Raw genomic sequence first — 137,681 nt, 5'->3', positions numbered from 1 at the left:
CAGTCTTGGAAATATTTAGAAAACAAGGAAATTGTCGATCTAAAAGTACATAATGCGGTAATCTTCTATACTTTTGTGAGATACATATACATTTTTGATGGATTATGAACAATAAGTTTTATAACTCAATCACATCACCTAAAAATGCTGAGAAATACAAGCTACAGTCGCATGAAAGATGCACAAAACTAGCCTAAGTTGACTTTGTGAGAGAAATGCTTAGCAGCGGCGACCATCGCTGCATCTGGCCCGGCGGGCGGGGCAGCCGATCCCCGCTTCACTCCATGATCGTGATCGGTCAGGAAGAAGCGTCGGAACCACGACCACAGTGGCTTACTGCCCATTCTGCTGCTCCCCATCACTTGCTTCGGGTTTAGGCAAGCACAAGAAGAACAACTTGGGGACAAATGGAGGCTCGACACAGGGAAGAATGCGTCGTAGGTGGAGAGTTGATGGCTTTCTATCGTAGTTCGGATGCTAACGAGCAACATATATTTATAGGGAGAGGAATGGTTTATGTTGCTTGGTGATCAAGTTTTTTACGCTGCTTCTTTCTGAGAAGGAACTTGGAATCGAGTTCAAGGAATCTGTAAAGCTTTTGGACTGCTTGACCAAGGTTGATGCCGTCAAATAACATATTGCTTTCTTGGAAGCTGCTGCATAAACTTGACCCAGCTATGGTGGAGGAGATTCCTGGGGAATAGAAAGGTCTTCTCTCAAAATATTAATTAGAAATATAATTATTTACGGGTATCGTTTGTAGTGATAAGTGAGATAGAGGAGATGCCATAGATATTAGAGGAGGAAGCCATTAAGCCACTAACTTGCATAGCATCTTAAAGACGCTATAATTTAGTTATACATACATGCCAAACAAGTATTTTTAATGGAAGAACTGAATTTTCTCTATTATTATTATTATTAAAGTGACACTATATATATATATATATGTATATATATATATGTATGTATATATATATGTATATATATATATGTATGTATATATATATGTGTATATATATATACACATATATATATACATACATATATATATATATATATATATATATATATATATATATATATATATATATATATATATATATATGTGTGTGTGTATATATGTTAGAATATAAGTGATGAAACTTATCGACAATATTTTCAACATGGAAATCTTATCTTCTATCATGCCATCGCAAGATGGTGCTCCTATCAAGGATACCAATCTTGGATCGATTCAAATAATGATTTACGAGCGAGAGGCTTCGTGAGTAGAGCAAATCGCTGCTGCTATGATTACTATTGTTATGAGGGCACAAGCGTTCCTTTCGTTCCCCTTAAGTTTGTCCTTCGTTCTCCTTAAGTCCATTGACTGTTGGCAGATCAACGAAGACTATCGCGGTGAGGAAGATGGCCGAAGGCAAGGGTGAAGCTTTGCTTTTCTCAACGACGTTGGTCGCTGGTCGAAGACAAGAACGAAGTTTCGCTTTTCTCACTACTCTAATAATATGATAAAAATAATAGAATATAAGAATAATTATTGAAGAAATTTTATTGAATAAGTTTTATCTTAAATTCATTAACATGTCCCTCTCCTATTTATATAGATTATGTCCCTCTCGTTTATATAGATTAGGAAGAAGGTTGACACTTATTTCCATATAGAGATTGTTCTACGAGGAAAAGGCATGCTTTTCAATTTTTTTATTATCATGTTCTAATCGACGACTAAAAAAGCTTCATTGTTTGCGTTGCTTGGTGGTCAAGTTTTTAGTTGGAAGACTCAGCATTTGGACTTAAACGTAGGAGAAGAGGCGTCAGTCAAAATATATGAGGCGAGCACAAACAAAGTGAAATCGGTGTTGATTGTTTCTTGCTGGCTTCACAGATGGCGTGCAGCGACGCGCGAAGGCGGCTTGTTGAAGTTGCCATCGTTCTTTGATGAGGAAGTCACGCGGAGCAAATGATGAATGGCTTAGTCTGGATTGCTCGGCTGCTTGACCAAAGCATCTGTTGACTGTTGTTTCCTCCGAAGCCTTGTCAATTTCATGCATTCAAAGAGCCCCTTTTTTTTCTTTTCTAGAGAAGATAATTCTGGAAAGTATAAACTAACTTTTTTCTTAGAAAAAAATAAGAGATTTTGTTGATAATATGACAAATGCATAGAGAATGAATGACGAGAAAACGAATGAGGTAAAGTGGTAGAACCTTGCGTCTTTTCTACTCCGCGTTCGCACTGTACAATGTTATTTCTTCATCCGCTGTGAATGGACAGCTGAAGGAATCATATCTTATATCTTTGAATCTACTTTGAAGGCAGGAAGCAAGAACTCTCAACTCTCTCTTCAGAGAGCGAAGCTCCATTCCTTCCCTGGGTGGAGGAGCAGTAGAATCAGTCATTGGAGCCTTGTCTTGTTCTCTTTCCAGTGCTTCATCCAATACAGTCATTGGGAGCGTAGAAAATAGCCAACCCAGTCAGACAGTCTAATAGCACGATACCACCACAGCTCCTCTTATGGAGATTCCATATATCCCTTGTCGACAAGAGATTTTCCAATGATTGATAATTGTCTTTGTCTGTCCCAACGGTCAGTCTCGTCCGCTGGCTTTATTCTTTCTTTAAACCACCTTCTCTTGATGTAGATAATAGCTTTTTAAAGAAATACTAAAGTCACTCTATCTTATCTAATGGAAAACTTCGAGTTCATCCGTTAACTTTCCAGGCATATCTTCCTTCGTTAATACAAAGTGCAGTACTTGTCTGAGGAGTCCTGAGCTTGTAGGTCGATTGGTGTCTAGAAAAGAACCTTTTCGCCAAACAAGGAGTAAGAGCCACTGAGCCTCTGTTACTAATTGGCTTGATAGTTCATGTAGCAATGGCGATTTCCTATCTGTGGTAGTCAAGCATATACATTTTTGATCTAAACGTACATAAATGCGGTAATCTTCGATACTTTTGTAAGATACATATACATTTTTGATCGATTATGAACAATAAGTTTCATAACTCAATCTTCTATACTTTTGCAAGATACACAAAAAACTAGCCTAAGTTGACTTTGTGAGAGAAATGCTTAGCAGCGGCGACCATCGCTGCATCTGGCCCGGCAGGCGGGGCAGTCGATCCCCGCTTCACTCCATGATCGTGATCGGTCAGGAAGAAGCGTCGGAACCACGACCACAGTGGCTTACTGCCCTTTCTGCTGCTCCCCATCACTTGCTTCGGGTTTAGGCAAGCACAAGAAGTACAACTTGGGGACAAATGGAGGCTCTACACAGGGAAGAATGCGTCGTAGGTGGAGAGTTGATGGCTTTCTATCGTAGTTCGGATGCTAACGAGCAACATATATTTATAGGGAGAGGAATGGTTTATGTTGCTTGGTGATCAAGTTTTTTACGCTGCTTCTTTTGGGGAAGGAACTTGGAATCGAGTTCAAGGAATCTGTAAAGCCTTTGGACTGCTTGACCAAGGTTGATGCCGTCAAATAACATATTGCTTTCTTGGAAGCTGCTGCATAAACTTGACCCAGCTATGGTGGAGGAGATTCCTGGGGAATAGAAAGGTCTTCTCCAAAATATTAATTAGAAATATAATTATTTACGGGTATCGTTTGTAATGATAAGTGAGATAGAGGAGATGCCATAGATATTAGTGGAGGAAGCCATTAAGCCACTAACTTGCACATCATCTTAAAGACGCTATAATTTAGTTATATATACATGCGAAACAAGTATTTTTAATGGAAGAACTGAATTTGCTTTATTATTATTATTATTATTAAAGTGACACTATATATATATATATATATATATGTATGTATGTATGTATATGTTAGAATATAAGTGATGAAACTTAGTGACAACATTTTCAACATGTCCTATCTCTCTGCAGTTGATGGCTTTTGACCTTTCTTCGGATGGTAACGAGCAGTCGAGGTTTACATTTCTTGGCAATCAAGCTTTTGCGCTCCCTCTTTCTGAGAAAGAAGAAAGCAGCCGAGGTCAAAGAATTAGTAAGCGTTTGGACTTCGAATCAGCAGATGAGGAGGCAGTCGATCTACATGAAGACAGGGCAAGGGAAGCGCGACTTCGTCTTCTTCTTCTTGCCGGTTTCTAATTGACTTGTGGTTGTGCGGTCGTTTGACTTTTTGATGATACATGCACTCCTGTGGATCAACTTTCAACAACAGTTTTCCTGGAAGCTTTCTCAGCTGCATATAGAAGCATTGGCTCACAACGACAAGGACTATTCGTCATCTGACACATATTTCCATGGAGAGATTGTTCCATAGGAAAGCATGCTTTTCAATTTTTTATTATCATGTTCTAATCAACAACTAAAAACGCTTCATCAATACTCCCATCAAGTTTCTCCAATGATCACAAAGGTACTTCTATCGATCATAGCACGAGCAAATCTTGCGTATTCTTTCATGTACAGTTAGCTTAAGAGCTTACAAATATATACGAGAAAACACTAATACAAACTACAGTGGTGGCATGCAAGAACACGAGTCTATCCTAAGTTGACTTTGTGAGAGAAATGCTTAGCAGCGGCAACCATCGCTGCGTCCGGCGCAGCCGATCCCGCCGGTTTTACTCCCTTTGCATGATTGGTGCGGAAGAAGCATCGGAACCACGACGCCAACGCCGACAGGAATGAGTTCTTATGGCCTTCGTTGCTGATCTCCATGACTAGCTTTTGGTTTGGCCCAACACACGAAGATGAACTCGGCGACGGGAGGAGACTGAAGTGTAGTAACTCGAGGAAGAATGCTTTGTACAGATCGAGTTTTTATAGGGGAAGGGAATGTTTGCGTTGCTTGGTGATCAAGTTTTTAGTAGGAAGACTCAGCATTTGGAGTTCATTGTATGAGAGGAGGCGAGCACAAAGAAAGTGAAATCGGTGTTGACTGTTTCTTGCAGGTTTCACAGATGGCGTGCAGCAACGCAGCGAAAGTGGCGTGTTGAAGATGCCATCGTTCTTTGATGAGGAAGTCACGCGGAGCAAATGATGCATGGCTTAGTCTGGATTGCTCGGCTGCTTGACCAAAGCATCTGCTGACTGTTGTTTCCTTTGAAGCTTTGTCAATTTCATGCATTCAGAGAGCCCCTTTTTTCTTTATGGTTATTAATTAGCTTGATAGTTCAAGTAGTAACGCATGTCTGCGGCTAGTGGAAAAAAAAAAAAGTAGTAAATCTTAGTACCTTCTAACTGGTAGTTAGATATTAAAAATAGATAAGAAGAAGAGATAGTTCTATTATTTTATAAAGAAAAAGTCGGACAAGACTAAATTTTCTATCTTTCATTTAAAACTCTTTCAAAAAGTTTATATGTTTTATGATCAGGGTTTATATAATCTCATAGATATATTATATTAATTATTTTTAAAATAAATCATTCTTTTTCAAGAAATCCTTTTAAGAAACAATAGTCAATATTGGTTTGTCCTTCTATAAGCATTTAATCTATTTCTCCTCTTAATGTAATAAACCTCTCACTTGATGCGATGAATCTTTTTATCATACTTTAATAAGTTTAATTTTAGTATTCTCACCCCTTAAACTTATTATATCTAATATGTCATTTTTTTAATTATTAAAATATTTTAAATTTAAGAGGTTTTACGAGCATATTGATTATAGAGAATGAATGACGAGAAAAAGAATAGGTTTAAGTGAAACATATCATTTCCTAGTATAAAATTATCATAGGAGATATGATATGCTTAGCGCTAGAAAGATAAAATGCAATTTGAGGAGCTCACTTAGACCTTTTTGTCGGTATGGACTGCTACTATGCACTTGGTACTTACCTTACTAAGTGGTAGAACCTTGCATCTTTTCTACTCCGCGTTCGCACAAGCCGTTAGGGAGGGTTAGCAAAAACATTTGAAGTTACAATGTTATTAATTCATCCGCTATGAATGAGTGGGCTTAAAGAATGGTTAGATTTTATTGTCCTTTATAATTGGATAAGATATATAATATAACTAATTAAATTTTGATGATATATATTAACCAATAGAAAAGAAGTCCATATTAAAATAGAATTCCTTAGGGATGATACCTTAGATGGGAGGAACTCTCATAATAAGTTATCATAGACCCTTTGCTCTTACTTATAAATAGACAAGATCTCTAGGGACAGGATAATAGAGGTTGCGCAACTGATAGGGATTATAGTCTCTCTCTTAACTCTTCTCCCTAACCATCAATCTAAGTGGTACTATGAAAGGATAGGAAGAGAGGAGAAGGATCTAGTCCTCTTTGTAAATTAATTGGGATCTTGGATCTAAAGACGGTGCCTTTACAGATCACACAAAGATCTATTTTTCATATGACATCAAAAAGTACGTATCGTAAAACCATATCTAATTTTATTTAATTTCAATCTTAGCATAAAAGATTTTTTTCATATCATATTATAGATTTTATGTTTACAATTGGTATCAAAACATAGGTTCTTGAGATCAAATGTACTAGATCTATTATTTTTGTTTACGATGCTTGAATGATCTATATTTCATCGATCTGTATTCCTATCTATTTTGTTTTATTGTCTACTGCTAGTAATGTTAGATTTGTTGTAAACACGATCTCCATGAATGTGAAGCAAATGGACGTCACCGATCTTGTTACGTACGACCAACAAATCTGCTGGCGATAGAGGCTACACCGGGCAACGTGCACGCCACAGCAGTAGTTGCAATAGGCGGTAGTCACATGTAAGCAACACACACACGGGAGCATCACATCGCCTATGCGGTGGTCGCACGAGGGCAGACAACCGCCTAAGCGACAGTCGCACGTGGATAGGTCGAGCCCAAGCGGTAGCCACGTGCAAGCACAGGCCGCACCCAAGTGGCGGCCACACGTGGGCAGGAACCGTGGTCAACCATGCGCAAGCAGTATCAACCATGCGTAGGTGACGACAGCCTTGCGGTAGTCGTGCACGCGCAGGCAACGATGGCACAGGTAGTAGGGTTTCTAACATATTTACAGTTTTTCCTTCGAAGCTAGGTTTTTATCAAATTATAATTCCATCCTTTATAAATTTCGTAATTTCAATTTATATCTTGTCAACATATTTACAGTTTTACCTTATGAAATTGAGAATTCTAATTTATATCATCAATTAGAAAATTGATAAATATGATTTATTATAATTATGTTTGAATTTGATCATGATTATATTTATGTTTGGATTTAATTTTTTATTAAAAATATAAATTATGATTTACATTTATAATTTTCTCATATGAATCGTTGATTATATTTTTACATGTGATAAATAAAATCTAATTATTGTTTTGGATATTCATTTGGTTAATCACATGTATATATTTAAAATTATAAAATAATATTCATCTTTCAATGATTTATATGTTATCATGATTATCATATGTACTTTTTCTTTTGTTGATTAATATTCAATAATTATTATGGTTGTTATTTTATCATTGAATTGCTTAACATAAATTAAATTAAAAAAAATTTGATGAATATTATTTGTAAATCATCTCCTTAAGTTTTATCTGACTTATAGTTACCAAAATGTCTTGGGATGATAGACTTTTATGATATGAATTATAATAAAAGTTTTATCATTCATAGGACATTTTAAATTATATTTATATTATTGTATTGGTCTTGTAGACACCAAAGTGACTTAGACTAATAACTTATAAACTAATATTAAGGGATTAGTCCTAACTGATATTAAAGAAATAATATTCATAATGATATACATAATTTTAGATTTTTTTTCTTATCTTTTTGTGAGCCTTTATTTATGAACTTAAAGAGAACCCATTAATTGTTCTAAATCTTTAGAATCGAAAGCAATAAAATCAAACTTTGAATCTTGAGATCTTAGTATTTTTTTTCTATTACTTTTTATCACTTAATTGTTTACCATTTTATCTCGAACAATAGAAATAACTTTTAAGAAATAATTAAAAATAGATTCATAAGTATCTTGTTGTAATTTTTCAAACTTAACTTGTAAAACTTATGGACGAAACTTTTTTACCTTATCCACATCACTAAATGCTTTTTCTCATGTCTCTTTTGAAGTATTTGTAGAGCAATGATCTCGAATATTATATCATTAAGCTCTTAGTAGATCATGAACAATATTTTTTTCTCTTTCTTTATTCTCTATCTTTGAATTGTTCTTGCTTCTGTATTTATTACTCCATCTTTTATTAGACTTGGTTAAATAAATTCATCTTTTACAATCTTCCATATATATCTTGGGAGCCTAAAAATACCTTCATTTAGATGCACCATATATTATATTTTTTTTTTTGTCAATTAAGGGATCTGGAATTAGATAGTGTTCGGAGAAAAAGTCATAGCTTAACCTCTACTTTGATACTAAATATTAAAAATAAATAAAAAAGAGATATATTTATCACAGGAAGTGTATGAGAAAACTAAATCTTCTATCTTTCACTTAAAATTTTATACTACTTCAAAACTCTATATATTTTATGACTCAATATATGGAGTTTATATAGTCTCCACAGAAATATTATACTAATTATTTTTAAAATAAATTATCTTTTTTAAGAAACCTTTCTCAGAGTTTGTTTTTCTCTGGATATTTAATCCATTTATTCTCTTGATACAATAAACGTTTCTCTTGTGCGATAAATCTCTGGTTAGTAGTCTTCTCAACGCGGCGACCTCCATGGATCGCTTATCATCCGGCTTCAAGCAACTCCTTTTCAAGACTAAAACCTCTCCCGCAGCTCTCAAGCGCCCGAGAGGAAGTTGTGGAGGAAGGAGAGCAAAACCAAGAAGATAAACCTTGGGGTGGCAGTGGTGGAGTGTGCTTGGAAGCTACTGACGACATGAACGGAAGTAGCTTATTTTTTAAGAAAAATTCCACCCCTACCCTCTATCATCTAATAATAATAATTTTTATTTATTTTTTTCTTATAATAATTATTATTCTTATAATAATAATAATAATAATAATAATAATAATAATAATAATAATAATAATATTCACAACATCATTATTATTCATGATCTTTCTAAAAATTAATAAATTAATATTTTATTATTTACAACTCCTCTAATTCATTTTTTACCTACTTTTTTTTTCTTTTCTGGTGCATTATAATGACATTGACTTTCCCTTCTTCTTCTTCCATTTTCATATTATTTCATTTCACCATTTATCTATTTTTATCATTTTATGTATCATCGATGATTAAGAAATAGCGGGGAAGAAAAAAATTAAAAAAATGATAGATAAGGAGTGAGAAGATTTTATTAGAATTAAGTGTTATATATATATGTATATATATATATATATATGTAAATATATATATGTATGTATATATATATATGTATATATATATATGTATGTATATATATATATATATATATATATATATATATATATATATATATATATATATATATATATGTATATATATATATATATGTATGTATATATATATATATGTATGTATATATATATATGTATATATGTATATGTATGTATATATATATGTATGTATATATATATATATATATATATGTATATATATATATATATATGTGTGTGTATATATGTATATATATAAAGGGATAACCTAGGAATATTAAAAAAATTATTATAGGATTGTAAATAACAAATGTAAATCTTAATCTCCTAAAAAATAAAAAAACACTGGGATGAATTTTGTTTAAAAATAGAATTTTCTAGAAAAGTATCATTTTAACATCATTTTTTTAATCTAAGTTTTGAAATATCCCCTGTCACCTACCCCCATTTTATCTCTTTTTTACTTTTTTTTAAAAATCAATCCATTGAGTGGATCGATGAATTTACAGTGTTTTTTATATTATGTTAAAATATTTTCAGTAAATCTAAAAATATTATAATATAGAATAAAAACGCTGTGTTATATTTTTTTGGTATGATTAAGATAAAAAATAAAGTCTTATAGAATTTTTTTATGATGTTATAGTTTTTCTAATATTACTAAAAATACGATAACATAATATAAAAATACTAAAAGCATAATATTTTCATAAAATTTATAAAAATTATTATATTATAATATTTTTATACCACGTTATATTATTTCTGAACTGGTTTACCGATCCATTATAAAAAGAAGAAAAAAAGATAACATTGTTTGAGAATTCAATAAATCAGTGGTGGAAAAGCTGAGTTTTTTTTCAAGAATTTATCCAAAATATTATATAATTTGTTAATTATATTAGAGATTAAAACATATTTAATCAAAGGACTCCAACTATGAGAAGCAGCTAATTGTCTTAGATATTACTACAAATCTGAGAATCAATAATGCGAGTGAAAACAGAAAGAAAGGCCATAAAATTAATATGGGTAAAAAAGTCAAAATAAATAATTTATTTTTAGTCCTTAAAAGTTTTCTTAATCTCTTTCACGCGCAGAAGAAATAAAACATGGAAAAAAATTCATTAGCTTATCCTTTTTTTTATTGAGTCATAAAAAATTTCAATAAAATGAAGATTAATGACAACGATGTGGTTGACTTAATGTAATTTTAATTCAAGAAACTTTTTAAATTTTCGGAAAATAATAATTTCCAATCCCTCTTGTTTATTAATGAGAAAGAAGCATCCTATTATTTATTTATATATATATACTTTTAATTTGTGATGAGTCATTGCAGTCTTGCAAATATTTAGAAAACAAGGAAATTGTCGATCTAAAAGTACATAATGCGGTAATCTTCTATACTTTTGTGAGATACATATACATTTTTGATGGATTATGAACAATAAGTTTTATAACTCAATCACATCACCTAAAAATGCTGAGAAATACAAGCTACAGTCGCATGAAAGATACACAAAACTAGCCTAAGTTGACTTTGTGAGAGAAATGCTTAGCAGCGGCGACCATCGCTGCATCTGGCCCGGCGGGCGGGGCAGCCGATCCCCGCTTCACTCCATGATCGTGATCGGTCAGGAAGAAGCGTCGGAACCACGACCACAGTGGCTTACTGCCCATTCTGCTGCTCCCCATCACTTGCTTCGGGTTTAGGCAAGCACAAGAAGAACAACTTGGGGACAAATGGAGGCTCGACACAGGGAAGAATGCGTCGTAGGTGGAGAGTTGATGGCTTTCTATCGTAGTTCGGATGCTAACGAGCAACATATATTTATAGGGAGAGGAATGGTTTATGTTGCTTGGTGATCAAGTTTTTTACGCTGCTTCTTTCTGAGAAAGAACTTGGAATCGAGTTCAAGGAATCTGTAAAGCTTTTGGACTGCTTGACCAAGGTTCATGCCGTCAAATAACATATTGCTTTCTTGGAAGCTGCTGCATAAACTTGACCCAGCTATGGTGGAGGAGATTCCTGGGGAATAGAAAGGTCTTCTCTCAAAATATTAATTAGAAATATAATTATTTACAGTTTTCGTTTGTAGTGATAAGTGAGATAGAGGAGGAAGCCGTTAAGCCACTAACTTGCAAATCATCTTAAAGACGCTATAATTTAGTTATATATACATGCTAAACAAGTATTTTTAATGGAAGAACTGAATTTTCTCTATTATTATTATTATTAAAGTGACACTATATATATGTATATATATATATATGTATGTATATATATATGTATATATATATGTATGTATATATATATATGTGTATATATATATACACATATATATATACATATATATATATACATATATATATATATATATATATATATATATATATATATATAAGTGTATATATGTTAGAATATAAGTGATGAAACTTATCGACAATATTTTCAACAAGGAAATCTTATCTTCTATCATGCCATCGCAAGATGGTGCTCCTATCAAGGATACCAATCTTGGATCGATGCAAATAATGGTTTACGAGCGAGAGGCTTCGTGAGTAGAGCAAATCGCTGCTGCTATGATTACTATTGTTATGAGGGCACAAGCGTTCCTTTCGTTCCCCTTAAGTTTGTCCTTCGTTCTCCTTAAGTCCATTGACTGTTGGCAGATCAACGAAGACTATCGCGGTGAGGAAGATGGCCGAAGGCAAGGGTGAAGCTTTGCTTTTCTCAACGACGTTGGTCGCTGGTCGAAGACAAGAACGAAGTTTCGCTTTTCTCACTACTCTAATAATATGATAAAAATAATAGAATATAAGAATAATTATTAAAGAAATTTTATTGAATAAGTTTTATCTTAAATTCATTAACATGTCCCTCTCCTATTTATATAGATTATATCCCTCTCGTTTATATAGATTAGGAAGAAGGTTGACACTTATTTCCATATAGAGATTGTTCTACGAGGAAAAGGCATGCTTTTCAATTTTTTTATTATCATGTTCTAATCGACGACTAAAAAAGCTTCATTGTTTGCGTTGCTTGGTGGTCAAGTTTTTAGTTGGAAGACTCAGCATTTGGACTTAAACGTAGGAGAAGAGGCGTCAGTCAAAATATATGAGGCGAGCACAAACAAAGTGAAATCGGTGTTGGTTGTTTCTTGCTGGCTTCACAGATGGCGTGCAGCGACGCGCGAAGGCGGCTTGTTGAAGTTGCCATCGTTCTTTGATGAGGAAGTCACGCGGAGCAAATGATGAATGGCTTAGTCTGGATTGCTCGGCTGCTTGACCAAAGCATCTGTTGACTGTTGTTTCCTCCGAAGCCTTGTCAATTTCATGCATTCAAAGAGCCCCTTTTTTTTCTTTTCTAGAGAAGATAATTCTGGAAAGTATAAACTAACTTTTTTCTTAGAAAAAAATAAGAGATTTTGTTGATAATATGACAAATGCATAGAGAATGAATGACGAGAAAACGAATGAGGTAAAGTGGTAGAACCTTGCGTCTTTTCTACTCCGCGTTCGCACTGTACAATGTTATTTCTTCATCCGCTGTGAATGGACAGCTGAAGGAATCATATCTTATATCTTTGAATCTACTTTGAAGGCAGGAAGCAAGAACTCTCAACTCTCTCTTCAAAGAGCGAAGCTCCATTCCTTCCCTGGGTGGAGGAGCAGTAGAATCAGTCATTGGAGCCTTGTCTTGTTCTCTTTCCAGTGCTTCATCCAATACAGTCATTGGGAGCGTAGAAAATAGCCAACCCAGTCAGACAGTCTAATAGCACGATACCACCACAGCTCCTCTTATGGAGATTCCATATATCCCTTGTCGACAAGAGATTTTCCAATGATTGATAATTGTCTTTGTCTGTCCCAATGGTCAGTCTCGTCCGCTGGCTTTATTCTTTCTTTAAACCACCTTCTCTTGATGTAGATAATAGCTTTTTAAAGAAATACTAAAGTCACTCTATCTTATCTAATGGAAAACTTCGAGTTCATCCGTTAACTTTCCAGGCATATCTTCCTTCGTTAATAGAAAGTGCAGTACTTGTCTGAGGAGTCCTGAGATTGTAGGTCGATTGGTGTCTAGAAAAGAACCTTTTCGCCAAACAAGGAGTAAGAGCCACCGAGCCTCTGTTACTAATTGGCTTGATAGTTCATGCAGCAATGGCGATTTCCTATCTGTGGTAGTCAAGCATGTTTGCGGTAGAGGAGAAGAGCAGTAAATCTTAGTGCCCCGTAAGCATTTATAAATTTTTTCATAGCTAATACTTCTTTACAACTAATCGTGTCTTATATTTCTCTACCTCCTCTTATATGCATTTCCTTTTATTTTGAAGATCCACTTAACATTGATCATTTGGTAGTCTTTTGGAAGTGTAGTAAGCCCTCGTATATCATTTTTGTTAATAGCACGAATCTCCTTATTTATAGTTTGTAGTCATTTCTCTTCTTTGCAATATTCTTCGAATGATAATGGATTATCCTGCAAAAAGATAAAATAAAAAAAAATTATCATTATTAGTATCAACCTTTTGAGTCTCGTCATATAGCTCCTGAATCGTTCTTGTTCTTCTTATAATCAGACTTCTTAAATTATATGACTTAACCGATCTAGATGATAATTCAGGCAAAGACTCTTCGGTGTTTGCTTGTATTATATCACCCTCTTATGAAGATATAGTTTTCTTATTCTGCTCATTAATTTTTTCAATTCTAAATCTGTTATTTATCAAACTTTTTTCATATCATAACTTTGTTTATGATAGGATTGTAGAGTTTGTAATAATTGGAATTCTCATCATGCTCTAATAAGATGTATTTTTTACTGTCAACTTTAAGTTTTGTTCTTTTTTCTTTTAGTATCCTAGAAAATATAATACTTCAGAAAATTTTTAAAATTCGAGAACACCATTTTGTTGAGGTGTGTATAACATAGTGAATTAATATAAAATTCTATTATTTCTTAAAAAAATTTAAATTCATTAGATATGTTTTCACCACCTCTATATATTTTTAAATATTTAATCTTATAATCTCCTTATCTTTCAACCAAACCCGAATTTTCTAAAAAAAAAAATTTCCATTAACATATAAACTCAAGTTTTGTCATTACAATAATAAATGAATGTAAGAAAATACCTACTTTCTTCCACAAACATTTGAGTATACCAAATGTTTTTAATGGAAGAACTAAATTTACTGTTTTATTATTATTATTATTATTATTATTATTAAAGTGACACTATATATATACATAAGAGTATATATATGTTAGAATATAAGTGATGAAACTTATTGACAACATTTTCAACATGTCCTATCTCTCTGCAGTTGATGGCTTTTGACCTTTCTTTGGATGGTAACGAGCAGTCGAGGTTTACATTTCTTGGCGATCAAGTGTTTGCGCTCCCTCTTTCCTAGAAAGAAGAAAGCAGCCGAGGTCAAAGAATTAGTAAGCGATTGGACTTCGAAGCAGCAGATGAGGAGGCAGTCGATCTACATGAAGAGAGGGCAAGGGAAGCGCGACTTCGTCTTCTTCTTCTTGCCGGTTTCTAATTGACTTGTGGTTGTGCGGTCGTTTGACTTTTTGATGATACATGCACTCCTGTGGATCAACTTTCAACAACAGTTTTCCTGGAAGCTTTCTCAGCTGCATATAGAAGCATGGACTCACAACGACAAGGGCTATTCGTCATCTGACACATATTTCCTGGAGAGATTGTTCCATAGGAAAGCATGCTTTTCAATTTTTTATTGTCATGTTCTAATCAACGACTAAAAAAGCTTCATCAATACTCCCATCAAGTTTCTCCAATGATCACAAAGGTACTTCTATCGATCATAGCACGGGCAAATCTTGCGAATTCCTTCATGTACAGTTAGCTTAAGAGCTTACAAATATATACGAGAAAATACTAATACAAACTAGAGTGGTGGCATGCAAGAACACAAGTCTATCCTAAGTTGACTGTGTGAGAGAAATGCTTAGCAGCGGCAACCATCGCTGCGTCCGGCGCAGCCGATCCCGCCGGTTTTACTCCCTTTGCATGATTGGTGCGGAAGAAGCATCGGAACCACGACGCCAACGCCGACAGGAATGAGTTCTTATGGCCTTCGTTGCTGATCTCCATGACTAGCTTTTGGTTTGGCCCAACACACGAAGATGAACTCGGCGACGGGAGGAGACTGAAGTGTAGTAACTCGAGGAAGAATGCTTTGTACAGATCGAGTTTTTATAGGGGAAGGGAATGTTTGCGTTGCTTGGTGATCAAGTTTTTAGTAGGAAGACTCAGCATTTGGAGTTCATTGTATGAGAGGAGGCGAGCACAAAGAAAGTGAAATCGGTGTTGACTGTTTCTTGCAGGTTTCACAGATGGCGTGCAGCAACGCAGCGAAAGTGGCGTGTTGAAGATGCCATCGTTCTTTGATGAGGAAGTCACGCGGAACAAATGATGCGTCGCTAGTCTGGATTGCTCGGCTGCTTGACCAAAGCATCTGCTTGATCAAAGCATCTGCTGACTGTTGTTTCCTTCGAAGCTTTGTCAATTTCATGCATTCAAAGAGCCCCCTTTGTTTTTTCTTACTAGAAAAGATCTTCAAAAATTCTTTCTGTAGATTTGGATCTAATAAAATTTTCTTTTGAGGAAAACAAAAAAGATTAGAGCACAAGTTTTGTGAAGCATTGCCTTATCATCATCCATGAGATGTTGAGGCTGCACTTGATTGTACAGCCACATTCAACAAGCTCAGCAGCCTCATCACCAACAGTGGAGGAGGAGGAGGAGGATAACATGTCACAGTACTGTTGGAAAAAGAAGGTCCAAGCAGTCTCTCTCAGTGTTCATGTGCTTCACCAATCTTTAAGCAAAATGCATAATTAATTTCCATCACAAGAGGGCCAACTCACCTTCATAGGTTAGAGACTGGTTCCTTTCACCTCAGCATCACTTGCCTGCCCCCCCTTCCTACACCCTATAAACCTCTACTTCCTACCTTCCTTAAGTACTCATCATTTTGTTTGTGCCTTCAAGTTTTATGCTCACTCCTGATTGATCACCAAGCACAATCCTGAGCTTGCCTTTTGGTATTGAATCCATTACCAAAAATAAAAGAGAACAACACTGTAACACATAATTTTCACATCACAGTTGCACTTTTTCTTCTAAACATTATTGAGATGAACTATTATCTCAATCAATACCTTAGTTTAATCTCACCTAATATTATTAATTCAGTTTTAACACTTTAGTAACTTTATGTTACTGTATTGAGCTACCACTATATTATTATTAGTTTTTAAATTAAATAATTAAGATCAATGATTCAAACTCAACAAATTAATTCATTAATCATCTCTTTAGGTTGGATAATGATACTTATAATTTTAAAATTATTAGTAAAATAGATATTACAAAAATACTAATTTTAAATGAACCAGTCATCTGATAACAGATATATCAAGAAAATTTCAATCTTACTATTTTTCTCAAAATGATTTAAAAGAGTTTAAATGTTATTATGTTAATACTTTTATTCATTGTGAGCATAAAAATTAAGTATCATTAAAGATATTAGTTTATTTAACTGATAAAGACCTTAACATTTTATTATAAAATTCCATGCTCAAATTTTATTTTCACCATTTATCCCAAAAAAAAAAAGAAAACCTCATATATTAATCACTTGGATGGTGATTAATATATGAAGAAAAAAAAAACCTCATTGTTTATCCCCAAAAAATAAAAACCTTATATATTAATCACTTGGATGGTGGGACCCACATAAATTTATGAGCCCCCAAAATTGGGTGTAGCTAAATGCTACAATGCAGAATGCTCAATCATTCATGAAACCTTTAACGGGTGACGCGGTCTGGACCGCAAAGGCCGCAGAAACATCGAATATGTCCGCCATCATTTCAGGGGTGATTCAGTCAGCCAGTCCAGTAAATGGGTGTAATACGGAACCACGTACCTGCCGGCGTTCCCTAAGCTTTCAGATTACACGCGGCAGTGTTGTGTCTTCATCTCGGCGCGTAAGTATTTCCTCGTAAGATTTGGGCGTGTGGAATACATTCTTTAGACAATCAACCGAGGGCAGTTCAGTTCCGGTGATGAGGCGGTAACCTGACCTCATTAATCACCAATCTCTTGTCCCCACGTTGCTTGATATCATCCGTCGGATGATTCTCGCTCGCCAGTCCAACGGCTCCCTCTTCCTCCGTTTCCTTCCAGAGACTTCGAATCCAGATAGAGAAAAGGGGGCAAACGTTTGGCGTAATTAATATATGATTTATTACGGCTTAAAGCCTTAATCACGGGAGGGTTTAGTTGTCTTAACCACGGGCTTGTTTTGCAACTCCTAATAAAGGGCAAAGAAGATTGAAGACAGGCGAGAGAGTGGGAGAGGGAGAGGGAAAGAGCGAGTGGACTTGGAGGAGGAGCGCGATCCTCCGCCGTGGGATCGACAACCGGGTCGGATTCCCGCGTCGGGTCGCCGTGGAGCTGGTGGTTCGGTGAGATCGCAGCCGCTGGTGGGTTACTTCCGCCGCCTCTCGCGATCTCCCTTGCCAGTATGACGCTTGGTTCCTAGACGATTTCTTTTTACGATCTCCTCGTTTGGACGTTCTTGATGTCGCTAGGTGCCTCAGATCGTTTTTAGCTTTGGTTGTTTGGTTGATTCTTGCGGATTCTTGGACACGATGATGGGGTTTTCGGGGGCGATTTGGTCTCTGCCTAGGAATATTAGGGTTTTGGTTTCATCCGGCTACACCGAGACGATCGCTACTTAGATCGTCAGGTTTTATTACTTGAAATTAGCGGGCACGTTTTGGAACGGAAAGGTTTGGTTCTAAAGCAACCAAGAACCGGTGGAGTAAGCGTCGACTGTTGCTTCTTCTCGTATTTTGTTTTTGGGATATGATAATTTTCTTGATTTTTGGGGAAAAAGTGGCAAAGACTTTGCACGGTTTTCATTCTGGTTTGATGAGGTCCGTGGAATCTCTCAGTGAAGCATCAGCGCATTTTGATTGTTTGATTAACACTCCTAAATCTTGATCGTTATCTTTCAGCAACTGATCAAACAAATATCTCAGCATGGGGTCTTGGTCACTTGATTTGTTATGTTTATGTGTTTGGATGTCTCATTTGTTGCTTCTCATCGATTGTTATCCGGTTCTTGTTTATAGATATGCACTTTTTGTTTTTGTAGGAAACGACACTTATTTTGGAGAACATTTGGGTGCAAATGGATTAGTTTTATGCTAATGCTTCAAAACAAATGTTATATGGAGAATCTTGTTTTATTGCATATTGGACTGGCAACTTCTTAGCGCTATTTTTCTTGGGTATCTTTAGTTTCTATAATATTGTCATGACTAGAAACGAAGTAGTAAAGTTGATGTCCTGTCTTGGCTTTTGTCCCTTTTTCGTAGCGGCCAATCGTTCATACTATTTATTGTTGACCTCCAGTCTGTCTATTGCTTTGGTAATTTTATGCTAATGCTTCAAAACAAATGTTATACGGAGAATCTTGTTTTATTGCATATTGGATTGGCAACTTCTTAGCGCTATTTTTCTTTGGTGTCTTTAGTTTCTATAATATTGTCATGACTAGAAACGAAGTAGTAAAGTTGAAGTCCTGTCTTGGTTTTTGTCCCTTTTTCGTAGCCGCCAATTGTTCATACTATTTATTGTTGATCTCCAGTCTGTCTATTGCTTTGGTAATTTTATGTTATTCGTCTGGTTCACGATTGCTTATTTCACTTGCGAATATACATGCTATGAATTGCTTGAATTTTCCAAAGATTAGATGTGATGAATCGGTAATTACTTTTCTATCGTAAGTTGGTTTTATTGTTTCAGTGCTTACAAGTAGAACACTTTGTTGACAGGTCCTGATTCCTTCATATCAGCCTAATGGCCAATAAGATGGGTTTTCCAATGTAGGGTGGTCGCTCATCTTCCCACAGACCTACTGCTTTCTAGTTTTTGTTCAAGGTCTGCTGGTCCAGTATTACTTTCTCACTTAATGATCGATCCTGTACTGCACCTTCTCTCTATAACCGCGTCAGCCTCCGTGTGTGGCGTGTGCTCAAGAGAGAAGAAGAGAAAGAAGAAAATCATCTGTTTGGCCGAAGTATCTGTTGTTGATAACTGTGGATCCTACTTATTCCATGTCGCCTAACTTGGACAGCCCCATTAAGACCCAGATGGCAGTTTCCGTCTTAACCCACACCCTTAACTACGAGTACCATCGGAGCAACCAAAGTGAAGGAAAACCAAGTGGACGAAGGCGTGTGTTCGTTCAAACTGAAACTGGATGTGTATTGGGTATTGAACTGGATCGTGCGGATAATGCTCATACTGTGAAGAGAAGGTTACAGATTGCTCTTAATGTACCTACCGATGAGAGCTCGCTCACTTTTGGTGACCTTGTGTTGAAAAATGATCTCAGTGCTGTCCGGAATGATTCACCATTGCTTCTTACCAGGAATTCCATGCATAGAAGTTCCTCCACTCCGTGCCTCTCTCCTACTGGAAAGGACATCCACCAGCAAAGGGATCGGAGTGGCCCAATCGAAGTTTTAGTGTGCTCTAGCCGCTGCTCTCGAACAAGACAGCTGGTCAAGGATGTTGTGAAGGCTATTAAAAATGGCGTTGCTCCTTTACCGGTTCACAGTGGGCTTGGTGGTGCCTACTACTTCAGGAACACCAAAGGTGAGAGTGTTGCAATTGTGAAGCCCACAGATGAGGAACCATTTGCACCGAATAATCCTAAAGGTTTCACTGGGAAGGCCCTTGGACAACCAGGCTTGAAAAGGTCTGTGCGGGTTGGTGAGACTGGATTCAGGGAAGTTGCTGCATACCTCCTGGATTATGATCATTTTGCCAATGTCCCCCCCACGGTCCTTGTCAAGATCACTCATTCGGTTTTCCATGTGAATGAAGGTGTTAACTCTAATACTAGCGGCAAGGCTGTTGACAGGAAGCGGAGTGCAGTCAGCAAGATAGCATCCTTTCAACAATTTATTCCTCATGACTACGATGCTAGTGACCATGGGACGTCCAGTTTCCCTGTTGCAGCTATACACAGGATTGGTATCCTCGATATTAGAATTTTTAATACTGACAGGCATGCTGGAAACCTCTTGGTGAGGAAACTTGAAGGGGCAACTGGTAGATTTGGGGCTCAGACAGAACTTATTCCAATCGATCATGGTCTCTGCTTGCCGGAGAGTTTGGATGATCCATATTTTGAGTGGATCCACTGGCCACAGGCATCAATCCCTTTCTGTGAGGATGAGCTTAAGTATATTGCAAACCTTGATCCGGTGAAAGATTCTGAGATGCTTCGTATGGAGCTGCCCATGATCCGCGAAGCATGCCTTAGAGTTTTGATCCTGTCAACAATTTTTCTCAAGGAAGCAGCTGCATTTGGGCTTTGCCTTGCAGAGATTGGTGAGATGATGAGCAGGGAATTCAGGGGAATGGAAGAGGCGCCAAGCGAACTGGAAGTTGTGTGCATTGAGGCAAGACGGCTGATAGCAGAAAAAGTGGTCATTTCTCCAGTAATCAGTCCAAATTATGATGACACAATTCAGTTTGATATTGACTATGAGGAAGCTGATCCGGTGATGCCGAAATCTCCATCTTTCAATTTTGGATCCAGAGGAAGAATCTCCAGAAACCCGCTGTCAAGATTAGAAGAGAGCTTGGAGGAGCAGGAGGAAGATGATGAGAACATTGAGCACAATATGGAGGATACTACTTACTGCTCGGATGCCCGTGAGTGGCCTCCACATGCCTCAAGACTGTCCGCTTCTTTGAAGACCATGACTCTTGCTGGGAATAGTCAGAACTATGTGGCTGGTGTTCCAAGAGCTAATTGTACCACTGGTAGAAATAGCGGTGGTGCCAGTGGGCTTCAGGGTAGGAATAGTAGGAGTGCGAACGAACAGCTGCCTGCAAGTGTGAGCTTCGTGAAGCTGGCTAACATGGGAGAAGAGGAGTGGTCAGCATTTCTTGAGAAGTTCCAGGAGCTGCTGCAAGGTGCATTCCGTAGCCGGAAGTGTGGTGCCACTGGCCAGAGGCTCAAGCAGAGGTTGGGCAGTTCTTGTCAGTTTTGAGTGTAGAAGATAGGTATGGAGAGTTGAGAGAGGTTGTTTTTACAGCGGTTGACTATGAGCCCTTATCTAGTAGGTGTAACGAAGGGAGAAGGTGGCTGTAAGAATAAGATTGTTGTGTAGTAGTATTATGTTTGAGAGGATGTGACGGAGGTGAAACTCGAGTCTGTGCCGCCGCCTCTGTATATATATGTTTTATGGTTGAAGAAGGTAGGTAGTGTGATGGCCTGCCTGTATGTATGTTATTATGTTCCTAAAGAAAACACTCGGCAGCAATAAGAAAACTCAGTTCGGTGGGTAATGTAAATTTGCTGATGTCTTCTTCTCTGCATTATTAGCATGTTTATTACAATGAATCGTTGCCTTTTTTTCTTATTCACTGCTATTTCTGATGTGATCACAGATGATGCGGATCAAGCCCTGGTATATATACAAAAGGTAATCAAGTTTGTAATGTACTGTTTTGTGATTCTCAAGTAAGGAGGACTTGAATACCGAAACATGCACGCATGATGATGATGATGATACGTGAGAAGGTGAGAGGCACTTGCCTCTAAACTTCATCAGGTGCGGAGGGAGTCCTCTCTCTTTTTAAACACGTGTTGTTTTTTGAGTTCTTAGCTACGGCTGTGTATGATTTAGCTTTTCTTACCCGTAATTCAAATCAGAATGTTGTTACTAGTTTAAGTTGATCGAGAATGTCGGCCATCGTAACCAGAGCATCTCTGCGTCAAGATGAAGTTAAGAGAGTTCGGAAGATGTCGACAATGGGTGATGATGTATCCTTGTGACTTAATGTCCTGGACGGATCGATGTTACCAAAATATAATAATAATAATAATAATAATAATAATAATAATAATAATAATAAATAATAATAATAATAATAATAATAATCTCTCTGTGTGTGTCAGGAAATTTGTCGTGTCATGTGCCTCCATCATTAATAAAACCCTGCTCTCATGTGTCTTTCTTTTTCGTCTTCAGGAAACATCCATGTTGAGTCGGGATCAAGGCACAGAAGGACTGGAAGATGGTGGAAGCCCACCTCCCATCCTCAGCTGCATCTCTATGATTGATGCTGAACACTTAAGGCACAACCCATGTCGCGTGTTCCCCTGTGATCATGTGTTTGCACTTGCACCACCATGCGAGGAGCCAAGTGGCGTACTTTCTTAAGCCAGAAAGGGTGGTTGGGTTGGTGGCAGCGACATGGAAAGTGGAGAGAGTATGAGGTAAGCTTCGCCATCACGAAGCTGTAGGTTACCGAGTCGGGCACGTCGTGGATGTTCCCCTTTCTTCCTTATCTTAATGAGAGTAGGTGGTGAGTCAGTTTCAGGTGGAGCTGCTGCTGCTGCTGCTGCTGCAGCTGCTACGACTCGAAGATAAGAAGAAGACAGATGGTAGGAGTTGACAGTCGATGATGGGGACTGCCTGCCTGGCTGGGACCTGCTGTGCCGATACATTAAGCACGAGGAAGTTGCATTTGCTCAAACCACACCCAACATAGTAAGTACATCATGAGACATGATTCGTTGTTTTTATACACGCATAATGCTTCTTCTTATTGATCATGAGACATCTAGTCTTAGGTTAGTCTAGTTTGGGCATATTTAGGTTGACTTAAGACTTCTGTGAGTCTAGCTTGGGTTTTCTTTTAATTTTCTTACCTTTTTGGATTTTTTTTTTGTCCATATTGTTAATTCCTATTTTAGGTCATATTTACACTTTTTTTTTAATTAAAATCTTTAGTTTGAGTCCCCTATCATGGACACAGATAAATTTGGAAGAGTTTAAGCTATTAGGGTCATGTTTGAACATTCCACACATTTCTTTTGGATAGAATTTTTGGTGACATATGACATTTACTATCATCTCTTCAGATAAAATTTTAGGAAGATGAGTGTTAGTCTAATTGAAAAATCTTCCTACATGAACATCTTATGAGTCTATATACAATCATAACTTGCATAAATGAAATTATGTGTTTTGAAGAGTATGGCCTAGTTGTCCTATCCCTATCTTACTTTACTTCTCTAAGATGATATTCTTATTTATTAGTTTATTTATTTTCCTTTTATGATCTTGATTGAGGATATGTGTGTGTGAGTCTAATCAACTGGGTTGCCTACATGAGACATAGGAGAGAGAGTGTGCCCAGATTTACTTGATTTATTTATGTTCTGACACAATCAAATGGTTAGGTTAACATGATTATCTAGCTGTCTAATTGTTCCAAAATAGCTTTCTGCCTGATTTCGTGGCTTTCACTCATGTATTAATTCAGATTGATGCCAGTAGTAATTTTATCTCACTAAAACAAACTTAAACCATAATAGAAGACATTTTCAGTTTATGTTAGCAAACTCATTCATGCAATTTCAGTCCAAAAACTGAGCAGTATACCTCTGTTGGTAACTCTTTTTTCCTTGGATTGAATTACCTGCAAGCGCCTTAACAGCTACCAATTCACCTGTTGGAATTGTAGCTTGATATAATGGCCCAAAAGATTGTTGTCCTAAAACTGTTGTAAAGTTCTGTGTGGCTCTCTGGATATCCCCAGCACATATTAACCATCTGCATGAAGTTAGATAACTATATCCCATTGCTTAAACAAGAGACTATTTGATGCGTCAGGTAAGCCAATGCTATCAAAAGAAAATTTGACTCCAAGAAGAATTTCAATCATATATCCTTAAGAATGTGTAAGCCATGGAAAAGCAAATCAACTCTAGTTAAGACTCTGGATTACAGTCTTTCAATCATGCAACACAGAATTAAGATATGGTTCTTTGCTATTAAGAATCTGTTCTAAAGCTGAGATGTATTTAGATCTATACATCAACTTAAATCATGACTGAGATGTGTCCGATTGAAGGAGAGCACATCCTTACTTGGTTCACTCACTAAGTCCCTGGATAACATATAGACAAATGTATTGTCTTCTTTACATTATTGCTAACATAACCATGTATAGATTTCCTTAATCTTGTAAACTGAATTAATACATTATTGTCAGCATACTCCTTTACATTGCTGACTAATATGTAGAATGAGAATACTCCTTTACATTAATTTTAACATAACCATGTAGAGATTTCCTTAATCTTGTAAACTGAATGTGACTATATAACATCTCCTGTGAGGGATTAATAATGAAGTTTAGAAGACTTTAGTCTTCATACTAAGGACAAAGAGATATCAAGGTCCATATATATAAAAGGTAGATATACAACAAATGGTACTATGCTGCGGTTGAAGTATTCAACCAGTATTTTGCAACTTGTGTGTTTTAAATCTTGATCTGATACTAAATCGATCCTTAGCCAGATTGTTATGGCACCAATATACCAAACATTATATCAGCAATGTCAATCAATCACTTAAAATAAAAACAAAGTATAATATCAAGCAGATTGTTTTAAATTAGGCTATCATGGAAACAGCCTCTTCAAATATTTAAATATTTAAGGCTGTATACATTGACCTACCTAGACCCTGCATTGGCGGAAACCTCATGTATTGAGTACACCCTTTTTTTAAACAATATAGGATTTGATATACCGTTATTAATTCCTGATCAGTCGGGAATATATCAGAGGGGGTATGTACTGCTTGGTCCGACTGAGTATTTAGAACCATGCTTGAAACAACTTGACATAGTTGGACATGCATGAAGGTAGCATGCAAATAGATTTATCATTGGGCCTCTCATTTAACAACTTTGACAAATTCTATCAATAAAAAGAATATCTGAACATCTTCTATAATTTTTTTCTGCTACTGCAGAAGAATACTAAATATTCCTCCATTCTTGTCCAAGAACTATTCAAAAACATTTTTTTATAAAAGATTATTTAGGTGGATCAGATCGCACCAAAATTCTTGAGTTATGTGTTTTCAGACAGAATTTAGTATGGGACACCCAACATATGTCAATCCCACACGTGCCATCTATGGAAACTTTGAAAGTTGATTTGATCCACCCAAGTCCTAAGTTCAGTAAATAATAGTAAATTCAAGAAAGACATTGGAGGTAAGTTTCCTAATCTGAAGTTGCCAGAGAATTTGTGAGTGCAAAATATTTAAGGGATAGTAGAGCTTTCATTCGGATATAAGTCACACATTAAAAAAAAAAAGGAAGACATTTCATCTTGGAAGTTAAGTGGTTAATCTCTTGGACTTCAGCTTAATAAATCCTATGTAACATAATCAATCTATTTTGAAAACCAATAAATTATTTAACGACAGCAGAAAATCAATAAATCACATACTTGTATGAATATCTTGGAACGCATGAGAGAGATGCAGAAAGGTCCTTGTTTTGTTGCAGATTCCAGTGTGCATTCCTCTTTGCCATGTATTGCAAGCCAGGATTAGTGTCAGAAACAGAGAGTGATGCACTTGAGTCAATGCTCATCTTAACGCCATTTGCACATATGGGAAGAGATGATACTCTTTCTTCATTCGGTTGGTGCTGTCCATGAGAATGCTTCTGGTAGAGCCTTATAACAATCAATGGAACATCTTGAAGTCTGGCTCAGCATTCCTTAGCACCTTTTGGTATTGAAAGCAATGGAACATCTTGAAGGCCTACAGTATAAGATGTCAAGCTTTCAATTAAAATGCTTAAGTAGGCCAAATCGACTTCTCGATATTTATTATTTTAGTATGAAGAAAATATGATGGATGTTTTTCTTATGAAGGAGGTCTATGGAATTTGCATCAAGGGTACCTCAAGAACATCCATCCATCTTGTGAATAAAAATGCATAAATCACAGAGTTTATTAACTAAATCATGTGGGCAGTTCAGATTAATTAAGGATCTACAGAATTTGCATCCTTAACTGAACTTATACATTCAATGTTGGTGAAGCAGATAAGCAACAATTTGACAGAATTATTATCCACAATAATGTCAAGGACGTGTTTCTGGCATGGTATTTAGGGTGATCTTTTTACTTGCTATTAATCTTGCATCATGTTGTAGATTGAAGATGAAATTCCAAGAAATACCCTATTTAATTTGCGCCACATGTTGTATGTTCCATCTACATTTCACCTCCACTACTCGTTCTTGAAATCAAGAACAAAAGAAACGGAAGCTGAGTTTGGGTTTTATCACTTCAATTCCAAAAAGATCGACGCCAAAGCGAAACCACAATGTCTGAAAAGAAAACAACAAAAGAACACGCTCCGCTTCGATTTTTATGCAAGAAAACTGCGCGCATTCTGAATTCAGCATCGAGAATGGCTTTCGAGAAATAAACGAAAGGTGGTTCTTGAAATCAACGGAACGAATCGACCAAAACAAGGGGTGGAAATCAAGAACCGCAGGAACCAGAGATTGCGCAGCGAAAAGCCTCACATCATTCAAAGAACGAACACATACCTCTCGGCACGAAGAAAAAGAAACCGGTTATGCATCTTGTGCATCAATCCGCTGATTGTTCTCATCCATTTGGCGACAACGAGCGCAACAGTGGACTGGATCGTCGAGAGAGATCGAGAGAGAGAGAGAGAGAGAGAGAGAAGTCGAGAAAAGAGGAACCGGGTCTGATGCGATCGCAGCTATCACGACATGCCTTCGGTGGGGCAGGCAAATGTTCCATCCCTGCCCTCTAAGCTACTGGAACCCACATATAATAGCCAATGAGAAGACACATCTGTCCGCCTTGTGGCTTAGACGAGGCAGGTGATACAGACCCTTGATGTACTTCCTTGTTGTGTTGGTGTTATTGGTGGGTACCGGTTGCTAAAATGAGATTGAGGGGACACTAGAACTGAACCTTCGAGTCCATTTCATTGACTTGACTTGGGAGAGTCAACTCTGTCGTCCAGAATCGTCATCAATTTTGTTTTATCCTTTATATATATATATATATATATATATATATATATATATATATATATATATATATATATATATATATATATATATATATTTATATTTCTGTAAAGTAGTTAATTACATGCAAAACATATGTGGATAATGCTATATAAAGATCCGAGGGAATTATTTCTATGACAAATTAACATGACATGGAAGCCTAGACACTCTCAGTTAATATTCAGATTGGTTAGTATGTTGTTGAATAGTGGTCTCTATTAAGACATTCTAATAGGTCTCATATTCCAGTTTACATGTTATATATGTCATTAATTGAATATATTTTTTTAATAAAAAAAGCCTACACACTTAATTGATTAATATTTTTTGGAATCCAAATTTGTAAGCAAACAAAACAAATCACACTGTACACTCACCATTGAAGGTTTATTGTAGTAAACTTGTAATGGATTTGTGTTCATAGGCTAATGATATATATACCCAATCCAATATAGTCTGCTAACTAATCAAACACTATACCTATCAACCATTATTAAAGTTCAACCCATACCATGGGAGCATCTGAAATCACACTAAGCAGTACTGCTAAGCTAGATCAATTGCTACCTTTCTCCACTGCAATCCAAGTAATTCTCACTATCAAGCTGGAGATTGAGATACTCAAGATTTGAGTAAAAACTTAGCATGGTTCTCTTTGGTTTTTCTTCTTTCAGATGTGTAGAAACTTGCTTTCTTGCATGTTAAGATTTTGTAGCACCTAAGAAAGCACATCTGAAAGCATCTTGTGGTACAAGATTACAGTTGAAGATTTGAAACAAGGCCTCAAGCTCATCTACTGCCAAAATTGTCCAAACCTATCAGTGCTTGGAAGCAAACAGGTAGGAAGGACTGAAGAGGCTTGTAGGCATTATTGACCACTCCTATATCCAAATATCTATTATGTGCTGATCAAAGAACAACTATGACCTAAGCCCTTTACAGTACCAAGCCAGCAGAGAGAGAGAGAGAGAGAGGCCATCTTCTGCCTAGGGCTTAGCATCAAGATGCTTCAAAGGAGTATCATTGTTGATGGGAGGCCTGCGGCGAGCCTTGGTTTGGTAGTCCTTGTGCAGCATGTTGAACATTTCAGTGACTGCATCCAGTTGTTTCTTAGGTTGAATTCTCTGGAATGGGTCATGGGATGATCCATGGGAGGCTGCTTGTGCTGTTGCCTTTGGCTTCACTGCCTCACCTGAACTCCCTTTTGTATGCTTTTTGACAGTGGTTTTTGGCCTTGGCTTAGGTATGCTAATTCTTCTGGAATCCTGAATCAGAAAATGAAAATGTTGCAAATATTTAGAGGTAGAATTAACATGTCTTTCTAATGTTTTCATGATTCTCTACACTTCAACAAAATATTTCTTGTGTGCTTACGTTTATGTGTGTGTGTGTGTGTGAGAGAGAGAGAGAGAGAGAGAGAGAGAGACCTTATCATGCATCTTTGTTGTTGAACCAAGTATCTTCTCTTCGGAGATCTTTGCCGGTCCTGCATCAAGAAATCCAGATACTTTAAATGGATCAAGAACTTATAATTCCTGTGCCCTATAACCCCATTCATGGAGCAACTACTTAAAATCTGTGTGCTAATCTCTGTTCCTTTTTTGAGACCAAGGATCATGATATATAAAGGATAGGAAATCTAAAAGGTTAACAAAGGAAAAGATATGCTAATCTTCTATTGATATCAGAATACCCGAATAAATATTCTTAATAATACAAATATTGAACAAAGACTCTGTTCATCATAAGCTTGAAGACATATGTGTTAGAAACAAACAGCTACTACTACTACTCCTTTAACCATTTCATACACATACACAGAGGCTTCTCTCCTGTTGTCGCTAAGACATGTATGAAGCAAAAATGGAAACAAAGTCTAAATCTACGGGTTAGTGAGCTCAAGAAAAGGAGTTGCAGTGGTGTCTTTGCCTTAGTTGTTCTTTGGGGGATGGGTTTTTGGGCCACGGTAGTCAGAGCTGAAAGGTATATGGCGAACCAGTTTGACCCTCGAGTGAAGACTTGTAACACTCTCTAAGTTCGTACCCCTCTTCCCTCCATGTTTACACTTTCCAGCATAAGGTTTTGCACCTGTTTCCACTGTGTCCTTCTTCTCCAACCTTTCTGCGCTCATCTTCCTTCCCCACAGCCATCTGCTCCTGCTTGTCGTGCTGCCAGGAAGTACTTCCTGTGAAGAAAACATTTCCGAAATCACTCTCCATCGTAGGGTATTCAAAAGTTCATGATGATCTAAGAAAGCAACCTCATCGATACCCATTGCACCACCATTCTTCTCCGTCAGTACTTCAACGACTGGAGAAAAGAGGAACCAAAGTAAGTATAGATGCATACCATTCCATGATCATCTATTCTAAGAGAGGAATGTAGCCTACCACTGCGAGCGCTTGCAATAGAGTCAGCAAGAGTAACCGAGCAGATCAAAAGCGCAAGAAAAAGGAACCTTAACCTTATGCACCCCATGTCCACAGAGACCTCTAAGGTGAGATTGCTCTAGAGATGTAAGAAGAGTAGCTACCCAGGATTCCAAACACATCCATCCTTCCCAGATATAACTCAGACAGTATGCTTTTGAAAACTGGTCCCTAACAATTAAATATGCCTTCGTCCCAGTTGGTACTTTGGAGCACTCAAACCGTGGAGCAAAGTTCAAAGCATGGAGAAGAAAAGTTGAACGTGGTTCTACGTATGCGTGGATGGAAGATAGGGGTGCTTAGAGCCTGTCTGCCGCCATGCATGCAACGATGAGAGGGTCGGAGTCTGGTGACCATGGCTTTTGCCTAGGGTTTTGGCCGAGTCTCTATCCATGTGTTCTTGGTCCCAATAGGTTTGACCGTGACCAACGTGGCTTATGAAGCCCTTACCAGTACACATGTCGATATTTAATTGCTTCTACTTCGAACAGTGTAGTTGATCAGTCAAAACCGTGGTTGGACTGACAAAGCAAGGCTCTGAAAGATTTGTTGATATCTAAGCTACATGGAAATATATTAAGGTCAAGATTCGTGCCCGGTAAACTAGGACACATCATTTCAGCCCATCCTGTCCGATATTGATTTCCTAATGACAGGTTCGTTTCGGCAGCCGAACTATGCGCAGATCAGGTTGCAGTGGCTTGAGAACATTGTTCCATCCTTTGCTTGTTGAAGATACCATCTGGGAAACCTATGGTAGGAGCTAACTATTAGAGAGAGAGAGAGAGAGAGTGAGAGAGTGAGACAGCAGCATCCTATAGGGGAGATCAACGAAGACATAGTGAAACAATCATCAAATCTTTGTTTATGATGGAGAACAGAAATGGGGAAGAAAGAGAAGTTGCTTGGCATGCCTTCTGATACATATACTAGAAATATTTGCAGAGAGAGGAAGAAACCTTCGAGTAAGATTTAAGTGTTTGCTTGAGAACCTGGAAACAGTGGAGGTTTGAGTTCTAGGGTTTAGTGAGGCGGATGAAGTGGGAAAACAAGAGGCTGAACACTGCAGCTCCTGGAATCACACACCCATGCATCTCTTTCATCGCAAGGAAGCTGTAACAAGCACTAGGGTTGAGGATTACTGCTGGGGAGTTTAAGAACACAGGCGCGTGCTGCCCAACTCTCCGCCGGTGGGCGTCTTTTGAGAAGCGTGTCAGCTGCTCACGAGTCGGTCACAGGAAGTCGCGTAGGAAATCGTGTAAGTTTGCCTTCCTTTCTTTCGGTGGGAGAACAGAAGGCTGTGTATGTTTGCGATCTGTCATTCCACGCGTCACAAGCTGGCCATGGAATGAAGCATCCACGTGATGTGTCGACCCTTCTCATCACATCACCATCTTTGCAGCTTCATCGGATCAGATCACCGGGCTTTCAGCGAATCAACTCGAAGGCAAAGGAGCTCTTCAGCTCACCACTCCCACAGCGATGGTCTCGAAGTAAGCAGTCCTCTCCATGATCTTGAAGCACAGATCTTTGCATTTGAATCGTGATTTTAAATTATTTTTAATTATTCAAAAATAAATTTATTTTTTATATTTTAAAAAATTATTTTAAATTAAAAATAATAAAAATTGATGGTTTGAATCATTTTGGAAAATCAAAATTATCGAGATATACTATCTTGTATAACCATGTAGTCATGTAGATGTTAACCATGTAAGAGTTTGCTGGCCCCTGAAATCATCAGTTTCCACATCATGTTGCTCACTGATGATAGCATGTGATACATATAATGTTGTGTGGAACTTTTGTCAAACTTTGTAGAAATCATTCCTGCCTAGCTTTTGACATTAGTGAAACTTCAAAGACAGCTAACAATGATGCAGTGAAGATAGATGTGGCTGTCTCCTGTGAGTTGAGCATGTTTGTTTCAGCAAGTCTAAAAAGATCAGGCCTCTTTATCCACCTAATTATACTGATATGAAGTGTTTGAGAAATGAAAAAGGATCACAGCATGAATATAGTGTCATCAAAATCTTGATCAAGACAGTTTAAGAGAAAATTCTAATTGTAAATGCATGACTACTTGAGAAGAAACAGACAACCTCATACTTCCAGGCCCAGCTTGACAATTATCAATGTTCAAACAACAGGTCCAGATTAAGAAATTGTACAGGTTACATACATGGAGCATGCAACTCAACCTATATGTTGAGCTGTGTCTATTATTGAAGGAGGAAACTTACAGGGTGCCAACAATTATATTATCCGATATATATATATGAGCCACCAGCATTAAAAATCATCCTAGGATTCAGGGGAGGCATCGGTCTTCTTAAAGAGAGAATAGGCGTCACTGTATATAGCAATGGCATTTGACAGAACGGCGAGGATGATCATGAAAACCGCCAGGATCTTGCCCCACTTCGTCGCAATGCCATGAGGATCTCTGAAATAGGAGAAACAATGTTAAGAGAACTCAGAAGCGCATAAATTTACTGAAGATGATACAGAAACTACTTATGGCTCTAAAAAGCATAGAACACATCAGAATCCATCGAGCATCCAAAGGTCAGATGCGAACATGTCATTGCCATATATGCAAGCTGTACTCCGAAACAAGTCAACTTCATCAAATGGATCCATATATCGAAGTGATTTTGCCGTGGTTATTAAAGAAAAGGGAAAGGGAAGTGGCGATGGTGAACTGCTAGGACTCACCTGAGTGTAATGGCAGCAGGAAAAATGAACCCAATGCAGACTGCAGCAGTTGCACCAGTAAATTGGAAGGCGTCCCAGATACTGGGAATGAAATTTGAAGCCAAGAAAATGATCGATAGAAGCACCACTGTAATTATAGCAAACCTCCTATTGTCTGAAGCTAAGGGGCTGGCCGATGCAAAAAGTAGGCCATCCACATTGACCCGCAGGGCATGGAAGATCATGGGGAACACGAGCATGAGGTGCACAGCATAGCTAACTCTGACTGCATCATTCAGAACAGAGCTGTATGGGATGCCAAGATTGGAATCAAAATTGGCAAGCACATCATCAAGGGTGGATTCACCAAAGAGGAGGAACCCAAAGAAACTCGTGGTTATGTAGACCGTGGAACAAAGCGCTAGTGATGTTCGTACAACAGGCTTTATCTGGGAAGGATCGTCGAGTTCGTTCTCTATAGGGTGAACTGCATAATCACAATACAAGAAAGAATGGTCAGTGTGTCAGAATTCCAAACTTTAATGAGCAAAGGTAACCAGTAATCCTGTTAAGCAGATTCATCAATCACATCATTTTGACAAACAAAAGACATACATCTAATCTGTGTGGCTCTGATGTAAATAATTTTACAAACAATTTTATATGAGATTCTAGTGTTCTTACCGTTGTAATGGCAGATATATGCAGTCACAATAATTGGGACCACCGTGAAGAAGTTCCACACAGATGCTAAATCTGGTACATCCGGAAATAATTTGGGCATTGCGATGCTTCCAGCAAGCAATTTAACAACAGCAATCCCTGCTGTAATTACCACAAAAACAACTGCCAGGGCAACAGATAAGGCAGATGTGTACCTCAGTGAATCTGCCAGAAAAGAGATGGTAAGATCAGAATTGCAAAAAGAATGCAGCAATTTAACTTCTCGAAGATGACTATTTGACTTGTAAAATTGTATGAGATATTAGAGACGGTCAAGATGTATTACACATACCGACACGCTTGAAGCATGCCAATGGAGCAAACACTGCCAGCATTGAGACCAGAAGAATGACAAAACGACTAGTCCACCAGTGCTGCCCGAACCATCCTTCCAAAACACCAGAGTGGTGGTAGCCACTCGAAGATGTACCAGAAAGCACATCACCTGGCAAAACAATCGTGATTAAGATTCATGCCACGAGAACAAAACAATACTATGGTTGAAACAAGTTGTCAACGACTGCTTTAACTATCAGAAGGCATTCGAAGGGATATCAGAATAGGAAGCGAAAAGTAAAATAGATATGAGAAGAAAATGGCTTGGCAAAGCAATTTCATATATGAAAACTTCTATAACATTGTAATTGTCGAAGAAAATATTTGACTAGTTCAATTATCAGGAAAGGTAGTAAATTTCAAATTTCAGATATATAATTAAGACAACAAAATGAGAACATGATTTTACCTTGGAGGAAAAATGCACATGCATATAATGAATTATGAACTGATTAAATAAGGATGCATCAACTATAGAAATGATTACACTCTTCACCTCAGCAAGACTGATCTTATAACTGGCAATTAAAACTTGACAGATAGCATACCGATAATGATCATGTATACAATCAACACGCCGACGTTGTTCACGATAATACACAATTGAATCAACACCTTGCCGGTTTTTCCAAATGCATCGCCCATTACTCCTCCATAGGAAACTGTTTTCCCTGCTCGGCTAGACCTGATCAACATATCAATCGATTGCTCCGTGAAGAAAGCAAAGAATACAATCAGGAGAATCCCAGGCACCAGCCCCAAGACTTTCATGGTGGCGGGCAGGGACATAATCCCTGCTCCGACGATGGTAGTTGATAGGTTGAAGACAGCCCCAGCAAAAGAAGCTCCATTGAACTCATCAAATTCCCCAGTTTCCTCCTGCTTGCTCGGTAACAGCGGAACTGTCTCATCAAGAATCCTTTTGGCCCTTCGCTGCCCATTGCTCTCATCGGGAGAAATGCTTACGATAGTCATTTGTATCACCCAAAAGTAGGACTTCTAGGAGAGAAGATTAAAAGGCCTCGAGTAGTTTGCTTCAAGCAACAGATAAATTTCAATCGCAGAGCTGGAAAAGATCAAATTTTGAGAACGGGAACCTGATCAAACGGGTTGCGGGCAGAGATTCCAAGCTAAATTTTCGAGAACCAACCTGCCAAGACCCTTCGATCTGTGAAGAAGCTACAGCGAATCGAGCAATTCTAACACCCAAACATTAAATTCTTTGTACAGAGTACGATGAATGGAAAATAACTAAACGATTGTGTATAAATCGTCCAAAGAACCCAACTTTGTTTGCTTTTCCAGATCCAGGGCTTCGCAATCCAAACGGCAAGAAGCAAATAAGGATCTTTAAACGACAGACAATCAAATTTAGACCGAAACGATAACCATCAAAGAAGCACAAAACGATCTGAGGTGGATACTACGTGTCCTACACGTCTCCCGCCCTTCTTTTCCCTGGTTTGACACGGAACGAGAAGATGACTCAGGGAAAATCGCAAAGATGAGATTTTTCCAGCTCCGCGACCGTCGTCGACGACCGATGAGCGGTTTCCAGTGCGATTGAGATCGTCGGCGAGGGAAAGGAAGGAGTTCCTTCTCCGCTCCTCGCCTCCTGCGGTGGGAATTTGTGGGGGAGGAGAGGCGATACCGTTGCTCGCTATTCTTCTATTTAATTACGAATTGACAGTATAACCCTTATTAGATATAGAAAGGACATATTTATGGAGGGATAGAGTTGTCACTTCACGTCCTGATTCAGACAGGTGTTCCAAAAAAAATATGCGATTTGACATTACTACCCTTCGTTCAAATCGAAACGATTTGGTTTTGCTTGCCCTCACCGAAGGACAAAGTTGTGATTTCGGCGGGCCGCGGGAGGACAGCCGTCCAATGGTAATCTCCACCGGGAAAAGGATCCCTCCCACCCACTCACTCACCGGCCCACCATCTCGATTGGTGTCAGAAAGGACGGTCACGTGGGTCCCACCGGTGGGGCCGACGCAGAAAACGAGACGCGTATGCTCTATTATTTATTCTCATGAATTTTCAATTTTCTTTTTCTTTTCTTTTCTTTTTTTTTTGGGTGATCTCATCACTTTGTCATCTTCTTCCCATCATAAGAATCACGTCAATGATATGTTTCCGTCCAATCAATATGATTTTAATCGATTTATAATATTATAATAAATTATATATTTTCAATTATACGAAAAAAATAATAGTAAAAAATATTATCAAATATTATAATCGGACCCAATGGATTGATCTTTAGAAAAAGGATAAAAAATAATAATATTTCAAATATTAGATAAAATTTTAAAAAATAGGGAGATTTTCTCGAAATTTACTCATAAACTAATATGAAGAAACAATTTATTACTTAATTAATACTTAATTCTATCCAACCAAATATTGTAATATATCTATGACTGAGGATACAAATGGTATCAAAATTTATGTCCCACTAAAAACAAGACAATTAGATAAGTCAAGATAAATAAAAAAGAGATAGAGAGAGAGAGAAAGAGAGTACAATAATTGAGGTCCAAATATGTGACTCGAGTTTGCCCACGAGGAAGTGATTCATTTCTTTGAGATCTCCATTATTGATTGGATGCTAATTTGTGTTTCTCATGCACGATTGATGATGCCTCGTGGGATTTTTGTTGTCTCCTTCTATTATTCAAGTTATTTTTTTCTCATGCTCTTAACTCGAGTTATTATTTTTTATATTCTATTAGTTTCTTCCATAAATAAAATGATGAGTTATAAATATTATAAATTTGTTGATGCCCATTATTTCCTTTAGGATTTCATTTTTTGTTTATTAATTCACATTATATTATGATCTTTGATTCAATTATGAATCAATTTATTGAATAATCGACTTCATTTTTTATAAAAATATAATTATAAAAAAAAACTTTTAGCAAAGGAGGATGATATGAATATTATAGTTTTGGTTCAATGAAATAATTAATTGGATAAAAATAATATCTAATTATGACTTGTAATTCTTTCGAGTTAACACATAATCATACGACGTAACATATTTATGGCTAGATAACCCTTGTAATTAGTCTCTCTCGACCAACTTAAGAGTTATCTCACTTTAAAAGATCCTCATGTGTGTGCTCAAAGATCGTACTATTTAACTTAAGTATTAAAAAAAATTATTGGTATTAAACATGCAATATCTCTATCGAAGGATTTTTTGACGAACATCGATTAATTTCGAACACGCTCTATACGTCTATGCATCACACAACGTGAATCTGATTGATCGGACTAAGAAAAATCTTAGTTTCTTAACTTTTAAAAGAATAAAATATATTTTTATTGTATTAAATAACATACATAACATCGATACGTGGATTTAAACATGAAACTCATTACTTTATGAATTGAATATTTTAAAAGAGACATCAAATGATTTTGTAGAGGAAAGAAGAGGTTTGATGAATCCACAAACTTCTACTAATAAAAGAAAGGAGATGTACGTTTGCTAAACTTGTATGGTTAGCCACCTATGCGTGTGTGATGTTGATGCCTCTATTGTGTTGTCTTGATGTATCATCGGATTTCTGACCCATATCTCATGTTATGATGAAGAAGACAAGTATAAGAAAAGAAGAAGAAGAAGAAGAACATGATGATGATGAATTCGAAGAATAAGACGAAGGAGGAGGAGTAGATGAAGTGTCTCCCATCACATAGTAACATTTAAGGTATTTATTTATGTCTCAAATTAGGGAGAATTTTGTTAGACGAGAAAGACTCGTTTAAATGGAGTTGGCACAAACTCCATACTGAAAGCTGAAGCTTCTTATGATCAACAAGGTAAGGAGAATTAGAAGTGTTATCACTGTAAAATTGTTGCAATTAGGGAGGGACTCTTCAAGAGAGGAATTCAAGCTATTATTTCACTCATTTGATGGATATTTTTAATCGGAACTATATATATTTTCTTGAAAAAAAATTATTATAATCAATTTACTCCTCTTCTAATAATTTTTATGTTAATTATGTTTTCGCAGAGGAAAACATGACCGCAAATAGGTTGAAATTTTTTGGGAGTTTAAATAGGATGATGATGATGATGATGATGATATTTTGCCATCGATTTTTTACCTCCGATTATTATAAAAACAACGTTTCGATTTGAAATATATATATATATATATCTCATTTTTTTCTAGAAAAAAAACTTAAACTCTTAGTTTAAAAGCTTACGACATAAGGTTTTGAATCATGTTAAGTATATCTGATACATCATCATCAAACTAATATTTTTTTGGATTACGATCCTTCTTAATAGGCTCGGGTCGGGCCGATACGGCTTTCTTCGTAAGCCGGAGAGATCATTTGGGCCGAGCTTGGGTTGGATCTCTAAGAATGCTATGAAGATGGAAAGTTCAACTTGCTTGCTACTCCGAAAAGAATGCTTAGCCTTATCCATTAATTACAGCTCCTCCTGAACTGAACTGTTGTGTGTAATAGCTACCTGCAGATTAAGAAGAGAGGGAACTCAGCACATTGTTCTTGTTTTTGGTGCAGTGTGTAAAGGAAGGTCCTCCTGATCGATTCTTGCACTAACTTTTTTGGATGAACACACACCATGACAAGTCACTTGAATTGTTTGTAGAGGTTGTTTGTGTCCAAGGATTTGACTTGTGTGATGTGATGTGATGTGATCGATGGAGGAATCCCTCCTGTATTAGTCTGGGAAAAGAGAAGGAAAGCATGAGAAGGAAGCAAACTCCCTCACACTCCCTACTCACCTTTTGCTTGGAGGTAGCAAGTGATGGTTTCCAAGCTAAAAAATCCTGCAAACTCCTTTTGCCACTTGTAGTTTTACAGCCAACACATGGACATGGAGGTGTGTTAGGCAGATCCATCTGCAAATCCAACTCTCAACATGTTCTTGGAATCTCTTTCTGTGGCTTCAAGAAGCCCTTTTTCCTCCCCCCCCATCAACCTCATCATCTTTATGGCCATACCGAGCTTTACTTTGGTGACAGCTCCTCATCGTGCCTCTGGGAAGAAGAGGAAGTAGAAGAAGAAGAAGAAGAAGAAGAAGAGGCGTCTCGGACTCGAAGCTGCATACATCATCACCAACGTGACACCACGACCGGTGACAGTGACGACGACGATGGCTTGTCATTTGTTTAAGAAGGCTAATGAAGCTTTGTCATCCACAATCTCAGTGCATCAAACAACACCTCTTTTTTGTTGTTTCTGCATGCGTTCTTCCACCCACCGAGCAAGCTTTGCATTGGACTAACACCTCCTCTTCTTCCACTACCAGAAGCCAAGAGAAGATCGAAGATCGATCAAAGAGATCCATGGAAGTGGTGGAATGGTGGGTGTGGAACAACAGGACTTCATTATTGGGGGTAGGCAAGTGAGCTTATCCTTAGCGAGCCAATCCTATTGGACCAAACACACAGCACATCAACATAAAAGTGTTGTTTGGTAGTGGGAATGTGTGGGCACAACAATGTCATTCTCGTGATGCAATTTATGTCACAGAACGATCAACGAAGAAAAGCAAAAACATGTATCTGTACAGTGAGAGAAAGCTGGATCGAATTGATAGTGCATCATAAAGGTCTATGCAGAGTGCAAGGGTACTAAAGGACAAGGCAAGTCGCTGTATCGATGCATTTGGTGTAGATGGAGTGAGGAGGGCCTTCTCTTTCCTTGGCCAATAGAATAATACCTGAGATGACCAGTTGATTGAAGCTTTTGCTCATTCATTTAGAGCAGTCAAAGCTGTTCTGTTGATCATCTTCATAAATTCCAAGCACTGTATACAGCAGCAGAAGCAATTCATTCAAGTTTACAAGTCTCAACCCACAATTAGGATCAGTGCAGAGAGCAAATTGTTTTGATCCGATCATAAACCCCCAACACCAAAAGGTTCAACATCTACAGTGGTTGTAGAGAGAGAGAGAGAGAGATTTAAGAAGCTTGCAGGACTTGGAAATTGCAGCCTATTATTAGGGGGATGAGAATAAAGTAAGTGATCAAGTATTTATCAGCATAAAGTTGGAGTGTGTTTCCCCACATTCTTCTCAAAAAGAAAAAGGAATTGCATCACAAAGTATACCAAAGTTTTGCTTTACTGGAAATCGATATATTGGCTGAGACAAAAAAGAAGAAGAAGGCTACTTGATTTCAATCTGTTTGCACAAAGGATTTGGTCTTTTAGGCCTAATTCTACCATATGGTGCTTGAGCCTATTCAACACAGACAGAAGAGAGTGCAGAGATGGGGTAGCAGATGTCAACTCCTGGTCTACTCCGTACTCAAAAAATTCCATGACAGATTGGTGGAAGACCCAATCATCGTTCCTGCTGCTGCTGCTGCTGCATCTTTGCTGAAGAAATAATGCATCAACTTTCTTCCCACCCTTTTCAGCATCCTTTCATGTGTCCTTTGAACACGTAGTTGATGAAGCATCAATAAGCAGGTTTGATCCAAGTTTGATGAAGCATCCTCACCATTTCAAGACCTGAGTGCAGCCGAAGAACAAGCATGTTTGAGCCAGGAATTAGTTCCAACTTATGTCGACTGGTGCAAGAATTCCTACCTGCAACTGTTTCAAATGTTCATGGATTGCAGAAATGTATCAGTTTACTTGAAATCTGATCGATATAAGCTCGTTCGGACGTCAGATTTGTGAGAGTTTAATTTGAAACTCATTCAACCTTGACTATTGATATCAGATCACTTTTTCTGCTCATCAGCCTGTCAAAACAGCATGTTAATTAGCACAGCAAAAGATAATTTTTTTGGTATGAAAACAGGTGATGACAAGTATTAGTTGTTAATAGAAAAGCCAATGAGCCAATGATATCTGTAGCTGTTTACCTGAGACTCGAATTCTGATGGCAAGATGGAAACAAGCACAGCTTATATCATTCACCTTCAGAATGCTAATGATGGATGTTGAGCTACTGCCCTGGACAACCTTGTAGGTTCCATCTGGTCTTTCAAGAACAAGAGAAGAGGATAGTGAGGTGTGTCAGTGCCTTTGGGAAGACAGGAAATGGAGTCAAAAAGAGTCTTCAAGATGCTGGTGTCCAAGAACAAGACAAAACCTCCTCCCTACTGTTTCCTGTGTTGGGATGAACACTCTGGTTTACTAACATTCCTGTCATCCAGACAAACAAAGATACAGCCGAAAAGAACATCCTGTACACATATCTTTGTAGGCATATTTGGATCAATCTTATGGTTATAACATCAGAGTGAGCAAGCAGCCTGATACTGAAGCCAAACAGGAAAGAAAGAAGGCTAAGAACTACTAAATTCTGGTGAAGTAGATTTGTTTATTGGAAAAGGTTGTGATGGAAAACTGCAAGTGCAACATTTGTACATCACATTTCAAGAATGGAAGCAAAATGACATTAGCTTTTTGCTGTGAGTGGTAAATCATAGCAAAGCCAAGAACAATGCTGCTACTTTTCTTTCTGAAAACTACTGTCCTTTGCTGGAGATGATTAGGAAGGCAATTAGAAGAAATCTGCATAGTACTCGAGTGTCAGAAGACCTTTCCAGCTGAGAATAGGTCTCTTGACATTTGCATCAAAGTGATCAACCAAAAAGACAAGTAATTAGTTACCTGAAAACTTCGGTTCATCGATCGTCGACTTTACACAGCATTAACCAGCCTCGAAAGCTCATAATTCAGATATAATTTGCCATGTCTTAAACATGTAGGGTCTCAAATAAAAATCTCCACCAGGTATTATGAACTGGTAATCTCATGTAGAATTGGAAAACCAGCAAAGTGGAAATCAGACAAATATATTATCACACTACTCAAACCACACATCATTTTCATGCTAGCAATAATCTACTTATTCAGAAAAGAAAGTGCTAGATGCCAAAAGAGGTCTGCCATTGTCAACTGAGATCCATTACACTCGATAACAATAAAGTGAACAGGGATACAATTTAAAGCTCCTTTTTCTTGTTCTTTTCTAATTGGAAAATTATCTTTTCGGCAAATTCATAAGGTAATTAAATACCATTTTTTTTTGTAGCAATTATTAAGCCCACTGGAGTGACCTCTTAATGTATAATTGAGCCAAAGGAAAAGAACACACAAAGCACCCCTTTTTTTTTTGGCACCAGTAGGAGCAACTACATCAAACATCAAGATATGACAAGAGAGAAAACATAAGATGTATGCAACAGGGTCAAATATTATAATCCAAAAGGATTCACTCTTATCCATCACCATAAATATCAAGAACAACCACCAAAGCATAAAGATTGTGCATCAGATTCAGAGTGGCTACAATGACTTGTGAGCAAACCTAAGTCAACAAACTCAATTTAATAAGAATGCACTAGATATGAATGTTGATATCAATGTGGTGAAGTGGAGTCTACATTTTATAAAACTAATAAACATGTACCAAATCTAGAAGGAAAAGATAAAAGCATTTCAGATTATGTCAGCAGAGTGCAGGTCCAAACCATCTAGAATGTCATGGTTGAGAGATTAAAAATGATCCTGGAATGAAGAATAAACTGAATAGATATATAATATGATCAAATACTTTTTTCTTTTTAGCTGGGACTGGAATGAGCTCTAATCAATTTGATTCCACAGCTCCTCAATTATCCATCCAATCGCCATCCAAAGTGGTCCATTTCAGTGGATCCCATGGCAATTGATATGCTATATCTTCACTTTACAGAAAGTGACTTCAATTGCGTGACACAAGCTGAATCAAGCCATGCTAAACAATAATCTAATCTAACATACCTCTCACCAATTACATCCTCTTCCTTCTCTCGCTCCAAAACATTCCCCTTGATCAACAGTGACACTGCATGAAAGCCAAGTTTGTCTTTATGTTTTAGCCCATGATTCTGTCATCCATCATCCACAGTCGTGCCCTTTCTCTTCTCCTTTTCTTGAAGATGCATCCAAAGCTATGCCCGCATTATAGTGGCACCAACATCCTGGCCCTCTTTCATTTCAAAAGAGGGCAAATGCTTGTCACTGCTAATGAACCAGCTTCTACTTTAATGGGGGCAACAAGGTTTTTGGTGTCGAGGGTTCCGTCATCTGCACGCCATCGTCTGATAGCGATGGAGGAATTGTAATGGATGGATGCATGCATGCATGCATTGCTCGGCATCCATCAAGCAGGATGAGATGCTGCTTGAACCGGACAAAGTGGTACTGCCGAGTCTTGGCACTCTATAAATTCACATCAATACCTTCCATGCTTCCTTCCCCTTCAGTAGAACATCCCACTGTGACCGAGATCTTTCTTGGATCTTCCATTCTCTGGAAAATTTGTGACCATGTATCCAGGTGAGATTGCCAGCATTAGATACCTTTCACCTTCGTGTATGCCTTCTTGCCAGTCTCAGTACCACATGGCTGAGAACAGCATCCCCTCCTCCTTCCACCTGAGCGATCTCTTTGGATGTTGCTCCCCGAACCAAGCTCAGAGCTCGCCTTTGATGCATGAAGTCGGCCTTCCGAACAACGGCATCCCCTCCTTCCACCTGAGCGATCTCTTTGGATGTTGTTCCCCGAACCAAGCTCAGAGCTCGCCGTTGATGCATGAAGTCGGCCTTCCAAACAACAGCGTGGTCGAGGCGGAAGAGCAGCGACTGTGCTGGGCCGAGGAGCGGAGGAAGAGGAGGATGATATCCAACAGAGAGTCCGCGCGGCGATCGCGCATGCGCAAGCTGAAGCAACTCAGCGAGCTGCGGTCGCAGGTTGCCCATCTCCGGTCTGCAAACGGCCGGCTCCTCGATGATCTCAACCGTGCCATGAGAGAGCGCGATCAGGTCCTCCGTGAGAATGCCCAGCTCAGAGACGAAGAAACAGAGCTCCAGAAGAAGCTGGAGAAGCTGCCACCTGAACATAGTTGTGCTCCACAAAATCCAGAAGAACTCGGCTCGGATTACAGTTGAATCCTCCTTTTTGTGTTCTTCCCTTTGGAACTCTCTCATCTCTCTCAGCGTGATTAAGCGGGTAGGCTGCATGCACAAGTTTACCATGCAAATAATTAATGCTCTTGCATCACGAATTTAGTTGATACGGATGGAGGAGTTGTCCTGTTATGATATCAGTAATCATTTCAAGAACATTAACCATGGCTACTAAGAAGAAGACCACCGAGTCGAAGAGGCAAAACAGCAACACCCAACTGCTTATTGGATAGCAGTCAGATGTTACTGCTTGAAACATTCGATTCGGTGGAAGAGAACAGAAAAAGGGTTGTAGGCCACAGTGGCTGCACATATCATATTTGCCATGCAACAGGAATCTCTTGCAGGTGGTGGCAATTATTGGTGGTGAGCTTTCAAGAAAACCCTAATGTTTCAGATGTCTTTGCGCCAGAAGATTGAAAGACTTGTCTCTAGCAATCCGGACAAGGATTTACTTTCATGGCTGACATGCCTTGAATTGTATACGGCTCTCCCATTCCATGTCCATGAAATCCTGTTTTCATGTGCCTGTTTAAAGACATTATAGGGATAAGAAATTAGTTCAGTTCAAGGCAAACTATGCATCAGAAGCACCAAAAACCACAGCAAGATTCACTTGAATTCAAATGTTGTCATAGTCGATGTTTGACATTTCAGGACTTGGCTCTCTCAGAACTTGAGGCATCTGGTAAATTCTACCTGGAGCTGCTTATCTTCCAAAAAACATAGCCCTCTCCTCACAGAACTTGTGGATTTCAAACTTTCTTTACACTGTTTGGAGAACCTTCAACTGAAGTTAGATACTGAATTATTTCTAGTGCACTGAATGTTCAGAGAGAGTGACCTGCACAAATCCACCACAGAAAATGACTGACTGCTCTCTTTACACTGCCACCACCATCATTTCCAAGACTGTTGCTACTCAAGTTTTAGTGGCCTCTTGTGTGTTTCCATCAATGTCTTAGTCTTGGCTCATTCAAAGTATTTTGGGGTACAAACATTCCTCATGATTTTGCATAATACTAAGCACATGAGGTTCCTATCTTCTCCAGGAAATGTTACATTATAGCTGCTTTCATGGTTCCAAACTTTCTGATATTTCAGGCTTAAGATAGAGTTCACTTCTGGTGAAGCATCTCTGTCTTTTCAGAAAACTAACACATCAAATTGTTCTTTATGTCTGTTCCTGGATGAGGCTTAGAAACAGAGAATTCAGGTTTAACAGTACATGAAAATGCTAGTTTCTCCATCAAACAAGAAAGCTCAAACTTTCAGGTTTGGTCCTTGGAACACAAGCAAGCTGGTTAAGTCCATTGGCAACCTTTTCTAAGCTAGCCTTCAAATAACTTTAGCATGCATGTATGCCTCTAAAAAGAGGGTATCTTGAGGTCCCAAATAAGGTGGGTCATCAAAGCATCAGTCAGTTCATGCCATCTAGCTAAGACTGATGTGTCTCATCATGCATCATTTTGTTACATGCAATTTGACAGAATAGGTAAAGCTTACAATAATACTTCAGACATGCATGTATAAGTAGTGCACAACCAAATAGCTTTAGGCTGACCAAAGAAAGGAAGCAGCTTGGCAGAAGGATAAATGAACAAATGGATGCCACTAAAGCCTTATTTTATTGTAAATGCTTATATGCATGCGTACAAGATTTCTAGAGACTGAAGTGCACCATCCTCTCTTGATATGTAATCCATCGAGTTAACATAGAGCCAATCAACTGTTGTCATACTTTTCCTTCATCATGACCAATGCAATATATTTGGTACAAAACTCGCATCCTTTGTATTCCAACAAATCAACATAGAGCCAATGAACTGCAGTGCTTCAAACTCACACACACTTGCGTGTGTAATAAATGAGTGTCTGGTTGAAACAGTTGTGTAATAAGCTACTACTAATATCAAATATCATGTCAAAAAAATAAAGAAAGAATGCATATATCAAATACCAGTTTGCTTCCGTCTTGAGTAATTTCCAACACCAATCCTTTAAAACAAATCATGCATGTCAAAAGAATAACAAGCTACTCACCACTGTTTGAACACAATAGGCAATCTTAATAAAAGTAGCAGCCTACAAGAAAACCTAAAAAATAAGCTACGCTTAATAGGAACGTGGCATGATAAATTTAGAGATACCAAAACATCATATACAACGATCCCATCTCACTCAAATGGTATGGATTCTCTGGTGAACATGAAAACTTAATAGCAAGCTTGGCGCAAGATTCTTGCAGCCAATAACAATACATGATTCCAAAACAAACAGACGATACACACTAAGTACCAACCACAATATAACTTCTTTATTTCGATAAGAACCAAGTCAAACACAATAGTACTGGTACATGACCAAGTTTAAAACTCGCAAAGGGATGAAATAGGCATCACACAGATCGATACTAGTTCTGGCAGGAAATGAGATGATTATAGTACTAATATACGTGATAGAAACTATTATTACTCCTCTTCTACCTCTGACTCAGCATTCGACCATCTTTGTACCACTCCACTATGTAATCTTCTTCCAAACCATCTTCATCGTAAAGAGATTTAGCTACCAAAGCAACTTCCTCAGTGCATCCCTACTAAATTCCCACAGAATGTTCCAATAGCACACAGTAGACGCATCTGTGATTCCTTATCATGCACTATGGCCAGAAGGTAGTTCTTTCTTCTTCTTGACAACCCATTTTGCAACCTATTTTACCCACACCCAAAAACAGGGCCTGAAAAAGTGCATTCGTTTTCTCCTGATAAGACTCAGTCAGAGAGCCCAGAAAGGAGCCAAGCTCACTAGGTTTGAATCCCTTCTTCAGTGTACCTTTGATCTCTACAATCATCTGCTCAATAGTGCTAGGTGTCTCCTTTGCTTCAGTTCCTGCTTTTGCAGCTCCCACTTTCCACTCTTGATTTTGCTTTCTTCTCTTCCTTCTCAGGCACATTACCAGCAGAATGTGCACATTATCAAAAAGCATGTGCAGTCACAGGATTACCAGATCCATAACACCGTACATACTCTTTGATAAAGTTCTCTAGTAGTCCAGCTAATTTGGCAGTGTCATGAGCTCCGTTAACAAGCTAAGTACCAGTCTTTTCATCGAACTTGGATTGAGCACCAAGCTCACAGCCAACATACTTGGTAGTGTAAGAAGCTAGTCGGTACAAGGTATTTGCAATGCCCACCATGTTCACAATGTTTGTCTTGATGCCATTCCCACAACCTTCTATTTTAGTTATCATCTTGGGCACATTATACTGATAGAAGGCATCATCGATGTTTGAAGCGCCAATGTTCTGCAATGCCATCTTTGCACGAGGAAACACAAGTAGATAGACACTAACAATAATGTCAGACAATGGAACTGGACACAAAATATTTTTCCCTCAATGCAGGACTGGTCAGCCACTAGTATTATTTATGGAACTCTGTTCTATTGGCTTCTTGTAAAAGCACATATATTAACGAGCATGGTATATATAACAAGCCAATAGAAGAGAGTTCCACAATTAATACTGATTAAATGAATGGTGTTTATGGTCCTTGTTTCCCAATCCATTAAAGAGGAAAAGATCAAAATCACAACACTTAATTTTCACATGCAAAACATTGCATACTATGCAGATAATTAAGGTAAGATACTACATAGATAATTAGAAAGAAGGAAGCAAGGAAATTGATACAATCATAAAAAGAAGAAGTTGTGAACAATTTACAGGGACATTCAACGATAGATATTGATAGCATGCATCAACAAATTATCCAGTCGAGTTCCAAAAAATATTGACTTAAACCAGCTTTCCATGGCCTACTAATAATTGATACTTGTATCCTAACACTACTATCAAGAATTTTCTAGATTTTGGTCTCCATGCATTAGGTACTGTTGCTGCTCTTCCAATTTCCTGGTTACCATATCTGCCAAACAATAGTTTATATGTATTATAATGCATCATCCAGGTACCTTTAACATTCTTTTTATAAATAAAAGATCATGTGGAACTCAATCTTGGCAAGATACTTGTCTATACCACTATTGCCCTAGGTATAAGGCTTCATGTGCTTGTTACTCCATGGTATTTAATCACATTTCTAGGTGTATAATACCAAAGTAAGTTCAACCTGAGGCACAACATCAATATCTTGAGACATGTTATTCCACACAAAGAGGTCCATAGAGGTAGCTACCATACCATTCATCATTATCCGAGAAACATAAAGCCTAAAACTCACTTGTAAAGAGCTTAACCACATAGTCCAAAAGCAATAAAGTTGAAGGCCGAATAAAAATTCTGCAATTTGTAGAGTTGTAAAATGAACTAACCTCCTAGGCCTAGATTCAACAACTTCACCTGATTGTATGAGAACTGCAAGTTCTTCAAGGATCTAAGAATTCCACTTTTACATAAATCTACAGTTTCACCTGATTGTACGCACATGACTCTCATCTATATGACACATTATAAAAACTCAGCTACATGATTCTTGATGATGCAAGCAATAGCTCTTGATGATGTATCACCACATATCTCACCAGATGACCAGCAATCCCAACTTTTATCATACAGACTGTGACATATAAATAGCTTAATATTTAATTACGCATAGTTGAAGTGCATGCAATATAATTAAGTCATATTCATATCTTAAACAGTTCTTAAAGTTAAGAACCATGCCCTAGAATTAATCTACCTCAAACCTTAAGTTCAATCATACCTTAAACATGTCCAGAACTTATAACTAAACAAGAAAAACAAGAATTTCTCAACAATCAGATAACAGAGGTGGCCTACTTTGGCCATACATCATCCACTGACACATAGAAAAAATGCTCCAAGCGTCAATCGACGATAATTAGATGTAAAATCTCCCAAATCTATCGTCTAAAAAAGCCCATTCAGCTGGAACCACAAGAATCAGATCAAGAATTCATCGAAGGCAACGAACGTCCCAAAGAACCCTACTAACTCATTAATGGAAGGCGATCAAACAACAGCAAGAAATATGACTGGATCAAGATCTTTCAAGGAAACGGCAAGAACAAACACCATCATGAACAAGCATAAAATCCGGCAAGCAAGAAGAACAATCAATTGAAAACGGGTCTGATCAATGGCAAAGAAGACAGAAAGGGCGTCGATCGCCTGACCTAATTCGCCACCGTAGCTTTACCGAGGACACGAGGGCAGAGAAGAGGTTGACATAGACAGAGGCCACCTTAGGTTTCCGCTACCGCATTTTGGCTGTGTGTATTCACGCTACCTTCTAGAGGAATAAATTCTTTTATCATCATTAAAATTGATTTTATTATTATTATTATTATTATTATTATTATTATTATATATATATATATATATATATATATATATTTGTTAGAATAATGAGAAATTATATAAATTTTTTAAAGGGATTAGGATATCAGATAAAATGATCTTTTATCTTCTTATTTTTTATATTATCGTTATCTAATTATTAACTTTCTTATTATTATGACTATTTGACGAGTGAAAGTTTACGTCTTGAATGGATATAAGTTTATTCAAATTATATATGTGGATTATATTTTTTATTTTAACATTAATAAAAAAAATAATGTTACGTTTATCATATTACTCACAAAAAAGGTCAATAGGTTTTTTCTACTATTAATACTAGTTGGTCTTGAAGCTTTTTCTTTTGTGAAGGTTAGGTTATTAGATTTTTGATGTCTTTAGTGTTAAAATAGATCATTTTAATATGGATTTTGTGAATGAATCTTCTTGGGTTTGAAGTTTGATTGTTGATCATAAGTGAGACCTTTGTAAATTGAATGAGTTGTTTGGACATTTGATTATTGATTTTATTTCTAAAATTAATTATCAGATTTATAATAATAATAATAATAATAATAATAATAATAATAATAATAATAATAATAATAATAATGAATGGAACCATCAACTATAGTTGCCTATGCCTTACTTGTCTCTCAATATGCATTTGACCAATCAGCATCTGTTGATTGGTCTCATTTATGAAAGGAATAACATGTGTGATTTATTTTTGTTATAAATTGCTTCATTCTAGAATGTCTATTTCTCACTGTATTGCTACATTTGGTCTTGTAGAGGCTAAGCTTTTATATGTTGTGTGGTGCTCAAATGGATGGATTGTCTCATATTTTCTTTGATTGTTCATTTAGTCAATCAATTTTTGAGATTTTTCAACATAAATGAGAAATAACGTTTAGATTTCTTGGTCAGTGCAGGAATAAATTATCTCGGGTAAATAAACTAATTTTTCTTATATACTATTATAGCGTATGATTTATGACTAATTCGGAAGATCCGTCGTTTTATTTGGTTATAAAAATTAATTAGAGGAGTGTCTACACGATATATCTAACAATTTTGAAGTATAACTGATGTACTAAAGTAATGTCGTGTCTCACAAATATTTTTATCAATATTCTCATTCTAATAAATTATCATTTTTCTTAAGTATCATATATTATCATCGTATTAATATTTTATGTGTAAAATTTATTAGATGATGTCTTTGAAACCTCAATAGGAGAGTTGATGGAACCTCTTTTTGGGTTCTCAAGCAATAAGATAATAAGTAGATTTCATATACAATGAATTAAAATATTTTTCTTTATACCATGTTCATATAACTCTCTCTCTCTCTCTTTCTCTCTTTCTATATATATATATAGCCCTCTTGGAAGTATTTTGATGCTATAAAATTACTCACAAAGAAGAAAAAATAGTTAAATAGTTATGCTCATCAAATGAAAGAAACCATTAAAACAATGTTATAATTAAGAGGTGTTAAAAGTTTGAATTCCAAATTAATGATATGACATTTAAAATGAAAAGAGAAATCTCATGGATAATAAGAAAAAAATAAGCCAAAAAGTTGACAGAAAATTAACCTCAAAATGATGCCTCTTTTTCTACAAGCGCAAATCATCTGTGTTTGCAAAGGAGTCTCTTCTTCACATTACCATATGACACACCACAAATAAGCAAAGAACATTTTGATCTCAGCTTGTTCTTGGCATGGAATGCAGATAGCATAGAAAATGGCAATCAGCATAAATACTTGCAGGCGTCTGACAACCCTCTACCATAAAATAAACAAATCAGAGTCATTAGAAGATGTGAGCTTTACAGCTAAACAAGGAGGAAAGAAAAAGGTTAATTGAATATAAATGTGGTGTTGTCTTACTATTGTCCAAATTAAGTATTATTTTGGATAATATTCTTTAGCATCCACGCAACGTTGTGGACGTTGTACAGTTGCATATCTACTCGTTTCATAAAATGAATGCTGCATGTTAGGTATTGTTTATGCCTCAATGTATCCATTACAGCTCAAGATGTTGATATGTGTGGCTTTGTTTACTCTCTCTCTCTCTCTCTCTCTCTCTCTCTCTCTCTCTCTGTCTCTCCATTTAAGAATCACGTCAATGTTCTGTGCTCAACAGAGCTGAAGGAAAGAGCATGTGAAGGGTGTCATGAGGCAAAAGACAACCCATCCATCACATGAACAAGGCTGTGCAGCTATCAGATCAGACTAAATCTGGCCAACCACGACAGGGATTTTGCTCGACATGGTCGGATCTACGAGTGGATTACACGTTTATGGGGGAGGGATGATCGAATTCTTAATCTCCATCGTCTGGAGTGTAATTTACGGCAGCAATGGATGGGAGAGAGCCATCTTTGTTGTGGAGGTGCTGAGCGCATCATTCGCTGCATGGCCCGCATGGAACAAAAAGAAAGAGAAGACGCTCTCGCTCACGTCCAACCACTCGATATTATCAAGCGCTGCTTCAACCACCACTACTTACTTCCTCTTTGTAGAGCGAGGAGAAGGTCGGCAAGCAGTCACCATCCCGTCACAGATCCTTCTCCCTCCTCCGTCGGAGAACCATGAAGCCTTCTTACGCCGTTAAGCCGCCGCTTCGGAGGCAGCAGAATAGCCACGGCGTCGGCAAGGTGGTGCTGCTGTCCGCGGTTGTCCTCGTGCTGCTGGTCAAGATCTTTCTTCTCCCCTACACGCGGCGGTACCCTCCCCTCGGCTTGCCGGAGAACTGCGATCTGTCCAAGGGCGAATGGGTTCGGGACCCCGACGCCCCCTACTACACCAACAAGACTTGCTTCACCATTCAGGAGCACCAGAACTGCATGAAGTACGGCCGGCCGGATCTGGACTTCCTCAAGTGGCGGTGGCAACCGGAGGGCTGCGACCTCCCTCGCTTCGACGCCGCCTGGTTCCTCCACCTCGTCACGGGCAAGTCCATGGCCTTCGTCGGCGACTCCTTGGCCAGGAACCAGATGCAGTCACTGATGTGCCTCTTGTCCGGCGTAAGCCCTCTCTCTCTCTCTCTCTCTCCATGACTCGATCTCCAATTCTTTTCCTGCTCTCTGGAGGCAGAAGCCACCGGAATTCAGCTCACGAGATGCCATCTGCCGTTGGCGTTGAAATCTAATCTCGATAGGAATTCCAAATCAAGAATTTGATCTGCTCTTGGAAATCAAATTGCGAATCGGATTCCGCTCCTGGATCAACACACCAGATCTAGATGCTCCTAAATATTTAATGAACAGTGAGTAGGCAACAAAGCTAATCCAGTCTTTTGTTTGCTTCTTTCCTAGTGATTTCCTTTCGTCGCAATGAGTGAGGAGGTGGGAAAGGTAGGTTAAAAAGGAAGGGGGAAAAGAGTGGAGGAGCAAAACACACACCACATCAATTAATGGAAGCGAGAGAGGACAAACAAGATAGCATTTGGTTGGCCCAGGCGATGCCCCTAACAAGAGCCAGCCAACCGGCAGGATCTAATGGTAAGATCTCGTGGCCCGAGACGAACCAGAGAGAACAGTCTAAGTCAAGTCTGTAGATTTCACCTCGAAAGGGCAATGGGAATCGCCTCTGTAACCTTTAGGACTCATCGTGTTTCGATCTTTACATTGCTGTCGCTCTCTCATCGCCGACTCGCCCACGTGGTTGTCATCACTCCAAAAGCTGGCAGGTCTCAGAGTTCTCATTCACTCTTTGCTAGCCTCCGTTTTTGACATTGTCAGATGCTACATCCAACCTGTAACTCGGCACCTTTGACGTCAGATTCATGTCCACGACGGTGTTCTCCCGAGTCTTTTGCAGGAGATCATCGATATCTGGCTTGATGTTTCTCGATTTGATCTCCGGTTGAGAAGATTAGTAACGCTGGAATCGATCGTGTGCAGGTGGAGCGACCACAGGACATGTCGGACAGTAAAGATGACAACTTCAAGCGCATGTTCTATCCCACCTACCGCTTCACCATCTCCATCTTCTGGTCCCCGTTCCTGGTGAAGGCGCAGCTGGCGGACACAGACGGGCCGAACCACACTGGCCTCTGGAACCTCTACCTGGACGAGGTCGACGAGAAATGGGCGTCGCAGCTCCACAAGTTCGACTACGTGATCATCTCCGACGGCAACTGGTTCACCCGGCCCTCCCTCTTCTACGAGCAGAAGAAGCTGGTCGGCTGCCACTACTGCCTGATCGAGAACGTCACCGACCTGACGCTGCACTACTCGCACCGGATGGCCTTCCGGACGGCCCTCCGCGCCATCAACGGCCTCGCCGGCTTCAAGGGGAAGGTGTTGGTGCGGTCCATATCGCCGTCGCACTTCGAGAACGGGGAGTGGAACAAGGGCGGCAACTGCAAGCGGAAGCGGCCGTACCGGAGCAACGAGACGACGATGGAGTCTCTGGACCGGGAGTTCTACGAGCAGCAGCTGGAGGAGTTCAGGCAGGCGGAGCGGCAGCCGGGGGTGAGGATGCGGCTGCTGGACACGACGCAGGCCATGCTGCTGAGGCCGGACGGCCACCCGAGCAGGTACGGCCACTCCATCCATGAGAGCGTCGCCATGTACAACGACTGCGTGCACTGGTGCTTGCCCGGGCCCATCGACATGTGGAACCAGCTCTTGTTTCTGATGCTGGGGGAGTGAAGCAACAGGAAGACCAGTGTTTGTGTGGGCTTGGGGCTGAGAAGAAAATTTTCCCCCGAGATCCACGTTACAGGATCATCAAATCAATCTAATAGAGTGGATTATATCATTCATGGAGGGGATGAATAATTGTATGTCTATGGATTCTGTTGAACGATCTGATGAGTTCTTGAAGCTTTTCTTCCATCCCTATCATTTCTGCAGCTTCGGACATGTTCTTATACCATCCTCCGACGGACGCATCTGAATAGAAGGAATGCAGCGGAGACAAGTGAATCTAATGGGTTCAATTTACATTGGAAATAATTGGTGGGATGCCATTGTTTGACTAAAACATGAACATGCGATGAAAGAAATCGTATTTGATGCAGAGGACTGAGTGTGCGTTTGGTGTTTGCGTTAATGCCGCCGAGCTTCCTCACGTCGTGTGCACGCCCATGGCGCAATGGTCCCTCCTTCGTTGGTAGAGCCAAGAGCTTGCTTCTATTGCCTCTTCCATCACTTCTCCGCCATGGATTCGTGGTGGAGTTCATGATGTATTGGTGGGATGCCACCATTGTTGCAGCTGTTCTGGCTCATCGACCAGCATCATAAACCATACTCGGTCGCCAAGGTCATGATCACAGGCCAACTCAGTACATAGATTAACTGTTAGTGACATGTCTTATTCTGGTTGCTTAGGTGCTCTCTTAATTATTTATTATGTGATTTTTATTTTTATTTTATATATAAACAACACTTTTTTAATTTATATATAATAATCCTGAAAATAGAAAAAGAAAGTTTAGCTTCTTTTTTTTTTTCTTTGTGGATTCACAATATGTTGATTATCATTTTCAAAAATATAAAACTTTTATTTTTAATTTATGATACTTAATTTCAATAAAAATATTAATTTTTATTTCTGAAGCCCAACATGCGGAACGTGGGCAGCAAAAGACATGGCAACCACCCAATATTTATCGAACAGAGATGAAGTCACGCCACCATTGCTTTTTATAGAGTCATGGCTTCTTCTTCCTTCACCATCGTCTGACCTCTTCCAATGAAGCCTCATGCCTACAGGCTTCGGATTTGGGGCTACCATCATGCACACGGCAATCCCAGGACACTTCTCTTCTCCATCCTCCTCGTCTTGTTGGTGCTTGCCATCATCTCCTGTTGCAACCAGCCTCCCCTACCCTCGTACAACGATGAACGTTCTTCTTCTTCTTCCGCCTCCTCTTTGTCTTCCTCGTCGCCTTCTCCTCCTCCGCCGCCGCCGCCGCCGCCTCGATATCCTTCCATCAGATTGCCCCGGGAGTGCGACATCTCCCAGGGCGAGTGGGTTCGGGATCCAGACGCGCCGTACTACACGAACCTGACGTGCTTCACGATCCAGGAGCACCAGAATTGCATGAAGTACGGGAGGCCAGACATGGACTTCCTGAAATGGAGGTGGAGGCCGGCGGCCTGCGAGCTGCCGCGCTTCGACGCCTCTTGGTTCCTCGAGCTTGTGAGAGGGAAGTCCCTGGCGTTCGTGGGCGACTCCTTGGCCAGAAACCACATGCAGTCCTTGATGTGCCTCTTGTCGAAGGTAAAGGCGCCATCAAACCAAAGCATTACCCGTTCATACCTCCTCCAAAGCCAGATCTTAACCTTATCAACCATCTTAAACGTTCAATGAAATGAATAAACATGACAGAACACAACACATCCGGCCTTCACGTTGGAGCGCGAGCTGTGAATATAAATTGACGTGCCCACATGGGATCCATATCTGTACTCGTAGAATCTTATAATCTTGTCATTCATTATGGATCTTCTAAGTTTGACCACTCTCTCTCTGTCTGTTGTGCCGATCAGGTGGAGTATCCAAAGGACATCTCCAACACCACGGATGAGAACTTCAAGCGCATGTTCTACACCGCCCACAACTTCACCATCTCAACCTTCTGGTCGCCGTTCCTGGTGAAAGCTCAGGAAGCAGACACAGACGGCCCCAACCATACTGGCCTGTGGAACCTCTACCTCGACGAGGTCGACGACAACTGGGCGTCCCGAATCCACGAGTTCGACTACGTGATCATATCCGATGGCAACTGGTTCACTCGGCCAGCCATGTTCTACGAGAAGGGAGTGATCGTCGGCTGCCACTTCTGCCTGGTTGACAACGTCACCGACCTGACGCTGCGGTACTCCCACAGGATGGCCTTCCGGACCGCTCTCCGCGCCATCACCGAGCTCGATGGCTTCGGGGGGAAGGTCTTCCTGAGAACGGTCTCGCCGTCGCACTTCGAGAACGGGGAGTGGAACAAGGGAGGGAATTGCGTGAGGACGAGGCCGTTCCGGGGCAACGAGACGAGGCTGGAGGGATTGGATCTCGAGTTCTACGAGGCACAAGTGGAGGAGTTCAGGGAAGCCGAGAGGGTGGGGAGGGCAAAGGGAGTGGAGTTGAAGATGTTGGACACCACGGGAGCTATGCTGCTGAGGCCCGATGGGCATCCGAGTAGATATGGCCATTGGGCGCATGAGAACGTCACCCTGTACAACGACTGCGTGCACTGGTGCTTGCCTGGCCCCATTGATATGTGGAACACCCTTCTGTTTCTGATGTTAGGTGAGTAAAAGCTGCAGAGATCTGCTTCCTGAAACCTTCATGCAGACTCAACAAGCAGATGGGAGTTTTGGCTGAGCTCCACGGAACACAACCCCAATCTCCAGCTGAAGTACCACAAGATTGGAAGAGATGAAAAGAATACAATCTGTATGTTTCTTTTAGCCAGAGTTATTCCAGTCATTTCTTCTGACCCTTTTTGCTACTTTTTGGAGGTGATCACAAGAACTTTTCTTCACTCAATTGTGAAGAGAGATATCCAATAACTGGAAACCCATGAAAAAGATCTGTGACTGGTTGTCATCTTATTGTAATATAATATGAGTGCACAAAGTCATATGAAGAAATGAGATGATGTTTTGTTTTGAGGTGAAGACAAGAAAACCATGGCATTGTTGAGGGAAACAGCTATCCACTTAGACTTTCGACACATAGATTTCAATCATTTTCAGCTTCACCACCTTCCCAATAAATGAAGCCACTTTGCATGTGTAAATTCTTGTGGTGTGACAAAGGAAAAGACACTTGGATCATCTTTCTATATGTTAGAATTTAATGTCATTACATCATAATCAAATGCTCTTGCATTGTTTGTCTCCATAAGGCATATACAACTCATCTCATAGCAGTATCAATTCATTAAAGAAAATGGACATATATATAAGAGGTTATCCTTTGGAAAGTTACTTTATAACATGAGACGTAGACATACAACTCTTCTAAGATTATTTATTGGATCCCTAAAAAAATAATAAATATAATTTTATAATATATATATATATTAGCTTGATATAAAAAATAAAAAATATTTCACACATATTACATAATATTCATCCTATTTAAATATATTTAAAAAACTTTAATCGATATCAATTATTGTATATTTAAAATTTTTATTTTTTGTTTCATGATTAATTAAACTATCAGATAAATCATATCTAGAACCCCACGATGCACGATGAATGATCTTTGTATAGGTCGATGCTCAATTAAGCTTCGAAGATTTTCTCTAACTTCACTTAAATTTTTTTACATAGATTTGAACCAAATTGGGTTAATCCAAATATTATCGATATCACCCACATTAATATTCTCTCAAGATTATTCGAGGTTTTTATAAAGATAATTTAAAGTATTATATTATTGATGGTGATTGAAGCACTATAGTGAATCTCATTTTTATTTGTTTATAATGAATAAAGTGATAAAATCAAGATTCAAGTCTGATTTATTAAAATTTTTATCAATTAAACTAGTAAACACATAAAAAAATAATAATTTTGAGAGTAAAATTAAATATAAATTTCAAAAAAAAGAAAATAATAAAATAAAAGAAGCATTAAAAAATATCTTGTTGACAGAAAGAAGAGAATAAAGTGCAAGAAACCAAAGAAAAAACAAATCAAATATTATATATATATATATATATCATAAAATATACACAATAATGTAGTATTTATAGCGAAAATAATATTTTTATTCAACCTCGTGTTCAATTAGTTGACTCACTGGTGTCACCAAGTCTCTTTGATGTCCCTATATCTGATATAATTCCCATAATAATATATGAAGACACGGACCAATATGACACGATGTTTCTTTTCCTTCCCATTCTCCTCTACCAAATGACCTACCAGCCTTTTGATCGTGGCCATCGGTGGCTGATAGGTGGGTCCCAAGAATGACTCGAAATCTGTCCCAATCACAAGGCAGGTTTTCGGACCGACATTGAATATACTGGTGAGAGAGGAATATATAGGATGGGTTATGCTACCATGGCATTGTTTATGCCCATCATCGATATCCATACACGTAACCGTTGGTTAGCAGCGCACGTTTCAAACGTCGCCATTAGAGCCACCGTCGATTCCACCCAAAAGGTTGCCCCTTGTGAGCCCTTCTCCGTCTCCAAACACAACTCCGCTTCTACGAGAACCGTGCTGGCTTCAGTGTCAGAGATAGAAAAGTCTCTTCTTCTCCCTCGCGTCGGCTGGGAAGAACCAAGGGGAAGAGGCGTCCAAAATCCGATCTTGGAGGAGTGAGGGGGTAGGAAAGGGATGGAGGAAGGCGGGATCGTCGAGGAGGCGAGCAGTGCCCGCACGGTGCGGTGGGTAGACGGCAGCGAGGTGGACTCGGAGTCGCCGCCGTGGTCCATCGAGGAGGAGGCGTTGGTGCTGGGGCCGGAGCTGCAGGCCACGCTGCGGCGGAGGCTGGTGAAGAAGGCGCGGAGCGTGGACTCGCTGGACGTGGAGGCCATGGACATCGCCGACGCTCACAAGCGTCGCGAAAAGGTACCATCTCGGGCGGCGGGTCTTTGGTGTTCGGTACCTCCTATTGTGTCGATGGAACTTTGCTCTTGCTAATGACAAACGTGTTATTTTCGATTTTGTTGGATTTTCTTGCGTTCATAGTGTGGTATACGGTGTCCTGCTTCCTATTCTGTAGATGGAGCTTTTCTCCGTTTAGTTATCGGTGGAATCGAACTTCTTGCTTTCTCACTCTTTCACTACAAATCGAACAGGACATCTCAATTTGGAGCACGCTTGCAATGGCATTTCAGACTCTTGGTGTTGTTTATGGTGACATGGGCACGAGTCCCTTATATGTCTTTAGTGATGTCTTCAGCAAAGTCCCAATTAAATCAGAAGTCGATGTTTTGGGTGCCTTATCCTTGGTGATGTACACAATCGCACTCATTCCTTTTGCAAAATACATCTTTATAGTGCTGAAAGCAAATGATAATGGTGAAGGTATTGAAAGACTTTGGAAAAGTTCTATGCCTTTGCACAACTTCACATGTAGCTGTTTAATTTACAGAATTCAATTTATTTATCTGAGAAAAAAAATATCAGATTTGCACATTTATTTATTATTTGAAATGCTTGTGATATATCATGTTTCGATTAGAAAGACACTATGTTCTGATTGTTCCACACTCACTGCATCTGTGCCTGCAGGAGGAACTTTTGCATTGTATTCACTGATATGCAGATATGCCAAGGTTAGTCTACTTCCAAATCAGCAGCGTGCCGATGAAGATATCTCCAGCTTTAGGCTCAAGCTGCCTACTCCAGAGCTAGAAAGAGCACTATACATAAAAGATCTCTTGGAGAAAAATTCTTTTTCAAAACGTCTTCTGTTGTTATTGGTCCTGATGGGTACCTCTATGATAATTGGAGATGGCATTCTTACTCCATCCATGTCAGGTACATCAGTTTTCCAGTTTATTTTTCTCACATGCAGTTGCTCTCTCATTTCTAACTAGTAGGGATTAGTTCCTTGGCTGTGGTTATGCTTTCTAAACTCTGCTTAATGTTTATATCTCATAGCCGTTTCATGTGCAGTTATGTCTGCTGTGAGCGGTCTTCAAGGCAGAATTTCAGGATTCGACACAGGTTGGTGACAGTTTTTTGTTGCATCTGAACCAACACGCACAAGCCATTACAGTGCCATATTTCCCCTTTTAGCTTGAAATTGTTAGTACTGTCAATTTCGTGTCAACTCATGATATTTTAATTGCTTCTTGCAGATGCTGTGGTCATTTTCTCAATTGTAATTCTTGTAGTATTGTTCAGTATACAAAGGTTTGGGACCGGCAAAGTGGGTTTCTTGTTTGCTCCTATTTTGGCACTTTGGTTCTTCAGTTTGGGATCCATTGGAATATACAACATACTTAAGTATGATATTTCCGTTCTAAGAGCATTCAATCCAGCATATATATATTTCTTTTTCAAGAGAAACAACACTAAAGCATGGTCTGCACTTGGCGGTTGTGTTCTGTGCATCACAGGTTTCTTTAACTGCATAACTTCAGATAATTATCCTTTTTTTTTTCTTAATGATTCTTTTCAAATACTTCATTATGGATTTTTTTTGTCCAATATTATTTTCCTAATTTGTTTAATTTGATTATCCTAGTACACTGGTTGAAATTTCTAAAGATGAGAAGAAACTGAAATCTGATTCTGTACATTAATGCATATAATCGTTGTTTGTTCACATACCCAGCTTAACTTCATGTAAGTCTTTTAAAATCATCAACCATTTAAAATAATTAACTTCTAAGTGGTTTTCATGTTGAGGATGGAGGAGCAAGGAAAAAACAGAATACTATTATAGTATTAAAAACAGGAGGATTGACAAGAACACTTACAAGATATGCCCAAATGCACACACTCTCTATATACCTTGCTTCATGAACTATGGTCCTATTTATAGGACCTAGTGATAACCACCCTATAACTACTAGATCATGATTGAGGTAGTTATCGAAACCACCCTATAACTACTAGATCATGATTGAGGTAGTTATTGAAATCACCCTGTAACTACTAGATCATGATAACTACCTAGATACTATGAATCAAATCTCAACACTCCCCCTTGATTCATAGTTGCATACACCGATTTGCGACATAAAATAAACATGCTTTTGAACTGGAAGCGACTTGGTGAGAATACCCGTAACTTGTTCATTTGTTCAACAATACTTCATTGTTATGGCTCCACTTGCTACAAGATCTCGAATGAAATGATAGCGTATCTCTATGTGCTTCGTTCTTCCATGAAATGTTGGATTCTTCGTCATTGCAATTGTGGCTTTATTGTCACAAAATATTTATGTTGCTTCTTTTTGTTCTTGATGAAGATCTTCAAGAAGTCTTCTAAGTCATATTACCATGACGAAGAATCCAATATTTCATGGAAGAACGAAGCACATAGAGATACTCTATCATTTCATCCGAGATCTTGTAGCAAGTGGAGCCATAACAATGAAGTATTGTTGAACAAATGAACAAGTTACGGGTATCCTCACCAAGTCGCTTCCAGTTCAAAAGCATGTTTATTTTATGTCGCAAATCGGTATATGCAACTATGAATTAAGGGAGAGTATTGAGATTTGATTCATAGTTATCTAGGTAGTTGTCATGATCTAGTAGTTACAGGGTGATTTCAATAACTACCTCAATCATGATCTAGTTATAGGGTGATTTCAATAACTACCTCAATCATAATTTAGTAGTTATAGGGTGGTTCTCACTAGATCCTATAAATAGGATTATAGTTCATGAAGCAAGATATATAGAAAGTGTGTGCACTTAGGAATATCTTGTAAGTGTTTTTGTCAATCCTCTTGTTTTTAATACTATAATAGTATTCTGTTTTTTCCTTGCTCCTCCATCCTCAACATTTGAAAAAAAATTTATGATATTTTATCATGTTTTTGACAAAACAAGTCTTGAAACCACTAAGATTGGCCTACAACATTGCAAACAATTCTAGATCTTCTGGTTAGTATACAAAAAAGAGAAAAGATTCAGAGATAGGCTATCACTCAGCTGCAGTACATATATGCATGTCGTGAGATACAAAGGGAATTCAACTTACCTTTTTGTAGTGCGGAATGAACTTCCATGAACCAACACAAATTGGTTCCATCTTGTTACAGTCACTCATCAGCGTCTTCCTCTTCGTCGTCGAATTCATCCTTGCGACGATTAACATCTCTGCCTTTCACAAGTTTCTTTGTACAAGCTAAATCATCGTTGCGTGGCCTTTTTGGGTCTTTAGATCTAGTAGAGTGCTTGGATCTCCTAGCATTTCCAATTCCAATAGTATCATTCTCTTCTTCGATCTCACCTGTCCATTCCTCATCCTCATAATCTCCACCTCTTCTGTTCTTCTTTCCACCCTTGTTCCTCTTCGAACTAGATCCTTCATCAGTCAGCCTGTCGTCATCATCCGGATCCGCATATCCATTCTCTATTAAGTCCCAAAGATCTTGAGACTTGAATAGAGTCTTCATCTTGATACTCCAAAATTCATAGCATTTGCTGGAGAAGATGAAGATAAAGGGTTGAGACATGGAATTGTCATTGAAAGCCATAATGTCCAATTCAGATTGAAACTAGGCTCTGATACCACAAATGTTGGGGATGGAGGAGCAAGGAAAAAACAGAATACTATTATAGTATTAAAAACAGGAGGATTGACCAGAACACTTACAAGATATTCCCAAGTGCACACACTCTCTATATACCTTGCTTCATGAACTATTGTCTTATTTATAGGACCTAATGATAACCACCCTATAATTACTAGATCATGATTGAGGTAGTTATTGAAATCACCCTATAACTACTAGATCATGATTGAGGTAGTTATTGAAATCACCCTATAACTACTAGATCATGATAACTACCTAGATAACTATGAATCAAATCTCAACATTTCAGTCTCTAGATTTGGTTTTCAGATAATTCTATCATTGGCTAGTGTGGTTTATTGACCATGGATGGGTAAAGAGCAAGAAAGTAAAGAGGAGTACCGTCACCTGGACTTTAATGTGGCGGTGCACCAACCGTATTTTAAGCATGTGGAAGTGCGCCAACCCCAGAATTCTACCAAAAGGCTTAATCCGGATTTGGGTGGCTAAGGCTTGTTGTACTTCAATGAAAGTATAGCCATTAGCCATGAAGAGTGTAGTGACTCGACATCACTTACATCTTTAAGTTTTATGGGTAATCTAGATTTGAAGACATTATAAAATGACTTAGGGTAATGCCTTACACTTCACACCATAGATCACACTTCTGATATAGTGATTGAGGATTATAATGACTTAGGATATTGGCTTACACTTCACACCATAGATCACACTTCTGATACAGTGATTGAGGATAGTTTTATCTTTAACGCTAAATCTAACTCAAAGCTAGTAATACCCCTAATGCATCCTGTGAAGAATATAATCATGTCCAAGCTGAATAAAGTCATGTGGTCAAATTTTTTAGCAACTTGGTAGGTCAGTTTTGATGAGTAACATATATGCTTATTTTTGTTATTTGGCCTTAGTAAGTCATAGTTGTTTTGATCGTATTAGAATATCTTGTAGGTAGATCTAGTACTATCTTAATAGCCTAAGATAAAAAAATGGGAACTCAAGAATAATTTGTTTGTTTTGTCATAATTAAAGATTATTTAGTTCATCTAGTGCAAGGAGAATATTCAAAATAAAAATGTTTGCTTAGTATATAAGTCTCTCATTGATACAAGGGCTGCGATGGGTCTAGTATACAGTCTTACCCTTATTTTTAAGTAAAGAGTTCATTTCCTTGACCGTGGTGTCAAGGCTCGACCTCACGGAGCATAATCAAAATTGTAATATGAATTTATATTGTGGTGAGAGAGAGCTCCATGTCACTGAACACTTCATGTTTTTTCAGTATCCAGAATCTAAAGTTGTGCTGACAGAACACTGGCACACCACTTGGCATGATACAGCGGAAGGCTGTGCCAACATAGTACTGCCATCTTGACACTGAGACAAAAAGAAAATTGAGAAAGGCAATGTACCATGGAGTATCAATGAGTTAACAAATTCCACGACATAACTGACTGCTACTGTAGATCCAGGTAGTTTAAAGTTTCGACATTCCAGATAAGCGCCACATTGAGTCAGCTGCAGTAAGAGGAAGATCGAAGGAAACTTAATTATTTAATGAAAAATCATCAATGCCAGGGATGCCTTTCTTTAGTAGATCTGAATGACATAATATGTTTCCGTGCATCTTGTGTTTTTTTGGGTACTGCATTGATGAAAGCACCTGATGTAATATTCGTTACAGCGCAAATAACTAAAAGAGATAATATATGTGATTGTACTTTATGTTTTTCTCTGTGGCTGTGGTACGCATATACATTGTGTTGAGAGAACTTTTCATACCTCGCTAGTGATTTTTTTAGCTTTATTACCAGCTAAATGTATTTTGACTAGCTTCTGACCTCTGCTTTGTGTATACATATTATGTATATTTCATGGAATTTCCTTTTGCTTCATGTTTGTAGGAGCTGAAGCAATGTTTGCTGACCTGGGCCATTTCTCTGTAAAGTCTATACAGGTTTATGACAGTTATCTTTCTTTGGGGTGATGCCGTGATCGACCCTTGCAATTAAGACAGTTTTTATTCACTAACTCCTACTGTATGTGCAGATAGCCTTCACATCTACTGTATTTCCATGTCTTCTTTTGGCGTACATGGGCCAAGCTGCGTATTTGATGAAACATCCATTTTCAGTGGAAGGAATCTTTTATGATTCTGTCCCAGGTGAGCCTTCTCTATACTATTCATTCTAAGTTAAATTAAAGATTAATTTTCTAGTCCAAAGATTTACCTTGTAACTAGCTTACACATTATTTGATGTCAATTTGTTGTATAGATATTTTATTCTGGCCAGTCTTTGTCATTGCCACGTTCGCGGCCATGATTGCCAGTCAGGCCATGATTTCAGCAACATTTTCCTGCATAAAGCAATCCATGGCCCTTGGTTGCTTTCCCAGGATTAAGATTATCCATACATCCAGGAAATTCATGGGTCAGATCTATATTCCTGTCATCAACTGGTTCCTGATGATTATGTGCATAATAGTTGTTGCTACTTTCCGGAATACCACAGACATCGCCAATGCCTATGGTAACTAGACTTTTTATCTTCTTGTTAAGAAGCACCTTTTCAAAATTTCCTGTACAATTATATATTTATTTATAATTTTTAATTAGTTATTGCTGGATTCTTCATGTTCTCTTTCCATCTTTATTTTTTCACCTCTCTCTTGGCCATATTGTCAATTTCCATCTCATAGATGACCTATGTAATTCATGTAATTTCTTGATGTTTTGATAAATTAATGCAAATAGCGGAGCTGAATGACTGATTAGGTTCTTTCTATAGGCATTGCGGAGGTTCTGGTGATGATGGTGAGCACTTCATTGGTGACACTAGTGATGCTCCTTATATGGCAAACCAATCTGTTTATTGCTCTATGTTTTCCCGCCGTATTTGGTACAGTGGAGTTTATTTACCTATGTGCAGTTCTTTCCAAGATAATGGAAGGCGGCTGGCTGCCTCTCGCTTTTGCTACCTGCTTTCTATGTGTCATGTACACCTGGAACTATGGAAGTGTGTTGAAGTATCAGAGTGAGATTCGAGAGAAGATATCCATGGACTTCATGGTTGAGCTTGGATCCACCCTTGGCTCCATTAGGGTCCCTGGCATCGGACTTGTGTACAATGAGCTAGTCCAAGGCATTCCTTCAATATTTGGACAGTTTCTGCTTACCCTCCCTGCAATTCATTCCACCATCGTTTTTGTCTGCATCAAGTATGTCCCTGTTCCGGTTGTCCCCCAAGAGGAAAGGTTCTTGTTTCGGAGAGTCTGCCAGAAGGACTACCATATGTTCCGTTGCGTTGCCCGTTATGGATACAAGGATATCCGGAAGGAAGACCACCACAATTTTGAGCAGCTCTTGGTGGAGAGCCTTGAGAAGTTTTTGAGAAGGGAGGCTCAAGAGCTTGCATTGGAGACGAGTCCAATCGACATCGAGCATGATCATGAGTCTGTAAGGTCCCAAGATTCCGCTGCACCGAGCGGAGTTGATGAACTGCAAATTCCACTGTTATCTGATACAGGAATCCGTAAAAGTCGCGCTACTTCTGAAGCAGGAGTTTCATTGCTTCCGTCAAGCTCTATCACTTCCGACGAAGATCCCAGTTTGGAATATGAACTTTCGGCTCTAAGAGAAGCAATGGATTCTGGATTCACATATCTGTTGGCCCATGGAGATGTGAGGGCAAGAAAGGAGTCCTGGTTCTGGAAGAAGCTCGTCATAAACTACTTCTATGCATTCTTGAGGAGGAATTGCCGGGCAGGAGCAGCCAATTTGAGTGTTCCTCACATGAACATTATTCAGGTCGGTATGACATACATGGTATGAGCTGTATACTAGACTCATTATCATCTTAGTAAGAAGTCCATGGCATCATCTCAATTATGTTGTTGTGCTACTTGTTGCCTGGTTGATCTCAAACAAGATATCTAGAAGATGCTCCCTGTCATATTTCTTTCGGTGGGGGCAAACAGCCAGAGCTAAATACAAGATTCTTCCCTGGTAGCAAAGATGTATCCCTTGAAAGATTTCTCATGGCTAAGGCTGTTTCAACGTGGAATCTTTTTGTCTTCTGCGATTCAAAAATAGACAAAAAAAATATCTATGAAAGATTTGGATTTTTCAGACTAAGATGCCTGTCTGCTTCGTGGCCATGGATGATGAGATTGGATTGCTTGTTCGTACTTCAACTTGGAACCCTAAACCACACGAAACAGGTAATCGCAAGACGACAATAAGAGTGGGTGAGAGGTCATGGTGTCCCATGACTCAATACCCACCAGAGAAGAAGTAGCCTTCTTCCTCAGGAACGTGCATGGCTCCTTCCGACGAACGGGGCTCAGCTCCATCCCTTTCCATCCACCCATCATAGCGCAACAAAGATGACACAGGCGGTGACGACGACGGAATTGAATCCGGTCGCGGCTGACATGTAATTGCTCAAGCAGGATACGACCTTCTGAGCCTTCTTACTGGCCGCGGCGGAAGGGACCCATATTAGTTGACCGAGTCAACTGGCTTACACCCAGTGTTTTCGTCTTGGGTGATTCGCTTCCGCCATCGGATACGTGATGAGGACAGCCGACAAATGAGACGTCGTGGTGGATGACGGAATCTAAGTGGATCTGTCGGCAGATCCTGCGCAATAAAATCTACATAGAGCCAGCTAATTGCGACGGAGTCAAACTAGACCGTACAAGAGCCGTTCTTCCAAGTGGATAAACGTGGTCTCTTATCAAGCAGTAATAGGAGACTACATAGATAGACAACGAAAGAGGAGACCCGCCATCGATTCAGACCCAAAATGAACCGTCGATCCTCTGTTGGTTGACGATAGATGAGATGAGGCTCATGCATGGTTCGATCGATGAGTGACTCATGATCATAGTCGCAAAACTTAGATCAGATCGATCGATCAATTGGATCATTTGAGTCTTAAATTTATTATATATATATATATATATTAAAAAATATTTATTTATGGTGGTATAATGATGAAGAATATGTCTATTATCTTTTTCACTATATTATATTTTTTATAATATTATATATATATTTATATTTTTCAATCAATGATTATGAATTATAATAAATGTATCCTCAATGATAAAAATATTATATTATTAAAGGAATGGATATCTTGATCCATTGCTTGACTATGATGACGACGATAATGATGATGATGATGATAGTCTATCCCTAAAAAAGGTATAAAGAATTAGTTAATTCATGATTGATGATGCATGTATATTATTTTTCACCACTAGAATTGATGGCTTTCTATAGGAGGCTTAATCAAAGGTAGGCCAAATTATGGACAAGAACCTAATTTCCTTGTTGTAGTTAGCACCAAACCCAATCATCATATGGCATGGTTGGTGGCCACCATTGTTGATTATGGCAGCTGGACATTGATCACCTGCAACACTTGGCAGCCACCAAGCAAAGGGAGACATGGCTGTGTAGGTCCCTCTACTGGGATGGCCCACCAGAGGAGCTTGATGTTACAGAAGCCTAAATGGGTGAAGTGCAAGAAGCTCTCTTGTCCTCTTTTGTGATGCAAAAGGCTGGAGGATCTGCAGTGGCCATGCTGGGGTATGGGTATGGGGAAGGAAGTCTCTGCATGAGGTCATCTTGAGCATGGCAGGGAGGTCCCACCAGATGGGGGCAAAACACCTCAAAGAGTGAAGCCATGGCTGAAGAGTCTGAAACCAGTGGATGTCATGTGGTGGGTTGCAAGAGGAGAGCCATAGTTGGCTTCTGCTTTAGCAGACATGCAAGTTGAGAAGATGAAGGCCTGGGCATGGAGTCTAGTCCAAGTCCAACCGGGCAAAGTCTCAGTTTGACCTCATCACAGAGTTGACTATATAAATATATGCATTACAACACTGAAGAATACTCCCTTATTATTTCTTCAAGACCCAAAGAGATGTTTGTAGAGCTCTTCCAGAAACAAAAACAGAGATGCTTGTGGAGGAAGAAATGCTGTTGGTTTCAAGTCACTGTAACATGAGAAGTCACAGTTCCAAAGGTCACATTTGTTTGAGAAAATTGATGCCCCAAAGAAGATTTTTGATTCGTAGTTCGACTTTCTTGGCTTGTGCAATTGACTATGCTCGATGATAAGATTATTTAGTCTCATATTGATTGAAGAGTGTCAGAATCAATGGTTCATAAGTTCGTTAGGTCTTTCTTATCCTCAAAGATATTTTTTGGAATTGAAAAGACAAAACCGTACGGGTACGGACCGTATGAATGATAAACCAAATGGTCTCTTATCACTAGACATTAGCTAACATCCAGTTTTCATGGCAGTGATATGGATCAGATGCATGCATGGATCCGAATCCTCAAAACTCGATGTCTGCAGACGATGACCTTAAACTAAGCTGCTCTACATATTATGTGACTTGTCTATAGAGCTTTCTGAGAATTAGCAGTAAAGAACCAGCAAGAACTATACTACCAAATGATCCATAAGGTTTCAAAGGATGGATGTTAATGGATCCATGTATTAGACACAATACATCAAAACCTAAACACACACACAGCATATACTAAAATAAAGACAAAAGCAGCAACAAAAGTTTCTTGAAGACTTACCTAATGGTGTTTAGTGCGCATGCAGGCTTACTACTGCATCCTTTCTTCAGATCTTGTGGTGGATTTGTTTAGTGGCCTGAGCTTATCCTGCAACTTTTTACTTAACCAGTTGAAACAAAGGAATGATTCAAAGACTCACAAAAGATTGATAGATTCACAAAAGCTCAACTCAGATAAGCTTGTCCACTGCAGAACATTCTGTATATTAGCCATTGGCTACAAGAAAAGACTGGTAGATTCATATATATACACAGCTTTTTTAGCTTGATAGATGTCCTGTTACAATATGATTTCTCTAATTATCTTTTCAAGGTGTAAGATTAGATAAATGTAGACAAGAATGTACTGAGAACAAGCCATAGTTCCATCTTGGATTGGTAGGTAGACAGACAACCAAATATTTATGCTATCCACTGAGATCCTATCAGTAATCACATCATTCTCACCCAACTGATAAGACCATGGCTTTTTTGTAGGAACTGTTTTGAGTATTAAAGCAGTCAAAAAATATTCTGTGGGGCTAATTATTATTAGGTAACAAGAATTACAAATGTCAACTTGTTCATAGGTATAGGTTAGGTTACTTGACAGTGTATCTCACTCTTGTTTTTGTTGGCTTGAAGCACCTGTCAATTGGAGTTATCTAAAGAGACAGTATGATGACCCTATCAAGTTCAAAGTAGCTGTTGGAAGTTGTTTAATGTTAAATCCAGGTCTCCACACTATAGAAATCCAATGGAAGCATAATTTGATTTGTGTTCTTCCACTGTTTTCAAATCATGTGCTAAACCAAAGACACAGGATGTGCTTTAGAAAAAGGAAATGAGATTAGGTGTATCATGTCTCTTAAAGGTTTAATTTAGCTCATGAAGAACACCACAATGCAGGATAAAATTGGATTTGATTCTCTGTTGAAAATATGATTACTGAGATTATAATTCAAATGAATAGCAAAACCCCCTAAATTGACTATTTCCAACTTGCTGTTCTTCTTGGTCTTCTTCTGTACATTAACACCACAAACAAAGAGTGCATCCATGGATGACAATTTAATATTAAAGATATAGAAATTGATTCACATGCTAAAATGACAAATTAATTGATATAATCTAACCTCTACAAGCTTTCCAAAATATGCAATCTATGGATATTCTTAAATAAAATTCACTTGGTCACAAAGGAAACTTGTACTTGTCTTTTTTGCTCATGGAAAGATTCATTTCCCTTAATCCACCTTTACAGAGATTTATGATTCAAACCACAAAAAGTCATGTGAGATGTGTCATCCATAAAACCCAGTTTCTTGCAGAGAAAGGAAAAAAAGGTGGCTGCAATTTACTTGTAGTCTTTAGGAGGTTGATGATTGATTAGACAAATCAAAAGGTGTGGAATGGATATTGATTTGTTCAAACCAAAAGGCAAGCAGGTAGTGGTCATCCCTCCTTTGTTTGGGTGATGTCAGGGGCATTTGTCCCTTTGATAAGTCAATTCCCACTTGCACCAAAAGGAGCACCAAGCTATCACCTTTCCTTCATAAACAAACACCTTGGCCTATAATCTCTCCCTTTCATCACCCCCACAAGTAAAACCACGGCCTTTTTCAGCTTAATCCCTCTGTTTCCCTCACCTCAATTGGCCACCTAACCATCCACCTCTCTCTCTCTCTCTCTCTCTCTCTCCTACTTTGTGTTGAGATTTGAGAAGCTCCCAGAGAAAAAATAAAAAGAGAGACTTTTTTTTCTGTTTATTAATAGGACAAAAAAGTCTTGTGGCTGAAGAGGAGCAAGAACAGCAGAGCCCAAAGAAGTAGAGCTAACAGGGCTGTAATAATAATATTCTAATCTCCTCCTAATCCCTCAGTGTTTCCTTCTTCGATATATCCGCCCTTGGATTCTCAAGCTTACTCCCATTTGCCACCTTCTCGCATCTGCATAAAGAATTGAAGCCTAATCCCTTTTGTCTGCTACTGTGCATCTCTTCTGCAGCTTCGACTGCCGTGGGAAAAATAACCATGGGTGTGTGAGGTTGTGCTCGCTTGGCAATGGATCTCGAAAGGGGACAGCGTTCCCGAACTATCAAGGTGGGTTGGAGTTTGCTTCCGGATTAAAGTCTAGATTTTTAAGATTGTGATGTCGAAAGTTCTCATTTTTTTTCTTGTACCAAAGTTTGGACATAAGAGTTGGTTTCTAGGGATTGCGACTCGTAGGACGCGATAGAGCTTCTGTTATCTGTGGTAGTTTGCCTACTTCTTTTACGTTAAGCTCTGGATTTTGATGTTTGTAATGGATTCCTGCTTCCGAGTTGGGAGTTCTAATTGGTTTACAGACTTTTCTCTCCCATTGTTGAAGTTAAGATTTTTAAGTTTTTCGTTGGTTTTAAGCTAACATAAATGCTTTGGATTGTATAATTTGATTAGTTCATATTGAAAGTTCAGATTTTGAGGGGATTTTGTGTTCAAAGGAGGAAGATTTTGTTTGCCTTTTGGATTGCAGAAACAATCTTGGAGGTCAGTTCTGATGCTGGCCTACCAAAGCCTCGGAGTAGTCTATGGGGACCTCAGCACCTCGCCACTGTACGTCTACAAGAGCACCTTCGCCGATGATATCGAGCACACGGAGAGCAATGACGAGATCTACGGCGTGCTCTCCTTTGTTTTCTGGACCCTCACCCTCATCCCTCTCCTCAAGTATGTCTTCGTAGTGCTCCGAGCTGACGACAATGGTGAAGGTGGCACATTTGCTCTCTACTCGCTCCTGTGCCGCCACGGGAGCTTTGGTTTCTTGCCAAGTGGCCAGCTAGCTGATGTGGAGCTCTCAGCCTATAAGAAAAAAGATAGTCCTGCCTCTGGTGGTGGTGCTGCTGCATCGATTGTGAAGAGACTACTGGAGAAGCATCATGCGCTGCAGCTTATGCTGCTGATTCTTGCATTGATTGGCACTTGCATGGTTATTGCTGATGGTATCCTCACTCCTGCAATCTCTGGTTGTACCTTGTTCCCTGTCTTTTTTTTTTTTTGGATTCTTTTAGTGGTAAATTTGTTCGCTTCTTTGATCTGATATTGTCTTTGACATCGACAGTTTTCTCGGCAGTCTCAGGACTTGAGCTTGCTATGTCCAAGGAACATCACAAATGTAAGGAAATTATTCTGTAATACAGATATTTTTTTACACAGATGCTATGTTTACAAGAACTAGATGTAGATGGACAGATGTAGCTGCCATTGGATAGTGCTCTCCTCTTCTCTGTGTAACTTCTTATTTATCATACTGTGTTTAGGCTGTGGATGAAATTGGCACACAAGTTCTTTGCCTTCTGACTAATCATCTATGGCTGCAAAATTCAACAGTATTTCTTGTCATATAATTTCTGTATCAATTAGAAAAGACTCGTTATGTTTTTTTCCAAGTTTTTTTGTTTTTTATGGTTTGCCTTATGTTTTCGTTAGAATAATCTGATGCATATTGCTGTTTTATTATTAAGCAACAATAAACTTCTTTTTTCACAGGAATTTTGTCTAATCACGTCCATTTGTTTGAGACCTTGAGCTTTTCCATAATGTTTGTTATTGACCTAGAGTATATTATTGTCATCGTGCTATCTAAAGTTAACGATGTTAAATATAACATAGCAGCTTATATCCTTCTAAGGTCATCATTAGACAAGCTTGTACCATCTCAGTTGCTACTCCATATATTTCTCCTTAACTTTTAAAGTTGAAATCTTTCATCCATTATGCTCATCCTTTCCCCATCTACTGTACGATAAAGCAGTCTATGGCTCGTTGAAATGTAGCAATACTTAAAACACTTGCATCTAGTAGCTATATGATATTTATGCTCGTGAAGTATTAAGTTCTAATGAGATTGGAAGTAGCTATTACTGTGTATTCTAGTAGTAAATTAGTTAATTAGCTAATATATCATAATAGAGAAAAATGTTTTCGAATCTCTAATGCGACTGGAAAGTAGTTGCTATGTAATCTTCAGTGGTAAACTAATCGAGGTGGTTTTTATACACTGGCTATGTGGTCATTGTTTTCTTAGTTGTTGATGTTAAATACTTTTTCTGATATATCAGTTCTCAATTTCCAGATGTCGAGGTTCCTATCGCATGTCTCATATTGGTCTGCTTGTTTGCTTTGCAACATTATGGTACTCACCGACTAGGGTTCCTGTTTGCGCCAATTGTTATGCTCTGGCTATTATGCATTAGCGTCATTGGTGTGTACAATATATTCTATTGGAATCCACGTGTATATCGGGCCTTCTCCCCCTTATATATGTACAACTTCTTGAAGAAGACCCAAAGAGGAGGCTGGATGTCACTGGGTGGAATTCTGCTATGCATAACAGGTTTGTCGAAGTTGCTCATTTGTGGAAATAAATCTTGTTATGCTTGAATCTACATTCTCTACTTTGTTGTAGGTTCCGAAGCTATGTTTGCTGATCTGGGACATTTCTCACCGTTATCAATAAAGGTATAGGAAAAAAGAGAGAATGGATCTGGATTATTGTTGGTGAACATGCATGTTTGTTAATTCTATAAGTTTGTTTCCTTCTCATAATGTTCTTGATTTTACTCGAGTGGTGAAACATTGCTTGCTTGATTTTGTAGACCATCAGACGTTTCTGGTTTATGGCGTATGGTGATTTTTTACGTATTATGATCTAGAATAATGGAAAAAAATTGGATTGAGAAAAGTATATAGTATTTAACTACGAAGAGTTAAAAATTAAATGGGATTGAAGTGCACTGGCTTAACGCTATATTGGTCAGAACCTTGTGCACTATGCCAGCCAAAATGATCACAACTGAGTTGATCATAAGATTCTGCTGTTAACTAATTTATTTTTTGTTGAAATATGTTAAAATGATGCAATCTTGATATGTGGTGGTTGTAACACCTAATTTTCCATCCTACATAATACTTTATCATTATATGGTATCAAGATAAAATGCTGCGTTTTAGATTATTCTAATAAAAATTGCTTTAATAATCTTGCTCAAAGTGATTTGTGGCCTGGGTCACCCACTCTAGCTCTCTAATGAAACGGCACTTGTACAGATTGCCTTTACTTCTGTGGTATACCCATCCTTGCTCCTTGCTTATATGGGACAAGCTGCTTATCTCTCTCAGCATCACATCATCCAAACTGATTACCGAATTGGATTTTATGTATCTGTACCAGGTAGTTACCTTCTATGTTAGGTTGAAATTGCTTTCAGGATCAGTAATTATCGTAATGCTTGATTTTGCATGATTCACTTGTAATTTTCTTTGATAGAGAGGATAAGATGGCCAGTCATGGCAATTGCTATTCTTGCTGCTGTGGTGGGAAGCCAAGCAGTTATTACGGGTACTTTCTCAATCATTAAACAGTGCTCTGCCTTGGGATGCTTTCCTAGGGTGAAGATAGTGCATACATCATCCAAAATACATGGTCAGATATACATCCCAGAGATCAACTGGATTTTGATGACACTTTGCTTAGCTGTCACTGTTGGATTTAGAGACACAAAGCTCCTGGGCAACGCATCAGGTATTACATTCATATAAAGTATCAAACAACTATTACTTGCCATTCTCATGTTAGGTGTTCCAACCCTTTTGGTTTTATCTCTCTGAAATTTTTTTCTGTTCTCACACTGGTATATTCTTTATGTTTTCCTACTTATGCCTTTTGGAGTTGTTCATATTCCACCCATCTTTTGATATAGATTTTGTACTTTCATCATGGGCAAGTGGTCTTATAATGTTAAAATTATTGTGCTTGTTCATCTAGATCATGTAATTTTTGTATCCAAAGTCTTCCACAACAAAATTTGGAAATCTATATATCGTCTTTTGGTAATGATTATTGCAAATTCTTAAATTAAAATGAAGTTTGAAGATGTCTGTAGGGATCAACATATGTTTGTCCATTTGTTAGAAGCGACGGTTGGTCTCTTGTTTAATGAGTATTTTCTTTGTTGGAAAGTGTTTATCTTTATATTAAGTGTTTTTTTTACCACAGAAAAGTATACTTGGTGGCGTGTCTTCAGGTTTCGATAAGAATGATTAAAGTAAAATAATTTGATTTCAGGTTGGCCGTGATTAACAATCCTGGTTAATTGGTTATAATTGGTTGGACTCCAGAGATCCCTTGAGATCAACTCATGGTATTAGCCAAGATTAGTCTGGTATTATTCAGCATTGGCAGGGACCAACTAGGATAAAAAAGATCATATGAGCTTGAGAAATCGGGGTGTCTAGGATCAGCAAAGGTTGATTGGTGGCTCGGCTGATTTACTAGGCCATTTTAAGTTGAGCATCATGCTGCTGTTCTTGTTTTTTTTGTTTTTTGTTTGTTTTCTTATTGCATTTTAATCCTATATGGTGCTATAGAATCCATTTTATTGTGTGTCATTCTCTATCATTCCAATTTCCATGTTGTATAAATAATCAAATGTGGTTATCACGCTATTATATTCATAATTTCTAGATCCCTTGTGTCATTGCCACCTCTGGTCTTGTAGTGCTTGTTCGCTTCCTTTGTACTTTCCAAGAGTGCAGTATCTTGGTTTACAGCTTTTGCTGCCTTTCTGTCACTTCTGCTTGCTTTCAGCATGCAAAATAGGAATAGAAAGAAAAAGGATGTGTCATCAACTAACAGTGGTAACTAAATTACCTGACAATAGTGTAATGTAGCCGGATATTGATGTGGTAATGATAGTAGCCATCAGAAGCTTGTAGCATATGATTAATACTTTATTTTACTTTATGTGCATGATGTCTATCGAGATGATTCATATGCAAAGCAACCTTTTCAATTTGCTAATTTTTTGATTTATCATCTTTTGCAACAGGGTTAGCAGTCATGTCTGTCATGCTGGTCACCACCTGCTTGATGTTCCTCGTAATTGTCCTCTGTTGGCATCAAAGCATCTTTCTGGCTGCATGCTTCATTCTTTTCTTTGGTTCAATTGAGGCGCTCTACTTCTCGGCATCTTTAATCAAGTTCCTTGAAGGAGCTTGGTTTCCTCTCGCACTATGCATCGTTTTTATGATCATCATGTACATCTGGCATTATGGGACCATAAAGAAGTACGAGTTTGATGTTGAGAACAAGGTTTCCATCAATTGGCTTCTAAGCCTCGGCCCTACCCTAGGCTTTGTACGTGTGCGAGGCATTGGCCTCATACACACTGAGCTCGTATCAGGAATCCCAGCCATCTTCTCCCACTTCGTCACCAACTTGCCTGCATTTCACCAGGTATTGCCAAGTAATCTTTTTTACATTTTACATATCAATTTTAGGTGGTCTAAATACTTGTGACTATGGTGGTAGTAGATCAAATATATGTCTTCATTTTCACTTTATCAATACATTTTGATATTACGTAATATATCAAGCCATTCTTAAATTTCTTCTGGCTCAGGTTGTTGTCTTCCTTTGCATTAAATCAGTGCCAATGCCGTACGTCGACCCCCAAGAACGATTCCTAGTCGGTCGGGTTGGCCCAAAGGAATACAGGCTTTACAGGGTCATCGTCCGATACGGGTACCAAGACATACAAAAAGATGACTTGGAGTTTGAGAGGGATCTTGTTTGCAGCATTGCTGAGTTCATCCGATCTGAAGGATCAAAGCCCAGCGGTCTGGCTGAAGAAACCGATAAGGATGATGGGCAAATGACAGTCGTCGGGACAGGTTTGAGGATCCGCGAGGAGAAAGTTGAAGCTGAAGATGTGCCAGGCCCATCAGCCTCGAGGGAGATACTCTCGCCTGTGATAGTACCAAAGAAACAAGTGAGGTTTCTCTTGCCCAGGAGCCCGAAAATAAAGGAAGAGGCGAAGGAAGAGTTGCAAGAGCTGCTGGAAGCAAGGGAGGCAGGAATGGCCTTCATACTCGGGCACGAGTACATGAGAGCAAAGAGCGGGTCGAGCCTCATCAAGCGGCTGGCGATCGATCTTGGGTATGAGTTCTTGCGGAGAAACTGCAGGGGCCACATGTATGCTTTCAGCATCCCTCATGCTTCGACTTTGGAGGTCGCAATGGTCTACCATGTCTGAGCTTCCTCATGTGTTTCCAATTTTATTTTTTTTTGTCATGTGAACTGTAGATGATCATGTTGCTTCTCATGGTATAGTGATGATAAATCAAGAAAGAGTAGTAGTTTTAGCAGGATGGTAGATTTTACAGATGAAGTTGTAGTTCCCCTGAAGTACCATTGTACAAATGAGGAGATATGTTTTGTTATGTACATATATGTATATATATACTCATCACAGCTCAAATGAGAAATCTTCTCTCTTGTTCAAGTCACTGTATGATATGATGGATGTTGTGATCATAATTCGAATGATCTTGAAAGAGTTCATTAGCTCAGTGATAATTTCAGATTTAGGAGTTAACAGGGGTTTAATAGAACAGTAAGAACAGTATTCTTTTGCTTGGATTCCACAGGTCGTGTTTTCCGTCGCGTGGTTTGCATGAAGGAAGCAGACTGGGAAAAGGATTCGTTCTCTTTAATGCGTCCAGAGACTTGGAGAAACGACGACCAATATGAGTGAAGCCCGCCGCTTCGGGTCACTGCTCGAGTTACGATAGGGGGATGATGTGGCGCACGCACCACGTCCTTGAGTCGTGACTGAAGCGGCGGCGTTAGGCGCGACATCGAACATGATCGTGCCCCGTAGGCCCGGTAGGTGTGGCGTCCAACAACACGCCTCGTGACAGCCGCGACATGTCTTACACCCGTGACAAGATCTTTTAGTTGTAACGTTACATTGCCTCCGAAACCGTTATAATAGACGATATTTATTGCCGTCGTCCTCTCTGTCCTCTTTGACAGGGGAGGCGAATTCATTCAGTCTCAATTTTCTGTATCTCAATCAGCCAATCCATTCGATTCGCCACATGGAGGTGGACGCCAACATCGACCCGTTCGATGATCCGTCGGCCGGGTCCGATCGCCGGCAGTACTGCTGCTGCTTCCCCTTCTCGAGCCCCTGGGAGCGGATCCAGGCGCCGGCGCCCGCCGAGGGAGGGGACGAGCGTCGCCGGTGGTGGAGCGGCGCGGGGTTGAGGGCGCTGATGATGAAGGGGAGGGAGTGGTCGGAGCTGGTGGCCGGGCCGAGGTGGAAGACATTCCTCCGGCGGTTCGGGCGGAACCCTAACAGGGGGAGGGCAGCGGGGGGGCTGGCGAGGTTCCAGTACGACCCGTTGAGCTACGCCCTCAACTTCGACGAGGGCCAGGGCGGCGACAGCCCCGAGGGGGGATACGACGACCACCGCGACTACTCTGCCCGCTTCGCTGCACCGGCCCCGCCGCCGCCAGCCGCCAGCGGGCGCTGAGGTGTTCTTTGACCTGGAAAGGGTGGTCAACGCACGTTAGCGTAATCGGATTGGGCTTCCTTTTTGTTACCTGTTGGTAGATCGGCTTGGTGGTGTCGTCCAGTCTTCATGTTCCTATTCCTTTTCGCTGGCCTTTGTCTGGTCCTGTTATTGTTGGTGTGGTAGAAACCGTACGATACAGCGTCGACTTGTTGCTTTTTGTTCTGATATAATATTTATGAAATTAGGAAGGTTATGGCTTTGTGGCATGTATTGGTTGCTTAAAATTCTTTAATACAAATGTGTATAACTACTTCGTTACTTCTGGTCAACCTCATGTATACCGAATGGGTTGCCGTGTATGCCAACTCGGTGCCGCCCGCTTCTAACCCCAATGCCAAACCAGAAATATATCCAAGCTTTACTGTTCCCTAAAAAGGGCATTAAAACTCATGCAGATTTGCCGTAGGTTACAGCAAATCAAAGTCAACCTTCCTGGATTGGAACATCAACAAACGACGACAGTTAAAACCAGAAACCAATATTCTTATACTCTATTTAGCATCATCACAACAAAAACAATATTAATGTCAAGAACATCCTGATCTTGTGGGAGGAAAGCGATTACATTACCATTTGTTTACCGAGACAACATCTATCCATGATGGCTCATAGGCCTTGGCCTTCCGTGTATGGAAACCAAGTAGTTTGTGGTTACCACAGATTTGGTTTGAGCAAAGAATCACAACTCCTGAAGAAATCAGTGAAAATTCTGGATCAACCATACTGTCTTGCACAGCGCAAGGTCAAGAAAACCAGTAAATTCTTCTGTTGCTCAGCTGAGCCTTGTCTGCCTGCTTATTTCCTCCTGGTCTGCTTTATTTTTTCCTTCCACAAGGTAATAGATAACTGCTGCTACCGGCGTAGGTTCCCCTCAAGCCTCTCTATGGCAGCACCAACACGGCTTCTATTAGTCTCTCCCTCCTCATCCAGATCAGAAGGTTTAGAATTTAATCTTTCTTCATTTGCCTTCTCCATCAGCTTCAGATGTACCCAACCTTGCAAAATAAAGCAATGAATCAACATTGTGTCTCACGTTAAACAACATAAAGTATTAAGTCTACATAAGCGCAGAGACGTGATAAGGTGGTAAATATCTTTCATTGTTATCGATAGAAGTAACAGAATGCAAGCTAGGTTATAATCACAAGCCGTATCACAATCTAAAAGGAGTTGACAGATTTATATTACCTAAAGGGAAACAAATTCCAGCTCCCAAGACTGAACCAAGCAACACATTCCTAGCACGCCACTTCAAGGAACCTGGCACTGATATTACAGAACAATACGAGTTAAAAATTTGATTGCTAGCTGATAACACACCCACTAACCATTCCTAATCTTCTCTACAATTCATATACAGAATAATTAAGATAATTGATAAGAATAATTGGCATAATGTTTTGTGTGTGTAAAAGGATGACAAGCATAAGAGTTAAATATCAAAACATGAATGAATCTACTAATATAGTTGGTGACTACAGATGCTGAAGTCATCAATAATTTGGTGTCTGAGAAAAATCTGAAACAGTTGGTTGATAAATTAGTCAGTCATCCAGAAATCCAGAATACAATATGCATATCATCATTGGATGCCATAGTCTGTGTTATCAAGCAATTAATAGTTTAAAACATTTGCAATAAATAAATAATGCATATATTGCTTGCACATGTGCAATATCATGATACCACAGCCTTAAGAAGTATAGATTTCAAGTCAGGCAACATTCAAAGTAAATAAAGATACACTTGTCAAATAAGGTAATGGAAACAAAGAGAATATTAATTGATTAAATATAAAGGCAAAATCAATTCTTCTAGTTTACATGATCAAATTTTTTTAGTATTACTAGTGGGCAGAAAATAACTCAGAGCATCCTATGTAAAATAATCTCTTGTAGGAAAAATAAGCTACTTCATTGTCAAGGAAAACCATTCTTTGATCAGACAGATGTAGGTAAAACACAGAAGAAAATAGTCAAATTGTCTCACTTATAAGACCAAACATTGCAGCAGTTGCAGAACCAGCACCAGCCACATTATACACATCATGCACACCACGCTTTTCAGCCAGGAGATTTTGCAAGCCATAAAATGCTGCAGTGAACATGCCAAGGCGAACACCACCAACAATTGAACCACGAGCTACACGGATGAATCTTTTCTCCATTGCATCTCTCATTATTCTGTACTGTTCACGCTTGTCTGGAGTGCTCCCAAGCTTCAACATAACTTCTGCATCCTTGCTCTGACAAGATAGAATATGCTTACCAATCAATAGAAAAGGGGCAGTTAAGTTATAAAAAACCAGCTTCTTACATCAACACACCTATACTGCTATACCCCTGACTTCCAAAGCAATTTCACAATGCTGTTGCTTTGCTTGCTTTTGGTTGATCTTGTTTGGCAAAATGTAATAGGCCAGACCCCAGCATTTAAATAATTGCAAAAATAGACGTGCATGAAACTTGCTACAATGATAAAGGCAAAGATTCCCATAAATGTGATAATGCATGACAAAAAGAAGAGAAACAAAATGAATGAGCTCGTTTTTCAATGAAATTAGTAATATAACGAAGCATGCCGTATATTCATTCCATATGATAGATAATCCTAGTCAAGAATAAGATACAAGGCAATAGAAATCCTAAGTTCTGATCAAGTTGGGACCACAGCCCTCCTCAGTCTCGAGATCACAATGCTACCATGCAGACGAAACCATCAACCTATCTGAGTTCATAAAGGTCTTATAGAGCAAAATCTAAGATATTAACCCCTAACAGATACAAATTTCTTATCAAGATACAATTTTAACAATTAATGAGTTTTCCAACTAAGTCCCAGGAATCATTAGCCAAAACGAGTTGTCAGCTTGACCGATAAAGCATATATGCTGTTTAAAAAATGGGTGCCCAGTGAAGCATACAATACAGTGAAGGTATAGTAAGTAGTTCTCTAATGAGAAATAAGACAAACAATATAAACCAAACTTTTTCCCGAAAAAAAAAGATTACCACAGATGCAGAAGCCTCTTTGCTTCCACCATATAGCAATCCTGCAAATACTCCAACAATAGTTGCTGTACCCCAATTAACTGTTCCAGGCAGTTTTCGACTTCCCTGAATATGAAACAATGTATTAAACCATTGGAAAATATTCATCTCAAAAGAATTCTTTCAAATATCAATTCCACAGTTATGACCACTCTATTGCAAAACTCTACCCCGTATTCAGCAGTGTAGTACATCTAAAAATATTTTGCTAATCTGGAAACTCTTCCCCGTATTCAGCAGTAATAATATAATAAACAGAAGATGGTACATGGGAGAAACAAAAGCAGCCTGGATTTTCTACCTACAAGTTTGACGTCTCAATTCACTTTCCTTTAGAAGCCTCACATATCTTATATCCATATTGGCAGAGAACACAAAAAAGGCAAGTTTGAGACTGTGGATGCCCTCTTCAAACTCGAATCCTCTTTTTCTTCTTGTTTATTCTTGTACTCTATCTGATATAATCCATATTGCTCGCTGTTCCACCTTTTATGATGGAGTTTGCTAATAATGGCTTGAATAAAAAATCTCATTTTTGACATTTATTTTCTAATGTTGCAGCTACTGATCATTGCTTATCTAGCATCCCCTATGGGTGTTATAGCTGCAATGAGTATTAATAGTAGGGTTGGATGTGCATGAGCTCCAAAGGAAGTTGAAACTGATGTAACAAGTTATGGGTTAAGCTTTAGCCATCTAAGACTGCTCTATTGTCGAGGTATCCACAACAAGATCCTTAAAATAAATTCTTCTTTTTGCTGACATTTTTTAAGTGACAAATAATAAAGTTTGACCATTAAACCTGCTTTCCTGACTATCTTAATATGCAGGCATGCAGCAGCCATATATTTGTTTCATGCAGGCATATCCATTACACAATAGCACACAATCAACTCACAAAAGCAAAATAAGGCCTTTATCACAGCCCATGGAATATGAAAGCTTTTTCATTCAGATCTCCCAAAAATCAGATGTCAATAAGAAACACCTTATCAAGCACAAATATGGAAGAGTGGATTTGCTCAACATTCTTCACAATTGCAATTCAATTTAACCACATCATATTTTCTAGATCTAGGCTTAATTGAAATAAAATTTTAGTTGAAGTGGGTCCTTGTGTTCTAATCAAACAATGACTTCAGCATATAACTTACCTAATTCAGTGTTGTCATTGTTAATTTATTTTGATAGGTTGAATCAGCTAAGATTTGAATTGGTTTCACCTTTTGACTAAAGGTTAGAAATAGCTGCAGCTATGATTGAGTATATTGTGCAGCACCTCCTAGCCTTTATCTAAAAGAGTCTTGTATAAAAACAAATTCCCAAAAAGACAAGCAGAGATTCAGACCTACTTTAAGGATAGCAAGGTTGCTAAAAAAGGATATTCGTAATCAAAATTTACATTCATCCTTCACACAGGCTGGAGGAGCCTAGAGCAATGGTCCACAGTTTATCTTCTCAGTACAGCAAAAGATCAGTATCCCGGCCAAACATAAACTCCTTTTTCCTTTTTTTTTTCCTTTTATTTGGACAAATAGAACACTATCAAAAATCATTTCCCAATCTAAAAAGTAACTATTGTACCATAAAAATCTCCACTTAACTACAAATCCGCATAAGTGTAAATCTACAAATATAGCATAGCCATCATGTATCCGGTCAGAATCACCAAGGAACAGGTAAGTTCCTCTTGTAAGCCATAGTAACTTGAACCAACCTACCTAATAGAATGAAAAGCACTCTCTTTCGGTAACCAAAACGATCAAGAATTCAAGAAACAGAACAAATCAAATCCATAAGTGATTCGGAATCGAAGTCTTCTCTTAACTCCAGGGGCGGAAAATTCCTCACCACGATTTTGATGTCCATGAACATGGTAATGCATAAATAATGAGATAGGAGCAGATAGAAAGGACATACTTTGAGATCGGATGATGGCATCGCTGAGTCGACAGCGGCGCCATCGACACCAACACTGCTGGGCGGCGACTGGGGGCCCCCCTGCTGCTCCTCCCCCTCCTTCATGACTCCGCCTCCGCGCCAAGAACTCGCCGCTCGATCGCGATGAGAGATCAAGAACAGGGGCTCAGGATGACAGACAACGTCGAACCTAAAACCTAGAATGCCGCACCTCTTTGGCCGCGGAGGAAACTTAATGAACCGAACCGCTTCGGTCCGGAATATTTTGAATCGGGACGCCCTCAGACCTCCGAGGCAAGGCGATCAAGAAATAACAAGATGGAGAAGTGGATCCAGATCTCCAAAGGAACCGGCAAGAACAAACACGATCGAGCACAAGAACAATATTCAGCCAACAAGAAGAACAAACATGTGAAAAGAACGGAAGATGTACCCGGTACGGTTCGGTCCCGAATATTTCGAATTGGGATGCGGTCAGATCAAGGATTTCATCGACGACGACAATAACGGAACAAGAAAGGCCGATCAACCCAAAAACCCTGCTAATTCACAGATCCACTGAAGCAAGGCGATCAAGCAATAGCAAGATGGAGATCTGGATCCAGCGCTTCAAAGGAACCGGCAAGAACAAACACGATCGAGCACAAGAACAAGATCCAGCCTACAAGAAGTACAATCGAGTGAAGACAACGGAACATGTGCCCGGTCCGATTCCGCCCACGAATATTTTGATTTGGGACGCGGTCAGATCAAAGATTTCATCGAAGGCGACAATAACGGGACAAGAAACGGTGATCAACCTAGGAAAGGCGATCGAACAATAGCAAGATAGAAAACCAGATCCCGATCTTCAAAGGAACCGGCAAGAGAAAAACACGATCAAGAACAAGAACAATCAATCAACACGATCGAAAAAGGATGCGATCGATTCCAAAGATGAAGAAAGATCGGCGATCACCTGAGCAGAATCCCCACCCCGTCGCCCGCTTGACGAGAGCGGATCTGGAGCCGGCCAGGGATCGTTCTTCGATCCACTACCCGGCCCGATGAAAGGAGGGTTTCTCCGTTCGGCCCAGTTCTCATATGGGCCGCCCGAAGTAGAGTCCAAACCTCTAATAAAAGGAACGGATCAGAACGCGACAGCTATGCCTTTTAGATTCGCGCAGGGTGCAATGAACCGTAAGTGATCCCTTTTTTTTTTTGGTATATTGTTGTTGTTATTACCATCTATTGTCACAATATATTATGGTGCTTTCTTTCACATAAAATTAAAAAAAAATCTTTATAAACACTTCAAAATAAGTCGAGTTTTTTTCGAACTTAATTGATTTTATCTAAACAATTATTACCGAAGCATAAATTTCGTATAAAAAAAATTGAATATATAAAGAAAATAAAGATTTTACTCAACAGATCAAAAAGATGAGCATTTAAAAGGAAACAACTTGTAATGTCCACATAAAAAAAAATAAAAAATAAAAAGGTAAATAGACATTTTTTTTTTGAGTCAATAACAAAATCCTAAAGAATTTATAGCCAGTGGAAGGGAAAGGTGATGATGACACTGAATACATTAGATTCTTCCTTAACTGGAACCAAGTCTCACACAGTGGCCATAGGCAGCAGAGAGCCATGTTGGATGGTCCTCCTTTTGTTCTTGTCAGTTCTTTGGAGGTGAATGCAGACAACATCAGACGCACTGTCCTTTGATTGGCTTACATTGCTTGCTGGTGGTGCAGAGGCCTCAATTATAATCCTTTTTCTTGGCTTACAGTTTGCAGTGTCAGAATTCATAAGAGCTTGGACCTGGAAAACATAAAAAGCCTGATAAGAGTAGCATTTGTAGTTGTTGATTCACAGATTTTCCATACACATGCAAACAAGAGACAAAAAATGGCACTGCCAATCTGAAATCAGCTTCAGGGGGTTGGAAAAACTCTTTCCATCATCTTACATTACTCCCAACACAGTTGTTATGACTCTTCAGTTGTTTTACTGCTGAGTTCAAAGTTGTAATCTGCACTCTGAAACTCACAGATGGATGTAGACATTTTCTCACCCTCCTCTGTCTCATCCAATCACTCAGTAAAAGAATAGATTCCAACACAACCATATCAACCTCAGAACAAAACCAAATGGGCAGTCATTCATTGATTGTTTGCATGCATTAGCTTGAATATCCAATTAAATTGATTTTGTTTGTTTGTTGCTGCCCCATTAAATTCTTTGCTGAAACAGTCACAGTAAATAGATTGTCAGTTGTAAGATTCAAGAGTGACAAGATAAAAGGTGAAATATATGGGTTCAGAACAAAATACCCTTCAGAGATGTTGACATTCCAAATCTTTCAGCATGAGAATCCCTTCCACTGTACTCCATCTGACTTCTAATAGATCATTACCACTACAAGAAGTCTTAAAAGTTACATCAAAGCACAAACACAAACTTATTCATATATAATGAGAGTGTATAATTGAGATGATGTTGAAGGCTTTGGTTAAAAGCAAAGCAACATTTACTGTAGAAGAAACAGTCTGAAGCCCTGAAGACCTAAATGAAGTAATTCAGATTTGATCATGGCAGTATGTCCAAAATGGAGTATGAAACTTTATCTTTAAAAGAATAAACACATGTTATTCTTCAGATGTCAGGCACGATCAATAGCGAAATCTTATTTTTCGGTAGAAATAATAGCACGAAACATCGGTCTTCAAGCTTCCAGTTAGATTTTTTTTTTCGCTTTAGAAAGATCAAAACATATATCTATATCTATATAAATAGTGTATTGACTCAATGATCATCCTATATACATCCCCAAAGATCATTGGAATGAGTTGTTGGACTTAGTGTCTTCGACAGACCCTCTGGGTTAATTGACAGGACAACTACTGAAGACAAAAATCCAAGAAACCTACAGCAATGGCAGAACTAACACAATCTCTTTAGATAAGGAACATCCATCGACTGAAACCATGGCCAAGTCCTTTGGATTCTCCATCATCCTATGGGAAAGGAGAGACAACAAAAACAGGAGCATAATTGCCCATCTACTAGAAGACATTGATTGCAGGAGATGCTACTTGACCAGAGAAGCATCCTAAACCGAGGTTTGTGACTATCCAACGTCTATGGAAGCTGAGCACAGTTATGAAGCTACAGTAGCTTCAGATGTTCTCTGCAGGCTTGACAATTAGATGTGTTTCTTAAGCCTTCAAGAAATGGAACAGTAGAAGAATTTAAGCTTGAATAACACAAGATATCTGCATCACTACAACATAAGGTTAGCATCATATACCTCTTCACTGCATGTTAAAAGAATATAAAAGAGTTGAAGTAGATGAAATGGAAGAGAAGCAAAAGAAAGATGGAGTTCTGAGAAGCCATCACTAAAGGAGGACAGGATTTATCACATTACAGCCATGGTTCATGCATCCTCCAAGCTTGGCCTGATCCATGGCAAGTGCCCATCCAAAGGAGCAGAATCTGAACACACTGGGAACTTCCCCTTCTTATCAGACCACTGCCAGATCTTGGACACAGAAAAGCTCTCATCTCTGCTCATAGCATTGACCCTTCTTCCCCTGCCATCGCCGTTCATGGTGGAACCTGTAAAAGCCACCTGGAGACTGGCATCAGACACCACATACTGATAAGAGCCCATGGAGAAGCACCTCCTGGCATCCAAGTTGCTACTGCTAGTCTCCCCTATCTCTCTGCTTACTTTACTCTCACCCATGCTGCTGCCATCGTCGACAGCACCGTCACCGGCTCCATTGCTCAGCTTCTTGAACTTCCCAAGCTTGACAGAGAACATTCGCTCATCGGCTTCCGCTTCCTGGTCCCCGGAGAATCCCTCCTCATCCTCCTCCCTGTAATCGTCGAACGCATACATGGGATTCTCGATGGCCAGCCCCTGCACGAATATGGCTCCCCGGCAGAGCGGGCAGGTGGAGTTGGAGAGCAGCCATGTGTCGATGCAGCCGAGGTGAAAAGCATGGCCGCAGACGGGCAGCAGCCGGAGCTTGTCGTCGGGGGCGAATTCACATAGGCAGACGGCGCAGTCGAACGGCTCTTTGGAGCCAAGGATCTCCTTGTAGAGGAAGAGCGGCAGCGCGTCGATGAAGGCCTGGTCGAGGCCCGAGTCGTGGAGGTGGAACAGCTGCTGGAGCTGGCGCTGGAGCGTGCCGGGGCCCGGGAGGTCGGCGTTGCGGCGGCGGCGGGCGTGGGCGTTGGAGTGGGGGGAGGAGGAGATGGAGGAGGACGGCGGCCGCTTCCTGAGGAGAAACCTGACCAAGAGGTGGAGGAGGCCAGAGATGAAGAAGAGGGCCGCAAGGATGACAATGGTGAAGAGGACTGCGGGGCTTATCCTGCTGCTTGGGGAGGATGCTGCTGCTGCTGCAGCTGTTGTTGTTGGAGATGGCTGGAACGGGATGGAGTCCCGGCTCAAGGCACCAAGATGAGAGGAATGGTGAGATGAAGAAGCTCCACCCCTGTTCTTGACCTGGGTAAGAAGCCAGTGAGGCCCGGAGGACTGGTAAGGTGTGACAACCATCTCCTTCCTCATGGACTCGGAGCAGACCCGCGAGTCATCTGACGGAGCGGCGAGCAAACTTGGAGCTTCACAGCAAATCTGGGACTCTAGGTCACGAAAAGGAGGTAGCTTGGCCAAAAGAAGGAAGCTTTCCTGGTTCCAAACCAAGTCCAGATCACATGCACCCAGAGAAGGATAAGAATGAGGAGGAGGAAGAAGCAGCAGGAAGGGAAACCATCAAGGCCGTCTTTTTCCCTTAAACCAGGAAATTACCAGACAAGAAGAGGGATCAAGAACAAGATCAAACAAGGAAGGAGGACACCACACAAAACTACAGATCCACCCAATCCCATCCCCATGTCTTCTTCAACTGTACCAGTAGCAAAGAGAAGTAACAAATGTTACTCCCATTTGGCCCACTTGGACACCAAGAAAATACATGGGGAAGGGAAAGGAAGGAGAGCAGCTTGTTGTACTGGTGGCTTGCCTCCTGTGTGGGGTGTGTCCTCCACTTGCAAGTGTGGACATACTTTGATTTGGTGGGTTTGGTGTTTTGCTCTCTGGTTCCATTGTTAACTTCCCTGCACCCTTTTGTGCTATTACAAGTAATCTGCACTCCAAAGCCCAAGGTGGAATTTTGCTGAAACTTTCTCCAGTCTCCATAACCCAACTCTCTAGATCATTGCTGTAACTCCAATTGGAGATCAAATTCTGTCACGTTCCATTTGTTTGCTTCAGCAGATGGGAGTTGGATTTGGGCTCATTATGGGCATCCAGTAAACTTCCTCTAGAAAACAGGATCTGTGGCTTAAAGTACAGAGGTTGCTTCTCCATTGGATTGCTTTGAGCTCTGTTTGCAGCTTCTGCACCCTACTGCAGCATTACTTGGAAGCAAGCTTTGAACCATGTGACCCAAGTTTAGTCCAAGCATGGAAGAAGGTGATCAGGCCACACTGAATGGAAAGTAACCTGATGTAGTGGTTTCTAATTAGACTGTAATGTGTGCATCATCATGCATCTGAACATGAACAGGAAGAGGATGCAGAACATCTACCTTTTCTTTTGGTTATGAGAGTGAAATATCTGTATAAATGCATTAAGATTGTACTGCACAAGTACCTTAAAGATGTCAGACTATGAATTCCTTGTCTGATGGATCTCCCCAGAAAAAGAAAAATCTGACACACAGGTTATTAACAACCAGAAAATAGATGTGGAAGAATTTGTCCATTATAAGGTTGCGTGCTAAATTGCTGATAGAAGCCGAGACATCTTTGCTGCAGAATGAACCTGAAAAGACAAGCACTGCAAGAGTATTCAGGCAGTGAGGGGATCTCTTTTTGTGCAAGGAATAGTTTGCTAAAGAAATGCTCTCTCTTAATTCTGTGGTGGTCTTATTATGGAAATCATTCTTAGATTATGATCCTTGCATAATCTTATATATATATCTATGATGTGAAAAATGAAATATAGTGCAAGCAAGAGATAAAAATTGTAACATGATCAGGTTTTGGAAAGGAACAACTTATTTCTGATAGGAATAATCAAAGATCAAAGAATTTCTAAAGAAAATTTCGAACTAATTCGGAATTTGCTCCAATTGGTCACAGTTAAGTTTATAAGAATCAGAAATAGAATTAGAAGATCATGAGTTGTGAGTTTGGACATAAGGATAATGGTAGTTTGGGTCAAGAAAGCTTTGGTCAGCCCAACCCATGCTTTCTTCTTCTTCTCCTTCTTCATCATCATCTTCTTCTTCTTCTTAGAATAAGTGGATGATTTAAGTCCACCAATTGAGACCTTCCGCATGCCATCCAACTCAACTAGTGTCCCCATCTTGTGAGTGGTGTCTCTTATCATCTCTGGGTTTCAGACCCACAGTCATATGATCTCTCTCTCTCTCTCTCTCTCATGGATACTTCCCACATGATTGACTTTCCCTGAGTGCTGCATCATTATCTGCACCCACCAGGTTTAGCCCAGGAGCACATGCACCTTAGAACCCTTCTGCCCCATGAACATCCTAAACCTAATGGACTGTAAACTGTACACCATCTCCACTGCTAATAGATTGCTGTCCAAGCAACTTCTAGACTTGGACTAAACAAAGTGCAATGGTGCCACAGCTAGGGTTCTTCTCTCTCTCTCTCTCTCTCATGGTTATGACAACTTCCAAGCAACAACAGAAACCAGGCACTACTAGCTCTAACTCAATTGAATAGGAAAGCTAATTAGTAGCTGAAGACGAACCCATACTTCTCTCCAAAGTTTGCTTGGGGAGAAGCAAAGCCTTCATCATGCTTGTGATGAGAGCAAAATTTTCTTCCACCATGCATGTGTGCTATGATTAGGTGCTGATCTGGTTTTCATACTGCTCAGAGAAAGCATGCCATCATGAAAGAGGCAGAGAGAGAGAGAGCATGTGAGAGCACGAAGTTGCCCCTGTGTTGCACAGTTATCACACATGGAAAGATCAAACCCCTCTGTCTCCCCTCTCTTGATCTTTCAAGCAATGGTACCCCATACGAGACATGAAACGATGGTAAATGTAGCTCAATACCTAAACCTTTGGTCCATCAAGAGAGAGAAGAAGGGGGGATAACTCTGAGCTTTTCGTGTATCGTGGCACCCACCACAAGCTACCCTTGTCAACCGGGAACTGAGAAATGGACATGGAAGGAGGAGAGACTCGTCATGTGCTTCCATGTGCAATCAAGCAGTCCCAGTTCTAATCTAATCCCCCCCACCGCTAAGACAAAAAGCCAACAACACCTCCCTCACGACACAACAAGCCTCTTTTGTTTACTTCCTAATCCTCTTCTTCTCGAGTTAAGCTTCCCATGTTCCTCCCCTAATGGTCCCCCTCACACTGCTGATCATTTAGAGTTGACACATGTTGATTGGTTTAGGTCTCATTATGAGACTTGTAGCTTTGCACCATCTTCTACAACACAAGGGGGTGCCGAACATGGTGTTTGTGCTCAGGCAAGAGAGCTGTGTTTGGTGGCCACCTAAGATGTTTTGCCACGAGAAACATGCCACGGGTTGAATCAACGAGGACAGACATGATCATAGTTGGACTTTTGAGATTCTTTTTGTGATAGGTGGTAGACTTTGCTATTGGGCACAAGTCAATTTCATGTGCTCAAAGTCAGCAGCCAACTTATTTCGTGTAGCTTCTCGCAGTTGCATGCAAAGAATCTTTAAGTTGAATACTACGAGTTTGTATGGTTAAAATGATCAAAAACATGGATTGTTACAGAAACAAAGATGAACTCTCTATCCCTTACTTCTTCTTAGAGGAACAAGTTACAGATTCTTCGTGGATAACGATGACACCCATGCATGCAGTACTGCAGGAAACATCCTCACGTAAACCCTATTGATGAGGGGAATCGAATGTTACACCCCCTCTGTCCCACGTGTCAGAGCTGTCAGACACGTGGGCAAGACATGACGTGGCCCGCCTCCAGCTAGACGACAAAATGCCGCCATGCTTTAGCATTGTCCACCGGGCTCCACACCCCCCGAGGTGGCTCGCATGGCTTTTCGCAGCAAGCATCACTCCTCCTCGCTTATCTATATATCCTCCTCCTCCGCCTCGTTTGCAGTCTCATCCTTCTTTCCATTGATCTCGGCTTCCGCCTCACGCTGCTCTCCGTCGTCTTTTTCCTAATGGAGAGGCCATGGCTATTAGAGAAGGCAAAGAGGCGTAGGAATGGATCGAAGCGCCACGGGATCTCCGGCACGAGACATCAAAGGAAAGGGCGGAGCGTTTCCCGCGCGTCGGTGCAGAGAAAGGTGAGGACGCTCCAAGGTCTCGTGCCCGGCGGCCGGCGGTTGCAGCCGGAGCAGCTCTTCTCGCGCACCGCCGACTACATATTCCAGCTGAGGTTGCGAGTGCATGTCTTGAGGGCTCTTTCCAAGTTGTGCCTACCATGAGATGTGCATGGACACACATGAATCTTCTATGTTACACTTGGTCTTGTTGCATTTCTTACTAGTAGAGTTAAGGTAATATGATACGAAAACTTGTTTCAGTTGCGTTGGTGATGTGAAAGTTTTCAGTGTAGTTGATGATTGAATGACTTGTGGATAGTTAGCTGGTTCATGTCAATTGCATCTTCTCTCTCTATTGAGTATTCTTCATGTGCTATAGATTTCTTGAAGAGGTCTGTCTTGTACTTCTCTCACTATATATTACTGTGTGCTCTATCTGCAAATTTTATATGAAGGAAGAAGATGGATGAAAGACCAAGAAAACAAAGCTGTTGGCATATAATAAAGGCAATGTCAAACCATTTCAAGGAATTATAGATTCAAGTAGTCTATATTAAATGAACCATTAGAAGATACAAGTAGGACAGGCAGAGAATTGAAATCATATGCAATGATGCTACTTTGTCAATGACAACATGTCATTCCATACTTGTCTTGAGGGTAAAGGAATTAGAGAGATGGAGAAAATTAATGTCATCATTCCAGTTGAATAATAAGATGCATACTTGGAGGATAAGGATGTGTTTTCTTGGCTGTTGCACAGCAGGTTCTAAGTTTTTTCCCAAAGTTTTGATGAGAAGAATGAAGGGAAGAATGCTTTGGACCTGAGAAGAGGTTTGGTTCTCTGTAACATCACCACAGCCGAAAGCTTAACATCTTTGGACCAGCACTAGCTACCAAATGTAGGATAGCATCCATTACTGCCAACTTTGGAGCTCAGACAACCCTTATGTAGTAAAAGTAATATGCCTGCCATAAAAAATCTGGGCATTAAGAACATTCTCTTTCTCAATCTTAAAATGTCAAGATCACTATGCTGGTTCAAAATACATTGATATAGAGTCATAATTACAATACTGTGACAATGTTGTTTCTTGATAGAACAATTCTCAATCAAGTATCAATTAATTAAGAACAACAAGGTGGGACAAGGGTTATTTACTTTGAAGGATAGACCATCCTATAGATACAGAGGAGGAGGAAGAAGAAGAAGAAGAAGAAGAAGAAAAAGAAGAAGAAGAATAGAAAAGGTTGACACAACTCAGAAATGGCGTCACGATTTCTCTCAGTTCCATCTTAATCAACTGTCATGAGCAGAAAGGTATACTCATGAACTATTACATTAGATTAATGTTTTTAATTATTAAGATATTAGAATTAAATTGGGACATCCTGTGAGAACTATATGCTCGATGATGGATTATTAAGTTTGCTACGCAACATGATGACAAAAGATTGAAACCAATATCAAAAGCTATAGTCTGTATGGCTGAGAAGGGATTAGCACAAGGCTTTGTGGAAGAAAGAGAGAGAGAGAGAGAGAGAGGAATTCGACACACCAAAAAGAAGCTTGCACCGTGAAGAGGCATAGATCATGTGGGCGGAGGCACACTCACAGAATCATCAACAAGGTTGCTCCACCTAAGCAAAGCATTGATCTCATGATCTTGGAGCTCCTCGAACACCCACTTGTGGCTTTGATCTGCTGCAACTCTTCCTGCCAAACTGTCACTTGAACAGATGTATATATCAGAAGAATTAGGGACTGGGAAATGGACAGTGTGCCATTGTTACTAACCCTTCTCCATAGCGGTGGATCTCATCTTGTAGAAGATCTCAAGCTGGAGACTTTTCATGCATGTGGAAGCAGCAAAATTGCAGAATCCATCTTCATATAAATGCTTTGGTAATAAAGGAATTCATATACCTCCATCTTTGATCATTGAAATGGCTTGATTTGTATGGGTTGGATTTATAGACTACTTATCCACTAACAGATGTTTTTGCATTCCCTTTTTATCATTGAAATACGACTTATAAAAATATAAAATATATTTTTGATCGATTTTATCAGAAAAAGTCTTCAGCTTTCATTTTTTCCATTTTTCGAAGAAAAGTGTTTGCTTGATAGGAGCGTGTATATTTTTTTAAGGGCTTCTTCTTCTTCTTCTTCTTTCAAACCCTAGCTTGACAAAAGCAAAGTTTACCATGCCTAAGGTGTGGTAGAGATGCATTCATTGAAGAAGAAGCTGCATGATCCAATTTGGTCAGTCACACTTAGTCACCACTTCATTTGTCTAATCTTTCTTTTCGAGACATGTCTAAAAAGCCATAAACACACAACAATTCTCTTCCCACTTCTAAATTCCTGCAGTTTTCTGTTGCATTGAAGCAGATTTCCTGATAGTTTGGTTTTTGAGGTCAACTACCATTAGGTATCACTAAGTTCTAAATTTCTTCAAAGTTCATCCTAATATAGAGTCTTGCATGACAGCCATGACAGTATGGTTATCATCTATTGAATTCCCTTGCCAAACCTTATTTAACTAAAAATAATATGACTACCCTGCTTCCATCTTCATATCCTTGTTTGAGATCCATCCTTAATCCTACTTGCAATGGTAATTCCTGATATTTGACTCAAAGTGTCCATTTATAACCAATATGTTTCCAAATGTTCATGTCATACATGGATCCATCACATGATTACATAATACATTCTGATACAATTGTGTAAATAATACAAACACGAAAGTACTGGCGCATTATTTCATTGCCACTATATTTTCCAGAAGATTTGGTCAGCTACCACTCTTTTCCCAAGTGAAAGAAAATGTGTAATAAATTATTTTGATGCCAATAAAAACTCAGTCATAGATGAAAGATGCCTGCAAGCCATCTTTATATCATTTAATTTTTGTTCTTAGAACCCCTAAAGGTCTCACCATAGTAGTAAGCACTGCCAACCATCAATGCAACTGTTGCACCTTGAAATACAACTCGTGCCCTCATCAGCTTCTGTCCCAGCTGAGAATTTCCTTGCCTGAAGCTAACTAGACCTGCCGTAAGCACACCGGCAGTCATAAGTGCACCTGAAAATTTCTTCAATCAATTTAAATTTAAAGAAAAAATGATAACAATAATGTTATTTAAAGTTTATGTATTATTGTTGGCAGAAACGAGTAGGCAACTCAACTTCTACAGCGGAGTAGAGACGACCACAACAGAGAAACTGACATGTGGAGCCATCACAAGCATAACCATTGACAAAATTACACCAAGAAATACTTTATGCAGACTAAACAACTTAATAATGGTTCAAACTTAGGGTCTAAGAAACCAACGGAATGTACTTCTGATCCAAAACTTTGCTCAGAAAAACAGTACTAATTTTCGTCTCCTGGTATCATCATACCATCATTCAGGAAAAAGTGTATCATCAAGCAAACTAAGGAACCCGACAGGGCTATCTAACGTATCACTTAATTCACATATGCTAAAACATCCAGTTTAAGTCACAACATATTCTAGTTCAATCCAAATAAGATGTCACAATATTGCCACACATTATAGTCAACAAAACACTCTTATTGATACCCAGCTGGCTGCGCACCAATGATACTTACGATGGATCAGGTCATCCAATAAATGCACTGGAAAAAAATTGTAAAAACCACCAGATTATATTTGATGGTGCTGATTTCCTATCCAAGTATTCCCTCATTAATTTGAAAGGAAAATATCAAGGCCACAAATGCTTTTATGTGTATTATAGTTCATCTCCTGCTCCCTCATCCTTCTCTGTGTATATATAGAAAGAGAGTTTAAAACAGTTCGAGAGAATTTAGACCTCAACCTAACTTGAAGCCTCCGAATCAAAGATCAGCTAAAAATAAGAATCACTCGTGCAAATCACCCAAAACTAACTTTATTTCTGCTTGATTAAATTTACTCACAAATTAGCATCTGCAACCAGTTGAACCTTTAAAGAATATACAAAAAAACCCAAAAAACAAGAATCAAGGGATTGGATCAGCCTGATAGCATTTGAGACTAGGATTGGATGGATTGGACAAAGTCCCAACTTCTTAGATGACCTGGCTAGCTGTGGCCTGATCTAGTTTATCCTGGCCCATAATAAATTGGTGGTTAAGAAAAGAGATGAAAATAACCATCTGGACTTTTTTTTTTTTTTTTCCGCCTTTGGTTATAGGTCAAAGACATGTATAATGCATGTCCTAAAAGATTCTGATGATAACAATCAATTTCAAGACTAGAACATCCCATTATCGACCATATGACAAGCGCTAGTAAACTCTTGCTGTGAAAAATTTCTAAACTTCTGCACAACTACTTCAAAATCATTCGAGCTATATTATTCAAGAACAAACTACTTCTGTAAAATTTAATATAACCATAAGGAAAACTAATTTTACTTATCCTTCTAGTGGCATTAATTATAAAATAATGAGAAGCAAACATTGCACGACATCAAATAAACCGTAAACCAGATGAAACATTCTTTAAAAGCTCAACCAGATACACAGATTTCACTTACCATGCTGATTCAAGATAAGGAACATGTTATCCAAGAAGACCTATTGCACATAGTACAACACAAACTGACTACCCATCTCAACATAATTAATTACATATAACTGCGCCTACTAAACAAAACAGTCTAATACGAAGACCAACGATATTCTTAGAGGGCCTTATTCAGCTATCTCCATTATTAAAGACAACTACATTGGCAATATAATGGTATTTTGAACCAAAAAGAAAATATAAAACCAAAACTAATGCAAGACTAGGCCGACACATCAGCTTATCAATTCAACCCATCGTGATGGAGAACCCTAACGTTTTGATTGATGCACCAATAACTCTTCACCGCTCCATAGAATCCATAATCAAAACCAGAAATTTCCCCCAAATCCAGTCCTTGAGGTTCTTTAATCTTCCAATAGAAAAATAAATGAGACAGGAAACTCACCAAAACCGACAAAATCTAATTTTACCATCGAGTTATTCGCGTGGGCAGTCAAATTAGATTCCTTTTTCGCAAAAGAGGAACTACCGGGGGAAGGAAACAAACGAGCGATTTACCGATGGGGACGAGAGGGTTCTTGATGGGCTTCTTGCTGACGAAGAGATCCTCGATCTGTGCGTCGGCGGCGCCCATCTTCTCCATTCTGGTGGTGAGGAAATGATGACGTACCCGTCTCTCTCGATCTCGAATAGAAACCCTATGCAGGCACTCTTCGCAGGAAAGCTTACTATAAAGGGTTCACCGGAGCCGTTCGTTACACTTATATTTCTTGCCTTTCGTTTCGACCACCTACCTGCTAGGGAAAGAGACGAAGCTTTCGTCCTCCGATAACCCGATCAATACTATAACCCGATCCGTTACATATACGTTCTGCCTGTCGTCGATTTGAGCTAATCCTAATTGGATCAAACTCGAATCCGAATCCTAATCGATGCGTCACCAGTGGCAGTCGGATCGGATCTCGCCCGTTCCTCCAACGTCATCCGTGACCTCTGTATAGTAGAAATTAATCTCTCGCATGCTTCAAGGAGAAAAGGACGCGTGGCGCCTTTAAGATTCGTATCCATTGCTATGTACGGTGAGATTTCCATGCCTTCAAGACTGCACTAACACAATGAAAAGTGCACACGAGTCATATGATAAAATGCTCATGCGAAGACGATACATATAAGTATGCAACTAATGAGATGGAGAATTCTTCTTGAGAGTCGCGAGCAATAGATCGCTCCACAGATCAACAGGGCCGGGCAAGCACCAATGCAAGCAGTCGTTAACACCCCCCTTCGTCTTCGTCGTCCAGTGCTTCCCCGGGTGTGCGTCTGCCCTCAGCATCATCGCTTTGGTGACATCCAACACCTCGAACTTGATGTTCACTTCCCCCTCTTGCCATCTCGCTCTTTCGATCTCCTCCAGCTGAACCTTCCTTATCTCCCAGGTGATGTCGCTCAGACTAATCTGGCTCTCATCCAATGGTTGAGTCCTGTTGCATTGTCCTCCGCTGAACCAGGAGCCATTCTCGAAGTGTGATGGCGTGAAGGTCCGCAAGAAGGTGACGAGCCCCTCGCACTCCTTGCATGTGGCTATGAACTGGAGGGCTGTTCTGAGGACGCTTCTGATGGCAGCTGCGACCCCGAAATCGGTCAGGTTTTGGCCCCAGCAGTTGACGCACCCGACGATCTCTCCTCCTCGGTACAAGTGGAGTCCTCGAAAGAACCAGTTGCCGCCGGAGAGGATAGCGTAGTCGACGCCGGGAAGTTTCTCCGTCCAGTTCATGGGCACCCTGTCGAGGTGAAGCTCAAATGAGGATGAAGCTGTTCCGTTTATGATTCTTGGCCTTGCTTCCACAAAGTACTCCGTCCACATGGCCATGAGGGTGAACTCATGCGAGGGGAAGTACCATGTCACGTACTTGTCGCCTGAATCCCTGAAGACTTGCCTGGAAGTCTCTGCCTGCAACAGGTTTGCATGAACTGTTATTACCTTGTTCTGCTTCTCTACCTATAAAGCTAATAGATGAATTACCTGAGACAAGAGACACAGCAGGGATTCCATTTGATTGCGAGCTAGCGAGTCACCAATGAAGGCCATCTTCTTCCCTCTAACTAGATTCAGGAATGTCACAGGATCAAACCTCGGTACGTCACAACTATCGGGTTGCCATCTCCAATACAAATAGCTCTGATCCTTCCCATACTTCCCACAGTTCTTCATGTCAGGCAGCGTCGGGCATGTCACGTTGGTATAGATCGATGCTCGTGGCTCTGTCACCCACTTGCCCTTTGTCATATCACAGAGCTCTTCAATTCCTTCGGAGAAAGGAGCTCTGAATCAGGGGGGCTCTGCACCAGTTGTATCACGTTGCTGTTAGCAGCAGACATGAGAGGGCTTTGGCTGAGGCCACCTTTGGCACTGATACTGAGAGTATAAGAGGAGTGCATGATGAAGAGGATAAAGATGGTGGAGATGACCAGCAGCCACAGCAGAGGGCCAACCTTCTTCTGGATCACATTCCACTCCAAGCTGTAGTGGAGCTTTGGTATGGAGGGAGAGAGAGCAGGAACCATCTTGTTGAACATGGCATGAGAGCCAAGCAATGTGAGGGTATAAGAAGGGTTGGCTGGCACAACCTCTCTCATTTTGTGGTTTCATCACCTTTAATCTTGCATTGTTAGCTCAGCTGTTAGTGGAAAACATACCTGATGCCAGTTTAAATCTCAAGGTTGGTGTGCTGGTTGGGAGCAGGCTTCATTTGGAATCTAAATGGACCTAAAAGCTATGCAAATTTGGGGAGTGACTCTTTCAGGTGAATAAGAGAAGCAAAAACTAGGGTGGTGGTTGGTTGATGTGCCTTTCAAGCTTCGAACTTGCTGCTTTCATTCATAAAACTGGCAAGAGCCACCATTGTTGAAGTTGAACACTGTTGATATGGACATGGCATTGCTCACAGAGCTCCAATCTGCTATTACAAAAAACATCAGTCAGGTGTACCAACTAAAAGTCTGTTAATGCTCATTTCTTCCTCTAAAGTAAGCTTATCTTTGTCTCAAAAGAGAATCATTACCAACTCTAAGACAAATGTATCTATGTATATATACACTACACAAAGAATAAAGAAACAATGACTATATTCCCTTTATGGTGATCTTTTCATTCTCGGCAAATTCTACCAAGATGTGACTGAGGAAGGTCTGCTATAACCTGAACGGTATGTGATCATTTGTGTTTGAGCTTCTGTAGATGAATGTTACCTGGTTAAAACTCTACTTTGATCTCCAAGAGGTGCTGAGAGTATTTCTTCCTCACAATTCAGATCACTCTCAGCACTCTACACTATAAATTAGATGTAAATATGGGGAAGAGAGAAAGAGAAGAAGAAAGATGATGAGAAACTAGTGCATTATATTGAATAGAGGCCACATCTTATACCTTAAGTGTATAACTTTATGCTTATGTAGGCTAATAGTGCTCAAATATAACTCTGTCAAAAGAATATAAAAAGAACAAAACAGAAGGGTTGTCAAACAAATGAGCAGGCTAATTAGCCTGTTACTGTTTGGAAATAGGGTCACCGAACCCATCCCACAGCAACAAGGAGTCATGGATTCCTTCCTCTTCCAGAGTAGTGATTCCTTCCTGGAGTCAGACTCTCTGTTTGATAGTTTGTGAGAGGAGGTCCATGGGGTGTGCACTTCATAACAATAGGTTGGACTAAAACAAAATTACTGATCTGTATGGTCTACCACATCTTGGTATTTCTTTGTTTTTTTGTCTGTTTTCATGAATCATAGGCACCAATTTGATTATGAGACAAGTTACACAAAGCATTAGACAAAATGAAAATTCATTTACACCTTCATATGGCTCAATTAACCAAGTTGAGTGGACTGATAATTTTCGCTTGTGCCAATCTAGGAAAATTTGGGGCTGTTTTTGCATCCACTCTTGCATCAGATTCATTTTCCTTGTATGTGTTGAGGTACATAAACCACTAGTAATGCTTCTTGATTCTCCAGTTAATCTGTATTCTCAGCTAATTAAGTTTTGTTTCTGTTTGTGAAAATATGCTGCTGGTGCCTTCTGTTCTCCATTATGCAATCCTAAGAGCTTTTGTGCTCTAAGTTCATTGCAGGATTCTCTATGCGGGGGTTTATCTGGTTCACTTCATAATGTTGAACAAGATTGGTGTGTTAGTAGCTGCAACAAGCACAGATTTTGGTCCTGGACATCTACAACTGTTTTCCTCCTTTTTAGGTGTAATGGTGTAATCAATGTGCAGTCATATGTTGCAGGCTTCAGGAAATTATTCTTGGGTGTACCTGTGCTATGACAAAATACTATAAGATATGAGGGATCATCTATAAGACAACTTTCAGTCATTCAAGATCAATGCCAATGTGAGGAAATCTCCTCCTTATCGCTTATCTTAATAAATTCTTCCCAATTATTCAGAATTTCTCATAATCTTTTAGTATCAGAGAAAAATCCAGTTTTACAGACTAAGATGTTTCATTCATATACAAGATTGACTTTATGAGTGAATTAGAAAAGTAATTCCTCTTCTATCGGTATTTGATGCATGCCCTACAATTCATATTCCTGTTCTCTTCCTTTTGGGTGATGTGCTTAAAATTAGAACTTTTTTCTTTAGCTGTTATGAGTTTGCTAAAACAAAGAAAAGTATGAATAAAAAGCCTTTTGTGGATTAAGGTATTCTGATACAAGTCTCAGTTTCACTTGCAATGGTGAAAATATTTGATACATACATGAAATGGCATTTTGGGGCATTGGAAATAGTTTGATTGATATTTTCTAGTACCAGATATTGGACAGGAAGAAAATATTTTTCTACGGAAAATATTTTTCCACACTTACATGCTGTACGGCAAATCTAATTTAGTTTAGACCTGTCAGATATCTGACTTTTCTTTTTTATTTCTCCAGTAAACTCTATCGAACTAAACTCTCATGACACATAAGAATCAGAGAAATACTTCCCTCTTTGTTATTTGAGTGGTACAGTACTATATAATTCTGGTAATTAGCATGTATACCAGTCAATACGATATCATTATGTTTGGTTCTTGCATGCTGTGATATTTATTGTGTTCAAAGAAACCAGTAATAGGCTGTGTTAACATACTATGTTATCGTATGGAGTTCAGTTTAAATTATTGATCTATCTGGACCATAACAAGTATCTGAATTGAAGGCAATATTTGATTGGATATTTGTTGGTGTTAATGCATTAAATCTCTATTTATGCCTGCTAAATCTGCCATGTGGGTTTTGTTCTTAGATTTGGCAAAATATCAGCCCAAGTTTAGGCCAAATTATGTGTTTCTTGATGAAATAGTTATATCATGTTCTCTGTCATTGACAAAGTGCATTGTTATGAATTCCAATCTCTGCTTCAGCTAGTTGTTGACTTTTAACATACAGTTAAGTGTGTTATGTTACTATGAGTTAGTTCTCTCCTTGTCAACAAAGTTGCTCATGGACCAATTAATATTTAGTTCTAGAATATATTCTTTAGCTAATAAAAAGATAGCCTAAAGGTTCATCCTCTGATGGAACTCTCAATTCCAGAGGAATTGGTTTGAGGTGCTTTTCCTCTCCAACCATGGGGTTATAGGTATCATGACCACTTTTACTGGCCTTTCTCTTCCCCACAGCCATCAAAGTCTCTTTTGCATTTGCATATCATGATGGCAGGAACCCAAAGGAGGAAAAGCAGAATAAAAGGGGAGATCATGGGTTTCACAACTAGATGGTGGCTTCTGATGATTGAACAGAGGACCTTTAGCTCAATCCATTTAATGGACAAGTAGGTAGAAGAATTTTAGAGCAAAGATTTCTGGATAACAAGATGTCTTTACAGCTCATTTCGGTCCCCATAAGCATTCATAGTACATGTAGATGTGTGCCAATTTTTTAGACGTTAACAAAAATGGATCAATGTGCCATTAGATCCTTCTTCTCTTGCAAAAAAAGAGAAGAAACGAAAAGAAATACTTTAGTTAGTCAGAATTTGTTTTCCATTTAAGACAACCAGCTTCTTCCTGATATAGGAGATGGATATTGGACAGGCTCTTTTGAGTTTGTTAGTAGGGGAAGGAAGATTGGGTGGTCAGTGAATGATGGGGCACATTCCTATATGGTGAACAGTGCCCCCAAGGCAGAGACACCAAGCCTCTCCCAGGCATGCAAGTGGTCCTGCTTCCAATATGCTAAAAAGAACACCAGCATGCCCAAATATTCTGTGATGATGCTAACTTTTGACTCCATCATCATGCATCCAGTGTCCTACAGGGACACCATGAGCTACATAGCTCTTGAAACCAAAAGAGCCAGGGCCAAAAGCTGGAACTCTCTCTTTATCAGCCCATGGCCACCTTTGCTAAGCATCCTTTTAAGAAAGAAAATGTGGTAAAGACATGAGACTTAGCTCCCAGCACTCTTTTTTCCTTTGTGTGGGAGGTAAAGAGTAATAGGCTTTTGGGCTTATTCATAGGATTCCTCACTTGGAGAGGAAAAGGAGAGTGAGTGCTGGGAATAGTGGATGATAAGAAAGCAGCCTCTGCTTCTGCACTTGAGCCAGATAGAGAGGAGAATAGAAAAGCACTTATATTGGATGCTTCTTTCTGTTGGCACAGTTCTATGTGTGTGTGTGTGTGCAAGTTTAAGACTGCAGCACATGCATGCAGCACTTAGTACCACAGAAACTTCCTTTTTATTTCCTTTGACAACATGAGAAGATCACCATTGAACACCTCACATCATTGCAAATGCATATACAGCACCCTGAAATCAAAAAACATTTCTTTTTCAAACATTTTGTGTCTGTTTCAATCATTCTTTAGCATCGTATACTTTCAAACATGTTTATCGTGAAGGAAATACGGATGCGGATCGGCAGGCAAACTTTGCCACATCCGACATGAACCATTCTTGTTGGAATGATTATTTGTATCAGACTTATTTAAGTAATTTACAGTTTTTCTCATTGAAAAATAAAATATATTTCTTTTTCGATATCGGTTTTATCATCGACTTTAGCAACTTAGCTGCAGCTTATACTTGTTTGTAGCTTAATAAAATTTCTCTGAAAATGCTAGTTCAGCAGCTGATGTAGAATATTTGAAGATGAGAGAGGAGGTTGAAAGCTTAAGCTTTGATCTTGAATGTGTTATTTCCTTGTCTGTAATTGGTTGTTGCTTATGGCATTTGATTGGCAAGACAACAAACTTTCTTGCTCCATGAAGTTTAAGAGAATGTTAAGAAGTGCCCATCATATATCCTCCTTGATTGGTGTAAGATTCTTAGAGAAGAACAAGAAGAAAGCTAGAATAAGATGACACTAATAATACTCTTAAAGTTCAGCTCATGTGTCTGAGTGTTGTATCAATGAAGTCTGGATTGTGAGGAATGAAGTTTAGCTAAGAGTTAATATAAAAGTAGATGACAAGTGTGCCTCTGCACATGAATCTGATTTCAGAAGAAATCTTCAAGAGACAGAATTAATTTTTGTTTTGTGCATTCTTGATGCTGGATTGAGCGAAACTTTTCGGTTTATTTTAGCTTTTCAAGGATTAACTGCTGCTGTTCTATGATTTCTGCAGTTGGTTGAGACATGCACAGTAGTCTTCCATGAGCAGAAGCAACATCACCAAGCTTCTTTCTTCCTTCTCTCAGCATACGAAGAACAGGAGTCTGATATTGCTTGATCCAGAGAGGATGTTAAGAGAAGAAGCTTGTGATCTCCTTTTGGCCATGGTCATGAGTTCGTTAGCAGCAGCAGCAGCAGCAGAAGCAGCAGGGCGGGAAACAAGATGAGTTGCTGTTGCTCCGTACCCCTCACTCATTGAGCTGCGTTGGCCGGATGTGTTCCAACCCGATCTGGTGCCATGTCCACGTCCGTTCCATCATTCCATTACTCTCCCCCTCTCCCTCTCTCTCTCTCTCTCTATCTCTCTCTCTCTCTCTTTACTGTGATGTATCCTACTCACGGAAGACGAGTCTCTTCGGTCAAGGCCAAAGCAGGCAACAGCACAAAAGAGACTAAAGCTGCTGTGTCTCTGCCATTAAAGTGCTCGTGGAAATGTCCGTTTGTTTGGCACGTGAGCGGCGCTTGTGTGTGCGCGTGCGCGATTGCTCGCGCTTTTCCCTGCTAAAACAGTGCAGAATCTACTGCCCGATGCCGTGCTAAATCCTGTCTCAGATCATTAAACTCAGTTTGCATTCAAACAATGAGGACAACAGGAATCCAAGTTTGCATGGATGGATGGATTGAGAGGTTGCTGTCACTTGACCCAGCTTGATAGTGCAGCAAATTATTCAGTCATGTCATGTCACCATGGTGGCCAAAAAGAGTGGGCACTGCTCATACTGCAACTGTTGACTCTTGGATAGTGAGCACATATGAATGTGCATTGTTTGGATTCCTTCTTGTCTCATAAGACATTTGGAGTTGGATGAGAGCTGTCTCCCATGTAAGCCTTCCTTCAGTGGAGATCTGCACTTTTCTATAACAAGTCATCTCACTGTCTAAAAAGCAACTGTGTGATATCCAGCAGCAAAAGAAATCAGAATCATGTATCTGTGCCAATAAAATAGATGTATCATTATTTTTATTGATGTAGAGAATTAGCAGCCATGACCACAGGCTGCACGGCACAGCCTGAAGGAGGATGAACATACATCCTCTCCAGGTTGACATGCATCAACCTCACAACCACACAAAGTTTCACCAATATATATAAAATATATATATAGAGAGAGAGAGAGAGAGGAAATACAATAAATGCTGGTGAGGCTGAGGAGGAGGATTGACTGGCCAACCAAACTGCCATTTGGTGAATGAAGGTTGCTCAGCTACCAGTTTACCAGCAAAGTTGAGTGACATCTCCTTTCTACCATGGCTGTAAAAAGACCCACTCTGATGATATGCTTCATTCATTCAGCAATAAGTGCTGCCTGTGATTGTAAGAGCCCCCACACCCTCCACAAGCAAAGACCATGTCCTTCACACACTTATCATCACACCCAAAAACAATGGCAGATTCCCCTCCCTTGAGAATCTGCAACACTTTGCTATGATAGCAAAGCCCCACAAATTAAAGAACTTCAAGAAGAAAAGAACAAAAGAAATCAATGAGACTCCCAGCCTATGTCCTGGTCAGACACACAGTCATAAACCAGCATCCTATTCCCCAACTCCTCTGAAAAATAATGAGGAATCTGCATATCCCAAAAAGATATTGCCTACTCACCGGAGAGACTCTAAACCCACAATCAGAGAAGAAAACAAATAAAGGAAGAGAGAAAGAAAAAGGAACTTATTAGGTTTCCTATGAGCTCTCCTGGTCATTGTCCACCCATAAGCAATTGTTGTTCAGCTTCCTTCTTTTGCTAGGTGGAGAAGAATAAGATGATGACACACTTGGCTCCAAGTCCATCGAGGTGCTCGCTTTCCTCGTTCTATTGACGATAACTTGCTTCATTGATCGATAGCAACCTGCAATCCCTTCCTGCAAAATGCACAACATGCAGTGCAATGCAATGCAATTTTCTGAGCTAGACTCTGTCATGTTGCAGATCCTACAAGACAATTAAGTTTCTTCCTTACCTCTGTCAATCCAATGCACCATGAGGCTGCAATTCTAGGATCAACAAAAGCTAGATCCTTAATCTCATCAGTGGCACAGATTATGGCAGCTGCAGCAAGTGACGATGGGCAGTGACTCAGGAACCTTACATCTGTAAATCCAAACGTATCAGCTCGAATCAAGAATGCATTTCCTTAATTTACATGTTGCAATAACAACCAAAACTACATGACCTTTCGTTGTCGCTAATGTAATTTCAGTGGCCAATGAAACCAAAGTTTGCGCATATTTTCCTACAGGATCGATCTTGTGAACAAAGAAATCGATGAAAGTGAAAGGCGTCACGGATCGAAGCCTCCAATTCAATGCATTGAGCACGACGAGCTCCATTCTGAGGACCGTGCGAGGTTCGAAAATGATCTTTGCACCCTCAACCTAAGCACATTCCGATTAAGCTTAGCGGATGCTTCTTATGACAATATATTGTGGTTCAAGTTCTTTCACCTGCAAATCTAATAGGGATGGCAGCAGTGTCTCCTCCATCTTTGCAGCTAGGGAGAGGCATGCCACTGACAGAAGCTGCAATGCCCATTCATTTTGCTGCAAGTAGTAGACCCAGCATGTTTGAGATTTACCCATACCTCTAAGCAAAACAAATGATAGAACAGTTTTCTGCTACTATTGAAATACCTTACTGTTCTATGACTAGTACTGTTGTCATCCTCAAATAAACAACAAAAGATTTACATGTGAATGTGCAACTTTTATTGAGGAGAAGACTAATAGTATTCTCCATCATCCTTATTTTTATATATACATCTCAAGTACTCCATACTTTCCTTATCAATATATTTCATGCAAAAAATGGTCTTTCCATATCTTAAATAATCGCAATCTCATTATTTTCCAGTATAAATGATAAGATTGCTCATTTACGACATAGGAGAATATAGAAATGACATGTAAGATTTTGTACTTTGATTCACCACAAATGCACTATATTGGTAGGAATCTCATGCATAGTCCTTTTTTTCATCTAATTATTTTAATCAAAATTGAAATAGTAGGTTTCTCTTGCAATAGCACATATATTTTTGGTTTATTGAATGACTATTGAAGGTATATCAAGAACAAATTCCTTCCTTTAAATGATACTTTAATGTAAATTATGCTAAGGGCAGGACCATTGTATGCGAGTCGGTAACGTTAGGATTAAACTCACCGGTAAACAGTGACGAGAGAGGAAGCGATCCAAGTAGTTCACGGCAAGACACGCCGTCAGCGGGCGAAAACAATAGCACTCGTGCACCTGAAAACGGAAAACGAGAAGACGGTCAAGACAGTTGACGTCCGTCGAGGGGGGGACGGTGAGGGGATCCGGCTCACGGTAGCAGATCGCGGCGTAACGTGCGCCGGCGGGGGGGGGGGGGGGGGGGAACTCACCTTGAGGATCCAGGTGACGGCTTCTTGGCGCGCGGCCGGGTCGAGCGACTTGGACTGGAACCGGTCCGGGTAGTCGAACTGGGGCGAGGAATCGGCCTCCTCCTCTATGAACCCGGCGATGGACTCGTCCGAGTCGTCGGGGAACTCGGCCGGCTCCCCGACGCCGCCCGGCGAGTCATCGGCCAGCTCGCTGACGTCCTCGCCGCACAGGAGGTCCCAGCACGAGCCGTGGTCTGACAGCGTGAGCGGCATGGCCTCCTCATTGCCTTCCCATCACCGCGCAGCACCAACCCACCGAGAGAGACATAGAGCAACTGGCGGAGACACACACAGACAGGAGGGATAGAGTGAGAGGTGGAAAAGGAGATGAGGAAGGGAGGAAGAGAGTGTGGTGGTGGAGAGAGGTGAGAATGGGAGTTGGGGAGGAGAGAAGGGAATGGAGTGGTGTCCATGAGGTTTGTTTGTTGCTATATAATATGGTAAGATGGGGTGGGGAAGGGAGAAGAGTGAGCAGTAGTAGAAGTATTAGCAGTGTATTTGCCTTTTAGCTTTACACTTGATATCATATTTCTCTATACAATAATTTGTCAACTCTAATATCATGATTCAATTTAATATGATACTGATTTGCAAATATGTTGAACTGAAATCAATGATTTAAAAATGCTTCAGTTCATGTATTTTTCTCAGTAATGAGAAGTACAATGTAAATATATATAATATTAATATACAGTGTATTGATAGGAAGGTTGTAAAGTTGGCTAATGGTGAACTTCTTACATGGGCCTGACATCATAGATTGAACTCCATGCCTTTGGCTTCTTGTGGACTTTTTGAGTTCCTCACATTGGAGCTTAATTTTATTTGTAGTAGGTATTCAATGTTGTCAGAAGAGGTTTGAAATCCTAACATGGATTTGATTCTTTCAGTGGTTTTACATATCTATCCCCTCAGAGCTTAAAGATTATCATATTTCCCCTTCCATTTCTTATATATATCATTTCAGGTATCTATTTGCTTAGTATATGGTATTTGAACCAGTTATGTTCTTCCTGGAAACAACTACATTGGCATTTAGGACTGCAAAACCAAACACAACTATAGCTGTGTGCAAAACTAGTTTGCAATCATAACTTGATGTCTATTAATCCCATTGCTACAGCACTTTTGTTTCTAAGTTTGAGGTGAGTAGATCGTCAAAAAGAACAGAAAGATTTATTGAGTGGTTTGCAATCAATGCGATCCTCTGGCATCTTCCAATTAGCATCAGTAATGGCAGTAGAACAAATGAAGTGGCCAGCGGGAAGGAAGACATGCGCAGGAGGACTTTGGTGGCTCTCCTCTCAACCATGTGAGGTCTCTTTACTCCGTCGCCACCCTCCCCTTCTGAAGCTTTTAAGTTGCAGAGTTAGGTGGTAACTTTCCGCTGTAGCCATTCACCACAGCCCCGTGGTGGCCAGTGGGGAGACTCCACCAGCAGCTCAAATGAGATGGCGCTTGGGATGCCGTGTTGACCGCCGGTCAAACTGGCTTGAGCGTTAGGAGCTTGTGCCTGGATGGGAGAGGCTCGGGAGTTGGGCATGGGGAAGAAGAAAGGCCTCTGTTTTGTTGTCAGCTTGCAGTAAAAGTAAAAGAAGCTCTCCCAAAGCTTCATCTGAAAAGGAACAAACTGCAGACTCCGCGAGAGGATGCCAATGGAAGCAACTCTCGTGTTTGCGAACCCAAGTGACCGGTCCAATGCTGAACCGGCTCGGTTCGGCCGCGATTTTGCCTTTTTTTATAGTATTCGATACGAACCAAACCGCTCCAGCTCGGCGACGAAGCCCCCTCCCCCCTCCCTTTTTAGGGTTTCCTTGCTCCCCGTTCCCGATCGAGGCAGAGTCGCCAGAGGTATTCCAAGAGAGTGTTTTCTTCTGATGATTCACGAATACATTTGTCTTTGAGTTTGCAGGTTTTGTTTCTGATCTTGATTTCTCTTTGGTTGTAAAAATCTTCTGTGGTGTCTTCGTTCCATGGTCTTGTGGTATATCTTTTGTTCGATTCATACAGTTGACGATGATGGTTGATGTGGCTACGAATTCAATCTAGCATCTTGTGGCTTCGACGTGACATTGATGAGTTGCTCATTAGATAGGAGAGTCGATGCCTGTGACGTGTTTGTTGAAATGTTGATAGGCACCCTGGGAACCACAGTCTGAGCTTTGCTTTGACAACTGCATCGCAAAATCGTCCTAGATCCACTGTGGCAATGTCGAGTAATGCTGACACTGCACAAGCAAAAAGCCGATCGGGCCGCCTTCCCAGAAAGCGGTTCTATCGAGCACGGGCACACAGCAATCCTCTCAGCGACTCGCACTTTCCAATCCCCATAAGTCCTGCGGATTTTGATTGCTCCCATCACTACCCTTACTTTTTCCCTCCCGGGAGTGGGGGTCGTAGCGACGGGGATGCACCTCCCCGCAAAGTCAGGTTTGCTGATATTGGCTGTGGGTTTGGTGGATTGCTCGTTGGCCTCTCGCCTCTCTTTCCAGATACTCTAATGCTAGGGATGGAGCTCAGAGATAAGGTAAGAAATGTTACTCCTTTGTATACGAAAACTTAATTCGAGAACTACGATATAGAACAAATCAAAAAGGTTTGGAAATTCTGTGCAGGTAACTGAGTACGTGAAAGAGCGAATCTTGGCATTAAGAGCCTCGAACCCAGGGCATTATGAGAACATCTCTGTGGTTCGAACCAATTCGATGAAATACTTACCTAACTACTTCGAGAAGGGGCAGCTATCGAAGATGTTCTTTCTTTTTCCTGATCCCCACTTTAAAGAGAAGAACCACCGACGAAGAGTGATCAGCCCTCAACTGCTCGATGAGTATGCTTATGCACTTGAAGTCGGGGGTATCATATACACAATCACGGATGTGGAGGAACTTGGGGATTGGATGAGATCTTGCTTGGAGGATCATCCTCTATTTGGAGCTGTTCCTGAGGAAGAACTCGAACTCGATCCTGTTGTTAAGTTGTTGTCTTCTGCGACTGAAGAAGGTCAGAAGGTTGCCAGGAATGGCGGTCAAACATTTCGAGCTGTATACCGGCGAATTAAGCTTGAGGAGGAATAGTTTACTTCTGTTTAGTTATTAGTTCAGTCTGAAATGAGTTTATATCTTTGCAACAGATCAATTTGAGACATCTTAACGGTATGTCGGCACCTAGTTCGGATACGCATTATGGTGTTATTTATTTGAGTTTATTTATCCCTGGTTATATTTATTTCAGTTTAACTTCAAACCTTGATCTGCTTAGTACAAATTTTCTAACTGAATTAGACGGCAATTACTGGATATTTCTGTTGAGTAAGCTGTGTAATGTGGTAGGCATTTCTATGCAATCGCAGTTTGAGTTGTCAAAGATGGGTGTGCCTGTTGTATTGTTGTGTTATCTTCAAGCTATCGAGCATCTATGTGAAGACACAACAGGTGAATGCAAGTATTGTGATGTTCAAGGATGTGCCGGTCAATGCATTTTGTAGTTGTAACAGCACTTCCATGGAGAACTCATCGTTGAAACATGAGATAAAATGCATACTACATTGCAACAAAAAATTGGATATGGCCATCGAGTTTGTGTTAGTGTTGCCAACTTACGCTGCATTTTTTGTTATATAAATTCGGTACATGTATATGCGCCGAGCATCTTATAGTGTCGAAACAAACAAGACTGAGACAAAGCACTGATGTAGTGCTGAATGACAATTATATCTGCTTTCAACTTTTAGAAGTTTTATTATGTTTTGTCATGGATGATGAAGTGTGTTGATCTCTGAGTTCACCGATGAAAAGCATGCATGAAGAAATTTGCAGAATCTGAAGAGAATTAGTATTTACATTGTTGGACCACATGTACACTACTTGTCTGCATCTTGTTGCATGCGCATTCACTAATTCATCTTTTTCTGTGATGTTCCCGATAGTGCATACAATGATTTTGTGGAACTCAGCATCAGTTCTCTTTTTGTTCTTTTTCTGGTGGGACAACAATAAGATATATTAACAGCTGATGTTTATGTTTACAAGTTTCTGATATCTGAGATGAATGGCACACTGTGATTTAAACTGCAAGTGTTAGCAAAGGAAATTAACATTCTTTTTTGTTTTTCTGTAGTTTGCAAACTTTTTATCTCACATTGTTATGTGCTAAATCATTAGAGTAAGATGTGAGACTACTAACTATGTGGGGTTTCAGGATAGGCTTGCATTAAAACTTACCCTATGCTTCCAACATATTAATGTCTTCTTTCATAAAAGAAAAAGTAGGCAGCACAATGGATTTAAGAAAACTGAAAGTAAGCTATCCATTTGTCTTAAAGATCATACTACTTCAAAAGTGTTGCATCTGAAACTCTGCAAAAAGAGCCATCATCTTCCAGGTTGACATTGTCATGCAGTATTCAGTGGTTTTTTACATTGTCATCAACTCAAGCCATCATCACTATGACACCATTTATCTGTAAAAGTGAGTATAAACATTAAATCACTTCTCTTACCTTGGGCATTTTGACTTTGCATTCTGTGTCTGTCTGATGAAGTTACCAAGGTAGCAAATAGTTGAACAACAAATGCTTGAAAGTTAGATGAGTCAATCACTGAGTGCATTCAGGTAACATGATGAAACCCCATCAAGTAAAGGATTTGGATGGACCCTGTTAATGTAGATACAATGATTGCATAAGGCCACTATGGAAATGCTTGCCTGAAAGCTATACAAGCAATGAGTGAAGGATTGTGTAGGCAATCCACCTCTGCTAGTGGCTTCTGAAGTATTAGAGTCAACCACCAGCAATGATGCATTTGCAACACATGATTACACAAGTTTCCACCACCAAAATATTTCACAGATTGTGACATCCTCCTAATAAAAACTCCCAAATAGTAGGAATTATTAGGGTGTAATTTTACCAATATAATTAGTTACTTTTAGTATCCTCGGCCTTATAATTTTAAAGATTACATAAAGATCTCTATATAAAACATTTAATTCATTTTTTCAACAAAATCTTTCTTGATTTGTAATCTTATATAGGGTTCTTAATGTTTCACTTTTGTAAATATAAGAATCCTAATATAATTTTTTAAAAACATAAGAATCAAAATATTAAAGATAATTAATCACAAAAAATAATGTATAATTAATCCCTACTAATATAACTAAGTACATCACACATGTTCATCAAGGACTTGCCTAAGAAATTAATGGCTCTCAGAACTGATGAATGACAACACCAGGAGAGTTTCATTCCATTGGCAGCAAAGAGTTGAGAGATGGCAAACAGTGGCAGGGTTTTGATTCTGGATTATTTTCTTAGAACTTGTTGAGGATAATTATTTCATTGGGATAATTATAATATCAGACTCGAACATTAATTTGGTTTGTGTTGTACCCTATAAATGAGGCCATTAAAACAACTCTTGAACAATCTTAGTAGCACCTAAGGATGCATTATTCCTTTCTCAATTGGACTCAAACCCAAAGGCCAATCCCAAACCCCAACATTGACTTCATTCTTGATTCCAACGACGAGAACTCCTTCCCGAGGAACCACTGGAGTTGTACCGAGATCAAGAAGGAGAAGCAAACAAAACCATATCATATCCCAAACGGTGAGAGACGATCGTTGAAGACGACGACGAGGGTGGAACCTTCTGGTTCCCGAGGCTGTTTCCGCTGTCCGCGCGTGCACTGCGTTCGTGGAGGTAAACCTCGTCGGAAGAAGGCAGGAGGAGGGACGGCCTCGTGTCACACAGGCTTCGCGTGCCGAACGCTGAATCGCGACTGTTCGGCTTGCTGGTCTCTCTCGATCGTGCTGCCGTCCACCTCACAGCAGTTTGATGGGACACGTGAAGGGTTAATTATCTATGATTAATTATGTTTAATATTTCGATCCTTATTTTTTTAATTATATTGAGATATTTATATTTTTAAAATAAAATACTTAAATTTACTTCGTGATATCGACTCTGTTGATAAAATAAAAAAAATCATAGAATTTATTATTGAGTATATCTTGATTCTACTCATTTCAATTTATTATTGAATCGACGACGTAAGAATTTTATTTCGTCCATGATATCGACTCTGTTGATAAAAATATCATAAAATTTATCACTAGTATGTGATGACTCTATCTCATTTCAATTTATTATTGAATATATATATAATATTTTCATTTACAGAGTTAATGAGAAGAATTTTACTTCGCCCATGATGTCGACTATATTGATAAAAAAATATCATAAAATTTATTATTGAGTATGTGCTAACTATTATGAACGTTGTCGGTTTCGAAAAATTTTTCGTACGACAAAAAGATAGCTTGAAATTGAAAACGTACGAAAGCGTGTAGTGAATGTAATGCAAGTAAGAGTAAGGAATGATAGTTTACAGTAAATGTAAATTGCAAGAAGTAAATACAAACCGAGTTATAATGGTTTGATCGTCGTAACCTACGTCCACTCCACCGATTCTTCTTCCATCGAGGCCATCAGCATCCTAACAATCTTTCTTTAATAGGCGAAGATCAACCTCCTTCTGATAACTTTATTCTCCTTTTGCAGGCTCAGGAGAGAACCTTTACACCCCATTTTTACAAAGCTTCTCTCACACTCTCTAAATTTTAGGAGGGATTCTATACTTTATAAGAGATTTCAACTCTAAAAACATAGAATTTTTGTTCACTTTTCTTGCTTCTCTATGCAAGAATAGCTAGGGTATTTATAGACCCCAAATGGCTTCAAAAATAGAGCCAAAATTTAAATCTTCCGAGATTTCAAGGTACGGGTGGTACCACCTCCTACAGTCTAACACTGGGCGATACCACCACCTAGAAGATTGTGTCTAGGCGATACCACCACCTGACACAGTCTCGGAGACTATGCCATGATAGTTTCACTTGTTTAGTCATTGTTTGGGTCTTTCTCTTAGCCCAACATAGTCCAGCCCAACTATCCCCTATTTAGGTTAGTCCAATTATAATCTCAATTATATACTAACTACTACTTTTAAGGCATATAATAAGCTAAATAAGTTTGGTTTCTTCCGACGAACTTCCAACGATCTCTCGGCAATGTTCCGGCAGACTCCCGGCAAGCTCCTGGACTTCACGATGATCTTCTTGGCGAGTTTCGACGAGCTTCTTTGGCAAGCTCTTGGACTTCTCGGTTGGTTCCGGTAGAACTTCCGAAGAACGTTCGAACGTCCGAACTTCCGATGAACTCTCGAACTCCCAACAAAATCTCGTTCTTGACTCCAGGACTTCATTTTGCTTTATGTCTTGTTATCGTAGTTAATCCTGCACATATAAAAACACACTTCAATCTAGACAATTATTACTAAGCATGAATCATGTTATCCGGCATGTCATTGGTCCATCAACGCTTTATCCGATTCTTTGGCGCATCGTTCTCTCTTGCGGTCTATTGCCCAATCGGCCAGTTATCCTCTGCAACTCCGATATCCTTGGAGCAATATCCGCTCCTCTTAGCTCGATGCCCGAATCCATGGCCCGAAGCCTTCTGTTGATACGTCGACCAATCCTCCGGCCCGATATCCAATCTTTTGACATATTGTCCTTCGGCACAACATGATTCTTCCTGTTTTAATTGTCTCTTATTGATTGAAACATCCCGTATCACTCAAAACGCAAATCAAATCATAAATATTATCAATTGGTTTCATCATCAAAATCCGAGATTCAACACTAACTCTATCTCATTTCAATTTATTACTAAGTATATACGGTATTTTTTTTTAACAAAATCGATGACGTATGAAGAAATAAGATTAAAAATTTTACTTACGTAAATATAATATAATATTTAAAAATATAAAAAATTAAAATACTAAAAATAACTAATTACATATGATAATCTATAATTCGCCCACGTGAAGATATGCATACTAGAGACTTAAGTAGACAAAGTGTAGGGATGATAGCATCTTATTTTTCTAAGTTTACAAGGTTTTAATAAGTATAAAGAAACAATACTTTTGTTTAGCCCTAATCGTGGTTCCGAAACCATCGATTCTATTTTCAAAATCATTAATTTTAATTTTTTAAAACTAAAAATCAAAATTAAACATCAAGGTTTTGAATCTGATTTCGATTTAGAAATACTGGATTCCGATTCGAATAATTAATTTTTTTATTAATTTTAATTAACAAATTTATATATAATAAATATATATATAAATTTTTTAATCAAACTAAATACTTCTATTAAGATTCCAACTCAAGTTACCTAGATTTAAACTTCACAATTTGACTAGTGTATCCTAAAGTTCCATATGTAATTTTATTTTTATTTTTTTTTTATAATATTTAATTAATTTAAAATAAAAATTACTAATTTTGATATTTCAAAATCAAACTGCCTAAAGCACGGTTTGAAATCGATAAATCTGTGAGTCAATTTAATTCCAGTCAGGACTAGTATTATTTGTTATATCATAAGAAAGATGTTTGGATCGAAATTGACATTAGGCGATCGATGAATTAGTGCTTACTTAAAATTACGTCGGTTTGAAAAATCTTATTAAATGAAAATCAATATCCGAAAAATATTTAAACTTCAAATATTTGTAAGAGTAGTAACGAGCAGGTAACATAGTAACAAAATAAGTAAGCAAGTAAAGAAAGGAAGGCACACCAATGTTATAATGGTTCGATCGTCGTGACTTATATTCACTCTCAATTCCTCTTCACTCGAGGCTATCGACTTTCACTATCGATCTTCTTTTAACATGCGAAGATTAGCTATCCTCATAACTCTTTTTCCTTTTCACATGTTCATGAGAGAACTTTTACACCTCTCTCTTTTATACTTAGACCTCACTTTTCTCTTTAGAAGAACTTCTAAATTCTAGGAAGATGTGACTCTATACTAAAAAAGATTTATAACTTTTTTCACAATAATTTTTTTCCCTTTTTTTGCTCAAATTCATGCTACACTAAGCAGGAATAGTTGGGGTATTTATAGACCCCAAATGGCTTAAAAAATAAAGCAAAAAAATATCTCATCCCGAGTTTCTCGGGTCTTGATAATACCATCATCTATGCTGGGCAATATCACCGCCTGCAGCACTGACACTCGGTGGTACCACCGTTCAGTCTAGTGGTACCATCACCTAATTTGGATAGTATCACCGCCAGACCCTGCTACATGATACTAAACGAGCCAAACAATAAGCTCATTTCAACCCTGATTCAGGCTCAATTAGCCCATAATTGAGTTGACATTGTTTCACCCAAATATTGACTCAATTAGACCTAAACTAACTCGATCTATACAAATTTTTACAAAGCATGAATCATATATTGTCTAGCATGTCATTGGTTCTTCCGGTGCTTCGTCCGATCCTTTGGCGCATCGTCCTCTCCTTCGGCGTATTACTCAATCGGTATGTTGCCTCCCGCAACTTCCGATTTTCTTAGCGTAATGTCTGATCCTTCAACCCGATGCTCGAATTCACGACACAAAGCTTTCTACTGACATGTCAATCGATCATCCGGCCCAACATCTAATCTTCTGACATATTCACTTCGACCCCACGTCTGATTCCTTCTGCTTTAATCAATTTGTCTCTGCTTGATCGATGCTAGTTCTACGTCACTCAAAACACATATTAGATCACAAACTGATCAATTGATTTCATCATCAAAATCCGATATTAAAAAAAAAAAACTTAATTTTCAAACTAAAGAAATCCTTAATCCAATCATAAGATTTTGAGTACTTAATACAAGACTAAAGGAATAAGATTTAAAGCATTCAATCTAAGGGGTTAAATATATAATCACCACCACCATTAGTATTTTGATCTCTTCTCCTCTCCCTACTCTTCCGCAGTGTAGTATTGTGAGCTTAGCATTCGTTTTGCCGGTGCATCACTGACATGGAGGCTGAGTCCCAACAAAAAAGATCTTAGCTTCCGTCTACAAGAATACGGACAAACATACACATCAGTATCTATGTTATACATGCATTTCAGCTGATGTAGTATGTCTTCTATACATCTCAGGAAGTAAGTAGTGCTGTACGAGACTGCACCATCAGAACTCCAACCACTCTCACAGCCCACCTCTCACCCAACCTCGCAAGCTTCTGTCCGCTAGAAGGACAAGCATCATGTGCTCCCCATGGCACCAATCCCACGCCACCCGAGGCCAAATCCAAGTCTCATCACCCCCATTTACTTCTCGAGCGGAAGGCAAGCAGACAGCGACAGCAGCAGCTGCTGCTCTGATGAGCTGAGAGGGGCAACTCCCCATGCCCACATGTCCTAGTGTGCCAGCCTGTGCTTTGACGGCAATGGACGCCAGTCCATGCTCCCCTGGACTCCTCCCTCCGCTTCGCTTCCACCCTTCCCTTACCTCTATATAAGCAGCAGCAGCTCTTCTCATGTTGCTCACCACCTAACCGGCACGGTACTGCTACACCATGGCTCTTAAGCTGGCCGTATTTGTCTTTGCATCTCTACTCGTCATCACCACCAGAGTAAGCCAGCCATCTGAGTTCTACTCTTCGGACGAAGGGAACCGCGCGTAGCGCGTCTGATGAACACGTGTTCGATGTTGCAGGTCTCGTCCGACGCAAAGGACGCGTTCATGGAGGCGGGCTATGCCAAGGCTCCAGTGGTCGCTCCTGTTCCGGCTCCTCCTGCACCTCGCATCATCAAGGACACCAAAGGTGAGAAGCTCTTGTCGTTTGGTTCTGCGTAGGTCATTGGCAAGCGTCATCGACGTGCTTTGCTGGTGGTGCAGAGTGCGGCGACGCGTGCAAGGAGCGGTGCAAGCTGCACTCGCGGCAGAACGTGTGCTCTCGAGCCTGCATCACCTGCTGCAGCGTCTGCAAGTGCGTGCCGCCGGGGACCTATGGCCACACGGAGCTGTGCGGCAAGTGCTACACCGACTGGAAGACGCACGGGAACCGGACCAAGTGCCCCTGAGCGCCGCCACCGTCTGCTGCAGCTCCGCCTTTCTTTCCGCGACCAAGAAGCTAGAAGATCACTCTGTTCTTTTGGCTCTGTTTTGATCGAGACACGAGTGTTCGTCTCATGTTTTCGTTGGCCTGGAGGAGAATAAATCGTGTTGTGTTCATGCTCTACTGTGTCTGTGCATACATGATCTTCGTGCTCGTTCGTCGTCTTCCTCTGGGCTGCTGCATTCCATCGAACGCTTCTTTGAGGTCAGTCAAAGAACTCCATTGTCATCAGGTGCATGCGACACAGCTGGTCAAAGTTCAATCGCAGACCTCGAAACGTGTCGTCGTCCTCTAATGGATTAAGAACTAAGAACTGGTGGTGGCTCTATTATCGGTACAAGGATTTGCGTGCGAACCTACTGGATTCGCCTGCGTTAAGGTCGTCTTCTACCTCTAAAACCCACCATAAGAGTCCTCTCTTGTTCTATTCGAAGTATGGAGACATTTCCAGGCCAACACAGGATTTGATTAAGATCAAATGTTACCATTGATGAAACATTAAAATTATTGGATCCCATCAAATTATTTCCCACCTGGTAGGACTCAATTGTACAGCAGATCAATGATCAGAGTTCTTTCTAGCTGGCATTTTGCACATTTAACTCGCATGCATCAAGAGATCTTATAGTTCAATTTACTCCAACAAAAGAGCAGTGACTTTAGTATTATCAACATTATCCTGTCTAGAGTGGAGCAACAAGCCAACAATGAGCCTTGAACTCCATTCACTGCATGCACCAGTAAAACCCCAGAGAGAGAGAGAGAGCGAGTGCCAGTGTTCCAATGATGTTATCTTGTCTATTAGAACCAGCAATGCAACAAGATGCCTGGATTCCATTTACTGCAAGCAGTAAGTAATGAGAGAGAGAGAGAGAGAGAGAGAGAGAGAGAGAGAGAGAGATGCAGTGCTGGGGCCTCCATTAATAATCATCAGACCAGCTGGGGAGACCCAAAATAGCTGGCACACCTCCAGACTCCATGAATCACCACAGAGCTTTGCCAGAGTTCAGGGCAGCATGAAAGAGCAGATAAAAAGGGGGAGGGGGTGGGGGGAGGTACATGAACACAATGCTCCAGCTAGATCATGTTACATCTGGATTCTCTCGTGGAACCCACCAAGATTCATGTCATGGAGGTGCATGAATCATGTGGATCTTCATCAGTCACCTCACAGCTTTTGTGATGTTTACTCCCATTCTTCCATCAAAGAACTCTACCCAAAGCGTGGAGTAATTCATGCGTTGATTCAGTTTTGTGTTCTTTCTTGGAATGTAAAAGGATTCGACAGGTTTTGGTTTACCCAACTCTTGTGACCAACAGACAGAAATTTGACTCGTCTACAGAAAATATTTTGTCTTCTCTTGAAAAATTGATAGTATTATTATTTTCGATCAATCAAAACAACAAATCGACGATGATGATCATATAACAAACATTATATAAGACGATATATATTTTCATTTGAATTAATTTTATAATTTTTTTATTCATAATAAGTCGAAATTGATTTTATCGTTAGAGTTGTCGGATGTACCTTTCGATGTAGTCTCCGATAGAAATAGACTAAAATATGATATGAGATATGAAATATGACAATTTTTTTATCATTAAAGGAAATTATTTCTATCTTTCTTTTTTTCAGATCATTAAAAGATATGAGACCAAAATAGTCTCGACTTATCGTTACTCTCGGATTATATACATTCAAATTTCTTTCTTTCTTTTTTATTAAGATCAACCATCAGCTCATCACTTATGGCTCTCTGGTTGATTGAAATGATGATTGGGTTTTATGGTGGCATTTCACTGTGAACTGCAGCAGGGCATTCAAGAACTTCAGAGACATAAAGATGTCCTCAAAAGCACTGTAAAATTAGTGTTTTATGTTTCTTTGTTGAACTTGAGATTGCCTCCAACTACACTTGCTTCATGAATAATTAACTCTTCTGCTTGCCTCCAAAGTTGGATTCAGAGTTCATGAAAGCTCTGTGTTTCCTAAAGAGGATGACCAAATCTATTTAGCTTGCTTTTTATTATCATGACTATGATTCTGAAAATGATACTGGAGGAGAAAATTATGTTAGCAAAATCAAGAGATCAGATATAACTCTTTGTAAAAGTTTTCTGTAAATTTTGGAGAAGATCAACTGTACTCTATGTTTGGAGGACAAATCTGTAATCAGAAGAAAGAGAATTGATGAGAGTCAGCAATATGCATTTCAGATCTTGTTGTGTTTTTTTCTTGGAACTTGGCCAATGTTTGTGTCTCAATCCTGAAACCTTATGCCAAATACCTGCTTCTGTTTGCATTTGTTATGATTACTACTCCAATCCTGCATTCATTAAGCTCCTGAGCACTCTGAAAAGGCCCACACCAAGAACAGCAGTGCAGGAACTATTTCCAGTCAACCTACACAATTTGGCAGAGGATCCAAAGCAGGCTGCAGTTGGTAGGAACCATAGGCATCAGGTAGATCTTTTGCTGTCTATTTCATCTCAATAAATATGATGGTTTGGAGAGGTTGGTAAGAGACGTCATCAAAGACAATTAGCAGAAAGAGATTTTAGCATATCCAGTGAAAAATGAAGCCATACCTTGTCCATATTTCTTGGATGATCTTGAGAAACTCCATCTCAGATCATTATATTTATCCTTCCTATCAAGATTGAAACATAATCTGCAAATAATACTGGCTAATCTTGGTTGAAGAACTATAGACAGTATATCACAATCACAAACTGTAAACAGTATTTGATCATCACAAACACAAAAGAAAAGTGCCTTGAAAATTTTAGTTAATCTGGTCAAGCTATCTTTAATTATTGAGGCAACACTGGAAAGCTTTCTAATTATCACTCCAATAATACATTAAGAAGACAATGCTAGAAGCAAATTAAAGATCAAGAGAAAGCAACAGGCACTATCATATAGTGCAGAATAAGACAAACTTGGAGCTTCTTCTCCTCCACAAATCAAAGTCTTCTCTTTTGAATTGTTCTATTGGCAATGAACACATTGCATATGTGATCTTGGTAGGATTCTGAAACTAAAATAATGCTTCTTTTGGAAATGTGCTGCATCTCCATTTGTTCTGGAACAATTACTGGTACAGTAATCATAATTTGTCTTCCTCCTCTTCTTCTTCTTTTGGGTTACAAGAGAAACAAGAGAGGATTGTTCATCTGGTTTGGTAGATTATATTATCTTTATGCTAAAGCAACCTTGATTGCTTTAAAGTTAATCCAACTTCAATGTTTTCATCTAGACCAAGGCACATTATAATTTTCATCATCTCTCTCTCTCTCTCTCTCTTTCTCTCTCTCTCTCTCTCTGTGGTCAGGACAGACAGCTAGCTTGTCCTTTACCTCTGGCTTCACCAGAGGCACAAAAAAGTATACCCCTCATGTGTTCCCACTTGACTTGGACATCCTGTAATGATAACTATGAAGCTTTTCAGATAATAATTAAAAGAAAACTATGAAGCTTTTTCCTCTTTTGAGTTCTTTGATCAAACAAGTCAGTAAAAGGATGGAGAAGAGAAGATGAAGTAGGTAAGCAGTGGTAAAAAGTTAGACAAGTTGCACCTTTTGATCATGGTCACAGAAAAGGAGGTTATTCTGGATAGGAATGTGAAGCTAACCTTTTCCTCCTCCATGAGACATGTATCTTTCCTTGGGTGGCTGGTCATCTTCTCCATGCCATTGGGAACTTTGGCTGACCCAATAGAATCACAGAAGCTTGCTACTTGGCACTGACACCCTAAGGCCTAATATGGGCAAGAAAATGCTTTCACTCATCTCAACACAAACTACTTGGATGCTTTCACACAACAAATAATAAGAAATTATGTCTTTGGATGCTCTCACACAACAAATAAAAAGCATTTCTTGTTTGGGCTGATGTAAGAAACTGTTGCCATACTTTCTTCTAGATTGGAGTGTTGTGCCAATTTCAGTGGTGAATTATTGACATGCTTTCTTCTGCATTGGAAGGCTCAGGAAAGCTTAACTGAGAAGAATAAATCAAGTACATGTTCTATCTGTAAAGCTACAGCTCTGTAGCAACTTTTTGTTTGTGGTGGATACAATTATAGTCACCAGATGTTTCAAAGTTCATAATGAACTAACTAAGTGATTCACCTTTATCTGTCTGACCCCACAGTCTATTGTACCTAAATCATTACTTCATGGCATAAACTAGTGAGGGATCAAAGATTTTAGCTTCCATAAATGAGATTTTGACAAGAAAGCTTATCAGTAGGAGCCATCTAACATGACAAGAACAAAACATCAGAAAGAAAAATGGTTCTATTTGTTTTTCTTGAGAGATTTCCATTTATTAACAAATGTAACATTAAAAAATGGAGTCCTGTATACATGGCCACAATCATCCCCATGGACAAAGTTGGCAAATCTCTAAGAATGGATCAGGTGAGCAAACTGGTTTACTGTATTGAGGCATATCATATGATCAGTTCAGCTGATATTATTGCCAAGCATATTCTGCACAACATGTTTCATCAGATTCCTGCCATGTACAAAAGCTATGAGGCTTGCATGTTGCAACCATTTCCAAGTGGGCAGTCAAGAGTTACTGCAATGAAAACCATTGACAGAGTTCAAAGTTTTCTTCTCTGCCTTGATTGGGTTTAACAGTCATGTGGGAAGGAAAGAAAATGTGCACTTTTTATCATTTGCAGCATGGAAACATTCCCTGCTGACACATTCAAGGCATTATTTGTATTTTGTCTCATCAAATCATTTATAAGAAGAACAAGAAGAAGGCTTCAAGCAATTAGGATTACAAGACCAAGATGTGCAGCGTGCGATTCATCCAAACAAATGGCACAGGAAATGGAATATCCTTCACATAAATCAGTTGATGGAACAAAAGAATGAATGCAGGGCAGGTGTTAGAGATCACTCACAAAACTAATGCATTTTGTTGGGAACCCAGAAAGCAAGTGATGTTCCTGCAATGATGAAAGGCTAGCAGATCTTGTGGACACCCCCCTTTGAAATTTGAAATGCTTTTTTGGTAGTCTCAATGAAGTGATCGATATTTAAGAGCAAAGACAGGACAAGAGATAAGGTTTTTGGGTGCAAAGGATGTAATTAATACACAGTTCATCAGAGCAGACAAAGATATAGAACTCAACAGTGACTTAGATTTCCAAGTGAAACTTCCAAGTTGTCACACAACTGGTCTTTGATAGGACCTTCCACAGGACATCATTGACTGGTTGTTCTTGGAGAAGCCAACTGGTTGAATGCCCCAAGGTCAGAGAAGGTCTATCTATCTATTCTTAATCAGCTCTTTGCCAGCCTGATCTGCAGAAGGTTATGACAACAAGAAATAGAAAGAGGTGAGTTTTGAGATGAGACTCAATTCTAAGAAACTTTGCTGATGAAATTATTGAGGTTGGCATATATGTCAGGCAATCATTGGAAATAGAAGTTTATACTCAAACTCCACATTGCATTCTGGAATACCTGAGTTGCAGGCAGCTCACCTCTTGAAACTTTTGGCTGGGCTATATGTTTATCCACAACAGTTTCAATAAAGAAGACCATGAACAACAAATAGTGCACTTCTATTGATGTTAGATTGCTGCTGAAAGAGCACACATCTAAATTGACTGCTAATAATAATTATCTAGTTTTCTTGGGGGTAGGTATAATCATTCTCAGGATATGTTGACAGAGAGATGCAGGACATGCTTCAATCATTTGTCAGCCACTCCATTTCTTCAGCTGTTCATAAAGATCATTGGTTACTTTATGTGCAAAATCTCATCAAGATCATTACATAAAGCCATTATTGTCTCCAAAATCACACGGCTCTCCTTTTGTACATATCATTTGTACATAGAATAGAGAATTGCATGTTTCATTTAGCCAGCAACTACAATTATATGGATTGCTGATAGCCACACTACACTGGTATGATTGAGTCCACAGGACTGGTACCATGTTTTAAGAGGGTTGTGACCATTAAAACCATCAATTGAGCCACTGAGTTAGTATCTTTTTATGATGAGTAAGGTCTAAGAGATGGTATTTAGCTAGGATCTATCAAGTATTCTAGTTCTTGTTATTTATGGATGATTGATCTTTTTTTTATTATTATTCTAATTCTAGTTCTTGTTATCTAAGTATTATCTTTTTTTTTTTTAACAACTACCATTTATGATAGCATATCATACTCACCCGATAAACACGTTAGGGAAATTCCATCGTTATGTTAAATGGTAACTTAGCATTAATAGTGATGGAAACTTAATGCCGATAGGAATGACAACTCAACATTAACAAAACAACTTGATAGGATTGCACAATTCAATGTACGATTGCACAACTTCAATGATAGTTGGATGATTCGCATAATTGTTTCCTCCATTAACCTCGGCCTTCGCCTCAACAATCACTCCGTCTAAAAAGCTTTTATATATATCCTCGACGAATAAACAAAGACGTTGGATTTCTATTATTTCTTTTACATGATTATTATCGTATCTTTTCTCTCTGACACATCGATTTGTGACAAGCACAAAAGCAAGTCTAATTCAATTGGGACTCTATTACTAACCTAGGCATCAATGAGTTTTTATTGAACACACATTAGACTTTTTAGAATCTTTTCTCTCGAACACATCGATTTGCGACGAGCACGAAAAGCAAGTCCAATTCAATCGGGACTCTATTAAACAATTTATATATTTCATGATCATCTTACTAAAATAAAAAATAATAAAGATGTTATTAATATAATAAAAATAACATGATTAAGATAAAGAAGAGCTTCAAAAATTATAATAATAGTATACTGAACGATTTATAAATTCTCATGTTCAATAATTTTAAAAATAATATTAAAAAATTATGAGATTGAATTAAGAATTTTAAGATCAACATGTAAAGTTATTTGAAAAGATTGAAAAAATTATTACTACTTAGAAAAGATACAAATTTTTAAGGATGCAATCAATTATGAGATGAGTTTTAAGAAATTTCAAGTTTAGAATTTCAGATGGTGTATAAAAATAATATAAAATAATTGTGTTGATGACATGAGGGGGATAAAGAAACATAAATAGACGACAACCTCATGTCTTCGACCTCGCCTCGCTTCTTCCACTAAAGTCTTCCCTTTGCGTCTTCTTCTCCTTCCACCAGAGAGACAGAGAGCCAAGAAAAGAAAGGGATCGAAGGATACCAAGAATGGCTGGCTTGGACTAGGAATCGAGCCGACATGGGAAGTAGTAAGCAGCGATGGAAGCTGTCCTTCCGCCGGTCGGTGGCCACCTCGCCGTCGACCTCCGCATCGACTTCGCCCGCGCCCTCCTTCACGGCGGAGATGCCGGTGGAGTTCCTCTGCCCCATCTCCCGCTCCATCATGGCTGATCCCGTCATCATCCCCTCCGGTCACACCTTCGAGCGCAGCTGCATCCAGGCCTGCCTCGACCTCGCCTTTCCTCCACCAGGCCTTCCCCTTGATCTCCACCTCCCCTTCTCCTCGCCGGCAGCTGCGCCGCCCCTCCTCCTCATCTCCAACGCCGCCCTCAAGGCCGCCATCGTCGCCTGGTGCTCCCGCTGCGGCCTCCCCCCTCCCCTTCCCATCCCCCCGGAAGCCGCCGTGGCCATTGTCCGCCGCCTCATGCCCCAAGATCAACCTCTCCCTCCCTCTGCTGCTGCCTCTGTCGCCACCGGCTCGGCAGCGGTACTCTCTGGTGGTGGAAAAGACGGAAAAGATGAAGTCTGCAATGGAGGTAAAGAAAAAGGTATGGAATTGCGAGCTTCCGAGTTCGTTGATGGCGGAAAGGATGCGAAAGATGGCATCTTGCCATCGGTGTTGGAGGAGTCGAAGCAGACGATGAACCCCACCACTTCTCCCCCTCTCTCCGAGCGACAACGAGGGAAGAACAAATCCTCAAGCTTTTCGTCGGCGTCTACTCCGTCGTCATCCTCTTATCACTCGTCATCTTCCTATTCTTCTTCTGAGATCGTGGTCGTCGACGAAAGATTAGGTCGAGAGCAAGCTCCAAGATTCACCAATTCGCCCTCGCGGAGGACGACCGATGCGATGGAAGAGGTGTTGACCAAGTTGACGGATTTGGATGAGGGGGACCAAGAATCCGCCGCGGCAGCCCTCCGACAGGCCACGAGGGAGAGCTGCGACCGGCGCGTCGCCCTCTGCACCCCGCAACTCCTCGGCGCTCTCCGGCCTATGCTCCTCTCGTCCTGCGCTGCCGTCCAAATCAACACTGCCGCGGCGTTGGCGAACCTTTCGCTGGAGCCGGTGAATAAAGTTAGGATCTTGAGGTCGGGGATAGTGCCGGCGATCGTGGAGGTGCTCCGGAGGGGCCATTCGGAGGCCCGCGACCACGCAGCCGGCGCTTTGTTCGGCCTCGCCCTCCAGGACGAGAATCGCACCACGATCGGCGTCTTGGGCGCCATCCCGCCGCTCCTTAACCTATTCGCCCGACCCTCCGCCGACGGCCCCCGCCCCCGTCGCGACGCAGGGATGGCGCTCTACCACCTCTCCCTCGCCGCCGCCAACCGGTCCAAGATCGCGCGCGCTCCGGGAGCAGTCCACGCGCTGCTCGCGGTCGCGAGGGAGAGGGAGGAAGAGGCGGCCACTCTGGGGCAGGGCACGAAGCCAGCGAGGATAGCGTTGATGGTGATCCATAACCTAGCCAGCTGCAACGAGGGGCGCGCAGCGCTGATGGACGCCGGCGCAGTGGCGGCACTGGTGGCGCTCATGAGGGGGCCGCCGCTGGAGGCAGCGGAGGAGGAGCACTGCGTGGCGGTGCTATACTGGATGAGCCAAGGGAGCCTACGGTTCCGGGGCCTGGCGAAGGCGGCGGGAGCGGAGCAGGAGCTGACGAGGGTGGTGACGGAGGGCGGCGGAAGAGGGCCCCGGGGGGAGATGGCAAGGAGGACACTGAGGGCGATCCAAGAGGAGGAAGGCGACAATGAGGCCGTGGCCTCCCTGGGGTTCGATGCGGGGGACGACGTCAGTAGCGCCCTCTCGGACGGGCTGATGTCGCTTCGGCCGCGACGCAACGTTTTCGATAACAGGCCGACCGGGATCAACTCAGCCAACTCAGCCAAGTTCTGAGTCAACTCGGCCGAGTGCGTTAGAGTTTGCCTCGCCTTTCATCTCTCTCTTACCGAGCGAGGGATGGTGAGCTCGTTGAGTTGGTAGTCTGTGGAAGAATGGAAGCTTGTACGTCTTTGTTTGTAAGCTCTTCCGTAACTATTTGGGAACGGCCATGTGGACAAGGCTTGGTGGATTCGGATGTGTGTAAATTTGTTCCTTTTATCTTAATTTCTTCTCTCTCTTTTTTTTTTTTTTAATCCTTGTTGGAGCTTCCGGTGTGTGACTTGTTTCCGTACCTTTCAAAAGCAGGTTGGATGAGGTAACATTTGGGAGCTATTATAACAGTTGAATACAGTTGATGGTGTTGGTTGGTCCAACAAGCCATCATGGTATTGTTGGCCGGTAGATTGACCGGGTCTTTAGATCAATTCCGCCCTTGAGAAGATTGACCCAACAAACCATTATGATCTTTCATCAATAACTAAACACAATATCAACACTGGTCATTAGTGATCTATCAATACAATAAAGTATAAGCTCCATAGTCAACACAAAGGAACTCTTCCCTTGAATCCATAAGATTAATCGAGGATGCTCTTCAAAGAAGGCATCACGTCAATTCTCCCTTCCACTGACCAAATCTAAAGAATTTCTCTACATGACAGATAAATAATCATTATTTATGGCAACTTGCCTCAAATTGTTCCGAGAGAGACAAAAACCCAAGGACAGGTTTGTACAGAACATATGATATTTTTTAAATGACATACTTGACACACACAGCTAGAAAATGCCTCGAGAAAAACAAAAGAAACCTTCAATCTACTTACATTGAGCGAATCCAGCAACCTTCAAGGTAAGGAAAAACAAATAATTGGTGCATGTGTATAAATAAGTTGTCTTGTTGCAGAGGTCTTCGTTTCAGTCAATGAAATGATTAAATAAGTTATCTAGCTAACCGTAACACCAACTACTTTCATCTCTAAATACTGCATAGAAAGGACCACTTTTAATGCTTTTTCAAGCTCTGTGTCCCGCATTATTTAGCAAGTGCAAGGATAAAATTGTGCAACACCAATTTGAAAAAGGTTTCAATTGCCACTGATGAATGAAAGGTTTAATCATCTGAGAACATTAGATTCCAAAGATGGGTATGAAAATAAGCGTTAATTGAGGATAAGATCCTACAATTTGGTGTCTCAATTGCCATAACAAAAACAAACCCAAAATCAACTGGCATTTGGTTTTCTCACCGTTGCCGTTGTGGATGTCTTGCTTCTTGAGATAACACTGCAAGAAGGATTTTCTTCCTAGGGCCCTACATAGAAGAAATGTTAGTTTCAAGCTTTAATAAAAGACAAAACAAGAACTACATACATGTAACTAAGAACAGAAACTATCAAATTAAAACGACAAACTAAAAATATTCAAATGAACTATTGTTCAAATATGGCAAGTAGTTTGTCAAAGTTCTTTATTTGGACAAGGTAAAATATATCAAACAATTGAATTAATCTTATAAACAGGTACTTCAGGAATAATATGTTGAGAAATTTACTTCAGGAAAAGCCTAATTGTGGATAATATACAAGCAAAAGAAGACATTGAAAGCAATGTAAAGTCACCATGGGAATTCCCAATTCTTTGAGGTCATTGTCTCCCATCTGCCTCAGCGCAGTCATATCCACCTGCAACCAGATGCAATACAGTGATTATAAGCACAAAACTCCATAACGTCAATCTTAAGCATTATCTCTAATCGATGGTTTCACAGGAATAAGAAGCATAAGTACCAGCTGGTTCAGGCAAATTTTAGTCATGTCCATTCAGGAAACTTTATTAGTTCCAAATACTGTAGAGTCTAAAGTAGATTAGATATTCTATTTTAAATCAAATAGTGTTAAATCTAGTTTTGTAAGTATTATAGGCAACTTCTATGTCCATTTTAGCATTAAAATTGGATGCGATTGCCCAAGAGTACATGTGAGGAATAAATTTCTGTAAATAATATTGGCTAATTCAAATAAATTTCTTTCTAAATATCAGAAGTACCTGTGTAACACCCCGATTAGTCCCACAACGAAAGTGGGTAAGATTAAAATTGACTTATAAATATCTAATGAATGTACTACTATCAACTTCAAACATAAACATTTTAACCAATAGTTTAGGTCAAACAAAGTTAATGGGTCAATTACCCTATCAAGCTCGGGTCGTGAAATTTGGTATCAGAGCTGACCTAGTAATTGAGCATGGTAAAAAGGCTCGAGTAGGAAAGGACTACCCGTGGATGGAGTCCAAGGATGACTCGTCATGATGTGGAGCAACCACCGGGCTACGCCTCACATGCATCATGCTTGAGTTTAATCTGGGCTACGTTGGGCCTTGACGAAGACGTCAAGTCCTTGAAGGGAAAAATTATAACACCTTGATTAGTCCTATATTGAAAGTGGAAAAGATTAAGATTGACTTATACAGATCTGATAAGTGTACTACTATCAACTTCTACCTTAAGTATTTTGAACAGCGGTTTAGGTCAAACGAAGTTGATAGATTAGTTAGCCTCTCAAGCCCATATCATGACAATTAGTCTTTTATAAAAAATTTGAATGGATCTACATGTAAGCATGCATAAACATCCAAACATGGATTTGCAAATTCACATAAATTTTACATGCATTCATGTAGTGAAGATGTGACATAAAGAAAAAGTTTTACATGATCATAATATACCAGATAAATTTATTTCTAAAGTTCCTAACACATACCATTGAGCATGTTACCTCATGTGAAACGATAAGACAGATTTTTAACACAATATAGTTAAAAACTATGGCATATTTGACTATAATCTAGATCACATGACTAGTAAAATTCTCGACACCCGACAGAATAATATGAACAAATATTTCAAGTTCTCAATAGTTGTAGAAGACTCTTAAAGTACACCAGAAAATTAAGCACCAAGAAGTATTCTAAAAAATAAAATTAACAGAAAATAATACCTCTTCTGCCTGAAATAGTACGGCATATTTTCCAAGACCTAATGAGTGTAGTAAGCCAGAAACTGTTAGAGGTTCCTCAGGCTGCATAAAGGAAAAAAGTTCGATACATTGTGTCCATCAAGGAAAGCTTGGCTATAATTATAATATTAGGAAATACACATGACGTACAATATTGCAAAAATTTATAAGCTCATAAGTTAGTGGAAGTTATCATCACTCATCGTGCAAGTTGTAGCATAATAACCTCTTGAATCAGTCATAAGCATTTCTATAAGTCCTAAATGAATAAAGTTAGAGACAGTTTTGTTGAAGGCTAAGGCACATAGCGCGCCAAGGTCCTCACCAATTAACCAAATTAAGTGGCTTTAGCAAGAGGTGACTGAGGTGCACACAGAATAAAAACCCAATGCACAGAAACTGCATCTTATGATACAACAATAATAACAACGACATATTGTCATAACGGCTACATGGATCTTTTGTCACTATTGAACAAAGGTGCATCTCAGGATATAAGACCAACCAACAACATTAGACAAAAATCTAATACATTAACGTTTGCCATACCATGGGATATAGACATGCCAACTAGACTATCCATATGTCGGAACATCTGGCACTTCAAAGGTCCCAATTCAAATCCATTGGGTAAAATCGACTTCACATGGATCAAACCCGTTCAATATGACTAATCAGTTAGGTTGGGACAGGATCGAAGCTTACCAAACCTCTAGCTAATTGAGTGGGTTTCAGGCCACAAGGCCTTGTACCATCAAATCATGGTAATGCCCACAATCCTATAAAAATGTTGGTCTCAAGTATCAACCATGTAAGCTGTATTCATAAACCCACAATCACAAGCCAAGAAGCCTGTTAATTTCCATTTAGATCTTATTGGAAATTATTCTCTTTAAAACCAAACCTAAAACAAAGTTTTGACAAACTAAATTATCTTTCTCAAAACCAAGCCATCCAATTTGCATGAAGAGCACATCATGTTGATCAGACAAAATCTTTGACAAAGGAGACTAATTAATAGCATGATCACCATGAATTGACATCCCTCTTATCAACTGCACCATTTTGGTTAAGATTTTGTGAGATCACCACAACGTCCTGAAATCAAAACCTTTCTTCACCACTTACCCTTTACCAAAACAGAAAAAAATACATCATTTGGATCCATTGCAACATCTACAACAAACCTTACCCCTTTGCTATTTATTATTTGAATAAAAGAAAGGACGAACCCAGTGCACAAGGATCTCACAAAATGGGGGTTCAAAGGAGAGGGTCAATATATGCAATCTTATCTATTGCTTCAATACCAATGCTAAAAAGTAGAATTTTCTCCCGATCTATCCATATTGTCCACAGCCATGCAAAGACTTTTTGAGCAAGTTCCTCACCCCTCTACCATGCATAGACTTGAGAATGGCAACTCATGCATATATCCAACTACCAAAGTACATACAATAAATATAGAAAAAGAAATCTTATTTTCTCATATATTTCTTTTAATATTTATGATTAATGTAGAATTAACATTTAACAGTAGAAAGATGAATTGCTTAATGGTGGAAATATATTAAGCCTCTCTAAGAAACAGTGGTAAAGACATTAGTGCAAGTAAATGGGCTAAAATGGTTAAACTCCAACCACATGGGTCATGTAGGGTTCATGCTGGGCCATAGCTTTGCTACGCAACCTGTTTATAAGTCTAGGTATTAATTCCGTATCAGCATTGTAAATTTTATCCATATCAGGCAGAATGATTGAAAGAACAAATCCATTCAAAATAGGAATATTTAAGGTATCAAAACCATCAATTTAGGATATCACACTCTTCCAAAAAAAAGTCACTTAACTATGCTTCAAAAAGAGGTCATATATATTACACATCTAACTCTTTGCTTCCAAGACAAATAGCACTACGAAAAATAAATTACTATTTAATTGTATAACAATTTAAGAATTCCAGACACCATAACTTTACAGAGTTAGGCATGTGACAACAGTGAAAATTGCCTCACAGTCTGAAGTTACATTTTTGCAGCATATGAGTTAAATCTAGTGAAACTTACTTACGAAAGTTTGTGAACATCATAGTTGCTAAGATCCTTATTTTTAACTGACCATAATCAACAGATGATTCATTTTAGAAAAGAAATTTTGGATTTCATGCATGTTCACCTTCACTAGCAATGAAATGGTGTCAAAAAAGCCATTTAGAATAATATATCACTATATAGTGTGTACAATAAAGAAGGATAGGCATTCCCCACACAACTACTAATCAGTAAAAAGCTACTGAGTTTTACAAGTATCATAAAGCAGTCCATTGGATCAGATATCTACGATTCTTCATCTGCAAATGCTCAAGTTAAAAGACATTCACAATAATGAGAAACAATTTGGAAGAGTCAGATATACCTTAAGTACAATTCTTTGCCCAATATCCCCTGGTGCAGGAGCTCGGACAACTGGCTTGACTGCATTGGCAGAAGTGTTTTTAGTCATAAAAGCAAAAGATCTAGAAGAATCACCTACTCCACTGTTTGTTAGAAAACTAGTTCTGGAAGCATCAACAGATCTTATCACAGATGTGTGCTTCAGTTCCTCGTATCTTCTTGAAGGAGAGATACGCCTTGGAGCACTAATAAGCCTATCTGGAGAACTACGCCTCTGCTGATCCAAAGTCCAAGAGTATGACTTCCTATGTGAATCCAATTCAAGTAAATCATCTGCACTTCTTGTAGAAGGTATTCTCCTTCCAAAGCCAGAGGTTCTTGATTCTATTGTATGTTGCTGAGGATCAGATACGCGAGAAGCACGTGTATTCTGAGAAAGCTTTTCACGTAGGTCAACATCATATTGTCCTTCAGCAACAGGATGTCTTCTTCGAGATAAGCTTTTATTAATAAGTTTCCATCTCAGATCATCTCTACGAACCTGATGATCTTTATGCATTAAGGCACCAACAAAGCAGAGGAAAGAAAGTTCAAGTGGAAACAATTAATTCTGTATAATTTCAAATGGATACTAGATTTGATATGCTTGTCCCTCGGATTTTTATTCATGAATCTTGAATCATGATCATCTGTTCTCTGACTGCAACATAGTAACAAATTACCAGCATCATGAAACATAATATAGAATTTGGTTAACTAAAAAAAAACAACAAATCAGGATAACAGGTCAGAGAATTATTCTCTCGTGTTCTCAGGGTTGTGACCCAACACATTGCTTCGTCAAGCAAATGAGGTTTACGTCAAAGCCGCAAAAGGCCAATTCCGTGGCAAAATATATCTTAAGTGCTAAAGTCTTCAGAAACATAAAACTGCTCAATTAAAGTAAATGTTGTACTCATTATGTAGATCTTTTAAAATTGACCATAAATTGTTCCAAAATTCTAAAAACGAAAAACCAATATCCACAAGTAAAGTCTTACAATTGAATCCTGTAGTCAAACACTAAAACAAAAGAAAATGAATACACACACACACACACATAACCCTTTACATGAAGCCAAGGGCAGGAAAGCTAAAATGTCCAGCATGTCACAGAAACAATATTGTTTCCATTGCTATTGCCAGCAAAGAGAACTGTTACGACTAGTGTTAATGAATAAAAATATTAAGGACGGTGGATTAGGAATTAGGATCCCCTTTCAATGTAGCTTTCTGCAAAAGTGGAGATGATTTACATGCATATGGCCAAATTGGTATAAGACAAACATCATGATAGGCAAACACTTGAAGAGGGTGTAAAGTTGGACGAAGCTAGCTTATTGTTACAACATGGTGCTAATAGACAGCACAAGTACAAGAGTATAGCCAGTAAGCAGAAAAACAATTGGCAATTATCTACATCTATTTAATCTCTCTAGCAACGAAAAATGGTGTATGGTCAAAAGTCATTTTGGTATACAAGGAACAAGAGCATACTTATTAAAGAAACCTTAAAAAGTTGGACAAAGGTAATCTCAAAATAATGTTTAAACCTTGATGCTCATAGATAGCACAGCAAGAGTACATACAGCTAAGCTGCAGTAAGCAGACTAAAATTTCTTTAGCAACAAAGAATACGAGGACAAGAACAGATTCAGAATGAAGATCATCCATTAGAAAGGGCATATATCTATAAAATGGTTCTAAATATTTCTTTTTTGCCACATGAGCTAATTGACAACAGAGTAAATTTTATCACTACATTACGCTAGAAAGAAAAAAGCACACCGTTTGTTTTCATACTGGCTCCCATAACAACTGCTATTGGCCATGTTGTTCTCCAACCTTTCTCTCACTGATAGCTTGGATGCTAAGGAGGGCATGTCATCATCACAATGACTGCCATCAGATATAGGTCTTGCTCTCTTAACAACCTGCAAACATCAGAAAGGAAAGAGGTCAAAGTATCTATGAATTTGCGTTTTGTAAATCTGTCAAGTGTTACATACACATGTCAACCAACCAAGCATAACATGTAACACAATCATACAAAAATATAAGCACGCCACAACTCTCTTGAAGAAAAGGCTAACAAATTCTTCTAGGTACTGAAAAGAACCAATGAGAACTGAAACTGAGGCAGAATCTTATTTAACAACTGAAAAACAAATCTGAACCTCTCCCAGAACATTTGCAAAAATGACTCAAACACAATAATTATAAAAAAAAAAACTCTTTCAGGCAGAAATCAAAGGATAAGCATATAAAATTCTCTTAAGCTTGAATATCCACCGTACTAGCAAGAGAAGACAATGTCCATAAGAAACACCATTTCCAACCCTAAAAGCAGAAGGCTCAAATCAAGCACCCATTGTGCAGGAGGAACCGTGTATTCATATAACGGATATTATTTGACAATAAATAACAGATGCGCGAATGTGACGATGTAATTTCAGAGAAAAATGGAGGAGGTAGGAAGTTCTACCTGACCGCTTCGGCCCAGGGTGATCGTGAACTGGGGCCGAGCAGACATCTGTTCGTTCTTACTCTCCCCTCCCTTCTTTTTCTCCTTTATTGGTAATTCCTTCTCTCTCTCTCTCTCTCTCTCTCTCTCTCTCTCTCTCGTCAAGCGAATCAAGCGGCACCAACAGAACAGATCCGGAACCCTAATAAACCAAGACGGTAAAAGGATCAGGATCTTGCTCTCGCCCGGGAACCCTAGAGATCGACGAGGGTTCCAGAACACACGAAACAAGGAAGATGAATAAAAGAACAGAAACGAATCGTTTATTTACCTCCAAGCTTCGCAGTCAGAACCGGAACAACCAATCGAGAGATGGTATGAGGAGCAACAGAAGAAAGCCCGGCCCGGAGAATGAAAGGACGAGGCGGTTCAAGAAAATAAGAAATATAGCTACTATTATTATTACCGCTGTTTTCATTATCTTTTTTGTAATCAAGCGCTTGAGGCCATTTATCAACCAAGACCTTTTTTTTCTTTCTCTTATTCTTCCTGATTAAAATTCCTATTCGCCCAGCACAAGGTAAAAAAATGTTACATCGTTGAAAAATGTTATATACTAAAAACGAGATAACTAATGACCTAATTATACTAATAATTAATTATTAACAGCACGAGAAAATTGAAAGAGAAAATTCCAATTTCCTTTAACGAAACATTTTAATGAAAAGTATTAGTACCGAATCAGCGTTGGCTAATTTCCCACTAATTAGCATAAATCCACGGTGCCATAAAATAACAGACCATTAACGACCTCTTATAAACCATACTGTAGGCAGAGATCAGGAAGTTCAACTGCTGTTGTTAAAACATGTTTTTTTAGTATTAAACGGGAGCAGTAAAATCATATATATATATATATATATATATATATATATATATATATATATATATATATATATATATATATATATATATATTGCAGCACACAAGTGCATCAAAGAAAGGAGATTGCCCATATTAATCATGTAATAAGAAAGTAAAATTCTTCTTTTTGCCCCCATATCCATTGAACTATTCCATCGGCCGACAAAATATTTGATAAAAAAGGTGGGCAGTCTAAAATACAAAAAAATATTTCTTATCACCAGAGCCACAGGTGATTGGCCTGAAAGATTTCGTATGATACAAGAGGGATTCTGTCGGTCACCAGGAAGGACACGGTAATCAAGCCTAAGCTTCAACCATAATCAAATCCAAACAACAGATCCTTGAGAACATTTTGTAGGCCTATACTGTTACAATTGAAACACGGAAAGAACTTAGTATACGATCGAAATACAACGACTAAAAATATAAGAACCAGGTACAAACAATACAAAAATGATTACTGGTAGTTAGATTTGTGATATTGCTTCTTTGATCTCTTCCAAGGTGATGGACTGCAAGACAAGAAACACAATGTGAGTAGAATGAATGGTGGGAAAGTTGTAGGAATTTCTTATAATTATGAAGCATGTGTGCTAACAAATGCACGAGTATCAGAGTACACTTTTATAAGTGCGCTCAGTAAAATTTGAAGACTCAGAGCCAAACATGAATCGGCAAGGACACTGTCATGCTATTCAAACATCTAAATTCCTACCACACCCAAGGCAGATATATTGATTGGCACCTTAAACATGTTGGGACCCCAATTTGCCAATTATGACCTTACTCAGAAACTACTGTAACAACTAAAAATGTTGCTAATAAATGTTCAACAAAACAAATTGCAAACATATATGGATTGTGAACTTTTATCAGAAGTTTCTTACTCAAAATGTTCAACAAACAAACTGCATAAAGCAAGAAACGATGATGATCAAACAGAAAAGAAAAAGATGCTGACGAGATAAATTGACTTTTGTTTAACCCATCCTACAAAAGTACTTGGTAGCTCTGAATGCCTAGCAAACCATACTACATATCATAAGAATCATATATGTGGGAACCACACATCCTTCTAGAATTCATCATCCTACTACCAAATAGTCCAATATCCATCATATTTTTCCCCACTACTTGTCTTGACCTTGACTCGTTTGATTCACACTTAATGTTTCTCACATTTCATATGAGCATCACATTTCAGAATGGGTAATATTTCAGCAGCATCATATTAATTACTTCATCAACTTCCAATTATTTAGTTCAATTTTGTAACTTCTGTTTCCAGGTTAAAATGAAACTTGAATTACCATAATTTTTACTCCACTGCTATAAATTTATATAGAACTGCTAGGGATGTTATCGTCTTGGATGTACCTAGGGTCTAAATCCGTATCAGATAAGATTCTGAATCCAAAATTAAGATCCATGCTTGATTTCTGGGTAGTATTTGAGTTGGGTATCATATTTATCCATATCATTAAGTATAGTACTTTTGATGACTGACTGATAAGGTTACTGGGAGAAAAAATAAAGATCTATACCCACGTTGTGGATTTTTGGGCCCCAATAGGAAACCTAGTACTAGCAGCAGAAAATCCTTTGAAAAGATAATAGAACTCAATACGATATAATAGCATAACTTGGATCTAGTTCCAAGCAAGTGCATGATATGTTCTAGAATGTTGGTATGTCAAAAAGATGATCAATGTACTCAACCAATGAGTTAATATGCTCAAAGTAAAAACACACCTCAATAATCATAAC

General features: G+C 39.4%; 18 protein-coding genes and 3 long non-coding RNA genes across 35 annotated transcripts in view; 10 read left to right on the top strand and 11 right to left on the bottom strand.

Annotated features, from left to right (window-relative positions):
* The first annotated feature begins 17,725 nt into the window (after positions 1-17,725).
* LOC135584583 (phosphatidylinositol 4-kinase gamma 5-like) lies at positions 17,726-21,783 on the top strand. Of its 3 annotated transcripts, none has more exons than XM_065157809.1 (2): positions 17,726-17,885; positions 19,245-21,783. In XM_065157809.1, the coding sequence occupies exon 2, from the start codon at positions 19,527-19,529 to the stop codon at positions 21,477-21,479; it is 1,953 nt and encodes a 650-aa protein (XP_065013881.1). In that variant the 5' UTR covers positions 17,726-17,885; positions 19,245-19,526; the 3' UTR covers positions 21,480-21,783. The 3 variants fall into 3 exon arrangements, with proteins under 3 accessions (XP_065013881.1, XP_065013883.1, XP_065013882.1); XM_065157811.1 differs by having other exon boundaries at positions 17,727-17,924; XM_065157810.1 differs by having other exon boundaries at positions 17,727-17,993.
* A 1,186-nt stretch (positions 21,784-22,969) lies between these two features.
* Positions 22,970-27,009, bottom strand: LOC135642037 (uncharacterized). Its single transcript, XR_010497857.1, has 3 exons — positions 26,870-27,009; positions 25,751-26,069; positions 22,970-24,053 (listed from the first exon to the last, which is right to left on the bottom strand). It is a non-coding gene; the product is annotated as an uncharacterized LOC135642037 (long non-coding RNA).
* A 1,077-nt stretch (positions 27,010-28,086) lies between these two features.
* On the bottom strand, positions 28,087-30,070 carry LOC135584580 (uncharacterized). Of its 2 annotated transcripts, none has more exons than XM_065159329.1 (5): positions 29,758-30,070; positions 29,628-29,677; positions 29,411-29,552; positions 28,795-28,853; positions 28,087-28,632 (listed from the first exon to the last, which is right to left on the bottom strand). In XM_065159329.1, exons 1-5 carry the CDS (start codon positions 29,843-29,845, stop codon positions 28,354-28,356), a joined length of 618 nt encoding a protein of 205 aa, XP_065015401.1. In that variant the 5' UTR covers positions 29,846-30,070; the 3' UTR covers positions 28,087-28,353. The 2 variants fall into 2 exon arrangements, with proteins under 2 accessions (XP_065015401.1, XP_065015403.1); XM_065159331.1 differs by having other exon boundaries at positions 29,456-29,552; positions 29,758-30,041.
* Positions 30,071-31,879: 1,809 nt separating this feature from the next.
* On the bottom strand, positions 31,880-35,201 carry LOC103992355 (amino acid transporter AVT6A). Of its 2 annotated transcripts, XM_009412015.3 has the most exons (6): positions 34,703-35,201; positions 34,101-34,618; positions 33,509-33,661; positions 33,178-33,381; positions 32,515-32,980; positions 31,880-32,242 (listed from the first exon to the last, which is right to left on the bottom strand). In XM_009412015.3, the coding sequence occupies exons 2-6, from the start codon at positions 34,525-34,527 to the stop codon at positions 32,101-32,103; spliced, it is 1,392 nt and encodes a 463-aa protein (XP_009410290.2). In that variant the 5' UTR covers positions 34,528-34,618; positions 34,703-35,201; the 3' UTR covers positions 31,880-32,100. The 2 variants fall into 2 exon arrangements, with proteins under 2 accessions (XP_009410290.2, XP_009410288.2); XM_009412013.3 differs by having other exon boundaries at positions 34,101-35,201.
* Positions 35,202-39,662: 4,461 nt separating this feature from the next.
* LOC135642571 (uncharacterized) lies at positions 39,663-41,449 on the bottom strand. Its single transcript, XR_010498003.1, has 3 exons — positions 40,432-41,449; positions 40,151-40,308; positions 39,663-40,072 (listed from the first exon to the last, which is right to left on the bottom strand). It is a non-coding gene; the product is annotated as an uncharacterized LOC135642571 (long non-coding RNA).
* A 922-nt stretch (positions 41,450-42,371) lies between these two features.
* Positions 42,372-44,349, top strand: LOC135643619 (basic leucine zipper 43-like). Its single transcript, XM_065160795.1, has one exon. The coding sequence runs from the start codon at positions 42,889-42,891 to the stop codon at positions 43,507-43,509; it is 621 nt and encodes a 206-aa protein (XP_065016867.1). The 5' UTR covers positions 42,372-42,888; the 3' UTR covers positions 43,510-44,349.
* A 6,589-nt stretch (positions 44,350-50,938) lies between these two features.
* Positions 50,939-53,720, top strand: LOC103992946 (protein trichome birefringence-like 19). Its single transcript, XM_018829388.2, has 2 exons — positions 50,939-51,893; positions 52,773-53,720. The coding sequence occupies exons 1-2, from the start codon at positions 51,459-51,461 to the stop codon at positions 53,523-53,525; spliced, it is 1,188 nt and encodes a 395-aa protein (XP_018684933.2). The 5' UTR covers positions 50,939-51,458; the 3' UTR covers positions 53,526-53,720.
* A 706-nt stretch (positions 53,721-54,426) lies between these two features.
* Positions 54,427-56,540, top strand: LOC135642233 (protein trichome birefringence-like 19). Its single transcript, XM_065158202.1, has 2 exons — positions 54,427-55,101; positions 55,371-56,540. The coding sequence occupies exons 1-2, from the start codon at positions 54,571-54,573 to the stop codon at positions 56,130-56,132; spliced, it is 1,293 nt and encodes a 430-aa protein (XP_065014274.1). The 5' UTR covers positions 54,427-54,570; the 3' UTR covers positions 56,133-56,540.
* A 1,449-nt stretch (positions 56,541-57,989) lies between these two features.
* LOC103992353 (potassium transporter 23) lies at positions 57,990-66,200 on the top strand. Its single transcript, XM_009412011.3, has 9 exons — positions 57,990-58,412; positions 58,643-58,871; positions 59,079-59,327; positions 59,466-59,516; positions 59,651-59,911; positions 63,970-64,022; positions 64,115-64,229; positions 64,342-64,596; positions 64,855-66,200. Exons 1-9 carry the CDS (start codon positions 58,179-58,181, stop codon positions 65,895-65,897), a joined length of 2,490 nt encoding a protein of 829 aa, XP_009410286.2. The 5' UTR covers positions 57,990-58,178; the 3' UTR covers positions 65,898-66,200.
* A 4,210-nt stretch (positions 66,201-70,410) lies between these two features.
* Positions 70,411-76,973, top strand: LOC103992352 (potassium transporter 6). 2 transcript variants are annotated; one of them, XM_065159808.1, is made up of 9 exons: positions 70,411-70,752; positions 71,165-71,630; positions 71,750-71,803; positions 72,764-73,024; positions 73,097-73,149; positions 73,738-73,861; positions 73,958-74,212; positions 75,519-75,925; positions 76,092-76,973. In XM_065159808.1, the coding sequence occupies exons 1-9, from the start codon at positions 70,714-70,716 to the stop codon at positions 76,722-76,724; spliced, it is 2,292 nt and encodes a 763-aa protein (XP_065015880.1). In that variant the 5' UTR covers positions 70,411-70,713; the 3' UTR covers positions 76,725-76,973. The 2 variants fall into 2 exon arrangements, with proteins under 2 accessions (XP_065015880.1, XP_009410284.2); XM_009412009.3 differs by having other exon boundaries at positions 70,413-70,752; positions 71,165-71,654.
* Positions 76,974-77,479: 506 nt separating this feature from the next.
* On the top strand, positions 77,480-78,257 carry LOC103992351 (uncharacterized). Its single transcript, XM_009412008.2, has one exon. The coding sequence runs from the start codon at positions 77,572-77,574 to the stop codon at positions 78,007-78,009; it is 438 nt and encodes a 145-aa protein (XP_009410283.2). The 5' UTR covers positions 77,480-77,571; the 3' UTR covers positions 78,010-78,257.
* A 64-nt stretch (positions 78,258-78,321) lies between these two features.
* Positions 78,322-84,068, bottom strand: LOC103992350 (uncharacterized). Of its 2 annotated transcripts, XR_010498158.1 has the most exons (6): positions 83,022-84,068; positions 81,063-81,167; positions 80,041-80,296; positions 79,240-79,317; positions 78,622-79,046; positions 78,322-78,483 (listed from the first exon to the last, which is right to left on the bottom strand). XR_010498158.1 is itself a non-coding variant. In XM_009412007.3 (5 exons), exons 1-5 carry the CDS (start codon positions 83,124-83,126, stop codon positions 78,904-78,906), a joined length of 687 nt encoding a protein of 228 aa, XP_009410282.2. In that variant the 5' UTR covers positions 83,127-84,068; the 3' UTR covers positions 78,514-78,903. The 2 variants fall into 2 exon arrangements, 1 of the variants encoding a protein (XP_009410282.2); XM_009412007.3 differs by lacking the exon at positions 78,322-78,483 and having other exon boundaries at positions 78,514-79,046.
* A 2,180-nt stretch (positions 84,069-86,248) lies between these two features.
* On the bottom strand, positions 86,249-88,418 carry LOC108953428 (RING-H2 finger protein ATL47-like). Its single transcript, XM_018829129.2, has one exon. The coding sequence runs from the start codon at positions 87,583-87,585 to the stop codon at positions 86,446-86,448; it is 1,140 nt and encodes a 379-aa protein (XP_018684674.2). The 5' UTR covers positions 87,586-88,418; the 3' UTR covers positions 86,249-86,445.
* A 5,738-nt stretch (positions 88,419-94,156) lies between these two features.
* On the bottom strand, positions 94,157-96,720 carry LOC135643159 (uncharacterized). The gene is made up of 2 exons (XR_010498159.1): positions 96,442-96,720; positions 94,157-94,391 (listed from the first exon to the last, which is right to left on the bottom strand). It is a non-coding gene; the product is annotated as an uncharacterized LOC135643159 (long non-coding RNA).
* A 343-nt stretch (positions 96,721-97,063) lies between these two features.
* On the bottom strand, positions 97,064-98,949 carry LOC135642929 (xyloglucan O-acetyltransferase 4-like). The gene is made up of 2 exons (XM_065159412.1): positions 97,907-98,949; positions 97,064-97,834 (listed from the first exon to the last, which is right to left on the bottom strand). Exons 1-2 carry the CDS (start codon positions 98,168-98,170, stop codon positions 97,064-97,066), a joined length of 1,035 nt encoding a protein of 344 aa, XP_065015484.1. The 5' UTR covers positions 98,171-98,949.
* Positions 98,950-104,483: 5,534 nt separating this feature from the next.
* Positions 104,484-107,356, bottom strand: LOC103992349 (cyclin-D2-1). The gene is made up of 6 exons (XM_009412005.3): positions 106,933-107,356; positions 106,712-106,798; positions 105,994-106,089; positions 105,723-105,924; positions 105,510-105,640; positions 104,484-105,411 (listed from the first exon to the last, which is right to left on the bottom strand). The coding sequence occupies exons 1-6, from the start codon at positions 107,182-107,184 to the stop codon at positions 105,232-105,234; spliced, it is 948 nt and encodes a 315-aa protein (XP_009410280.2). The 5' UTR covers positions 107,185-107,356; the 3' UTR covers positions 104,484-105,231.
* A 1,377-nt stretch (positions 107,357-108,733) lies between these two features.
* On the top strand, positions 108,734-110,193 carry LOC135584558 (tRNA (guanine-N(7)-)-methyltransferase-like). Of its 5 annotated transcripts, none has more exons than XM_065158668.1 (3): positions 108,734-108,822; positions 109,108-109,498; positions 109,587-110,193. In XM_065158668.1, exons 2-3 carry the CDS (start codon positions 109,181-109,183, stop codon positions 110,046-110,048), a joined length of 780 nt encoding a protein of 259 aa, XP_065014740.1. In that variant the 5' UTR covers positions 108,734-108,822; positions 109,108-109,180; the 3' UTR covers positions 110,049-110,193. The 5 variants fall into 5 exon arrangements, with proteins under 5 accessions (XP_065014740.1, XP_065014738.1, XP_065014739.1 ...); XM_065158666.1 differs by having other exon boundaries at positions 108,740-108,883; positions 108,982-109,498; XM_065158667.1 differs by having other exon boundaries at positions 108,745-108,822; positions 108,982-109,498.
* A 7,134-nt stretch (positions 110,194-117,327) lies between these two features.
* LOC135642225 (snakin-2-like) lies at positions 117,328-118,088 on the top strand. Its single transcript, XM_065158194.1, has 3 exons — positions 117,328-117,479; positions 117,563-117,671; positions 117,746-118,088. The coding sequence occupies exons 1-3, from the start codon at positions 117,423-117,425 to the stop codon at positions 117,928-117,930; spliced, it is 351 nt and encodes a 116-aa protein (XP_065014266.1). The 5' UTR covers positions 117,328-117,422; the 3' UTR covers positions 117,931-118,088.
* A 6,998-nt stretch (positions 118,089-125,086) lies between these two features.
* LOC135642785 (U-box domain-containing protein 39-like) lies at positions 125,087-127,296 on the top strand. Its single transcript, XM_065159218.1, has one exon. It carries the CDS (start codon positions 125,218-125,220, stop codon positions 127,084-127,086), a length of 1,869 nt encoding a protein of 622 aa, XP_065015290.1. The 5' UTR covers positions 125,087-125,217; the 3' UTR covers positions 127,087-127,296.
* An 850-nt stretch (positions 127,297-128,146) lies between these two features.
* LOC135642786 (uncharacterized) lies at positions 128,147-135,467 on the bottom strand. 4 transcript variants are annotated; one of them, XM_065159221.1, is made up of 8 exons: positions 135,319-135,467; positions 135,009-135,189; positions 134,312-134,457; positions 133,117-133,184; positions 132,507-133,033; positions 130,074-130,154; positions 128,694-128,756; positions 128,147-128,386 (listed from the first exon to the last, which is right to left on the bottom strand). In XM_065159221.1, exons 2-8 carry the CDS (start codon positions 135,054-135,056, stop codon positions 128,318-128,320), a joined length of 1,002 nt encoding a protein of 333 aa, XP_065015293.1. In that variant the 5' UTR covers positions 135,057-135,189; positions 135,319-135,467; the 3' UTR covers positions 128,147-128,317. The 4 variants fall into 4 exon arrangements, 3 of the variants coding, with proteins under 3 accessions (XP_065015293.1, XP_065015294.1, XP_065015291.1); XM_065159222.1 differs by having other exon boundaries at positions 135,009-135,241; positions 135,319-135,462; XR_010498068.1 differs by lacking the exon at positions 135,319-135,467 and adding an exon at positions 129,353-129,472 and having other exon boundaries at positions 128,219-128,386; positions 135,009-135,284.
* Positions 135,468-136,011: 544 nt separating this feature from the next.
* LOC135585924 (ferredoxin-thioredoxin reductase catalytic chain, chloroplastic-like) overlaps positions 136,012-137,681 on the bottom strand; it is a 5,026-nt gene continuing 3,356 nt past the window's right edge. Inside the window, exons 6-7 of one of the 2 annotated variants that reach the window (XM_065158496.1) lie at positions 136,376-136,426; positions 136,012-136,279 (exon numbers count right to left, since the gene is read on the bottom strand). In XM_065158496.1, coding sequence (XP_065014568.1) covers positions 136,382-136,426 — 45 coding nt within the window. In that variant the 3' untranslated portion in view covers positions 136,012-136,279; positions 136,376-136,381. The remainder of the gene's footprint in view (positions 136,280-136,375; positions 136,427-137,681) is intronic. The other variant, XM_065158497.1, reaches the window with a different exon arrangement.

This window comes from Musa acuminata, chromosome BXJ3-7 (genome assembly GCF_036884655.1).
Source record: "Musa acuminata AAA Group cultivar baxijiao chromosome BXJ3-7, Cavendish_Baxijiao_AAA, whole genome shotgun sequence".
Classification (NCBI taxonomy): Eukaryota; Viridiplantae; Streptophyta; class Magnoliopsida; order Zingiberales; family Musaceae; genus Musa; species Musa acuminata.
The sequence above is the reverse complement of the archived record's forward strand: the minus strand, read 5'-3'. Positions and strand labels throughout refer to the sequence as shown.

What these genes read in the sequence shown, in the direction of transcription:
- LOC103992349 (XM_009412005.3), bottom strand. Translation starts at nt 107,184, where the DNA reads ATGCCGCTCACGCTGTCAGACCACGGCTCGTGCTGGGACCTCCTGTGC. An exon ending in CCGTCACCTGGATCCTCAAG is followed by an intron (nt 106,799 to 106,932) that starts GTGAGTTCCCCC and finishes TTCCGTTTTCAG; the next exon opens with GTGCACGAGTGCTATTGTTT. An exon ending in TACATTAGCGACAACGAAAG is followed by an intron (nt 105,641 to 105,722) that starts GTCATGTAGTTT and finishes TTGGATTTACAG; the next exon opens with ATGTAAGGTTCCTGAGTCAC.
- LOC135584558 (XM_065158668.1), top strand. Translation starts at nt 109,181, where the DNA reads ATGTCGAGTAATGCTGACACTGCACAAGCAAAAAGCCGATCGGGCCGC. An exon ending in GGATGGAGCTCAGAGATAAG is followed by an intron (nt 109,499 to 109,586) that starts GTAAGAAATGTT and finishes AATTCTGTGCAG; the next exon opens with GTAACTGAGTACGTGAAAGA.
- LOC108953428 (XM_018829129.2), bottom strand. Translation starts at nt 87,585, where the DNA reads ATGAGGAAGGAGATGGTTGTCACACCTTACCAGTCCTCCGGGCCTCAC.
- LOC135584583 (XM_065157809.1), top strand. Translation starts at nt 19,527, where the DNA reads ATGTCGCCTAACTTGGACAGCCCCATTAAGACCCAGATGGCAGTTTCC.
- LOC135642929 (XM_065159412.1), bottom strand. Translation starts at nt 98,170, where the DNA reads ATGACAAAGGGCAAGTGGGTGACAGAGCCACGAGCATCGATCTATACC. An exon ending in TGCTGTGTCTCTTGTCTCAG is followed by an intron (nt 97,835 to 97,906) that starts GTAATTCATCTA and finishes AACCTGTTGCAG; the next exon opens with GCAGAGACTTCCAGGCAAGT.
- LOC135642233 (XM_065158202.1), top strand. Translation starts at nt 54,571, where the DNA reads ATGAAGCCTCATGCCTACAGGCTTCGGATTTGGGGCTACCATCATGCA. An exon ending in TGATGTGCCTCTTGTCGAAG is followed by an intron (nt 55,102 to 55,370) that starts GTAAAGGCGCCA and finishes TGTGCCGATCAG; the next exon opens with GTGGAGTATCCAAAGGACAT.
- LOC103992351 (XM_009412008.2), top strand. Translation starts at nt 77,572, where the DNA reads ATGGAGGTGGACGCCAACATCGACCCGTTCGATGATCCGTCGGCCGGG.
- LOC103992355 (XM_009412013.3), bottom strand. Translation starts at nt 34,527, where the DNA reads ATGACTATCGTAAGCATTTCTCCCGATGAGAGCAATGGGCAGCGAAGG. An exon ending in TGTATACATGATCATTATCG is followed by an intron (nt 33,662 to 34,100) that starts GTATGCTATCTG and finishes TTGTTTTGCCAG; the next exon opens with GTGATGTGCTTTCTGGTACA. An exon ending in GGCATGCTTCAAGCGTGTCG is followed by an intron (nt 33,382 to 33,508) that starts GTATGTGTAATA and finishes CTTTTCTGGCAG; the next exon opens with ATTCACTGAGGTACACATCT.
- LOC135642785 (XM_065159218.1), top strand. Translation starts at nt 125,218, where the DNA reads ATGGGAAGTAGTAAGCAGCGATGGAAGCTGTCCTTCCGCCGGTCGGTG.
- LOC103992946 (XM_018829388.2), top strand. Translation starts at nt 51,459, where the DNA reads ATGAAGCCTTCTTACGCCGTTAAGCCGCCGCTTCGGAGGCAGCAGAAT. An exon ending in TGATGTGCCTCTTGTCCGGC is followed by an intron (nt 51,894 to 52,772) that starts GTAAGCCCTCTC and finishes GATCGTGTGCAG; the next exon opens with GTGGAGCGACCACAGGACAT.
- LOC135643619 (XM_065160795.1), top strand. Translation starts at nt 42,889, where the DNA reads ATGTATCCAGGTGAGATTGCCAGCATTAGATACCTTTCACCTTCGTGT.
- LOC103992350 (XM_009412007.3), bottom strand. Translation starts at nt 83,126, where the DNA reads ATGAAGGAGGGGGAGGAGCAGCAGGGGGGCCCCCAGTCGCCGCCCAGC. An exon ending in TGCCATCATCCGATCTCAAA is followed by an intron (nt 81,168 to 83,021) that starts GTATGTCCTTTC and finishes TTTCATATTCAG; the next exon opens with GGAAGTCGAAAACTGCCTGG. An exon ending in TGGAATTTGTTTCCCTTTAG is followed by an intron (nt 79,047 to 79,239) that starts GTAATATAAATC and finishes TTATTTTGCAAG; the next exon opens with GTTGGGTACATCTGAAGCTG.
- LOC135642225 (XM_065158194.1), top strand. Translation starts at nt 117,423, where the DNA reads ATGGCTCTTAAGCTGGCCGTATTTGTCTTTGCATCTCTACTCGTCATC. An exon ending in TACTCGTCATCACCACCAGA is followed by an intron (nt 117,480 to 117,562) that starts GTAAGCCAGCCA and finishes TCGATGTTGCAG; the next exon opens with GTCTCGTCCGACGCAAAGGA. An exon ending in CATCATCAAGGACACCAAAG is followed by an intron (nt 117,672 to 117,745) that starts GTGAGAAGCTCT and finishes CTGGTGGTGCAG; the next exon opens with AGTGCGGCGACGCGTGCAAG.
- LOC135642786 (XM_065159221.1), bottom strand. Translation starts at nt 135,056, where the DNA reads ATGTCTGCTCGGCCCCAGTTCACGATCACCCTGGGCCGAAGCGGTCAG. An exon ending in GGACAAGCATATCAAATCTA is followed by an intron (nt 133,034 to 133,116) that starts GTATCCATTTGA and finishes TAATGCATAAAG; the next exon opens with ATCATCAGGTTCGTAGAGAT. An exon ending in AAGAATTGGGAATTCCCATG is followed by an intron (nt 128,387 to 128,693) that starts GTGACTTTACAT and finishes TCTTCTATGTAG; the next exon opens with GGCCCTAGGAAGAAAATCCT.
- LOC103992352 (XM_009412009.3), top strand. Translation starts at nt 70,714, where the DNA reads ATGGATCTCGAAAGGGGACAGCGTTCCCGAACTATCAAG. An exon ending in TCTCACCGTTATCAATAAAG is followed by an intron (nt 73,150 to 73,737) that starts GTATAGGAAAAA and finishes GCACTTGTACAG; the next exon opens with ATTGCCTTTACTTCTGTGGT. An exon ending in ATTTTATGTATCTGTACCAG is followed by an intron (nt 73,862 to 73,957) that starts GTAGTTACCTTC and finishes TTTCTTTGATAG; the next exon opens with AGAGGATAAGATGGCCAGTC.
- LOC135584580 (XM_065159329.1), bottom strand. Translation starts at nt 29,845, where the DNA reads ATGGGGTGCATAAGGTTAAGGTTCCTTTTTCTTGCGCTTTTGATCTGC. An exon ending in GTGCAATGGGTATCGATGAG is followed by an intron (nt 29,553 to 29,627) that starts GTTGCTTTCTTA and finishes TTTTCTTCACAG; the next exon opens with GAAGTACTTCCTGGCAGCAC. An exon ending in TAAACATGGAGGGAAGAGGG is followed by an intron (nt 28,854 to 29,410) that starts GTACGAACTTAG and finishes TTCTTGATGCAG; the next exon opens with GACCGGCAAAGATCTCCGAA.
- LOC103992353 (XM_009412011.3), top strand. Translation starts at nt 58,179, where the DNA reads ATGGAGGAAGGCGGGATCGTCGAGGAGGCGAGCAGTGCCCGCACGGTG. An exon ending in TCTTACTCCATCCATGTCAG is followed by an intron (nt 59,328 to 59,465) that starts GTACATCAGTTT and finishes TTTCATGTGCAG; the next exon opens with TTATGTCTGCTGTGAGCGGT. An exon ending in TCTCTGTAAAGTCTATACAG is followed by an intron (nt 64,023 to 64,114) that starts GTTTATGACAGT and finishes CTGTATGTGCAG; the next exon opens with ATAGCCTTCACATCTACTGT.